General features: G+C 37.4%; 17 protein-coding genes across 30 annotated transcripts; 9 read left to right on the forward strand and 8 right to left on the reverse strand.

Annotated features, from left to right (window-relative positions):
- The first annotated feature begins 297 nt into the window (after positions 1 to 297).
- LOC131669408 (golgin subfamily A member 4) lies at positions 298 to 7,605 on the forward strand. Of its 2 annotated transcripts, XM_058944252.1 has the most exons (9): positions 298 to 672; positions 754 to 838; positions 1,069 to 1,235; positions 1,312 to 1,653; positions 1,880 to 5,507; positions 5,580 to 5,896; positions 6,186 to 6,212; positions 6,716 to 7,018; positions 7,090 to 7,605. In XM_058944252.1, the coding sequence occupies exons 1-9, from the start codon at positions 586 to 588 to the stop codon at positions 7,111 to 7,113; spliced, it is 4,980 nt and encodes a 1,659-aa protein (XP_058800235.1). In that variant the 5' UTR covers positions 298 to 585; the 3' UTR covers positions 7,114 to 7,605. The 2 variants fall into 2 exon arrangements, with proteins under 2 accessions (XP_058800235.1, XP_058800236.1); XM_058944253.1 differs by lacking the exon at positions 6,186 to 6,212.
- Positions 7,606 to 7,633: 28 nt separating this feature from the next.
- On the reverse strand, positions 7,634 to 9,533 carry LOC131669414 (transmembrane protein 177). The gene is made up of 3 exons (XM_058944266.1): positions 9,155 to 9,533; positions 8,611 to 8,795; positions 7,634 to 8,545 (listed from the first exon to the last, which is right to left on the reverse strand). Exons 2-3 carry the CDS (start codon positions 8,772 to 8,774, stop codon positions 7,750 to 7,752), a joined length of 960 nt encoding a protein of 319 aa, XP_058800249.1. The 5' UTR covers positions 8,775 to 8,795; positions 9,155 to 9,533; the 3' UTR covers positions 7,634 to 7,749.
- Positions 9,534 to 10,142: 609 nt separating this feature from the next.
- Positions 10,143 to 18,912, forward strand: LOC131669413 (ell-associated factor Eaf). Of its 6 annotated transcripts, none has more exons than XM_058944265.1 (6): positions 10,143 to 10,331; positions 16,355 to 16,658; positions 16,766 to 16,997; positions 17,113 to 17,349; positions 17,432 to 17,778; positions 17,865 to 18,912. In XM_058944265.1, exons 2-6 carry the CDS (start codon positions 16,451 to 16,453, stop codon positions 17,966 to 17,968), a joined length of 1,128 nt encoding a protein of 375 aa, XP_058800248.1. In that variant the 5' UTR covers positions 10,143 to 10,331; positions 16,355 to 16,450; the 3' UTR covers positions 17,969 to 18,912. The 6 variants fall into 6 exon arrangements, with proteins under 6 accessions (XP_058800248.1, XP_058800244.1, XP_058800247.1 ...); XM_058944261.1 differs by having other exon boundaries at positions 10,299 to 10,331; positions 16,043 to 16,658; positions 17,865 to 18,911; XM_058944264.1 differs by lacking the exon at positions 10,143 to 10,331 and adding an exon at positions 10,610 to 10,846.
- Positions 11,768 to 16,053, reverse strand: LOC131669459 (paramyosin-like). Its single transcript, XM_058944334.1, has 13 exons — positions 15,106 to 16,053; positions 14,768 to 14,883; positions 14,533 to 14,696; positions 14,247 to 14,440; positions 14,008 to 14,161; positions 13,843 to 13,936; positions 13,679 to 13,758; positions 13,539 to 13,608; positions 12,955 to 13,467; positions 12,768 to 12,881; positions 12,592 to 12,696; positions 12,439 to 12,522; positions 11,768 to 11,890 (listed from the first exon to the last, which is right to left on the reverse strand). Exons 2-13 carry the CDS (start codon positions 14,861 to 14,863, stop codon positions 11,768 to 11,770), a joined length of 1,791 nt encoding a protein of 596 aa, XP_058800317.1. The 5' UTR covers positions 14,864 to 14,883; positions 15,106 to 16,053.
- A 187-nt stretch (positions 18,913 to 19,099) lies between the features above and the next one.
- LOC131669410 (chondroitin sulfate synthase 2) lies at positions 19,100 to 22,323 on the reverse strand. Of its 2 annotated transcripts, XM_058944257.1 has the most exons (7): positions 22,130 to 22,322; positions 21,350 to 21,793; positions 20,921 to 21,228; positions 20,225 to 20,812; positions 19,860 to 20,135; positions 19,602 to 19,785; positions 19,100 to 19,511 (listed from the first exon to the last, which is right to left on the reverse strand). In XM_058944257.1, exons 1-7 carry the CDS (start codon positions 22,146 to 22,148, stop codon positions 19,213 to 19,215), a joined length of 2,118 nt encoding a protein of 705 aa, XP_058800240.1. In that variant the 5' UTR covers positions 22,149 to 22,322; the 3' UTR covers positions 19,100 to 19,212. The 2 variants fall into 2 exon arrangements, with proteins under 2 accessions (XP_058800240.1, XP_058800239.1); XM_058944256.1 differs by having other exon boundaries at positions 21,350 to 22,323.
- A 20,692-nt stretch (positions 22,324 to 43,015) lies between these two features.
- LOC131669424 (polycomb group protein Psc-like) lies at positions 43,016 to 48,309 on the forward strand. Its single transcript, XM_058944283.1, has 6 exons — positions 43,016 to 43,580; positions 43,940 to 44,061; positions 44,135 to 44,287; positions 44,364 to 44,737; positions 44,811 to 46,827; positions 47,104 to 48,309. Exons 2-6 carry the CDS (start codon positions 43,941 to 43,943, stop codon positions 48,291 to 48,293), a joined length of 3,855 nt encoding a protein of 1,284 aa, XP_058800266.1. The 5' UTR covers positions 43,016 to 43,580; position 43,940; the 3' UTR covers positions 48,294 to 48,309.
- A 2,171-nt stretch (positions 48,310 to 50,480) lies between these two features.
- Positions 50,481 to 51,675, reverse strand: LOC131669427 (COMM domain-containing protein 3-like). Its single transcript, XM_058944285.1, has 3 exons — positions 51,332 to 51,675; positions 50,733 to 51,004; positions 50,481 to 50,657 (listed from the first exon to the last, which is right to left on the reverse strand). The coding sequence occupies exons 1-3, from the start codon at positions 51,459 to 51,461 to the stop codon at positions 50,487 to 50,489; spliced, it is 573 nt and encodes a 190-aa protein (XP_058800268.1). The 5' UTR covers positions 51,462 to 51,675; the 3' UTR covers positions 50,481 to 50,486.
- Positions 51,676 to 51,780: 105 nt separating this feature from the next.
- LOC131669425 (facilitated trehalose transporter Tret1-like) lies at positions 51,781 to 54,964 on the forward strand. Its single transcript, XM_058944284.1, has 6 exons — positions 51,781 to 51,910; positions 52,360 to 52,506; positions 53,050 to 53,122; positions 53,193 to 53,319; positions 53,406 to 53,893; positions 53,967 to 54,964. The coding sequence occupies exons 2-6, from the start codon at positions 52,361 to 52,363 to the stop codon at positions 54,744 to 54,746; spliced, it is 1,614 nt and encodes a 537-aa protein (XP_058800267.1). The 5' UTR covers positions 51,781 to 51,910; position 52,360; the 3' UTR covers positions 54,747 to 54,964.
- A 740-nt stretch (positions 54,965 to 55,704) lies between these two features.
- On the forward strand, positions 55,705 to 58,666 carry LOC131669481 (polypeptide N-acetylgalactosaminyltransferase 1). Its single transcript, XM_058944372.1, has 9 exons — positions 55,705 to 56,454; positions 56,530 to 56,718; positions 56,786 to 56,952; positions 57,045 to 57,219; positions 57,290 to 57,620; positions 57,697 to 57,882; positions 57,961 to 58,209; positions 58,282 to 58,428; positions 58,511 to 58,666. The coding sequence occupies exons 1-9, from the start codon at positions 56,279 to 56,281 to the stop codon at positions 58,658 to 58,660; spliced, it is 1,770 nt and encodes a 589-aa protein (XP_058800355.1). The 5' UTR covers positions 55,705 to 56,278; the 3' UTR covers positions 58,661 to 58,666.
- Positions 58,667 to 58,790: 124 nt separating this feature from the next.
- On the reverse strand, positions 58,791 to 60,012 carry LOC131669483 (60S ribosome subunit biogenesis protein NIP7 homolog). Its single transcript, XM_058944376.1, has 4 exons — positions 59,703 to 60,012; positions 59,324 to 59,549; positions 59,117 to 59,257; positions 58,791 to 59,038 (listed from the first exon to the last, which is right to left on the reverse strand). Exons 1-4 carry the CDS (start codon positions 59,756 to 59,758, stop codon positions 58,919 to 58,921), a joined length of 543 nt encoding a protein of 180 aa, XP_058800359.1. The 5' UTR covers positions 59,759 to 60,012; the 3' UTR covers positions 58,791 to 58,918.
- Positions 60,013 to 60,394: 382 nt separating this feature from the next.
- Positions 60,395 to 63,093, forward strand: LOC131669482 (plasma membrane ascorbate-dependent reductase CYBRD1). 3 transcript variants are annotated; one of them, XM_058944374.1, is made up of 6 exons: positions 60,572 to 60,755; positions 61,332 to 61,403; positions 61,598 to 61,816; positions 61,890 to 62,098; positions 62,162 to 62,337; positions 62,410 to 63,093. In XM_058944374.1, the coding sequence occupies exons 2-6, from the start codon at positions 61,364 to 61,366 to the stop codon at positions 62,564 to 62,566; spliced, it is 801 nt and encodes a 266-aa protein (XP_058800357.1). In that variant the 5' UTR covers positions 60,572 to 60,755; positions 61,332 to 61,363; the 3' UTR covers positions 62,567 to 63,093. The 3 variants fall into 3 exon arrangements, with proteins under 3 accessions (XP_058800356.1, XP_058800357.1, XP_058800358.1); XM_058944373.1 differs by lacking the exons at positions 60,572 to 60,755; positions 61,332 to 61,403 and adding an exon at positions 60,395 to 60,494; XM_058944375.1 differs by lacking the exon at positions 61,332 to 61,403 and having other exon boundaries at positions 60,577 to 60,755.
- Positions 63,094 to 64,861: 1,768 nt separating this feature from the next.
- Positions 64,862 to 66,462, forward strand: LOC131669417 (pre-mRNA-splicing factor Syf2). The gene is made up of 4 exons (XM_058944271.1): positions 64,862 to 65,073; positions 65,712 to 65,852; positions 65,928 to 66,220; positions 66,295 to 66,462. Exons 1-4 carry the CDS (start codon positions 64,975 to 64,977, stop codon positions 66,458 to 66,460), a joined length of 699 nt encoding a protein of 232 aa, XP_058800254.1. The 5' UTR covers positions 64,862 to 64,974; the 3' UTR covers positions 66,461 to 66,462.
- A 347-nt stretch (positions 66,463 to 66,809) lies between these two features.
- On the reverse strand, positions 66,810 to 74,142 carry LOC131669416 (mitogen-activated protein kinase kinase kinase 7-interacting protein 3 homolog). Of its 3 annotated transcripts, none has more exons than XM_058944269.1 (10): positions 73,868 to 74,142; positions 71,044 to 71,191; positions 70,141 to 70,528; positions 69,684 to 70,028; positions 69,345 to 69,578; positions 68,607 to 68,746; positions 68,423 to 68,516; positions 68,105 to 68,362; positions 67,022 to 67,078; positions 66,810 to 66,942 (listed from the first exon to the last, which is right to left on the reverse strand). In XM_058944269.1, the coding sequence occupies exons 2-10, from the start codon at positions 71,152 to 71,154 to the stop codon at positions 66,917 to 66,919; spliced, it is 1,653 nt and encodes a 550-aa protein (XP_058800252.1). In that variant the 5' UTR covers positions 71,155 to 71,191; positions 73,868 to 74,142; the 3' UTR covers positions 66,810 to 66,916. The 3 variants fall into 3 exon arrangements, 2 of the variants coding, with proteins under 2 accessions (XP_058800252.1, XP_058800253.1); XR_009302371.1 differs by having other exon boundaries at positions 66,875 to 66,942; positions 68,003 to 68,362; XM_058944270.1 differs by lacking the exon at positions 71,044 to 71,191.
- Positions 74,143 to 74,908: 766 nt separating this feature from the next.
- Positions 74,909 to 93,613, reverse strand: LOC131669422 (chloride intracellular channel Clic). The gene is made up of 4 exons (XM_058944278.1): positions 93,327 to 93,613; positions 78,823 to 79,128; positions 77,957 to 78,283; positions 74,909 to 76,931 (listed from the first exon to the last, which is right to left on the reverse strand). The coding sequence occupies exons 1-4, from the start codon at positions 93,396 to 93,398 to the stop codon at positions 76,851 to 76,853; spliced, it is 786 nt and encodes a 261-aa protein (XP_058800261.1). The 5' UTR covers positions 93,399 to 93,613; the 3' UTR covers positions 74,909 to 76,850.
- LOC131669423 (tetratricopeptide repeat protein 12-like) lies at positions 91,437 to 95,395 on the forward strand. Of its 3 annotated transcripts, XM_058944279.1 has the most exons (6): positions 91,437 to 91,607; positions 92,576 to 93,255; positions 94,311 to 94,449; positions 94,544 to 94,735; positions 94,848 to 95,240; positions 95,323 to 95,395. In XM_058944279.1, the coding sequence occupies exons 3-6, from the start codon at positions 94,311 to 94,313 to the stop codon at positions 95,367 to 95,369; spliced, it is 771 nt and encodes a 256-aa protein (XP_058800262.1). In that variant the 5' UTR covers positions 91,437 to 91,607; positions 92,576 to 93,255; the 3' UTR covers positions 95,370 to 95,395. The 3 variants fall into 3 exon arrangements, with proteins under 3 accessions (XP_058800262.1, XP_058800264.1, XP_058800265.1); XM_058944281.1 differs by lacking the exon at positions 91,437 to 91,607 and having other exon boundaries at positions 92,510 to 93,255; XM_058944282.1 differs by lacking the exons at positions 91,437 to 91,607; positions 92,576 to 93,255 and having other exon boundaries at positions 93,886 to 94,449.
- Positions 95,396 to 95,397: 2 nt separating this feature from the next.
- LOC131669421 (UPF0415 protein C7orf25 homolog) lies at positions 95,398 to 97,053 on the reverse strand. Its single transcript, XM_058944277.1, is given in 5 exon segments — positions 95,398 to 95,632; positions 95,703 to 95,891; positions 95,893 to 96,230; positions 96,307 to 96,751; positions 96,826 to 97,053. Coding segments are annotated over 5 exon segments (1,149 nt in total). The 5' UTR covers positions 96,916 to 97,053; the 3' UTR covers positions 95,398 to 95,545.
- Positions 97,054 to 97,470: 417 nt separating this feature from the next.
- LOC131669451 (pescadillo homolog) lies at positions 97,471 to 100,588 on the forward strand. Its single transcript, XM_058944322.1, has 7 exons — positions 97,471 to 97,612; positions 97,786 to 98,019; positions 98,098 to 98,605; positions 98,685 to 99,075; positions 99,649 to 99,836; positions 99,946 to 100,175; positions 100,242 to 100,588. The coding sequence occupies exons 1-7, from the start codon at positions 97,589 to 97,591 to the stop codon at positions 100,506 to 100,508; spliced, it is 1,842 nt and encodes a 613-aa protein (XP_058800305.1). The 5' UTR covers positions 97,471 to 97,588; the 3' UTR covers positions 100,509 to 100,588.
- Positions 100,589 to 114,919: the final 14,331 nt, after the last annotated feature.

A 114,919-nucleotide genomic window follows, 5' to 3' on the forward strand; every position in this document is an offset into this window, starting at 1 on the left:
GGGGTCGCGATTCAATTCACGTTGGGTGTACGCGTGTTATGTGGCGAGGGCCTAATACATTGTTCAAAATAATATTTTTTATATTAAAAGTTTTCGTCAAATATTTTATTATAAGTTTTGATAAATTAATTAAAACTAATAGAAAAATCAATATATATTTAATTTGCTGCTATACCATGAAATTTATTTTCATTTTGTATTTTATTAGTTGATACAGTTTACAAGAAAAGATGCATTTTAGGATGCGCTCATGAAAACGACGACTAACTTATTTTTAGTGACGTTGATTATAACCTCCAACTATTAACGTCGTAATTCGTGGTAGTCACAGTTGACATTTCGATATAAAGTAAATTCAAAGCACTTAAAAATCAGTCGATTAAACATCCACAATGCATTTTGGAAAAGTTACAATTTTATAATATAACGTTAGCGATGATACATTAAAGAAAATCATTTAAATTTTATGAATAAAAAATGACAAGTTGTTATCAAGAAATATTTCGAAAAATTTTTTAGACAAGTTATTCTTTACATTCATACATTCAAGGTTCATTCCAATTACTTCCTGGATAATTCACAACAATGTTTAAAAAATTTAAGGATAAATTAGCAGAGGAGATGAAACAATCTCCTGCAAGGCTGCAAGCAAGTATGCAGCAATTGGCTCAGGTTCATATATATATTTTTTATGTTGTGGAACACTAATTATTTCAGTTTGTCATCAGAAAAACGTGTATTTGTTTTTTACAGGCAGTTGTTTCTCCATCACTATCAAGTACCTCAATTCAAGACTTGTCATCCAAAGATAATTTCAGTTTGACTGAGGAAACAGATGGTAAATCCCCACCCATTTTTTCTTTATTTGAATTCTTTAAGATAAGCTAGTCTTGTTCTAATAGATAAACTAAGCTTATTGGAGTTTTATGAGCAATATTATTAATTTTTCTAATTTAACTTCTTTTATTAACAATGTTTAAATTTAAGAAAAATAAAAATAATGGTAGTGTATAAAAAATACTTTTATCTTTTTTGATAATTGCATATAATGTTTGATCTTACTTTTAGAAACACCAAAAAATAGTCCAGGAAAACATGGCTTCCAAACAGTTGACTTGACTTCTCCATCGGTTAATTCAAGTAGTTCAAGAAGGTCATCTATTAGCAGTAATGTCAGTGAGGCATCCTTTTTATTTCCTATTTATGAAAGTCCTGGAAATATATATCATTTGCAGGTAATAAAAATAATATTAAAAAATACACTTAAAGTATCATTACTGACAAATAAAAATTTTATATACATAATTTCAGTCTGACATTGATCAGTCTGCCAGTGAAATAGATGATAATATAAGTCCACAATTAGATCGGGTATCAAAAGAACAATTGTATTCTGCATATCGTAAAGCAAGAGGTAAATATGATAAGTACAGAGGAAGATTCACTGACCTTGTCAGTCATTACAAAGAAATGGACCGTGCAAAAACAAAATTAGAAAGTCTCTTGGTTGAAACACAAGATAAAGCTTTAAGACGAATAAGCGACCTCAAAGAACAATGTCAACTAGAGCAACAAGCAAAAGCTCATTTGGAAGATGCCTTACGAAACGATCTTGAGGAGAAAGATCACATTATTAGTTCTTTAAAAACAAAAGTAAGTTATTTAATAATATGTTCCAAAGACTTTGGCACTTATAAAATTGTAATTATTTTGAGTTTATCTATTCCATTTTATTTCATAAAAATTATTATGCAATAATTTATTTTACAAATATTTCACAGATTACATGATAACTTCTATCATTTTGGTTTTTAATTTTTATAGTGCCTTTGTCTACTTTAAAATTTGATATTTTTTTAAGGTACTAATTTTGTGACAGATAAAGTTAATACAAGAAAAAGGTCCAAACTTGGAAATATCAGAAAATCTTGATGAATCAGAAAATCATCATGAAAATAGCAATGACAATATTTTGGTTGACTTGTCAAATAACACAGAAAAAGTTGAAGAAAGTGAAGAAGATAAACTAATACTAGAAAATAATAAGTTGAAAGAAAAAATGCAAAAAATGGAAACTTTCCTTGAAAAATATAAAGAAATGTTAAAGCGAAGTAAAGATAAAATATTGGAAGTATCAAATGAAAAAAATACTGCAGAGAGAGATTATGATTTGTTACAAAAATCAACAAAAGATAAACTATTTGAAATGGAATGCGAAATGCAGAATGCAAGAAAACAACTTGAAAACTATAAAGATGAAATAGATTTACTTAAAAAACGCGAAGAAGAATCAGTCATTTCACTTGCAGAAAATAAATTATCTATTCATAGAGAACTTGAAGTTAAAGAAGAACAAATTAAACAACTTCAATCTGATTTGAAACTGGCATTTGATCTGGAAAAGTCTCTAAAAGAAACTATCGAAATTCAAAAACAGGACATTGAAAAAATTAAAACTGTTGCTAATCAAGATGAAATGCAACGGAAATTGATGGAAATAGAAAGAAAAATGAATTCAAAATATTATGAAGAAGTAGATAAAAATAAGCAACTCCAAGCACAATTAGAAGAGTTAGAAAAACAATCCAATGAAATCAGACATGAAACGGAAATAATACAGAAATTGAATCAAGATTTGCAAGAAAAAGACAATCTTCTGATAGAAATTAATTTAAAGAGAGAAAGCTACGAAAAATGTTTAGAAGAATTAAAAACACAAAATTTACAATTAGAAAAGGAACTGCACCAGTCAAAAGAAATGTTTAAAAATTTACAAATACAAAATATAAACTTAGAAAAAGAACTATCTAACACAAATCAAGCTTTGGAAAATTTCAAATTGTCTTCAGAAAATCGTGATAGAATTTTGAATGATAATCATCAGAAAGAATTAGACGAAATTAAGCAGAAATTAATAGATAAAAATGAGACTTGTGATAAATTAAATGCAAGAATGCAAGAATATTCAGAAGCCATAGAACAAATAAAAAATGAAATACAAATACGAGATGAAGAAAATAAGATTTTAAGAAGCAAAGCTGACAATGAAGAAATAGTACTTCGATTACAAGATGAACTTGATAATAAGAATACTGAGCTCTTGGGACTTAATAGTGAACTCAAATCACGTTCAACAACAATAAACGATTTGAAAAAAGAAATAAATAATTTAATAACTATAAGGAAAAATTTACTTAAGCAATTTAGAGCATACAAAGAAACTGTAAAAAATATAAAACAAGATTATGCTCTACTGAAAGAAAATGTAAATAGTTATATTTTAGAAGGAAAAAGTGCAATAGTAGAAACTGTTAATAAGTACACTTCAGTATTTTTAAGTCTAAATCAAGAGAATGCAAATCTTAAATCACAAATTGATGATTTAAAGGAGAAAACAAAGATTACACAAGAACTTCAAAGTCATTGTAATGACAAAAATGCACAAGTAGAAGAACTTGTAAACAAAAAGTTGGCTATTGAGAAAGAACTAAATGAAAGAAACAATCAAATTGATGAATTGAGACAAACGATAAGCAATTTAGGTCAACAAGAAGTAGATAAAAATAAATTAACTTCCGAAATCGAAAATTTGTCCAAAAAATTGATGGAGCTTGAAAAGTTGTGCGATGAACGTGAACAATTGCTACATAAAGTCGAAATTGAAAAGGAAGATGTTTTGAAAACTATAACTCTTGAAAAACAGAAGTTGGAGACAAACCTGCACGCATTATCTATTCAACTTTCTGATTATAAAACTTTGAATGATCAATACAATAACTTGTCTCAAAAGTATAAAGAAGCTACAAACGTAATACATACGTTGAAATCTGAAAATCATAACTATAGTAAGCTCGTGGATGACGCTCAAATTCTCAAAACTCAAGTTACTTCTCTAAATGAAGAATTAGGAACGCGAAATAAAGAATTTGAAAGCCTGAAAGCTACATATTTTGAAGAGAAGCAGCACTTATCTGATATAACAAATGAGTGTGATAATTATAAAAAATTGATTGAAGAACACAACCAAACAATATTTCGATTGAAAGATGAATTGAATATTTCAAAAGAGGATAACAATAAATTAAATACTGAAATAGATGAATCTAAAGATTCTTTACAAAAAGCACTTGATAACAAAACTAATTTGGTTCAAAATTTGAAAGTCTTTAAAGAGAAGTTACTAAAATTGTCAGAAGAAAAAAATAATCTGTTAACAGAATTAGAACAAGAAAAAATCAATTTGAAAAATGTTGAGAATGAATTTAGCCAATCTCTTCGATTAAAAACTGAAGAAAATGAACAGTTGAAAAAGACTCATTCAAAATTGATCAATGAATTAAATGAACTAAAAGGAAATTTGGATGAATTAGAACAACTTAGAAAAGTAAAATTAGAAACAGCTTTCGAATTCAATGAACTAAAAAAAAAGTATGAGCTTTTAATTATTGACTATACTAATATAAAAGACAATCAAAATGATTTATTGAAAGTTAATGAAATGCTTAGTCAATCCCAACATGACACAAATGAAAAATTAAGCTATTTAGAAAAACAGAACGAATTAATTGAGATGCAAAATAATTCTACTCTAAATGGACTTGAGATGTATAAAAATCAATTAGAAACTAGTAATTCTGAAATTGCAGATCTCAAAACTCAATTAATAAATTTAGAAAACTTAAAAAATGCTCAGTTAAAAAATTTGCTCAATAATTCAGATGATTTTAAACAGAAAAATTCCAAATTAACCGCTGAAATTAAAGAGATTACTAGAATAAATGAATCATTAAATGTGGAGATGGAGGGTTTGAAACTGCATATTTTAGAACTACAAGAATGCAAAATAAAATATGAAAATTTAGAAAAGGATTTGCTGATTTATAAAAGTAAAGTTACAGACTTGGAAAATTCTTTGGCTTCATTTGAAGAGATGAAATTATCCTGCAGCAGATTACAGAATGCTATAGAAAATTGGAAAACTCAGTTAGATGAGAAAAACAATGAATTGCAAAAGCTAAAAGAACGAAATGCGAAGCTTATAGATGAAAATAATATATTGACTTCATTAAAGTCAAATCTAGAAGATGCAAATCAAGAAATAGCAAGACTTATGGAGACTGTAAATGAACTGAATCGACAACTGTCGACTAAAGAATCTGAGTTTAAAACTTTACATGAACATCATTCAAAGTTAGAAGAGGAACTGAAGATTATTGATCAGATGAAATGCGAAAATGAAGAATCGTCAAAAAATATTGAAAATGCATTGCAAGAAAAAAGGAAATTAGAATCACAATTGGATGAAACTCTTGTAACGTTTCAGGCCAAAGAATCACAAATGCAAGCTTTGAATGAGGAATTACACAATCAAGCGGCAAAGTTACAAGAACAACTTAAAGTTAATGAAGAAGAGCAAAATCTAAGGCTAAAGCAAATCGTCAAAGAATTTCAAGCTCAACTTCATGATAAGGAAAAAGAATTACAAGCAGCTCTTGAGAAAAGATTTGGTAAGGCATGAATATGCGTATACTTCATATTCATGCAAACATTCGTGCAATAAATTTTATATTCTTTTTCAGACTACCAACAAAATTATGAGTCAGATGCCATTCTTGAATACAAAGAACAATTGAGAGATTTCCAGGTAGAACTCACAAGGAAATCCCAAGAAATCGAAAGATTAATGCAAGATAATCAAGATATGAAAAAACAAACTCAAGAAGAAATAGAAAAACTGTTATTAAAAATAAATGAAATAAAATCTGATCATTTAGAAGAGATGCAGGAGCTAGATAACAAATGGAGAGAAATGGTGAAACAAAAGACAAGTCAATTAGAAAATCAATATGAACAGAACATTAACGATTTAAATAATGAATGGCAAAATGAACGAAAGGTACGACGATACTTATTACAACCACTGTGTCTACACTAGATGATCAATTTAGTTTACATTCATTTTTTACACTAATGATTTTTTTTAAGACATATCAAGACATCAAATAGTGGTTATATTTGTGTTTTTGCACGTTAATTTTTAGTTTATGTTTTGAAATTAACGCGTATCTCCAAGATTATCCAGTACAGACATGATACAAATTGTAAACGTTATTTTTATTTTTTTGTTTTTTTTTATGTGAAATGTCATTGTGTTAATGTATTTTTACTTTTATTTATGTTTACAGAATTATGATAGCGACGAAGTAGATGAGGTGATTATGTTTTTATTTTGTATCAAGTATGCTTCAACATTATTTGCTATCTGTTAGAGATTAAATTTTGTCAATAACAATGCTTTCCTGTCTATTGGACTTATATTAGTTTATACTTTTTTCTACACATGAAACGTTCTATGGAATAAGAGCTTCAATTTAATATTAATATATTGTAATTGAAAGAAACGTCCTCATTCCATAAAAATACCAAGCTTGTATAAAATAATAAATTGACTTCATTAAAGTCAAATCTAAAAAAATAATTGATTTTATACTTTATGTGAACTTGAATTTCATAGTAGGGTCAAAATTTTTATTTGAATTAGACCAATATATTTTATAGAAATTATACTTCACAGTAAATTAACTATTTATTATAAATACAATTAATGTAAATTATTGAATATTTACTATTTATAAGCTTTCAATTCAATCATCATACTTGTGTCAAGTGAATTTATAAATCAGTTTATAAAATTTATGTTTCTATGTTTTTACAGGAATTAGAAAGCACTGCAAAAGTCGCAATGGCAACAGTACAGTCTAATACTAGTTCTTTTCATGCTTTACAACAGACTTTATTATCGCATAAACGGGAGTTAGCCGAGTTGCGGAAATTGGTGAAGATGAGGCAGGATTCTGTAGAAGATTCAACTGAAATCGAATATCTTAGAAATATACTTTATAAGTATATGATGGGGAAGGAAACCATGGTGCTTGCCAAAGTTATTGCCGCTGTTGTCAAGTTTGACCAAGATCAGACAGCGAAAATTTTGAAAAAAGAAGAAGACAAGCTGTCACTGGTACAAAAATTTTTTTTCCATTAGAAAAGATACAACATATTGGAAATAACAAAAATCTTATTTTATTACAGCTAGGATCATTGGGTTTGTCGTAACATTGTTAATTTATTTGCATTTATATTGAAATTGTAATTAACTTATCCAAAAACGAGTGCTTCAATATTTAGCTGATGGGCCAATGCTGCAAAATGCCCTTAAATATCATGTCCCTTAAATATATTTTAGACTGTTGATTAAAAACGTTGGATTTTAAAAGTGGGAAAAAGTGAATTACTTATTTGATGATTAAAATAAATTCTATTAAAAATATAGTGTTCAAAATGTAAAGTTATCAATTAAAATATTGTGTCACATAGTATCATGTTAATATATAATTTTGAAAAAATTTATATGTTGTAAGAGTTATGTCACCATGTTACATACTATTTGTTTTAACTCAAGAGTTAGATTATTGGTGAACACAAAACTTAAAGTTGGTAAAATATTTGTAAATTTTTACAATATTATTTCAATTATATTGGAAATACATTTAAAAATTTATGAAAATCACTAATAATAATTAGTTGGAAGACTTTTTCTAATTTTTTTTGTATGAATAACATTATAGATGGAAACTGTATATATTAATGTAATTATAACTATTGTTTTATTTCGTATTAATTATAAATAAATAACATTTTACTATAAAGCCATTGTTTTTTTATTATAAAATAGTAACATGAAAAAAATCACTAAATAACCTCTTGTGTATTATCAGTGAACGTGTAATCATCAAAGAATTTTCTTCTATGTGAGACAGGGGTTCTTTTTTGACGAATGGTAATAACTTCATCGCCATCTTTTTTGTATACTTTAGCTCCATATGCTCCTAATAATGTTCTAAGGGCAATATTTCTTTTCAAAATTTTGTTGTAATATTCTCTTCCTCCGTAGATATAATCTTGACCATATTTTGCTAATTCTTTGTCTACTTGTTTTTCATAATAAGTATTAATAGCATCTCTTATTTGAAACCAGGTCATTATTCCCATAACAGCTGATACACCAAAAGTCAAAATTGTTAATGGTAAAGGCTTATTTGATAAGTTCATTTTTACTCTTAGAAACTCAGCTGACATTACTGATGCAGTGAATATTATAGGTGATTCAATTGAACGATAAATTGGTACATTGTTTTGAGCCATCAATACTTCTCTAGCTATTGCAAATTTTTTTGCTTTATCAGAAAGCACTAATGATTCAAGTAAATCTTGTGCTGCAGGATGGTAAATATTTAGTGAGTCTCTGTTCAGACCTATACGAATATCTAATGAATCAATGGATTGTACATCTTGATATGTGAAATTAATAGGTAAGCCAATAATTGCATGAAATTTTCCTGAAGGTATTCCTGCATGATATACTTCAAAACCACCAATTGTAAAGGGTTCAAATTTTTCCTTGTCTTCATTACTCAATTTTAAATCGTCTAAAACTGAATGAAATAATTCTTTCAAATTACTGTCTAGCGGAACTTCTTGTCCAACTCTGAAAATATTCATTTAATAAGTTGTATTGAAGTATAACATATTACATGAATTTTATTCTTTTACCTAAGCATTTGAAGGGCTGTTTTATACCTATCAATAAAAAAAGTATGTGGCAAATAATCAGCCAAAAATGAGCCAATGGATACTGTGATACCTAGACCTGTACATATTTTTGCTACCTTAGTGGAACTTTTTTTAAGTTGTGATGCTTTTAAAGCTGATGTCATTTTTCCTTGGCTTTCCAATACCTAAAAATTATTTAAATAATAGCTTGAACTTTCAGTGATTTTATACAAAATAATTCAGTTCATTGACTTGTTAAGATTTCATAGATAAGATTTGAGTGAATTTATATAATTATAACTGGAATATTATGCTTATTGCAGTATAATTCAAGCTCTGAAATTTTTTGTATTCTAAGAGACCAATGAATTTCCATTGAAACAATTTAAGACTACTAATATACATTATATAATATATACGTAATATTAAAAGTTAATAATAACATGAATGAAAAACGCTGATTTTAAAAATACGTAAAATTACGTTTATATATGAGCCAAATTAAAATTACATAAAATAGTAATGACAGTTTCTATTCATTTACCTGTATAGTATCGAAATCCTACTTTCTATTCTAGCATCTTAATTAACAATTCGATTATTAATACCTATTTGTAAATATATTTTTTATTATTTCTATTAATAATTTAAACGATATAACCTCGTTATTGAATTATCGTCATATATTATTATCGTGGAACCACTGTGCGCTATGGGACGTACGCAGGTCATGTGAGTGTAGAAGTTTTTCTTTCTGCAAGTTGGTACTTATACAAGGCGGAAATTCAGTATAAATGTATATAAAAAAAACATATATTTAAGTAAACTAAAATATAAATTTTTAGGCTATATTATGATAAGTAGACTAATAGTTATATTCAATTATTACAAAATTTTGACGAAAAATTTTCAAAGATTAATTTCTGGCTTAACTGTTAAGGCATCTCTACATGTTTACATATAACATTATACCAAGATGTAGAGATTATTCCTGTCTTAATTCACCTTGAGTATGTATAATAACGCAGAAAAAAGCAATCGATTCGATAATTTATATTTGAACCTTTCACAATCAAGTAATTAATATTAATTAATACCCACTTACAATTAATCGAACTAACTGGTTAGTGATGTATTAATGAACAAATTCTTAAAATTTATATAAAAATAATCGGTTTCTTGGTTTTAAACGAGCTACATTTTAGTCAATGCGTACGTACAATATAAAAATTACCAGTTTTTTTATCGAATTGCAAATGCCGATAAAATTTGAAAAGAATACGGACTCAGAGGCTAGATAGGATATTTCCGAAAGGATTTGCGCTGAATCCAAATCCGAGCTCAGCTCAGTATTGCTCAATCACCCTTAGTTTCTTAAATATCCTAACCTCAAAACGTCAAAAACACGTTTTTTTTTACTATTTTCCAACCTCTGTAACTTTGTGACAAAATTTTTTGCAAATTTGATGACGGCATCTTAAAGAGCAACGCTACCTCTTTGAAAAGTACTTCTCATTTTTTTCAAAATAATATTTTCTGGCAGAGATATGATATTTTGAAATATGATAAATTTGCATTTTTACAAAGATTAAGCAGAGGAAAGTTTTGCTGAAAGATAATAGCGATAAGTATAGCAGGGTACAGGTATAAGTGATTTAAGGGTATTGGGATGTAGTGGTCGGAGGTTATCATCCAGCAGGGTAAAGGATTCTTTATTTAAGGTATTTGGAATATTATTTTATCTTTCAGCGAATATCATCTTTCAGCAAAACTTTCCTCTGTTTAAACGACGTTTGCGAAAATATGTCAATGTATCATTCTTCAATGTATCATATATGATTGAGATATTCCGACTGAGATATATCTCAATCGGAAAAAATAATATTGAAAAAAAAAGAAAAGTACATTTTGAAGAGCAAGAGTTCTTCTTTAAAATACCGTCATCAAATTTGTAGAAAAATATTTTTTTACAAAATTATAGGTGTTAGAAAATAGCAAAAAATCGTATTTTTAACGCTCTTAGGTTAAGATATCTCGCAAAAGGATAATGAAGTAATTCTGAACTCGGATTAGGATTCAGCACACCACAAATTCCTTCGGAAATACCTGGTCAGGTCTCTGGGTCTGAGAAGTGTCAGATTATATTATCATTGTTTCCGCGTTATTATATGTATATATTTGAAACAAATTTTCTATAACTGGATGTGCTATAGATACCAGTGGAGGAACCTTAAAGGTACATTAACATCATTTTTTAATTATCGTAAAACCGTGATCAGATGAAGTATCGATGCAAAAGGATCTTTTTAACAACATTCAAAAAGTTATTAACTGTCGTTAGAAACAGATAGTTATACTTCGAGAAGGTATGTTTTATTTTTTAAATATTTTTTCCGTTTGATTCCTTGAATTTTTATCTGTAAGAATCAACATTATAATGAATACAGCCAGTACTGTAGGTATAATAATAAGCTTGAGTAAGGGATGATAGCGAACGAATGCTACGTCTGTGGCGCCGATCTAAAAACCTATGTTCTGTCGCCATTAGTCTCGTTTGATCTGCAATTACTGTTAATCCTGACAAAATTTACTACATTAATATATTATCTACAGCAAATTTAGTTAATTTTACGAAGTGTCACTCTGCAGTGACGGGGTCTGCCGAGGTAGGCGGAGCACTCGTCATCTCTCATACTGAACATAATAATACTGGCTTTATTCATTGTAATCTGCGATGACTAAAGTTCAAGGAATCCAACGGAACCTCTTCTGATTTAACCGTCTGTTTATAACAACAGTGAACTTTCAATTCATTTTTATAATAACATTAAAACTTTGATAGTTTATGGTTTTACAATTATTAAGAAAATTAATGTATGTTTAAAAATTAAAAAGTATTTATTTAAAGAACGACTAAAAGAGAAAGGTTTATTTTTAATATCAGTTGTTTGCATAGTTGATTATAGTTAACCTAAATTTACTATTAATAATAATAAATAATTAAATTACAATCTAATACTGAAATTATTATTATAAAAATATTTTCTACTTAATACTTTTTGGATTGTGCGTTTCTCTTTTTCATAAGTGTGTGTGTTGCTGGTATTTTGAATACATCCTGTAAAATAAAAAATCATAATTATGAGATATCTAAGAATTAAAGTATATTAATGTTAAATATGAAACATGCTTCATCTTTTTTTTTTGTCGACGATTCTTCAGGTTTTTGAGAAGCTATTAGCTCGTCAAATAATCTTTCGCTTTGAGACAAATTTTCACTCTGAAATCAAGGAAGTTAAAGGGATATAAGATAATATATAGTTAAGGGTTATATAATAGGGTTATATAGTTATGGATATAATTAATATAATTGAATATATAGTTAAGAGTACAAGGGTTACAGTACCTCTGTTTTACCGACTTTTTCTTTGGGGCATATTAATTTTCTCTTAAAACGGAGAACTTTCATACTTCAGCTAATAATTGGTTGTCAGATAATAAAGCGAAGTAAGATCTACTTGTTGATGAAATCGACAAAAATTATTTATTTCCAAAGCAACATTGCATAGCGACTGTTTATTTTTCTCAGATAAAATTATTGATCAATTTTCTTTTAGAAATATTATGTATTGTCAATTCTAATGAGTCGATCGTACTTCGCTTTATTATTTAGGAATAAATTACTAGACGAAGTATGAATATCTTTCGATATCTCTGAACATATAAATGTAAAAAAAACACAGAGATCTAAATGAGATCTATGTTTAGATTTAATATAATTTAACAAAATTTTTGAGATAGTTATAAATTTCTTATCAAAATACTCACTGCAGGATTCTCAGTATTTTTATCATTACCACCGCATGTGTAATCTTGTGTTTTATAGATAGGCGTCGTAGAGGATACATGCGTCTATATATAGAAAAATGTCTAGATTTTTCATTATCAAAATTAAAAGATATTTAATAATTCTTAACACACCTTTTTTGGAGTTTTATTAATTGTTTTGAATTCATCATCAGACTCATCAGAAGAATCTAGATTAAATTTAAATGATTTATTAGAATTGTCTAAATATTGTGGAGTCTGTAAAAATAAGATATAATTAAATCTTTGGATTAAATGTTTATCGAACGCGTTTTATAATAGATATTTACCTTTTTGGGGGTTTGAGAACTTACAACATTATTTTCAATCTCACTATTATTATATTGCGTTGTACGATGTACTGTATCGTACAATTTTCTCTGAGGAGTTGTTTGCTGAGATGACTAAGAAACATATATTACTTTTTTTCAACTATAAATATCATTATACATTGGATAAAGTATCTAACAATGTTACCATCGTATTTTCTGCAGCGCTATTTAAAATACTGTCACTTGAATTATTCATAGCTTTATTTGCCTGATTCTTATGTTTACTTAAACTTTCTAACTGTTTTCTGGCATTATCTCTTTTTTCACGTAATTCCTTAATTTTTGTATTTAGCTCAATCTGTTTATTTGTATTGATTGATGCAATTGAAAGCTGCTTTTCGTATTCCTCTGTCAAATTAGCTAATTTTTTATCTAATTCACAATTTTGGGACAATAATTTTTGTTGTTCTGTTTGTTTTTCTTTCATTGTCAATAAATCACTTTGACGTTTTTCCAACGTATTTTGCAAGTTCTTTTTTTCTTCAAGTTGAGTAAATAGTTTTTTCATTTCGTCTTGCATATTATTTTCCATTTCATCAAAAGCAAGTTGCTCTCTTTGCAATTCAGAATTTACTAGAGCAAATTCACTATGTAAGCTTGTAAAATTATTTTCATAAAATTCATTAGATTGATTATTAATTTCATGACTTTTTTGTATCTGTAAGGTTTATTGAGTTTATAACGTATAATCTAAACAATACGTAGACTATAATATCACTTAGAACTTACTTCACTAGAAATGTCCTTAATTTGTATTAGAATATTTTGAAGACTCTCATTTTGTAGCATCACATTTTTTCTATGAAAATAATGTTAAAGTATTATATATTTAAAAAACAATTTCTTCGTTGAATCCCGCAAATACGTACTCTGTTTCCGAAAACTGTGATTGTAAATCCATTAAATTATTTTCTAAAGTTTTCATGTCATTTATATGAGTCTCTAGATTCTAGATAAATATCATTATCAGATAATATCATAAAAATATCAATATCATCCCAGTATAATACATCCTGCTAGAAATATAATTTACCTGAATCTTATTGAATTTCTTTTGTTGCAAATCATCTATTTCCTGTTTAAATTGTTTACATAATGTATCTTCGTTCGCTTGTAATTGAATGATTCTATGTAAAAAACATTTTCATTTTGATCACATCAACATCATCCATATAAATAACCGTTCGACTTATGTTACCTCTTATTTCGCTCTTCGACAGCGTGCTTAATTCGATTGTCAATTTTCTCTCCATCAATTTGTATTTTTTGTTCTTCTACTTTCTTTGTCAAAATTGATAGAGTCTCTTCGTCATTACGAACAGTTTCCCTCTTTTGGTCGATTTGTTTTTGAACTGAAATAAATCAATATGCCATATGTTATATTATATTCATACGCAAAATTGGTGTACATTCCTTAAGAAAAAAGTTTTAATTTACTATCTTCATTTAATTGATTTTCTTTATCAAGAAGATTTTTGTTAAGTATATCGAAATAATTATCCTTGTCTAATATAAGATGAAGTATTCTTATACATTCACTGTTTCTATCCATACAATCTTGAAGTGATTTCTCCACTTTAAACATGTTAAATAATGTGATTTCATTTTGATATTTCTTCAATTCATTAAATCTTAAATTATAAACATGTAAAAATTAATCGTAAAAAGGTATACAAATCAGGCGTTCAATATTTCATGGTAAAAATATAATTTAATAATGTACTTTTCTATTATAGCTTTATTGGCATGTAAAAGTTGACTCTTTGTTTCAGATTGTGTAGCGCTATTCTTACGTGCTTCATCTAGCATTTTCTTAGAATAAATTAAATTTCTCTTAATTTCTGCATATTCTCGATCTAATTTTTTAATAGTTAGCTCATTTTCCATCTGTGTAGATTTTCATTACAATAAGTACGTTTCATTCAATGATACAATAAACATTTAAATAAATTTATTACCCTTTGAATTCCTACTTTTTTCATTTCACAACCAGTAATTTCGTCAATTTTCTCAATCAATAAATCATTTATTCTTTCGTCCTCGTCTGTATTCATTGTATTCTTTTCTATACTGACTTTACAGAAAATGATAATGTTATGAAAGTTATTTCAGCAATACATGAGGTTCTGCACAATTATATTATCTATCAACATTTCTTAGATTTGAATACCTATTTTACAAAATCAATGAATCAATCTATATTGTATGATATGCTCTAAAACTGAACTGATCAAATTATCTCCAAAATCTATCAAAGATCACTTGTAGAACTTTTTTTAATTAAAAAATTACATACCTTGTACTTTAATTCGGAGAAATCGAGTCAATCAAAAATTCATTCGAAAGTCGGTTAATCGCACGAAAGAGAGAAACAAACCATAAAGCGTTCGAAAAAATGAAACCTGCGCGCACGTAGCCAATCGAAATGAAACCGATTGCTTTGAATTGACAAGAAAGTGGTTAAACATATATTAACGTATAAAATAAGTAAGGGAGATATATGCTCGTTAAAATGAGAAAGTGAATATTACTTGATGGCCATAGCAGCCTAAAGTTCATAAAAGCTTGGATTGCGCGCCTTTCCGAAGGTCACACGCGTGGTGGCCGTGTTGTATGATTTTTTTCTCTTTAGTCGTGGCTCTTTTTTCGCTCCGTCTCTCTCTCTCCCTCCCTCCCTCTCTCTTTCTGTCTGCCTCTCTCTCTGTCTGTCTGTTTCTCTCTCTCTCACTCTCTCTCACCATACAGTCGGTCTCTTTCTAGTAGAACGAGTATATCCGAACGAATGCGAACTTTTGCAAATCCGGGTGGGGGTCCATGTCCGCCAGAGTTCGGTATTACGGCAGCAGCAGAACGAAGCAATCCTGCCTGCTACAAACTATAGCGTACGGCGGTACTGCTCGTGAAGAGAGGGAAAGACAGCAACAGTACGATTGGACGACGAAGAGGGAGAGTGGGAGTAAGAGAAAGAGACAGACGGAGACTTGGTCCAATTCGCGCACGTACTTAGAGAGGAGTGCAGTGCTGCAAGTTTCTAGACAAATCGGGTCAACGGGATATAATATCGGTTGAACCACAATCGTAGTTACTGGCAGTCAGTCCAGCCACTCGATCTCAAAAGGAAACACGTTTGAGAGATCTTTCGTACATTCGTGTGGCCCTGACCCACACAGTAAATAATACATATCCATACAACAGTTCATCTATATATCCGTCTATCTCCTTTGCTCTTGAAGACTGCACGGGTGCTGTACTTGTTTGGCTGCGTGTGTATGCGTGCGTGCGCATAGCAAGAGCCTGCAGACTGGCTGAGCTCAGCGCTCAGTAGCAGCGAAGCAACAGCGTACAGCCCGCAGCTGTCGGTGTATCCGTGTGGCTCTCTTGCTTGCCACTTTGCCAGGCTGGGTGTAATCGCGCGCGCGTGTGTGTAGGCCTAATCGTGTGTGAGTGCGTGGAGTGAGCAGGCAGTCAGCCACGAGAGAGTGTGTGATGAAACCGTCTGCTAGCTGGGAAAACTGGAACAGCTGTTACTGATAACATGTAAAAAGCCCGGCTCAGCCGTGCTTCTAGTGACGAGACCACGACCAACAGCGTACAGGGCTCATTGCCGAGCCACAATACCCCGGCTCAAGCACCATCCATTCATGAAGTCCGTGTCACGCCAGCCACAACACCACCACTACCAGCATCAGAAGCAGCAACAGCATCAGGCTCAGCAGCATCTCGAATCAACTGCCAACGGTTTAGCTCGCTCGATGGCTGAGAAGCTCGGTATTGGGTTCGGGCCGCGAGAGCTCAAGCTCGGCACCACCTTCACCGGTGACAGATCCACCGCTTTTCATACCTTAAAATGTAAGTCCACCACACCAACAGCTGTCGCGACTATGTCTTTTCACTTGCAGCTTGATTTTCTCCAAGTTCCTGTAATTTTCACCTTTCGTCTTTTTCTCAACGCGCAGATGATTTCAAGCCCGCTAGCGTGGATACTACGAAAATGGCTACGCTCGATGTCGGAGAGAGTAATACGATGACAGTAACAGTGCCACATTTGGATGGAGCTGGTACAACACACACAGTATTCAAAGGTTCGCAAAGACCCTACCATAAGGAATGTGTCCTGATTATTGATAGGGTTACAGGAGAAGTCACTTTGGAAAAACTTTCTGCTAATATACAAGTGAAAAAAACAAGGTAATCATTGCCCACTTAGCTGTTTATGTCCATGGGTCTACTTTGAGTATCAATATCAATGTACGTTCAAGTTCATTAATGACCTTTTCGACTTTTCTTTTTGTTTCTACAATAGATCCGAAACCAAACCTCCATCTACATTGGCAGTTCCCAGTTCGCTCAGACCTATCACTCCGATAGAACCAGGTAAAAGTCCATCAAATGGAAGAACAAAAAGTAGAACTAAAGTGACTAGCGGTAAGAAAAGGGAGCCAAGTCATCAATTGCGTCCTAAGATTAATCCTCAACGTGCCTCTTATCATACAAAAAGTTCACCATCAACAATTACACCACCTAATTATAATTCTATGAGGTATGCATTTTATTCTTGAAAAGTTTGAATAATTTCATTGGTTTATTCGCAGTTTCGTTGACTTATATTATAAATGTTTCAGTACTTCAGCCACACATACTTCCACGCAACCATTGTTGGCAAGCCTTCCTTTGATCACTGGACGTGATGACTACATGACTACTTCAACAGCTGCAACTTCAACGATATCTAAACCTCCACATTCATCAGCTCCTCCAAGAACTCAATCTCCCGCTTCTTTAAGAACAGTTTCTCCAGCTCCTCCAAAAACTGTTTCTCCACCTGTTAGTGAAAAACCTACTGTGAAAGTTTCCACATTAGATAATGAAGTAGGCATTTTAAGCGATTCCAGTAGTAGTTCTGATAGTTCTGATAGTTCTGATAGTGACTCAGAACCAGAAAGTAAACCACAATCAATGAGAATTAATGGTAATTTTATTTATTACGTATACTTCATTAAAATAACTAAGCGCGTTTTGTGTTCAATCATGTATTTAATTTATATTTATTTACAGGATGTGTAGCAAACGGAACCAAAACATCTCCACCATTATCGATGCCAGATAACTTACTGTGTGAAGACTTGCAGCTGTCAGAATCAGGGTCAGACAGTGATTAAAAGAATTGATACACATTCCGAAAGACTTGTAAAAAGGATACCCAATTTTAGTTCCAATTTAAAACAATTTTATTTTTTTTTCTCATTTTTTCCGTAAAATCAACGTGATTTCTTTACAAGTTTCTTTCAAAATGGAGTATCTTGTTTTTGCGCAGCATTAATGAGCAAAAGAAAAATTCGTTTCAGATGTTATTATTCTGTAGCATTCGTATAGTGATATTTCATTTTGTTCAGTCTAGATCACTCTTTATGTTTTCGAAACAAGTGATGTAAGCCATAACGCTTTTTCATATTCTCATGAAAATATTCAGTCATCTGTTTGATCTAAAAAGAAAAAATGTAAAAAGAAAGGTCAAACGAGGTCTTAATACACTGCGCGTTATGTACTTTAGTTTTTATTGTAGTAAAGAAAAAAGCGACATTTTTATTTCTTCCTTGTTACAAAAATGTCGTCATACAAAGAAAAAAAATGGCATAACCGCTTAAAAGTCTAAGATATACTAGGGCTTTTACAACAATCTAGTGTTATTTTAAACTGATATGCTATGTTTTCGTGAAGGATAAATCTTTGAACCGGTAAAAAAGAAAGGTCTTACCAACTTGTCATTTTCATAATTTGTTTGCTGGGTATTTGTTTAAAATAGTTTAACCCAAAAAAATTAAAAAAAGTATTTTTATACACTTTGTTTTCTAAAAAAAATATAAAAATAACAAGAGACTTAATAAGCATAAAAAGTGTTTCTTGAATAATTTATGTTAAGTAGGAAGCGGTTTATGAAATTCGTCATTACTTTTGTGCCTTTAAGTCATTCTTTACAGCTAATTTTAATGTAAAGTTTTGTATATAGAATAATATTTCAATTTCGCAATAAATTGTTCTATTATGAAACTATGTATATATAACTCTTTAGTAAACTATTTCTTTTACTGAAGTTGTTAATAAATTTATAAGTTAATTAATATATTTCGTATTCTTTTCCAAAACGTTTTATACGTACACGTGTGTACACGGAAATGTATGTATATTTGTATGTATACACACATGTTATATACAAATAATTATCTTTAAGAAGTTTAATTAAAATTCAAATATTTCTAACTTAACGAATATATACAATAAACTATTTTCAGTAGATATCCTGCTCATATTGTTACAAATATTTCAATAGGAAATGGGAAAATTCGTTATTTCTTTTCGCAATTTAATTTGACGTGATGAAAAATCAATTGATCAACAAATACATTTAATGGCGTTCTTTATAATCAAAGATCAATCTTGTTAGCTGACTACGAGTTCCCAGTTGGAGATTTCTTTGCTTAATACATGTATCAAGAGTGATGTTATTCCTTGTGCCAATACAATTTAAATCTCTGTATTTGAGCTTTAAAGCAGGTTCGACAGCGCGAAATGCATTAAAATTGCTGAAGGCAACAAACATTTCGAAAATTGAGCCAATGGAGACCGTTTGTGATAACTTTATAATACTTGCGATGTCTTTGTCGGTTCGTACTGACGGTACTAGATTTTCGATAGATTTTCGCACTGAAATGTACAAATTATAAATTTTTAAATATACAGATTTAATAAAAATCAGTTTTTAAGAAATGTGTGATATTTCATATGTGCTTGTACCTGTTAAATAATCTTTCGTATAAAATGAAACAAAGTCGTAGTTGTGTTCGTCGTAACGTCCATGCTGTTGAATAATATCAAATTCTACGTGTTTATTTTCATTGTATCGAATTACGTCTGGGTGATACTGTACAAATGGTATTGGACTAAAAACTTGCCACTGACTGATAGTATTCATTCTGACCTACGTAATAGAAATTGAAACGAAGTAGTATTTATAATAAAATTTCATTATTTTTGTGTATTAAGAATACCAACTCTATTGAGAAACTCGGATTTCAATTCCATTCTAGTATCAGCAAAGAGCATCAAATTGTCAGAAGAGAATTTTTTAACATACAAGTCAGCAATAGCTATCTTCAATAAAGGTTCAATTTCTATAAAACTATAAATAGTAGGCAATCTAATAGATAGCCATGTTACTTTTAGCAGATCTTTTTTATATTTTTCCGTTAAAAATAAGGCACGTTGTTTTATTTTATAAAATATATCTTCACTTCCTTTAGATAAATATCCAGGATTATACAATAATACCTTGAAAATAAAAATGAAAGATAAATTGTTAATTTTTAATTTCAATAAATTGGAATAATTTCAATACAAATAAAAATTATAGTCATCACCATAGTAAGCATAATTTTATCCTTTTTATTCATGCATGTATCTGCATAATATGCTAAAAATTTCAAGGTTTCTTCTATCTTCTGTGAATCAATTATCAAAATCATATTAATTCTTGAATTTTCTGTTACATATGGAACAGGCAATATTTCAACTTTTCCTAATGGTTTACAAATTTCTATCCGCTTTTCAACTTCTTTTCCTGATTCAGATATAAAACTAAGATCTAGTATGTAGTCTAAACCTCTAGATGCATCAAACTTCCAATATCCATTAACTAAACTTTTAAATTTCAACAATCCATTAGAATCCTTTACAATATCTTCAATTGATTTATTTAAAATTTCAACAATATCCTCTTTTTCTTCATCATCTAACTCTCTGACAGTATTAAAATCATTATCAAGAAAAGCATGAGTCATATTAAAATAAGTCCATCTCAAGACATCAAAACGATTCGTTGCTTTATATGGTGGTTGATTACCAATAGGCCAGCTAAGGTCTTCCTCACCTTTAGGAGTAAATTTAGCTGTTTTCACCATTTCTTTACGTAAAGTTTCAATTTCCTTTTCCACTTGCGCTAAATGAACCTATTTATGATATTGTTCGTTTCATTTGTTATTAAGTATTAATTTGTTATTAAATTTAATATTAAAGTTTAAGAATAATATAAACTTACAAAAAAAACTCAAACTTACTTTAGCAAAATATACATTCAATTGATAAATTGATGAATGATCATATATTGGATAAACTGTAGTTGAATTATTAAAATTTTCTTGATTGGATACTTCTTCAAAATCTTTTTCATAGCTGAAAGTAACATTCAACTTTGTTGAAGTAAATACTTGTTTTTGAGCTTGATTTGAACATGAAATTGATGAAGAATGTACAATGCAACGTCCAAAGTTCACATCATCAGATGAAGAGAAGGTAGATTTGACGCACCAGTCTAAGTTGTTCTTTAATTGTTTGATAATTGAATTACTTAACAAAATACCACCATCTGAAAAAACAGTAAAATTGATTTTATATAGTTTTTTAGTGTAATTTATAGAATATGAATTAAAAAAAAGCAACTAATGAGTTATGTAGAAGATAATTAACAGTATTTGAAATATTTTTACCTAGAGAGCAATGGGTATTATCATCACTGGTTACTCCAAGATGAACATCTTGACTTACACTAATTTTTTTAACTATACTAACTAATTTTCTAGCATTGATATAGCTAGTATCTTTAATCAAAAAGTAATAATCATAGTCTTCCAAATAATTATCAGTGATGTATTTCAAAGTATGGAATGGTTGCAAAATTGATCTAGTGTCTGTGAAACCAACAATGCCTGGTAATGATATATTTGGCTTAGTTCCTTCAGATATAGTTATGAAATAGCGAACTTTATTAACCAAATGTGCAACAGTTTTATTGATAGCAACTGCTCTATTATAAAGATATTCTGGATTGGTTAACACACCAACAAATAGTTTTTCTCTAATTCCCAGCTCTGTTGAATAGTATCGTGGACGTACAAATACTTTGGGGACCTTTTGAGGTTTTAGTGGCTTTGCTGCAATATTTATCCTTGGTTCATACTCGTCAACAAGTTCATTGTTACTTACGGGATATGGCAAAGATTCTTCTACATCAGAACAATCATTAATTTCTATTGGAGCAAATAATAAACTGATACTAAGACCAATGCACATTCCAATTATCATATAAATATTACTTCGACAATGAGAAAATAGAATGTTTATAACTGAGCCCATCTTATATATAACAATTATTGCTCCTCACATCTAACTCTAATTTTCATGAAATAAAAAGATTTTGATTTCTAACAAATATAACAAAAATTGTATAGCAAAAGCTGATAAAAATACACCATGTCACGAATTTTTACGTTTATTTTGGCAAATCATGTCGAAGTTAAAAGCTTTACGGCATAAATTAAGCCGCGCAGCAATTTAACAATCACCACATAACACTATTTCAATTAACAAAAGTGTGGGTGACATTTACGATGAGTGTACATTTGTTGGACGTACATATACATACATCTGTTTACTGCATGAACTATATTATAGCGCACATACTGTATAATACTGGTAAAAACTATATATTGCTCGACATGTGTGAATGCAGCAGTCACTTGACGGAAGTGACGTTAACTATGAAGTTTCCGATCATTTGCGGAGTCTGCGGATCTCATTCGTGTAATTTTAAAGAACTGCTTGGCATAGTCAATCAGATAAATGGCACATTCCAGACTATGACAATCAGCTTTTCAGGGGTAGGTTTCAGATTTTCTTGAAATTTGGTTTACATATTGCCTATATGGTAGTGTATTTAAGTATGGATCATTATAATAATTATATCTAAAGTTATAAACAATTAAATAAAAATTAAATAAAAATGTATATCTCCGCAACCATTGAAGTTATCGAAACGAATTTTTTTTATATTACGCATAAAAGGGTGTACTTTAACGATATTAAGCAAACAATACTTTAATATCAATCTTTCCAAAAGTTATTAACATTTTTTTTAAACAACTGACCATATCTCAAAAAGTGTTATTTTTATTTAAAAAATTCTTTTTTTATTGAATTCCTTGTCATTTTTTCTTTAAGAATCCGTTTTAAAATTCATCGAGTGATCATTAGATGCGACACCGTGAGCGAGAATAGTGCATGGACGCTGCGACAGGCCCTACGACGCCGATAAGTCGGTAAGTTTGGTAGCAGTGCCGACGCGCGGCCGACGAGCATCGTAGGGCCTGTCAGCGTCCACTATTATCGCTCACTGTGTCGCATCTAATGATCGGTCGATGAATTTTAAAACGGATTCTTAAATAAAAATAACACTTATAGCTCTTGAAAAGGCCTATTCCCTTTTACAAACGCTCTGCTTATTTTATGTTATTAATCGACTTCAATTTTCTGTAGTATGTTTACTTATAATAAAAATAAAAGACCAATTTGATTAGAAAACCGTGTAATCTAGATTACACAAGACGACACTTGCGAGCAATGGCACGCTCACTTTTGAAAATTATATTTTACGTAATCACAGCTATATGACAAAGAAATTTCAAAAAGCGGTCGATTAATTCATGGATTACTCTAGTCGTCATAATCTCCTTTTTCAACATGCCGTGTGTTTGCCGCACGCTTGTTGAATAAAATGGGCGCTCAAATTGTTCGTCGCTTCGCTCATTGAGCTTATAAATCTCGCACCAGACAAGAATCTACTTTCCAGCGCTAGTTAGCTAATGTACCATTTTAACACGCCGAAATGTACGTACGACCTTCCTGTAAATCGTTGCGTTGAAAGAAACTGTATCTTGCATTTTCGGGAAGGATTCCAAATTTCGCACGGCGTGTCGAACAGTAAGGCTTTCTACATATAAGCTGGACATTGGACGTCGCACAACGGAAATCGGACGTGTATACCGAGATTACGTGATTACGAAGGATGCGCGAATTATAAAAAATATAGATCTACTATATTAACATTATTAGTACATTTGACTATCTTTATTCATCATGATCAACGTCTAACGACCGGTGCCCGACGTCTATAATGGCTCTTTATGTAGAAAGTCTAAGAGATTCTCATCTCATTATATGGTTTTTCGCCGTCTCCTCGCTCAGGTGTAAATTATTAAAGTCTATTAAAGTAATTGATATGTATGTTTCAGACTATCAATGATTGAACTTTTTAATACATTTTTAATCGTGAATTAACGGAGAATTTTCAGCATTGTAATCGATCTTGGTAAAACTTTGCACCTTCATCGCTTACATAAAGTCCATCACCTATATCGAATTTCAAGAGAATATAATAATTCTTTCGGCAGTTATTAACAATTTTGAAAAATCGACTTTCTTGAATACATATATCTTGGTAACCGTTAAAGATATAGGCTTATATGACTTTTATAAAATACTCGTAATAACATTGTACTTTGATAATACAATTAGTGAAAATGAAAACGTTAGTTATTAATAAACGGTTGTAACTCAAAACGTACATCTTTCGTTTTAAACACTTTTATTTCTCGTGTTCCTTTACCTTTTCCGAAATGACAATGAAACAGTCGCAAACACGTTCGTAAGCCATTACAAAAATGAAAGTTGGGGATAACGCTTCGGCTACCGTCGTACTCTCGGCTGAACCACTCTAATCTGCAGGCGTCGTCAATGGTTTTCTGCCTACCTGTGCTTATTACAGGACAGACATCGCGACTTCAAAAGAGGAATCTACATAGCTTAGCGTCGTAGATTCTCGGACGGAATCATATACTTAGTCTGGCAGGCGTTTCCATTTTAAATATGAGCCCGTGAAGACAATAATTAATAGCCCTTCCAAAATGCTATACAACACAGATAGATGGTAGGTTTAGGCAGAAAATAACCAGAGTGAACCAGTGAACCCTCGCAGACAGAATTGTCTTTAACTGCTTACGGTCTATCTCCTATAATACTCAGCAGGCCTTTCATTATAGTTTCGGAAAGAGAAACGGTCAAGAAACAGGTAGAATCAAAAGTTCTTGTGACAAAAGATGCATTTTTCGACATGCCGAGCGCGAGGATTCGATTTTAAGTAGACTCGGTAAAGCAAGCGTGCTTCGTCCGAGCCAAGCGAGGCTGGAAAGACACATGAGACGAGAAGCTCTCTCGAAAACATGTTAGCTACGGTATCCATTCAAGACCAGATGTAGAAAGCACCAATTTGGGCGCAAGTTTTTCTCACAAGCGCGCGACAAAGTCGTACTTTCCTCACTGCCAGATAAAAAACGCTGCTATCCCGTTGGCATAGTTAATGTCCTCCTCTACGTTTGTGAATTCCCAATCATTTTTGTCTTTATTATCGTCTAAATTATTTTTTAACTGTAACTTTTATTTATTTTAATTTTAATAGTTATATATTTGACGAATTGCATGAAATATGATCAATTCACTACAGTTTCTTTGATCAAGCCTGATATCTATGTATGATTACGTTTGTGTGATTTTATTATAAAACATTTGAAACGTAAATGTTTGTTTTGTGATATTTTTTGCCACTATTGGTTTGAATATTTTATAAATTAAATCGTTCTTTTTCTGAAATTTTTCATCTATTACATTTTTATCGATTTTATTAGAAATTCAAAATGAATTTCAAATAAAATCAAAAGTATATGTTAAAAAAAATTTTTTTTAATGAAAATTCAATTCCTTGAATTTTCTATAACAATAATGAAAATGTAAATTTTTATGCCATAATATTTTTTTCTCGGATCTGCGTTACTAAACGTTACTTCGATAACAATGCATTATTTTAATTGTTAATTCATCATGGATTATTCTAACATATCTTCAATTTCATCTTGTGTCCCTACATCTAAAAAAGGTAATTATGTTTTACTTCTTATGATTTCTTTTTTTATAGCTCTTAGGAAATTCAGAAGAGAAAATTAAAATAAATCATAATAATATAAAAAAAATTGTTAAATGACCAAAAGCGGTACAGAGTCAAAATCAATGTTATCAAAAAGTAAATCAAACTACTGGTAATTGTTTAGTGTAAAATTGGAATATTCATTGATTAATAAATTCAGTTTGTGATTCATGTTATGCAAATGTAACCATGCAACCTCTAATATATTGTCAATATATTTAAGAGAGAAAATAGACGAATCAAATGAAAAATATTATCTTTCAATTGTATATAATGAATACTTGTATAATAATCTTGACGTTCTATAAGTTCGAAAACGAGTAGATCCATATTTAAATATGAAAACGGGCAATAGCGTAAATTTAATAAGTAATAAAATAGAATTAATATGTCGAGTCGCACTTTTCAGATTTAATTCAGAGCGGGTTTTTAAATACTGTAACCTAAAAATGAAAAAAATTCAACATATCCAAGTAGTATTTGAAAGTCAAATAAATACGTCGATACAAAGGAAAATTTTCAATATTTATGCGCAATTTTTTATCATGGTAGTCATATTGAAAATAGTCAATGTTACTAATCGATAAAGAGTGGTATAGAATAAGTAATTGATTTATTACAGAAGAAAATTACCCATAGTACTCCAAAGACTCATACTTATTAGTATGAGAAAAAAAAAGAAATTGAATGATATTTTTGATCGTATTTTTTAAAGTATATTTATACACTCGTACATAATTAGTTATAGATGCATCAAATTACAATCCCGATTCCTTTTCATCTTGTCTGAAACAGAGCCAAACTACTTTAAATAAAAACTAATATTTGAAAATGAGCAAGAGGATATTTTTTTTCTAAAAGACCATATGAAATTGTAACAGTGTTATATGACACTTTCTTTTTATGTTATAAACCATAAATGCATAATAATTACTATTTGGAACGAAATGAAGAACTTTCTATCAATCGTAAATAAAGATCAGATTTACATTTAATAAAAAGTCATTTATTTCGTTCCAAATAACATTATAATTATCTATTATCAGAAGCAACTATTATAGTTATTTAATAATTATATTTATAATATTTGAATTGATTTAATTCAAAGTCAACAGGCAATACGTATATTTGATTGGCACTGATCATAAATAAAATGTAAAGATAAAGACAAGAAATATTATTTTGCGGATCATTATACAACGAAGAGCTCTGGTTTTTTTAAAGAGGAGTGCCGTTCAACGATTTTATTCAAATTTTCTAGTTTAGGATCTATACTATATGCTCAATAGTAAAATTACATATCAGATATTAATAGATAATTTCATTATAACTGTATTTACTTATGCCTCGATATTTCATATTCATTTAATCGAATTAAACAATCCTTATACATATTCACGTTAGCCTATCTAAAAAAAATTTGTGTGATCAAAAATGCAATACCTTCGTTCAATTATTATGAAATTAATCATGTGACAGTTTATTTTAAAGATATTATTAGAAGATTTAATTGATATATTGTACGATCAAAAATTATACTTCAGTAAAAAGTTGTGATTGTTTTTTTTTTTATTAACAATTTAAAGTCACATCCACCAAATTGGTTATTAGTGACTACAGGATTAATAGCATTCTACATGAGAATAGTCGAGATGTGTAATTGTTAGCGTTTTACATGATTGTGGTATAATATTTTCATTTGCATTGGTACACATGATTGATTCAAGAGAAATAATTGAAAGAGACAATCAAATAGCAGATCATATACATATAAATTAAGGAAAGAGAAAAATAAAGGCAATCAGATTGAATGAAAAACTTAGTTCTTTTCAGAAGTTCTAGTACACTGTAGCTTGAGCGCCATTGTGCTGATTGTAGAAGATTATGCAGTTTCTTCATCGGAGGTTTGTTGACTATCGTTGTCTGTGTCTTGTTTTATCAATTTTTTCTTGAGTCGAGTAAACCTGCTTTTCATGTTTTTGTCTTGGAGAAGGGGATAGAGTTCATCTAGAAGTGTTGTAATATCATCAACATTGTCGCAGTGTTGTTTTGATATAGATAAAACGTCATTCGAACCATGTACATTTTCCAACAAACTTTTGAATTGTATGAAGTCTAGAGTTTTTCCCGGCATGCTCAATGTTTCGCGCAACGGTTCGATCATTTCATCGAGAGTTTTCTTGCTGATGTCAGCCTTTTGCTTTTTGCCATTCTTAGGCTTGACTCTATCAGTTTTCTTCTTTGTATTCACTTTGATTGACGACGAAGTTGTTTCTATTTGGAGCGGTGTGTTGGAAGAGTCTGACGATAATACAGAACTTGTTCTTTTTAAGTTGGTAGACGCAGGAGGAGCTACCAACGTTGTTGGTTCAGTTGTTTCGTCGACTTCCATAATGTTGGTGTTTACGTTTTCTAGTTTGTCGCTATTACTGTTTGCACTCTGCTCTTCTGTATCATTATTGTTTACGATCTGCTCTTCTATTCTACTATTTTTTCTCTCTTTATTCGGGGATTCGGACTTTTCTTGTTCCAAGTTTATATTGTTGTTTTGTGTCTTGTCGCCAATAACAGCTGGGCAGTTGTTAGCTATGTGACCTTCTTGTTTACATCCGAAACATTTTAGCGTATCCGTTGAAAGATATATCCAGAATTTGTCGTTTCCGTACGTGATTTGCAGAGAGGGTGGAATTTTTTCTAAGTCATCAGGATGTATGTACATCTGGCGTCGGAAGCTCAGCACGTGAGCATATTCTTCGCCAACACCGACCTTAAGGTATGAGATTGACGAGCTGCGTCTAATACCTATATTGTCGATAATGTTTTCGATAAAGGAATGTGGAATCGAAGGGCATACGTTCGAGAGAATGATACGTTTGTGACGTGTTAGAAGTAATCGAAGTTCGTGTATTTGTCCTTGAATGGTTATTTGTTTGTGGTTGGTTGCCGTTTCTTCTGCAAGTTCTTTGCCGGTGAGAAATATACATACTCGGTTGTTTGAGATTTTTGAAGCAAACTTGACGTTAATCGGTTTTACAATTGTTCCAATAGCTTGTATGTACTCTTTTAGTTGCACGCCATCCTTGGATTCAATGACGATTGCTTGTTCTCTGCTTGGAAATTGGTTTTTTTGCGTTGCTGTTGAGTAACTTGGAATTTGTTGGCCTTGGGTGAGAATGACGTTGGTTTCGGTTGGTAGATGGGCCCCGGTACCGGAAGCCATCTGAGAGGAGAGCATGATCTAATTTCGCTGCACCTGAGTGCAGGCGAAATTATTTATTCACTATGCCGCGCTAGTACGCTTTATTAGCGGAACTCACGCACATACACACAACACGAAACACAGTCGCGCGATTGACACGTAGTACTCGCGGGACGTCGATCAAAACAAAAACACGTCAGCCCTCTTCGAAGGTTCGATGAAGACTGTGTGATTGTTTATATTTACAAATTTCCAGTTACTTCTAATACTGATAAATTACTTTGATTTCAAGTCCGATAATTTGATTAACAGCTATATTTACTCAAACTAATCGTATAAGGGCTAATCATGTATATTTACAATATTTACGATATCTTGATTCCAAATAAATTGAATGTACTGTAAAACAATTCAGTTCATAGTTTATAATAAATTACACTTGTACCGAACTTCAGACTGATTTAGGTAAAATAACGTTAGTTATCGTGAGAACTAAAAAAGTCTATTTTAAGACATAAATATATTTTTCCGATGATTACACGATGTAACGACTTCAAATTTGCACGACATTTTATTAATCATATAAGACAAATGGCATGCCAACAAAATCAGTCGAAATTAAAAAAAAATATATCGAAAATTTTTGACGATATGAAATTTTATTTTTAAATCACGATTTCGCTACAATTATTGAATAAAAATACTTAGAGAAATGATTCTCATATTAAATTAAAGTAAAATAAAAATGTTATATAAAATTCGTAACACCGAAAATAATAAGGAAAACCAAATATCAAGAAATTAAAAAAAGGAAACACATTTTTTCTAATTTTGAGACTGTGTTGTTAGAATTATATAAATCTTTTTTTCCAACTTTCGTTCGGTAAAAACAAATCGAATAAATCGAATTCATTAAAATCTATCGTATATATGAGCGAGAAGGTCAAGCGTCCTTTTTTGTAAATATTCCTATTTTATTTATCTATCGTATGTATTTTTGTCTTCAAAATGTATACTATAATACTTTTTTTTGTGTTTACATGTTGTAATTAATGTATGTAATCAAGTTATTGGTCGATAAACGAGCAAAAATATTGTATTAGCACAAAAAATATAGTATCACACAAAATTCCGAAATAATTGAGAATTACCCATATATAGAACTCGAGGTATTGACAACGGCACACATATTACACATACAGATCCACAGGCACACATACATACAGACGTTACTTGAAAATGGCACATTATATTTGCTAAAATTTTTCAACACAAATCTTTTATATTTTTAGGATGTTGTGATACCAAATGTAGCAACAAAACCTGATAAGAACTTAAGTTCAGTATGGCCTCTAGATCATTTATTTTGCTTAAAAAATCTACGTTTTCCCTAAATTTTTCTTCGTGACGAAACTTCTCGAGCAATAAATCCAGTAAAGCGTCATGATTTTGATTATCCTCCGAATGTAGGCGTATAATCAACACTACGGGCCATTTTCTAGATTTCAGTAGATCTGTCATATATTTCCTGATTATTGACGATATCTTCGTTGTTGTGAACGTTTGTGGAAAGTAATCTTTTTTTATTATTTCCTTAAACCTTATTCCTTTCACAGAATACATTATATTACTGTGGATCATTGGCATGAGGCCTTTAATGGTCGAGGAAAAACAGGAGCTCTTTTTATTTACAGAAATCTAATTATTTCATCAGAAATGTTATCCTACAACTGTTGATCATTGATTATATCGAAGGTAGTCTCAATTATTTCATGAGCTTCATATCTACGAGGATTGATAATAATTGCTTCGCCTGTGACACGGACAATGTTATGTCAATCACTCTCACGAATGTAAGTGGCGTTTCGTAAAATACCAGTAAAAAATTTATATGTTATTAGCCTTGACAACAGTTGACTGATATTATCGTTATGAGCTACAAAATGATCTATTATTCATTCCATAAAGTGAATACGTATACTTAGTAGTCGAACATTTATTGACTTCCGTTCTTGAATCTCGGCGTGGAGGTACAGTAGGCGCACCACGAAGTAAAAAAACTGTACCTAACGTGTTTGGGAGAGAGATTTTCGTCTCGTATATCTTTCTGCGATACGCGACGAACATTGACTTTTCCGCACATATATTGTAATGTACTATTTTTTTCGACGTGCTGTGTGGAAAGTGCGATTTTACTGCATATTGGGAGAGAATCGTGCACTTCAATTCGCGCGTTGAACACATTGTTTTCAGAAAAGAAACTGTACTTAACATGCTCAGAAAAAGAATTTGTCGTCACGTATACCTTTCCACCCTCATTTTGCTCGTCGGGCATAAACCTCACGTGAGACAAGAATTTACTAGTTAGTTAACGTACTATGCCAATACGATATATAATTCAACTTTCACGCACACTCAGTGAAAAATGTGTGCGCAAATCTGAGCATTCAAAACGTCCTTTGATAAATACTGTAGGTGACATGATCGGGAATAGAGATTCTCGCCTCATTGACTTTTTCACCCTCGTGTCTCGAGGGTTTAAACCCTGATACGAGCCACTTTTGATTATACACCGTGTGGCGGCGGCAAAAGAAGCTAACACATGTTTGGGAATTAGTGCATTACGATACAAGTGCAGTAATAGTACATTACTTTGTAAGGAATGAACGACGATCATTTTGGCCGGCGGAGACATTGGGCTCCAAGGTGAACCCGAGATAGGTCTAATTCGCCGGGAAAGATGGTTGACGTTTATTCCTTATAAAGTATACTATTTACTTCCTATCTGACTGAAAATTCGCACCTAATATGAAATGAAAATGTTTGACATCCACGGTCCGACTGCTTCATAAGCCACAGACTTGTTGATTTACTCGGCCCTCATGGCCGCCAATAGCTGACCAGAGAAAAATTTTCATTCCACAGTAATGTTACCAACGGAACGAAGGGTTTTAGCATCCGTTTACCGCTAACACGCTAACATTTACGACTCTAGTGGAGCGAGAGTTGTTGGTAGCGGATCCAAATAAACCATGAGCCACACTGTATCTAATGTACATTTTTATAAGGTGAAATTTAGGTGGATAAAGATAATGTGTTTAAATATTTTAATTTATAAAAATTATAATAATAAAAATATTCAGCTTAACTTTTTTTACGAATTGTATTCATAAAAACAATAGGTTTTTGTTCTTCGTGTCTACTATTATCCTTTAAATATAATTTACGGTGCAGGTAGAGCGTCATTTGCGCATCTTAACTTCCGGGTATCTATAGGTGGCACGCAGAAGGGGACAAATGGTCGCGTTTCGGTTCGAGTACGATGGGACGAACGACGAATTTTCGGCCACGGTAGAAAGGAAAGTAGATTCTCGTCTCGCGTGGCGTTTACGCCCGAGCGAGGCGAGGGTGGAAAGATACACAAGATGAGAATCTCATTTTCGAACATGTATTGTACAATACTTTTCGATACCTGTCGAAAAATACTGTACAACACAAGTGCGGGAAAGAGTTCCTCGTCTCGTGTGCCTTTTCACCCTCGCTTCGCTCGGACCTAAACGCCACACGAGACGAGAATCTACTTTCCCGCACTTGTGTCGTAATGTACTAATTTGGAACGCAAGTTTTTGGCCGAGCGTGCGAGAAGTACGTGCTTTTCGCATGCAGTGTCGAAAAGAGATTCTTTTAAATAAAATTTGGCGTAAATCTTACGCGAAACGACGATCTATACTTTCATCCTTGGCGGTCGTTGTCGGATTTTGGCCTGCAGAGGACGCTCAATCTGTATTATAGCCTGTATCAGATAGGGGAGGGAATGGCTTCTGAGCTATGCGTTGAGTTCATTGCAACCTAGAATGACTCATCCGCGCTTTCCAGCCATTTTCAACCTGCTGTAGTCTAACTACGATATGAGTCACGATGAGCAAATAATAACTATAAAATTTGAGTATAGCTCAGTCATAAACGACCTCACTACTTATTGAGTGTTATTTTCACGAAAATCCGAATAAGTACGGCCTTGCCGAAAACAACAAAGTTTTTAGGCGCAATACCCGGGACAAGTGAAAATATGAGCTGTCCTTGCTGCATCGGCGTTATACTATGCTGCGTATAAACATCTCATCAGCCGTAATGGCCGTTTTCTCCCAGCAAAGGTACCTAAATAACTAGTACGACCCATGTACCACGCGAGGCTTCGACTCAGTTGTAAATTTTTTACGAACTAGAGATTTATCAATACTTTTCCGATCCCGAAATACGTAATCTACTAATTGCCGCATTAATTAGATAATGTACTATTTATGAATATGTTGTGTACATAGATAAATTAGTATCCACTAATTCTGTATTGTATTTTCGTAGTTCATGGTATATTGTAAGTATTTTTAAAAACAGTTCATCCGGGATAGATCCAATAGTATAAAATTTGTAGAGATATTCGCTTTAAAAAAAATTATTCACTTGTTCAAAGCATAACTTGTTAAGTAATTTCAAGAAAATGAAGTCGGCTTTTTCATTTCATTTTGACGCGTTTTGCATCTACCTACCTGACATCCATATTAAGTATAGCCCTAATATTAAAGGATACATTTAAAGTTCTATTGGCTACACAGTGAGTCCAAAGTTATTGAAATGAAAAAATTCTTTCTTAAAGTCATAAAAAGTATGGTACTTATTTTATAATGATGGTTTATTAACAAAATAAACTAAAATGTCAATTAAAATGATATGTAAGAAGATATATCGATTTTTTACATTTAATCACTGTTATTTCTGAGTCCTAAATGATGTATAGATTTCCATAAGGCTATATGTTAATATTCATACAAATTTGAATTATCATAACTTTGAATAAAAGCTATGAACGACATTGAAATTTAGTGTACTATTTTATTATAGCATTATTATAACTATTGTATGGACGTTTATGTATTCGACACTATTTTCAACTATAACGAGCCAATAAAACCACAGAAGATGGTTTGAAATGGATAATTAGCGCTATAAGTGGAGAGCTTATCCCTGCTGCATCCCTCACCGTACATAGTGTTCTTTTCTCGTTAAAGTAACATTAGGAAATCTCTAAAGCTATTATTCTTAGTAAATTTTTCGATCTACGCTTTTTCTATAGTTTTTTAAGCCACTTTTCTGTTTTTGCAATAAACACCGTATAAAACTCTCACTTTAGTGCTGAAAGTCACCGTGATCAAAAAAATTGAGATGCTCGTGCAGTTTTTTATAGATAATTAAATATTTGAAAAGTGTATCAGTATATAGTTGGCATGAATTTAATTGAATTGATTAATTTAATGCACTCATATTAAATCGTTGATTTTTTTAACTTCAAAATAAAAACCGATTGATACCTCGACAGACAAATTAAATAAGTTTTACGCAATGCGAAACTTTAGCTTCAATTAAATAATAAAATAGGCAATAATAAAAGAGATAAATCGATAGATTATTACAATAAAATAATGTATAGTGATTTTGGCTTTATTAAGTTACGTAAAGTATTAGAATATTTTTTAAAAAATGCACTAATTATAAATTTATAACCGTGAACGTATACCGAAATATGTTATTTACATCTTAAAGATTATAGTTATGTAAATTAATGTTTATAGAACTTCTATTATATTTTCTGTCAATTTTTAATTTATTTTCAAACTTCTGAATGATGAGTTTTCAGCACAGAATTTCGGATGATAAAAATTTAAAGCTTCATTGATAACATGAGTATCAACGTAACTATATATTTATTTACCAATAAATAACATTGTCGGCTATATTTCATACCAAATCAAGAAAATATTTAATGCATTTCGAATTTACGAATTTTGAATTTTGACAATAAAAGTTTTGATCTTTATTTGTGTATTAAAATAAATGCGAAAAAAATCTTAGAAAAAAGAATTATAAATTGATATATTAATTATTTTTTATAATTTATTATAAAATTTATTATATGAAGTAATTACGGATTATTCAGTGTAGTAAATTAGTCAGATATTTTTTAAATTAAACTTATGTCGATTGCGAAAACTACAAATTATAAAAGTTATTTAATGAAAAAATATTTCCCTCGAAACCATTAAGATAATGACAAATATATTAAAAAAAAATTAAATCGTCGATCGCAACTAACGATTCCACATATTTAAAAGAAAAAACGAAAACGACTTAGTGCACTGCCTATTATCTATAACTAAACACTTAACAAGCTACTATAGAATTAAATTTAAAATGGTTATTGAATTTGAATATCAACGTAATTGAATAATTATTTATTTATTAATATTTAAGATACAGATAGAATTTACTAATTAATAATTTGTGTCGAGCATTTCAAATCATGGAATTATTTTATGTATGTAGCATATTTGAGAATTTAAAATTTCCTTTATAACAGTTTTGGTTCGATTCCCGTAACATATTATATACATGAACAATAAATGAGCGCGCGACGGGTGTTTGACGCAAATAACATTAATTTTCATAATTTGAACTAAAAAAGCCATGAATTTACTCAATATAAGGAGAATCAAGTTTATGATCATCGTGATAATAAATAATTATTCAAATTTATAAAATATAATTTATTAAATAATTATTGAAAGAACTTTAGTTTTCGTGAAAACTAAAAACACCTATTTTTAGATATAAATATATTTTTTTCAATGATTATACGACGTAATGACTTGAAATTTGTACATTTCATTAATCATATAAGACAAAATAGTATGCTAACAAAATTAGTCGAAAATTTGAAAAAATATAATGAAAATTTTAGATGATATGAAATTTTATTTTCAAATCACGACTTTGCTACAATTATTGAATAAAAATACTTAGAGAAATAATTCTCATTTCCAATTAAAGTAAAATAAAAATACTGTATAAAATATGTAACACCGAAAATAATAAGGAAAACCAAATGCCAAAAAACTAAAAAAAGTAAACGCACTATTTCTAATTTTGAAAAACTGAAAAACTGTATTGTTAGAATTAAATAAATCTTTTTTCCATCGTTTGTTCGGTAGAAATAAATCGAATAAGTCTTTATTTGTTAAATTCTATCGCATAAGGGCAATTCTCATATAATTTCGTTATATGCGGTTGCAGGTTGTTAAGCTCAAAGTATTCGATCGACATTAATATATATTCAAAAGACCATACAATGAATTTGACATCACTTTACATTGAATGCTGCAATTAACACTTACTCCATTTCAAAGTGTGTTGAAACGGTCTTTAATAAAAGGCCTTAACGATTGATTGAATTTTTTATTTTATGTCGCTCTGTAACTATTTCAATAATTATGTAAAAAACGGGGCGAGTGAATTTTAGCTTAACAATGCCGTAAATTATGGAGCATAAATGTATTTAGTCAAAATGTTTAAAGATAGATAATGTGCTCATAAAAAATATACGTTTTTGCTATCGTGCATGTTTTTCCTTCTTAAGTATACATTCTATGTTTGCTCGCTAATTATAGAAGCACATAATTCCGCTATGTATAGATTTGTTGCTTTCGAACTTTAGAACACCATTCATGTGGTTTTATAATAATTTTGGTTACACATCAATAGCGATGCGGCATAATAGCAATAAGCATTAAAAATGCTAAAAAGTAGTCATGTCACTTTCGTGTCTTATAACGTTTTTCCCTATTAAGAGCACACATTTTTAACAAGTCATATTCGATTAAGCTTACCAAACGCTCGAAATTCATTACTTATTTAAACTTTGTCAAGAGACGCACCAAATTTTACAGAAAAAAAGTCACGATTCGTTTTCTGCAAATTTTCCTATTTTATTTACCTATCATATGTATTTTTGACTTCAAAATGTATACTATAAATTTTTTTTTTGTGTTTACATGTGTAATCAATGTATTTAATCTAGTTATTGTATGACAAACGAGAAAAAATATTGTATCAGCACAAAAAATATAGTATCACACGAAATTCCGAACTAATCGAGAATTACCCATATATATAGAACTCGAGGTATTGACAACGGCATATATACTACACACATATACAGATCCACAGACACACATACATACAGACGTTACTTGAAAATGGCACATTATATTTCCTAAAATTTTTCAACACAAATCTTTTATATTTTTAGGATGTTGTGATACCAAATGTAGCAACAAAACCTGATATGGACTTAAGTTCAGTATGGCCTCTAGATCATTTATTTTGCTTAAAAAATCTACGTTTTCCCTAAATTTTTCTTCGTGACGAAACTTCTCGAGCAATAAATCCAGTAAAGCGTCATGATGTTGATTATCCTCCGAATGTAGGCGTATAAACAACACTACGGGCCATCTTCTAGATTTCAGTAGATCTGTCACCTTTTTCCTGATTACTGACGATATCTTCGTTGTTGCGCACGTTTGTGGAAAGTAATCTTTTTTTATTATTCCCTTAAACCTTATTCCTTTCACAGAATACATTATATTGCTGTGGATCATTGGCATGAGGCCTTTAATGGTCGAGGAAAAACAGGAGCTCTTTTTATTTACAGAAATCTAATTATTTCATCAGAAATGTTATCCTACAACTGTTGATCATTGATTATATCGAAGGTAGTCTCAATTATTTCATGAGCTTCATATCTACGAGGATTGATAATAATTGCTTCGCCTGTGACACGGACAATGTTATGTCAATCACTCTCACGAATGTAAGTGGCGTTTCGTAAAATACCAGTAAAAAATTTTTATCTGTTATTAGCCTTGATAACAGTTGACTGATACTATCGTAGACGGAAGTGATCTTGCGACTAAGCTGTAAAATGATCTTTTATTCATTCCCTAAAGTGAATACGTATACTTAGTAGTTGAACATTTATTGACATCCATTCTCGAATCTCGGCATGGAGGTACGGTAGACGTACCACGAAGTAAAAACTATACCTAACGTGTTTAGGAAAGAGATTATCAAATTGTTGTAAAGTATTATTGAATTAACGTTTATTCTAAATATTATTCAATACGTCTAAATGGCATCATGACTGATGGTCTTTTTCACTTTTGAATATAATTACTATCGGAGTTAATTGAAAACAATATTCATTTCATTGTGTACGATCAATTATGATAGAATATGAATTATTTTAAATAGGAATAAATGCAACTTTTGTAGCAAGCAAATGGGTTCATAACAAGCATGCAATAAGAAAATTTATATTGTATAAACGGGCCAATTTTTCAAGCTATATAGCAGTTTGCTAGCAGTTGTGATTCTGAAAAATGCAAAAGCCAGCAAATGGCTAACTGTCAAGTTTTGAGTTCGTAATAATATGATGATGAAGAGCGTTTGTGGCGACAAGGAGTTGTAAAAAAAATTTTGTTGAATGACAACAAAATATGGATGAAGATATACTTCCAATTATCAATAAACTTGTAAACTTGGCACTAAAGAAAAGAAATTACCAGTCTAAAGAGGTCGAACGTCTCCAACTTTTTAAAGAAATATTGATAGATGATTTTCGCATTTTTATATAGGAATCAATCCGTTTTTTTCGAAACCAGCAATTATTCGAACGTTGAACAAAATACATGTTTTTATCAATTTATGTCTGACTAAATCTACATAATCAAATAACTAAATGTATGCATATATAAATATATTGCATTTTTACATATATACTATTAATTAATAAACATTTATAATACACGCATAAATATAGCCATACAATGCACAGCCTGCGTAATTCGAATTATTCACTCGGTGCTTTGCTGTTCGAATTACGGAGGTTCGACTCATTGGGTTGGGTTTATATGTGCAGACGATACTCAATCTGTAAATAGGTGGCGTACGCGCGGAATATGTTATCTCGCGCTGTGAACATCGTCTTCTTCGGGCCTACTCGCGTTCGTCTCGGCTAAGTAAGGTACACGCATACAAGTACGTTTTGATACCTCGTGCGGCCTCTACGTCCACACGATGAGCCCGCGTAAATGGGTTTGGGATTTTAATGGGTTGCGTCGGGACGGATAAACGTTTTCAGCGGCAACGTTGTCTAACGAGACTGGAATATCAAGTCGTCCGAATCCAAACGCAAGTCACTCAAGCTGTCGAACCGATTGAACGAGGGTTAGGATTTGACGGCTAATGAACGAAAGTCGGTGGAGAAATTTGTTTGGAATAGGCTAATGGTAGCATCGTAGTTGAAACATCTGCACTCACCTGCTGCATATATAGAAATACCTAAAAAGTATCACAAGTGGATGGGCACTGATAGCAAATTACTTGCATGCAAATTAAACTACGAATTCGTCAGCAGCGAGTGCATTTCAAAAAACAACACACGGCCATTTCGTACCACGTGTACTCGTCGGACTCGTCAGCATGGCTATGGCGAGCAGACACTGCCATGCACACGAACAATTGCATTCTGGCCCCGGAAGTGCAGTCGCGTCGAATTCGCGTACGCATATTCGGAAGTTTCGCTTGGATGCGCGCCCGCTCTCTCCGTACACCCCTTTCGGCCGAATTTTCCACGTTTGGGAACTAAACACGCGTAAATATTCGAGGCCGCCTTCAAAGAAAAATCACGGTGCTTGAAACTTTCAAACATTGCGTAGGTACTTCGTAGAGGTCAAAAGTTCGAACCGGCTCGGCTCAGCTGCTTTCCATGCCGTTCTGATCTTCGAACGCTATAGAAATTTAAGTCCTTTTAACCTTCTGTAAGCTCCTAACCGACTGCAGCTTTTTCAGCGGCTTGAGCTCGCAAGTTATTTCACGCGTAAGATCGATAAATTTAAGTGAAGCCTTCAAACCTACCAGAATATTCGATTTTTTGAGCTCATCAGACCGTTTTACCGACTTTCAGTGAGTTACAATTAATTAAGTTTTTAGAAAAATGAAAAGAAAAAAATACCTGATAATCTCAAGAGTGTAAAAGCTCGGGTCAGATCGGAATCCCGAGTCTCGATCAACTTGAGTTTTCGTCCATCATGAAGTCCATGGATATTTTGTTTAAAAACTTGAAAAGTTCATTAGCCAACTCAACAACTCGAAGGCTCAAGCATTTAATGCTTTTCAAAATATTAAAAATTTTAACTATTTTTATTTTGAACGTAACATGGGCCAATTAAAAGTATATCGATGAAACGTTCTGTTTGATCCTGCGAAGTCATTTAAGCCGTTGAAGCAATTTACTATTTTTTTATTTAAACGTTGGAACTGTGCGAATTCGAAGCACTCAAAGGGTTAGAATCGATTTAAGAGTACAAAAATTCGAGCTTTTGCCGGAAACTTACCAAAAATACGTATTTCACGCTTTGATTCCAGTCAATGCTGTCTAAAAAGCAATTATAACATTTTTTTTATTAACTGACGCAAGTGTTGTAACTATCAGACGTATGAATAAAGGAAATAAGAATAGATCGTGTGTTTATTCAACGTGAATGTGCAACTAGGTTAACATAAGATATTTGCAGTATGCTCACATCAATTAACTAAACAAAAACAAACGTCGTCGATGAACAAACGCACCTAGCAACGCATTTATTCTTGCTGCGTTCGATTTTGATAAACGAACTTACAGCAATGTTACTGGTAATACTGCAAATTACATCGACTGAATGCTTACTTTCCATATTTAAGATAGTGAATTAAGTAATATGCGGCCGAGCTTTTGGAAAATTGATTGCACTTTGAATCTTGTAGAAAGTGTCCGAGTTGTCCTGTATGCAGATAAGTAGTCGCAACGCTGATTTTCTCGTCAAGGCAAGAACTCGTCGAAAAAGCACCCGTGTAACTACATTGGAATGTAACAGTGCCAGTACTTACCGGGAACCACCCTTCATGCGTGATACCCAATATGGACCACTACGATTAATGCGGTCAATCAAATTGCTTTTTGAAATCGGTTGGGAAGTATAGGCCAGAAGTTTTAATACCACTGGAAAAAGTTTTCTTGTAGAAAGAGAATTCTTCTCGCTCCATGAGAATTCTCATTTTAAAGTATGACAATTGTTTAAAGAAAAATAAACGCAAAATTTAGATGCACCAAAAGCGTAAATAGTATCTTTCAATAACGAGCAAATGCTATTGTGCAGTTGAAGACAAGTTCTGCAAACATGAGAAATCGCAAACCTTTTATTGCTTACTTTTTCATTTAGAAAACAAATCTTGTTTCCGTAAGAAGGAAGTCCTCCAGAGACGATCCTTCTGTAACAAGAGGTAAATTATCTTCTGTCCTGAGATTCTTTTCCTAAGCGAATTGTGCTTACGGTGTTATTCGATGTTCCATAGCTAAAATTGGCATCACAATATCCATATTATTATTATGTTGTGTTTTAGTCGTATTTCTTTTACCGATATCTTAGCAGAATAAAAATTACTGTATGAGTAATTTTATAGTTTAGAATATTTTTCAGTTTAATAAAAGACAACCATGTAAAATTGTTTTTCCGGAGACCGCAACTTCAAAGCTACGAATTAAGAGCAATATTGTGTCATCATTGGGTAGAAATGCTACATGTAACAGACAAAAATTTATGCTTGAATTATAGAACTTTTTTGTGAAATCGTTCATTTATCGAGGGCCAATTGTTCGAACGAATATGTCGATAGCTCACACATAATCTATGCTTGCGCCATCACTCGAACGATGAAATTTAAATTGAACGAAGTTGCAGCAGTACTGAAACAAGGCAAGTAAATGTTCTGGTTGAAATGAACAAGTACTTTTCATTTTTAACGTATCAAAATGAGTCCCGTCGAATTGAAGTGACTGAAAATTCGCTTTCAAGTCGAACGATTTTCACGTTATTTTCCGCTGGGGTGCATAGACAATGCAAATTGCAAGATGTAGATAACTTACAATTGATAATCAGGTAGATTATGAATCACTTTTCGCTCGGGCGCAAACGTTTAAATGAGGTTCAAATCACTTTCTCACACACACGTATATATATATTGTATACTTTGAAACTTCAAACTATCGAAAAAAGAAGCAAGATTAATCATTCCGCTTCTTAGAACTTCCATTGAGAAGTTGATAACACTATTTTGAAGCTTCTATTAACTATCTAAAACTCTAGTTGCAAGTACTCGGATGTATTTTTTTCCTAAACAATTCCATGTGCAACTGTATACTCAATTATAAAATTTCCAATTTTCCGTCATAAAAGTATTTTAACATTTTCCGCACGTCTGCTACATTTACGTTTAATAAAGTTTAATTAAAGTTGTCCTACGAAACGATGCCAAACTTCGTTATTCGTATGTTTTCTTTGGACAAACTTGGGGAATACTTCTACCAAGCTTTCTATGACAATATACCTTTGAATAACAATTTTGGTAAAAACGCTTGGAAAAAGTTAAAAATTTGTTACGCAGGTGGCCTCATCTATAAGCGTTCAAGTATTAATTAATAACTTTTAATGAAAAGCGCGCGTTTAAAAAAGCTTTTTCGGTAAATAGCTCGTACGCGCGGAGCATAAACGTTCAAGACTGTTTCCTCATCCGACGGTTCTTGATTGATTGCGAGTACCATCGCGAAGTGTCCAAAGTTAAAATTGTTCTTTGGTGTTTTCATTTGAACATTTACATAAGTGTCAGTATTTGTGATGAGAAATCAATGCATCGATAAACGTTCATTGGAGCACCTTTCTTTAAAATTTGTATTAAAATTAATTTTTTCCTCGATTAAAGTGCATCGATTTATTGTGGACACCAAAAAGACTTGTCGTGATCGTTTGACACAAAAACGAATGAAACTGTGAAAACATGTGAAAAGCTGAGCGACGACGCATCGTATGAATCCGTGAAGGGCAATGAAGCAAAGCATTTATCAAGAATGAAGACAATTAGATAGGTAGCCAAGAGGCATATGCAGTGTGTAGAGCGGCGCATCGCGCGTATCAAATGCATAATGCACTCTATATGCAGTGCGGTTTCGCAGCGAGAGACAGACTTAGCTGCCGCTTACGCGAAAAGAGGAGCGAGATAAGATAGAAGCATGCGCAGTAATGCTTGACGCCGACTAGCCAATGGGAGAGTGTCTCGACTGCGGTAGTGCGCCGCCCCTAAAGATCGCGGCCAGTCGCGTAAGCTCGATGTTTTCGGAAAGGGATCGTCGCCGTGATGGCGTGCGGCGTTAGCCATGTATATATCTCAGTCCGTGGATCTGGTCCTTGTCGTACAGTAGCAAATCGTTGATCGTCCAGGGAACGCTTTTGCTGCGACTTTCGGCAGCTCCTGGCTACGACGCTCTTGTTTATCATCCGCCATTTTGCGCAGCGCGTACTTTTTGCTCTCCTCCTAAGAGCTATTCTCTCGTCTAGCTGTCTCTCTAGGTGTTGTATATATCTCATAACGCGCGCGCGAGCAAGAGAGGGAGAGCTGGCAGCAGTGCCGCTGGCCTATTTTACAACCATGAATTCCAGTGGCTGACTTTGGATACCCGAACGTGAGCGAACAAGCAACTCGTCCCGTTAATTAATCTTAAAGCCGTCGCCAACGTTGTCCACCGCGTGTGCGTGATCATGGCTTTGTCGGTGTTTGCTTGTTTGCTGACAAATTGTCGACAACGAGTCTAGTTTTGCGCGACGTACACACGACTACTTGCCAGGCGCCGACTCAGCTTTACTGACTTTCACACGGTTGTGGCTCGTCAGCCGCCCGCCGCATGCAGTCCACTTTTATTTAGCTCCCAGTGCTCCGACTGCACCGAGTAAGTTCTTTTTTCTATATCCTGCAGCTCCTTACACACTGCTTCGCGTCGACATCGCTGTCCATGACTTTCTTTATGTCATGGCACCGATAGTTTGAGGCTAAGTGGCTTGTACAATAATGAGTACTCTTGCATGCTTTGTGTACCAACTGTTCTTGGTATTGCGATGTGCAGTGCAACTCTGGGAACATTGCTACCATAGGAACAGCTGGTCATGTTTATTTTTTCCTAAATTTAATAACCTTGTCATAATCTCATTATTCCCTTCCCTATAACATGGTGATTAGTTAAACTTAAATAGTACATTCAAGCAGGTTATTCCTCATTACTTATAGACTCATGTTGTTTTTTTCTTACAGAATGTCGGGCCAAAGTGGAGGGCAGAGGTTGCGATTGTCAACATTCAATGATGCGTTGACATGTAAATTATGTGGTGGATATTTCGTAGATGCCACAACGATAATAGAGTGCCTACATTCATGTAAGAAATTATTTTATCCTCAGCTTTCACTTCATTCATGGATAAGATGTTAATGTTTCTATTAATGTTGCAGTTTGTAAAAGTTGTATTGTCAAATACTTGGAAAACAATAAGTATTGTCCTATTTGCAAGGTTCAAGTACATAAGAACAAACCACTATTGAATATTAGATCTGATCAAATGTTGCAAGATATTGTTTACAAATTGGTACCAGGCTGCTACCAAAGTGAGTTTTATTATTAGTTTTACATCAATTTATACTAATTTCATGAATTAAAACTCTTTCATATTGTCTTTTCCAGATGAGATGCGAAAGCGTAAAGAGTTTTATGACAAGCGACCACAAGAAAAAAGTAAGGTGACATCTTCTGAAGCCAGGGGAGAACCAGATGATAGTTATATTTACTCTCCAGATGAGTCATTAAGTTTATCATTAGAGTATTACTCTCCAGAAAATAAAGAAGATGTTGAAAATAACAAAGAAGCTGTATCAAAGCATTTACCTAAAAGGTATTTGCGGTGTCCAGCTGCTGTTACAGTTTTCCATCTTCAAAAATTGATAAGAGCTAAATATGGCTTAAGTGAAGCTCATCGAGTAGATATTATGTACAAAGAAGAACCACTTAGTGCAAATTATACATTAATGGACATTATGTATATTTACCATTGGAAAACGGTTAGTAAATAATAATCGAGTTTTTTCTGATTTAGAATAATATAATTTTTATGAAATGTTATTCCTTTCACAGAAAGTGCCACTTCATCTGAGTTATAGAATATTTGAATCAGCGTCAAAAAGATTAAAAATTTCAGATGACAATGATGAGTTTAAACAGTCTCTCTTAAATAGTAATATAGAATTTGAATCGAAGGATAGTGAGCAATCCATGAAGCGTGAATGGAAAGAGGTTCAGTTGAAAATATCTGAAACAGGCGTAATGAGTGTGACGGATATATCAAGCTTGGATGGAAAAAATAGTACAAAAAGTAATGCAGCTAATCAACAGAATAATTCAGATCAGGCAGTTACAAACACCAGTAATGTAAATAAAATCACAGTAAAAGAAGAAAAAGAAATGACGAAGTCAACAGCATTGTTGAAAAATAAAAGAGCGCATCAAGAGGTAAACAAGAAAAACGAGGAAACTTCGGACGCTAAGTCAAATACAACGTCCGTGTCTAAGGACGAAGAGATGGAAGTCCAGTCAATCGACCACCAGCGTGATTTGTCGAATGAAATATTGAAAAACGAAAGCGAAAGTAAACAGTCGAAAGTGTCAAACAATTCGTCAAACAATAAGACCCAAACGCAACAACAGTCACAAGATAAAGTAAAAACAGAACCGGTTAGTGCATTTGAAAACCCGGAGGTTAAGCAGAATTCAACTACCACCAACAATAACGTCATTAACAATGAGGCCAAATCCGAAGCAAGTGTAAAGCAAAATGCCAAATCAACGCCAAGTGCAGGCTCGAAGATCAATGCCCTTAGTGCAAAACTACAATTTCAGCCAAAGGTTGGCCAAGTCAACAACACCTATGCAAAAAAGTCACTTGTGGCTGATAAAAAGGCGGGCTCTCCTTCAAAAGTCGTTGATGTCAAAGCGCAAAAAACTTCACCAAAACCTGAAGTAAAATCCGAGGAACCAATTGACGTTAAACCAGCAGTCACCTGTGCGCCAAACTACTCGAGAAGCAGTCTTGCAGGCATCGCAACGGCGCCAACTTATGTTACAGCACCGAGCGATACGTCGATCAAAGTACCACAGCCTAACGACGTGTTGCATTCTTTAGCCGCGTCTAGTACAGAAAGTCTAGCGTCGATCGGAATGCATGTATCAACAACGATCCCGAGTCAGGTGAATTTGAACAACTGGTTAGTACAACGTAACTCTGCCGTGAAGAATGCAAAAGCTCTGAGTGCAGATCAGCAGCTACGCTCGATGCCCGGTATGCCGCATATCGGTAAGGATATCGTGTGCTCGACCACTACTGTCACTACTCCGAGTACTCTGGGCCGATTCAGTATTCAGACGCCATCGATGAGCATATACTCGATCACCACGTCTAAAAACAACTACAGTAGTCCGCCTAAGCAACCGAGTCCCAAGCAGTCCGGTCTCGACGTTACCAACATGTTTTCCGTGCCGCCTTGTCCCGACGGTATACCTATCTCGCTCATGAAGTCACTGAACGCCCGCAAGGATGTACCCAAAGGTTCGTCTCTCGATAAGAACGCCAGACAGAGCGCCGGCTCGAAGATCAATGACATTTGCGCTAAAATCGGCGAAAGTTCCAAGGAAAAGAATAAGATCGAGTCTCAGCGTGGTAAGCCAGAGGTTCCCGATCTTTTAAAAATCTCAAAGAGTCCTACAAGCGAAAGTGGTCCTGTGAAGCATATACCTAATATCCCTAACGTGCCGATTTACACGCCGAGCAGTAGTCCGGCAGTAGCACTTAGTAACGAACCGAATAAGCTCGTAACTTCGACTATGTCTCAGGCCATGATAAACTCACAGTTGCAAAAAATGCAGCCACAAAAGAAGCACTTACAGCCTGTCGGTTACAAAACGCTCAGGGATCCGCCAAAATCTTGGAATCCTACATTGTCGAAAAATAATTATGTTGCCGTCAAGAATCAGGCGAAGGAACTTCAAAATCAAACGCAAGCAGCTTACGGAGTCAGCGATGGAAGTAACGTCTCCAAACAGATACCTTCTAAGCCTGCAAAGATTTTCAAAATCAAAAATATGCCACGTTATTTGGGTAAGTGTTTTATTGCTTCTTTCACTACTTTAAAGCTAGAGTTATAAATATGAATTTTCTTCAGTATTTCCTTATAACTTTTGAAATATCATTAATCGAGTATCCTCTTATATTCAACTTTTGAATCAAGTAAACATATATTCTCCAAACGATGACATAATTTATATTAGATTGCGTAAATATAAAAAAAATTAGATAAAAAAATGTCATTGTTACCTTTGAATAATGCGTCACATAATGCACTCGTCAATGAAATATTATTTGTTGTGGTCGTAGGTAACCCGGCATCCGGTGTGAAACCAATGTACAGCGTAGTTAACGAACAGGCGAAGGAAAAAGACCAATCAAGCAGCTCAAAAAATAGCGCGACAATGATGAAGATCGATCCTCAAACATTGTCGCCAATAGTCTCGAATCCCAACTCGCCGATAGTTTCGCCACCGCCATACTCGCCGACAGCACGCAGTTATCAGAACAGCCCGTTCTCACGCGATATCCGCAATAGCAGCTCGCCGATCTCTCCGCGAAACTCGCCGGTGAATATGCTTTCGACGAACCCGTTCATCCCGTCGCACACGCCTAACACCAATCCACGCCTGATCTATTCACACTTTCCGCCGGCACACTTCTCTGACGCCACTCGCTTCGCCAATCCGCTCATCAGGTCGCCCATCGGCATGTCAACTGTAACCCCAAGTGCCTTCCACAGCAGCCTGCCGCCCGCAATCAACAAGCTCTACCAGCGCTCCGGCTACCTCGCGCCACAGACCAGTGCTGCGCCCGCGGTGCAACGGGTTCCACCCAGTAGCCCTTCGTCGAAAGCCAAGTCGCCGCCGACCTCCTCCGATGTCGACACCATTGCCATGCAGTTGGCTAAAGGTCTCGCGCACAACGCCTTTGATCTCACTAGAGCTGAACTAACTAAGTCGTCCGACAATGGCAACAAGCAGACGCAGCCGCAGCCAGCGCACAAATCCAGTGACGCCAAGCCAAAGTCAAGTCCAAATGCTAAGAAACCTAGCGGAGATCAGGTAGTTAAACAAAACGATATCTCCGAAGTTAAAACATCAGAACCCGAGTCAAAAACGACAGCAGGGCCAGCTGCTGCTATTGCCGCTCCATCGGCTACTAAGGAGGCCGATAAAACAGAGAAAAGCTCTAAAGTCAATGGAGGTATTGCTGAGACAACGGTAAACAGTGAGAAACTCAAAGACGGAGATTCGACGCAACAGAGTAAAGAGAAAAGTGTAGTGGAGAATAAAATTCCTGTAGAAACTACGGAAAACAAATCGGACGTTAGTAAAAACGCCAACGTTGCGAAGGAAGGTGATAAAGTTGATATGAAGAAAACGATCGACACTCCGGATAATAAGCAGGAAATAAAAATTGAAAATTCAGAAAAGAAAGGTGATACTCTTGCAAAACATGTCGCAGCAGAGCCACAGAAAGGCAAAATCGAATCGTAATGGACATTCAATTTTGAAAAGGGTGTTTTCTTTTTTTTGTTACTGTGCCGTGTAAATTATTGTACATATACAATCTAATGTTTTATTTCTTATGTCGAGGCAAATGGCTTTGTCTTGTGTTGAGCACAGCATTTACGCAGAATCGAGTTCATTTCTATTTTTTTTTTAAATTTCATATGTCGATTAATATAAATTTATCACTGAGGTCCATTGATTTTTAAAGAATCTTGCGAATTTTACAATCCCATTATATCATTCACAAACAAACAAATACATAACGTGCGTTAATTTTGTCATTTTTTCTTTGAAAAATTCATTTTTAATTTAGAATCATCCAAATGAATTTATATCTGCTTCCAGGAAAACCCAAAGTAGCAGTTGCGATGTAATATTCTTAACTTTAGAATATAATAGCTACTTGTATACCATGAGCGATAAATTGCCATCAATAAAAAATAATTGACGAGAAGCAACGCGAAAAATGTAATAGTCGTATATTCAAATCGATACATAAATCAACATGTTTGCTGAAAATTCATTAGCCGAGTCGAAATGTTATATGTCGCACACAAACGATGATTGCTGTATAATTGTTTTGTAGATTGTCTGTTTAGGATGACTGTTCTTAACTAGCGTTACACTGAAGCTGCTGCAATTCAGTTGACATTATTTTCGTTTAGTAGTTTTCAATAAGAAAATGAGCCAAGTGGTTTTTATAAGTGTGATTGTTTTGTTATATCACATAAAATTGTATGATATAACACTACAGTCTTATATCATATCTCTAATAATTGTGTGCAATGGTTATTGTTATTTTATATTTGTTTTCGTTTTGATTTTCCGACATTTCCAGGGCAAAATATATTTAGAATTTTATTTGAATAGCTAACTAGTTTTATTGTAAAAAGAAAAATGTCATACATTTGTTCCAATATTATTCTAATAACATCTAATGGCTATTGATGAAATATTATCTGAATTGCTTGAGCTTCGGTATATATGTGCTATTTGATAGCATTTAATTTTTCAATTAATCACACATGATTAAAATATAACTGGTTTCGTTTCTTGATCGTTATTAGCGTTTGCAAAAATCGTCAATTTCAATGGTTACAAAGAAAATATAAAAATGTTAGATGTATATCCTGAATTTACCATGTTATGGAAACAAACACATTTTTATATCATAGGTTGACAAATTCGGATAGTTTACAGCCTCGAATATTTTTTTTCAGTAATCGAATTAAAGGAAAATTGCTTGGAGGACTTTTTTTTCAAATAAGAAATTGATGAATGGTTTTATCGTGTCTAGATAAGCTTTAAAAATATCAATCGTTGTGTAAGAGATAACTTATTTTCTTATGAATAAAAAGTTTACACAAAATTATAAACAATTCAACTTGAAAATATTCGAGGACTGAGAGATGTAGTGAAACGCCCGAGGCCTTATCATATCTTATATTGAGTAAATGGACGTGGAACAATAAATTTATTCAATGATAACTCTGCAACTTGTATTGCATGACTAGTTAATAATCTAACGCTGTGATCGTTACACCGTTTTAAATGCGAACGGACCATACGATATTTTCTCCACAGAATACTGAGTACCTTCCTTTTAAATCAAGGAGAATTTATCGTTCGTGAAAAATTACAAAATTATATATTATCATACTCTTTTTAAAAAGTAACAATTTTCGAAAAGCAAATCGGGTGCGTAAATAAACATGTTTCGGTAAGGATGATTAACAAAAACAGCAGCATGTGAAAAGTGCGGAATGAAAAATTTATTTATGAAATGCGACAGATTTACACTTTCTTCTTTTTTTAGAATGGGGTGTAAACTCCAATTTATTTGTACATAGTGTATCATGTTTAAAGAATTTATATATGAAGCGATAATTAAAAATTATTATATTAATAATATAATTCTGTATTTAATACTTAAGAACTTACTGATAGTATCTTTTTTGTTGTCAGAAGATATTAATTTCTAGATGAATATATGATCGGAAAATATGTATTTTTAATCAGTTATTAAAACGGATCAGGAGATGTTTTCCTCTTCATGCAAAAATATAATAGAATGCACCATTAAGATTGTTGGTCTTTTATTTAACTTATACATATGATTCTTATAGAAAATATTTAGAAAACTTTTAGAAGTGTAAGATTTATTACTCTAAATTTTATCTAAGAACTAGTTAACTTTTCCACATGCCTTGTAGCATCTTTCAATTTATAGACTAATTCTTGTAGTTGTTGTTGTGTACAGGTAAATTTAATATGCTCTATTGTTCCATTTTTCATGGTACTTAGAGATAGATGGTAATTTATAATTCCTGCAGGGTTGTGTACATTAGACTATATAAAGTAACAAAATAATAAAAAAGATTATTTTCATATAAAAATGATGAAATTGAAAAGTTACATTTATACCTTTATGCAATAATCTAATTGCCATTCTACATCAACAATATGTGATAAACTATTTCCAACAGTCTCTAAATTTTCTTGAATTTCTTTCTGGTGGTTTTCGTAAGCATCACAAAATGAATTGATCAAAATCTTGTTTAAATCAGTATAATTCAATAAAGTTCTCAACTCTTCTACAGTTGCATTATTCCTAGCACTCTCCATGAGTAACTTTGTTATATCAGCATATGCAGTTTTGACTATGTCAGGTTTAGAGCTGTCTATTTGTGAGAGATCTAAAATAAGGAAGGTATAAAGTTATCAATAGTCTTAAAAATAACATACAATACTGTAGTATTGAAAAAAGTAGATGTACATTTAAATATTTTATAATTTTCAAAATACAATACAAAACTTTAAAAGTGTCATGCACTTATGTTTTCATTCTTAATAATAACATTAGATGAACGTTTGTCGATCAAATCTTAAAAAAATGTTTATATTTAAGACAGTCTCACAAAAAGATATAACGAATGAGATATTTAAATGTGTTTACGTGCCAAAACAACAAATGACAAACATTCAACAATGTGTGTAGTCGATAAATATAATTATATATGTACCCTGAGTATTGAAGCGGCCACACACGTGAGATAAGGCAATTTGCAATATCTTCTCAAAAGAATCTTCACTCAAATTATTAAAATTTTCCTCATTTATCAAACATTTTATCTGAGTCTCTGTAAGTTCCATAGCTGAACACGTCTATAGGTTAGTCGTTATACTGATCAAGCTGACATTTGCCGTTCACGGTTTTTTAACTATACGGTACAACTGTCACAAATCGTAGCCGTCATACACACAATTGAATCTTATGTAATATACTCTTCTGAACAAGTTCAATGATCAATCTTTTTATATTACTCATGTAGGCATACAACATATACACACAAGCGAATCATTAAAATCCAATACTGAAACAAAAATTCTAACGTATGTGATGTATGTATATATATATAAAATGTACCCGTTTTTAACTTAAATAGGATATAATAGGTATTGATTACAAAAAAACTATTTTCAAAGAAATTAGACATTGATTGAGGACAAGATAAGGAGAAATTATCTCTACTGATAAAGGATATTATAAATTAGATAGATAATTATTGGTTTCACTTCAGTATTTTCGATCACACGCGCAAGTGAGTAATTTTAATTGGAAAATCATAGTTTTTTTTGTTATGCCCGACTAAAATTATGGAAAGAGAAGTCCGAATATTTACATGCAATTAAAAAATTTGCTGTATCACTATTTCTAAAGCTAGTTAAATGCAAGACTTTAAAACAGTTCAGTAAATTAAACAAGTTCAAAGATGTTTCATTTTGTTAACTATTTGAATTGTACCAAATTTACAGAAAGCAATATTCTTAGCGCTTTTTTATGGAAAAATCAATAATGTTGATGTTTATATTAATTTATAATAGAAAAAAATTAAGTGCTTTTATTATATTATAATTAATGTTTTCAATAAAAAAAATATATTTTTTTTCAGTGAAAAAAGTAACTTGTATTATTTCACATTTCATCAATTACTAATATATTAAGAAACTAAATATTTTTTTTACATGATTTTATATTATTGTTTTTTAGAATGGAAATCAGTAAAAATCTACCCCTTGAAAAGACTGCATTAATTGTTGAATTTAACAATGAGTCTACTCCCAGTAATTCTGGTTACTTAGGTTCATCAAGCAATGAAATAAATAATCAAACTAATAACCAGGAAAATACATTAGAGTGAGTATTAAATATCTTTTTAACAATGATAAAAATATTTTTCATTACTAAAACTACATTGAATTAACACAAGTAAGCTGCACTGACACAAAATGTTACACATTTCTGTATGCCTAATATGAATAATGATAATGATAAATATTGACTATCAATAATAATAATACAACTTTGTATGAATTTATTAAAAAAGTAAAAGAGCTTTTATTCAGAAGGAGACTATATAGAATATTTTATTTGCAGTAATGTAATGATAATTGAGAGAACCATAAATATTCTGCTGTCTTTCATAACTATAAAAGACTTAACTTGCATAGCTGAAGGTTACTCATTGCATATTCTAAAAAAGTATATATAAGATTGACTTATCCTTGATACTACTTAAAGTGACTTGATCATTATTACAGCTACTTTGAAGATGGCTGACATCATAAAATGATTATTTTTTAAAATAAAGCTTATAAGTTTTAGAAAAAAAAAAAAGTGAAAAATTGTTAATTTTTAATCAGTTACAATGATGTATCATGTAAGGAAAATATTTTTCAGAGGACAGCTGATTACTCATGAATTTGAAGCATCCGTTTCACATAAACTTTCTTTGAAAGATGTAATGCCTCAGGTAAATTAAATTTTATACTAATAATATATTTCATAAATTTGTTTCTATAAATCATACTTTGTTTTTGAAGGTCATGATGAGCTGCTTAGCACATTGTATTGTTATTCAAGCTGGCATAAACATGGCTTACAGCACAATTTTAGAAGATGGATTAACAAAGGATTTTTCTGCTACAGTAGATCAATTATCTTGGACAGGTAAATATTAAAATTTTTTAATAAATCATAGTTAAATTTAAATTTATATGAATTTTTGTACTTATTATTATTATTATGATTATTAGCAAGTTTGGTAACTATTGCACTGCCACTTGGATCTTTTATTGTTGGACCTTTAATGGATTTATTTGGAAGAAAAAAAATATGTTTGGCATCATGCATACCAGGTTTAATTTCCTGGATCATATTGATATTTGCCAATTCAATGACAATGATTTATATTGCACGAATAATTGCTGGCTTATCAGGAGGATTATCAACTGTTGGAATTGTGTATATATCAGAGATTACACATCCAAACATAAGACCTATGTTACTATGTTTCAACTCAATTTTTGTTTCACTGGGTATTTTATTGACGTACTGTCTAGGTGTATGGCTTACATGGAAAAAGATGGCTATTGTATTTTTAGTTCTTCACATATTCATATTTTTTATATTATTTCTCATACCCGAAAGCCCTTACTGGATAAAGTGTTTTAGAAATAAAAACTCAGAAGAGCAAGCAAATAAATTAGAAGCAGTTCTAAAAAAATTAAATAAGTCTGAAGAAGTGAGTTTTGAATATTTTAAATGTTTTTGATTAGAAAAACATTTAGCTAACTGTTAAAAATATATTTTTATAGATTTATAATCAAGAATTGAAACGTATAAGTGAAGTTTCCCAAAATCAGAAGACAAATGATTTACCAAATGATTCGTTTGTGAAAAAGTGTTTATATTTTTATCATCAATTAGGAACTACAACTGTTTACAAACCATGCATCATTTTGTTATTTTTATTTCTGTTTCAACAACTTACTGGAACTTATGTGATTATATTTTATGCTCTATCTGTATTTGATAAACTAGGAGGGCAATTTGGAAAAGGATTAAACAAGTATGGTGCTATGGTTATCCTTGGCATAATACGCTTCCTTATAAGCATACTCACAGCATTTTTCAGTAAGAAATTTGGACGACGCATACTTTTAATAACAAGTGGACTGGGTATGGCTTTTTCCATGTTTTTTTCAGCTATGTATTTATACATAACTTCGTCACCAGATGAAAGTGGTAAACTAAAAGAAGTCATGGCAGATCAGAAATGGCTTTTACTTGTGATTGTTCTTTTATTCGTGTGCACAAGTTGTTTAGGCTTTGTAATTATTCCATGGACATTGATTGGAGAACTACTACCTATTTCAGTTAGAGGCATGATAGGAGGTTATATGGTATCTATTGCATATATAATGATGTTTGGAATGATAAAAGGATATCCATATATTATTGCAGAAATGGGTACACAAGGTGTATTTTTCTTCTTTAGTGTTACATCACTTATAAGTGTTGGTTTTGTATATGTCTTTTTACCAGAAACTTTGGGAAAATCATTTACTGAAATAGAAAGATATTTCAAAAATTGAAGTTACAATCTAACAGATAAACTAAGTTTATATTAGCATTGATTTTTTTTATCATTATAGAATTTCAAATAAGCAATAGATTTTACTGAAATTAAAAATAAGAACATTATCTTATATTATATAAGTTTTAAGGCAACTCGTTTTAATCAATGAATGTTTTCAAATTATTGTCAGGTAATATGAAAATACCTAATTGTGCAAAAATAATCACATAAGACCAAATAAATTTGATAACTATTTTGATATTTTTATGAAATATGTAAGTTTTTCCAATTTTATAAACAAAACTTTCTGCCAATGGATAAATTTTTTAACACTTTAAAAGTAACTACTACATGTAGGTAATTGTGATCTTTATATTCAATAGTATATAAATCAAATTTTGTATAATGAAAAATTAATTTTTGAATAAATTAAATTTTTATTTTTCATATTTCATTGTGTTATTATTATTCTAACGTCAAAAACTACGTTCACGTGGAACGCTGCACAGCCTTACACATTAGCCGTGATTCCAGCATAGACATACTAAGTATAGACCGTCAGTCTATTTGATATGCCGACGCTCCAGTGTAGAAAGAGAGAGAACGAGCCGAGTGTGCATATCTGTCTCTTTCTAATAGGGTCACGTGGGTTCTCCTCGCTCGAGTATATTGGCGCATCGGAGTCCTCGGGTACCCACAGCCATTAAAACGAAACGAAACGAAACGCTCGAGTATACTTTTGGCGCGTTCAGCCGTGCCGTTCAAAAGCGAACATGGATAACAAAGCATTTTTCTGATGGTACAAATTAAAATGAAACTAGTGGTATTTTTTTCTTTTAATCAATCATTTTTCGGCCAGGGTCGTTTCGATTGCGTGATTCCCTAATTCTCTATAGTCATGAGTAACGAGAGTAATGAGAGCCACCTCCCTACTATTTTTTTAAATAGTACGGGAAGAGAAAGTTTTGTACATGTATCATGACTGGACTACAGTTTACGGTGGAATCTGAATCACCGGAATCACAATACAAACATGAAAATTTCATTTTTGAAAATCCTTACATGCTTGATACGACCTTATCTTCATATAGAAGCCTACTAAGTAATGAGTTCTTACCCATTGAGCCACTGTGACTCCTTAACATAAACAATATTATAATTTTACCTTCAGTGCCGTGAATCTCATAAATACGTATAAATAATAATCGACAATATCTGAAGATTTAAAAAACTATAAATGGCTTCATATTTATTATTAAATATACAGAATAGCTTTAAAAACGTTTGTATTTTGTAATACAAACGTCAGTTACAATAGTAACATAAGTATGCAAGTTCGGATTTGCTGAATTCTATAAATTTTACTGCAACGACCTGTTTCCTATATGCGTATGCCATCGCCATGTATTGTGTGTTTATTATATATTATGTCAATGGCATATAACCTCACTTCCCAACTTTACGTTAATTGAAATGGAAAGTTAGTTATTGATCTATGTGGCATATTGTTAATACATAAACAATAGAGACCATGTAAAACACACAAACATGAAAATATTTTGCTTCAGGATTAGATACGTAATTTACTTTTTATATGCAGTTTTTACATTGATTATTATCAGACAGATTTTATATACAACTGATAACAACAATGTGCCCGAAGAAGATGTTTTTTTACAGGAGAATTTTCTGAAAAATCATACAAAGTACAAAGAAAATGAGAAGTAAGATACTACTTAATATTATAAATATTTTTTAGTTTTCAACTTCTTAAAATATGAATTTTGTGTACAATTAAGGTATGAAAAGTGGATCAGTAAATATATTCAAAGTATTTTACCAAAATTGGGTGAATATGGGAAACCTGCTTATTTGACGGGAGAAGAAAAAGTCAAAGGAAATAAAGTTTTAAAAGATAAAGCAATAAATATTATTCTTTCGAATAAAATACCTTTACAAAGGAAATTGCTAGATGTAAGAGATCCACTGTAAGTAAATTTATGTCACATGACTTAAATTTAATGAGATTGTTTGCATAATATTATTTTTTTACAGTTGTAGAAATATAACTTATGATAACTCATTACCAGGAGCAAGTATAATTATAATTTTTCATAATGAGGCCTTTAGTGTACTTTTACGCACAGTCTACAGTGTTCTCAAAGAGACACCACCAAGATTATTGAAGGAAATTATTTTAGTTGATGATAAAAGCGATGAAGGTTCATAATTAAAACACTACTTTTTGAATTTGTATAATGTTGTAATATATATTTAAAATATAAATTAATGTCTATTATTTTTCATTTTCCAGAAGAACTATTAGGACTGTTAGATTATTTCATTAAAACAAGATTACCAAAAAAAGTAAAATTACTAAGACTGGAAAAGCGTAAAGGATTAGTAGGAGCAAGGTTGAAAGGAGCTACAAATGCAACAGGAGATGTACTAATGTTTTTAGATGCTCACTGTGAAGTAACAAAACAATGGTTGTAGAAACTTTTGAATATGTATAAATTAACTAATATTTTTGTCCTTAATTAATAACTCTGATTTTAGGTTGGAACCACTTCTCCAACGAATAAAAGACAAGAGAAATGCAGTTGTTACTCCAATTATTGATAATATATCAGAAGAAACTTTTGAATATTCTCATAGTGATGACCCATCATTTTTTCAAGTTGGTGGTTTTACATGGTCTGGACATTTTACATGGATAAATGTACAAGAAAAAGACTTAAAAGCCAAAAGCTCTCCCATATCTCCAGTAAATTCACCTACAATGGCTGGAGGTCTTTTTGCTATTGATAGAAAGTATTTTTGGGAAATAGGAAGTTATGATAAAAAAATGGATGGGTGGGGAGGGGAAAATCTCGAAATATCATTTAGAGTAAGTAAAGAGAAATTTATTCTTACCACTAATTTTAATAATTTACATATTAAAATGATTGTATTGAATATTTTAGATATGGCAATGTGGAGGTGTGCTTGAAACTATTCCCTGTTCTAGAGTAGGTCATGTATTTAGAAATTTTATACCTTATACACTACCAGAACATAAAGATACTCATGGGATCAATACTGCAAGATTAGCTAATGTGTGGATGGATGATTATAAAAGACTGTATTACTTACATCGTGATGAGTATAAAGTAATTAATATTTTTAAATTAGTAAAATTATATTATATATTCATTTATTGATGTAATTATCTGCTTAACTTTTTGCAGTATGACACACAACTAATTGGTGATGTGAAAGATCGCATAAATTTACGTGACAAATTAAAGTGTAAGAGTTTTAAATGGTATTTAGACAATGTTTATCCTGAAAAATTTATACCAGATGAAAATGTGCAAGCGTTTGGTAGAGTTCGAGCGGAAAAACGAAATTTGTGTCTAGATAATTTACAACGTGATGAAGAAAAACCATATAACTTGGGATTGTATGAATGTCATTCACAACTTTTCCCTAGCCAGGTATAGTAATTATAAGACTTAGTTTCTTTCAACAACTAATAAAAATATACTAATTATTACATTTTTATTTAGTACTTTTCATTGAGTAAAAAGGGAGAACTGAGAAGAGAAGATACATGTGCCACTGTAATCGAAGATGAAAATAAAAAAGATACTTTTAAAGTTTGTATGAAAGAGTGTGAAGAAATTGAAGATGACAAAGAATGGATTTTGACAGAGGTAAGCAATACTGTAAATAAGAAATATAAATCTCTGAAAAAATATGTCTATGACTAATATGCAATTGTGACATTCGATATAGGATGGAAAAATTTTGCATTTGAGGACTGGATTGTGCCTTGATACCACAGGTATTAAGAGTAAAGATGACGTTATAGCAACTGCATGTTCTGATTCTCAAGATCAGTTTTGGCAGTTTGACTTTTATGGTGATAAAATCAACCCCAGATAAAATATAATTAACTGTTGTTTAACCGAAAAATAGTTAAGTTATTTTTTTATTGTACTTTTATAATAAATATTGCAAGCATTTGTTCATAGTATTTTATTATAAAATTGTTGAACTAAATCAAAAATATTTTTATAAAAATTCTATGTTGAATATAATTTTTTAAGTTAATATCGATGTATTTTCCAGGTTACATCAATAAAAAATTGTTATTTTTTGGTATTTTTATGTTTTTTTCCCTATGAATAATTATAAATTTACCTATAACAGAGTGTCTTCGCTGCGAATATATTCACCTACATCAGCTTCGTGAAAACAAATTATTGATAGTGGATCTGCATGTTTACAATCTGCAGTACTTTTAGCAGCAACTCCAAATCCCTTAAATAATAATTTCATCTTGAATGATGATCATCCATATTTATTAGAAAAATAGTTATAAATCAGAAAAATAGTTACCAGTGGCAAATCACTCATAGAATATACAACAACTCCTGAATACTGATTGACATTGTCAGTTATTTTTCCCAAACCAGCCTTATTTACATGGTTACCATATAAGAACTGTTGTTCAGCAGATGACTTAACCCATATTTTATTCTAATAAAAATATTTCACGATTAAAAATAATAAAGTATTAGTTGTCACAATAATTAAAAATCTCACTTTTGCATATGGTGATAAATAGTGCAATGCTGTAATATGCAGACGAAATTTGCCAGTTTTAGTGAATTTTCCTATGCATGTGCCAACACTCATCAAATTGTCAGGAGCTACTGTATTTGCTAAAGCTATAATTTTCTCTGACACATAGTAAATTCTGTCTTTCTGTTCCCTAAAACAGTATACACCATCTGGCCTTTCCAAGAGAAATTTGACATTATCACCTATACTGAAATAAAGAAAAACTTTTGAAAATAAAATCATCAATAGCTATCTTGAATAAAACACGTAAAAGTTGAGAAGTTTATTGATTAGTAAAGAAAAAATAATCGTAAATATAACCTAAACCTCATTGGTGTAAATCTAAATGTGTTTAACTCACTATTTTGCCAACTTCAGAAGCACTAACTTCGTCTTTTCTTCGCCTAGACGCCGCATTGCGTATCACGAAATGGGATTACGCAAAAGAATTATATAAATAATGAGAAAAAAAACTTTTAAAGCCTGTGTTTATTAGAATGAACACGTGAGAAAAGTCATCGCAAACACACTCTTCTCTTTCGAAGCATGAGGCCGCACCGCCGAGCTGACTACTCAGCAGCTGTTGTTCCAGCACGCCCTCTGCTTATTACTTAATTTTTATGTTAAAACTCGATAAAATTAAATATATTATTATTATCTCAAATGTGTAAAAACAGATTTTTTAAATCACTTACGAAGCAAAATAAGAAAAACTGGTTATTTAATCTGTAAATAAATATCACTTACTAAAATATACATATGATGTATACTGCAGATGTTTACAAAATAATAAAACTTATTTTTTGAAATTCTAATGTTATATATTTATTGTATGTATACTGCTAGAAAAAATGTCATTTGTTTGCACGAATAGGTGTCGAATAAAACAATCTAAAGTCTAACGAAAAATGTTAATAAAGCACGTGAGGTCGCTTTAATAACGCTTCAGCTCTACTTGAACACGCGGTGTGTAAGTATTTGCAATTATCTTAAATGCATTCTTGTTGGAATGTCGCAGCGAGAAGGAAACAGTCAAAATAGAAGTACATATATATATACAATGGAGCAATGTCATCAATAAAAACCAGTGGTTTAGGCACAAAGCCACGTCTGCGTAGACTTTTTTTTCGTTTACGTCCTCCTGCAGATATTTGTAAGGAGCTCTAGCGATTTTTTGTAATGTATAAAAATAAAATTCTTGTGTAACGATCACGTACTACCTGCCTTTCGCTGCCACCCGCGTCCTCTCCCATACTTATACCTACCACGCCTTTGGAAAATCAATCAGCGAGCGCGCGTCAGTCGCTTAGGAGCGTTCGCAGTAAAATCACCTGTTGATTTTCTTTTTCTCCATCTGTTTGTCGCTTGTTGCTTCGGGGTCAGAGTATATCTAACTCACCGCACTTGCATGCAGGTAAAATGAAGCAATCACCAACTAATCTGTGCTGTGTGCTTTCATAACTAGTTGCATATTAAACAATTAAATGTCCTACTTGAATTTTTCACTTGGTTGTCATAAATATATAAGATGACGTACCGCAATCGGTTTTAAACTCGCACTTTTTCCATAAATTCGGGTTTTATTGCATTGAACTGCAATACCAAGATTGTATATGTGTGTGTGTATATATATATATATATATATATATATATATATATATATATATATATAATTGGATGCGAGTTGCTTAATGTATTGCTGTATGGTATTGTTAGCTTTTTACTCCATGGTTGTGCTATTGTGATTTAACTTTATCTTGGTCATGATTTTTTTTCAATGTTTTCTCAAGGTTTACCCCAAACTAAAATAGTTAAGATTAAATGACTGTCTTGTACATTATGTGGGTTCAGTAAATTACATACTTATGATAGCATATATTTCTGGATTAATAACAATATGATTATACTGTGTTTCACAACAGATTATTTTTTTTAATGCAAAATGAAAATAAGCACTGCACGAGTTGTAAACAATGTTTATCTTATTCAGTTTCTTAGTCATACCAAACTACACCATTCCATATGCCTAACGATTATCCATATGAATATGAAATTTGTCAAGGTATGTTGATGTTATTAACACATAGATATCAACAAAATATTTTGTTATAAGGTTTTTAAAATTACTAATTTGTTTGCATGGAGTTTCTATACTTTGTGTAGCATGTATTTATTGACAGAATTAATATTATTAAAATAATTCCATAGTCATTCTATTGTTTTTGTACTAATAACAAAAAAAAATATTATTTACAGACATGGATCAAATTGGTGAACCAACCCAAGCTCAAAAATTAGAAGGATTTAGTTTTTTATTTTACTTGACTGAAGGTACTGGACTGTTCTTAATAATACTAGTAGGAATATGGCTTGTTCAGTATCGAAATGGCTTTGGATGGACTTCTATTCCAGAGCTTGAATTTAATTGGCATCCTCTTTTAATGACTATTGGACTTGTTTTTCTTTATGCAAATGGTAATAGGTTTGAAATTATTTTTACAAGACTTTTTAAACTTTTGGGATTTTTAAACTTTTTTTACTTTTCTAGGAATGTTGATATACAGATCACAAAGAACAATACGTAAAAGACGTCTAAAGCTGATACATGCTGGAATTATGATTTTTACATTGTTACTTACAATTATTGCTCTTGTCGCAGCTTTCGATTCGCATAATTTAAAAACTCCTCCTATTCCCAATATGTATTCGCTGCATAGTTGGGTGGGTTTAGCAAGTGTGATATTATTTTGCTGTCAGGTATGAAAAAATAATCACTCTTCTCTCTTTATTTAAAAATATTTTTTATCAATGGTATTATAGTGGGTTGCAGGATTACTTTCCTTTCTTTATCCAACAATCCAAGCACCACTGCGAGCTGCATATTTACCAATCCATGTGTATTTTGGAACAGCTGGTTTTGTTGCTACTATTGCTGCTTGTTTAATAGGATTAACAGAAAAGGCAATTTTCAGTTTGGATTTTAATAAAGTCCCACCGTAAGTGCATACAAAATATGGTTATTATTTTCCAAATAATTGATGCAATTGAGAAAATCATTTATTTTCTAGACATTATCGAGATCTTCCTGGAGAAGCAGTATTAATTAACATAATTGGTCTGATATTTGTTATTTTTGGTGCTCTAACTGTTTATTTGGTATCTCAAGAAAGGTATAAAAGGCTTCCTCAACCTGAAGATGATGTACTTTTAAATAATAGAAATTAATTTTAAAAACGCCAAGATCTCTAACAATTCCTGAAAAGTAACAATCCAAATATAATTATAAATTTTATGCAAATATTGATGGTGCTCAAAAACGTGCTTAATATTTTAAATTATTGTTAAATATCTATTTATGTACTTATAATTGCATTTATTTTTATCAAATTTCATTATTTTTGCAGTTATAGAGTTTTCTATTGTTGCAATTTATTAATTAGTTTATTACTTATCTGAAATTCGTAATAATATTCAATTTTACATACAATAATTGTTAGTAATTAATTAATTATTATAATTATAAAAAATGTCACTACAGTGGTGCTAAAAGTGGTGTCATTTAAAATTTTGTGATTGTTTGTGATTTGTTGAGACTATATAGTATTGCTTTTGTACGAATTTCTATTCTACAGAAATTTTTAAGTTACGTAAAAGCTTACCAAATGGGTATTTGTGTACCTTATATATTTTGATATTGTAACTCGTGCATCTTATACTTATAATAAATAAAAATAATTCTAAATAAAACACTGTTGTAACCATACTAATTCTTATTAGTGTTTTTTTCCCTTTTTGTGTGATGTTTACCTTTCAATTAAGATGTTACAATATACATCATGCATACATACATACATACACACACACACACACACATATATATATATATATATATGTTATTATACATACCTTAAATATCCTCGATATCTTCAATAAACATGAAAAGAAAGAACAAGAAACGCTTAAAAATTTTCGATAAGCCCGCGCTAAACATGCAATGACGGCCGTTAAATTAGCTGTTTAGTTTAATGACATATCCTTGTCTGTCAAAACTTAATCGTAATATTTTTTGTTTTCTTTTCAGTGTTCATCCATGTGTAATATCCAATAATCAAAAGTTATTTTCCAATAAAAATAAAAATGTCGTGGACTTGCTTAGTGCAAACATGTGATTCAAATAAGAGTAAAAAAATCAATAACAATTTATCAACTTTTAAAGTGCTTGATGAAAAGACAGAAAAACATAATATGAGAAGTGGTTAGCTGCCATTCCTGGTGTAGTATTTTGAAAAAAAACCATCGGATTTGCGAAAAACATTTTCGTAAAGGACAAATTATAAAAGAATATGTGTGTAGAGATCACATTGGAAAATTAATATCAATCGTAAGAAAAAATAATAGTCTTGTAGAGTATCTTTGAAAAATAAGGAAAATATGTAAAACATTGTTTTTTCAGACTCCTTATAAACATCCTCGTCTAGTAAAAGGAGCTGTACCTTGCATATTTTCTATACCGCATAAACTTGACAGTCATGTTTACAATGAACATGCATATGTAACAAAATCCTGTGTGTGTTGAATAATATTTATTGCTGAAGAGGTCTGAATGTGAAAATAATTATTATCTATTTTTATAGCAAATATTCCTGACCTAAAAAAAAAAACCTTCCTACCTCACTCAATCTTTTGATAAATTTTGAACTATTTTGATGATTTGGGACTGTTCACTGTAAATGATATTTTAATAGCAATAATGATTCATCTTGTTCAACTATTTTATATTACTATTTTTTACTGTAATAGATAAACATTATGAAAGCCATATAGTTTTCTGATTAATAATCAGTTTTTCTAAAGCTAGATAAAACTTGATAGAATGTTCTGACTATGAGATTGGTGAGCCATAAATATGCTTAATTTAAAAGTCTCAAATTTACAGCCAACTATTTAATCAATTTAATTGTAACTTCTATAATTTATTGATGTGACTACGCATAGTTTATTTATATTAGAAACTATTTCATTTAACAAATAATATTTTACTCGCTTCGCTCGGGCGTAAACGCCACATGAGACAAGAATCTACTTTCCGTAATTATATCGTAATGTTCTAATTTGACAATTTTTCATCATGTTACTATTAAATGGTGTCATTATAGAATACATTTTCAAAATTAAACGGTATTTAAAATTTGTTGGACAAATAGGCATTCACGTGTAATGTATATTATATATAACGAATCGAAGTCCAAAATTCAAATTATTTTTAACGATTAAGCATCGATGACATCAAATGGGTTTGTTTTGTCAAGTTGTAGGGGCATAGCCAAAATAAGTTCTTGATCGGCTTGATCTAACGTACCTCTTTAGTGTTATTAATAATGCTCAATCGAAAATAATTTATATTTTGAACTTCGCGGGTGACAAATTAAGCCAGTGTCAGCGCTGTTAAGCTCTCGGCGCTTAGCGTCAACGATCATCGCACTCACCGCATACTGTTTCTATATACGTATATACTATGCTACATAGTATTACCATTTGGACTCTGGCGTTTGTGTTGAATTGCAGATTTATAGTGATTTGTTATCATTTGTTATTGTCAAGGAACAAACATTTCTAGTTTAAAAATATTGACAATGAGTGAAGCAGCATCATCAAATGCTTCAGTTGGCCAAACTTTCGCTGAAAAACATGCAGAAAGATTGAACCGCTTAAAAAATCTTCACGTAAAAAGGGTACAGTTATTCCTAACCTTATATTTTTGTTACGATATGATTATTTGCAACAAAATTCACGTAATTACGTGATTACTCACTTAAGTATGTGATTCTAAAACTAATTTCTTTTAAGCTTTTTACAGTCTCGAATTTTTGAAGTGATATTAACATGGCTCGTTTAACTATATTAACTATTTTATATACTTACAAAGAAAGTTACATTCCCGTATTTTTTTATTATAGTGACGTATTTACGTGAATACTAATACGTACTTCAAGAATGTAATTAGTGAAAATCAATTTATCTGTTGATAACAATTTTATCAACTTTTTTAATAAACATTAGAAAGATTCAAAATTTCATCAAAAGAGTTCTTGTTTCAACGCGTTCCTTAGTATAATTTGTATTAGAAAAAGTAATAAAAAATGTGTAATCTACTGATGAAAACGCTTACTAAACAATAAATGAATAAAAATTTACGTGGCTCCAAAAATTAGGCTTAGTCACGTAATCGCCCAAGGCTACTCATGTAATTACGTAAATATTGATGCGAATAATCGTATTGGTTATTGTAAAATCATTAAAATCTGAAGGCACGTCAACGATATAGTTCAATTTTAATCGTTATGTGAAATAATTATTCATTAATTTTAAGAACGAAGCACGTCAACAAAACCACAAGGAAGTTGTTGAAGAGGATAAACGGAACAAGTTGCCTTCTAATTGGGAAGCTCGTAAGCGTCAAGCAGATTGGTTACTGAATGATGAAAAAGCAAGAAAAGATGCTGAAGCAAAAGTGAATGTCCTTTTTTTCAAATAAATTGTGCATTAATATCATTTACTAATTTATTTGTGTGTGAAATATTTCTAGGGTCTTGATTACGATAGAGTAAAAATGTTACATGTCAATGCAATAGAAGCTGAACGATTGTCAAGAAAGAAAAAGAAAATTTCACCAAATGACGGGTTTGGTGATTATGAACAAGCAACAGTACGTCATTATAATCAACTTGTAAAAAATATAAAACCAAATATGGAAGCCTATGAAGAAGCAAGGGAAAAACTTGGACCAGCTTTCTACGGGGACAGGAACACAATTTTACATGGTTTACACAAAGATAAAAAAGAAGCTATAGATAAAATGGTTGCTGACTTGGATAAACAGTGAGTATTATATGAATTCTACTGTCATTGAAGCTTTACTAAATTATTATTTAACAGTAAATTAATTTTTACAGGGCTGCTAAGCGTGAAAAATATAGCAGAAGACGAATGCATAACGATGATGCTGATATTGATTATATCAATGAAAGGAATGCTAAGTTTAACCAGAAGCTCGAACGGTTTTATGGAGAACATACAAGAGAAACCAAACTCAATCTTGAACGCGGCACAGCCATTTAAAATGTTGTATATTTTTACGTTCCGATACATGTTTAAATTTTATCAAACATCTTATTAAAAAGCTGAGTAACCACTATTGTATATATAAGTTAAAAATTAAGACGTTCAGACTTGTATAGTAAAATCAATATTATAATTATTTAAAATTAGGTTTGAAATAAAGCTAGACCTAAAGTTGTATCTAGTAATGAATAAAAAATTTAGTGTAGTTTATTTTGGTGATACACAAATAATCCATAGCGTTTATTATATTCAGTGCATTTTGAATAATTAAAATATATGGGTAATATTGTAACACGATAAAATGACTTGTATATTTTAATAAGAAATAAAAAATGATATAAGTATGATATGTATACATGGTTAAGTCAGTCATTCAAAACAATAAGAATTGCTTAAAAATACAATAAACTCATTTTTTATATACAAATTGAAATTCTTGTTGATTGATAGACATCATATTACCCAATTATTGAGTGTTCCTGAAAAAAAGTAAGTTTAATGTCTGTGTGTATAGAATTATGACACGTTAACAGAAATTAATTAACTTTGATAACTTACGTCGCGGTGGAAGTTCGTGATGATGAGTAACTCTTATGCGAATATCTTGAGTGTTACCTATACATGAATCGTACAAAATAATATTCAATATTTCGTATGTTTTACTTTGCCGTTTTATTACAAGAAATAAAATTTATTATTGTGTTAGTTAAAATACTAAAGTGAAATTTAGTTTATTGAATCTTTTCTGTAAATGCAAATAAATTCATAGAAAACCTTTATTAAAATGTAAAGTACCTCAATGTGTAATTCTTAAAATCCTTTTATAAAAGAATCGCATCATTATAATTCTAGAGACTTCATTTAATTGACAGAATAAAAATATTAAAATAGTACGGAACATTATTTTATAGTCATTGAATTATAAATTTTAATTTAATAATTTGATGCATGTTAACTTTTAGTATAGTTAACAAACTCCAGAATATAGAAATTAAATACACATTTGTTTGTTACAATAATTTTCAAATAATTTAAACAAATTTTAAAACGCTCTAATCTCATAAAATCATCTCGCTGAAAGTTTAATATTACTTATTTATAAATATGCACTATTTATTTTAAAAAATTATGTAAAGATTTATTAAAAAATGTATTAATTCATTCATTATTAAGTGAAACTCGGTTGTTTAATTAATAAAAAATAAATTAATGATTTTAAACTGTTTTTACATAAAAGCCTACTAGTCGACTAAAAATGGCAGAAATGCATCTAGAAAACATTTAATACTACTTCAATCCTATTTAAAGGTATGATTAAACATCAATTATATTAAAAAGCTATCTAACTGAAGTAGTGAAAATTTTTTTAACTTATTTCTTCGTAGTAAATACCAATTAGTATTGGTATAGTCTTAAGAGAAAAAATTACGAACTAGCAATAGAAACATCTTCACGCATTAGGCTTCATCTGGTTAGATTTTATCACAGAACGTCAAAAAGGTACTTATTTTACTCGATAAAATATTATTGTTCACATACTTGACACATGCAGTTATTGAGAAAAATCGTTAAACTCGATATGCATTAATCATCTTGATGTAGAAGGAAAGTTGTAAAAGCCTGTCGTATGATTAGCAGTACCTTCACGACGCTCGACGAACCTTGGCGATTCGCATAACTCGCATTTTTGTATTTGTGGGTGATTTGCAAAAGTGCATTGAGAGCAGAACCAAGGTGGTCCTTCTGGCTCGTCCTGATTTGCAGTTCTAGTCGATTGCGGCTCCCATGCGGGCGGTTGACTAGGTAAAGGCGGTGGTTCTCTGTTAGTTGTTGTCGGAACGAATTGCTGACCTGTGTATATATTTTGATAGAATTCTTCACTCGTCTCTCCGAGGGGAACTGTAAGCATAAGCTCACGTGAATAAACGCTTCAAACAAGAATCATCAGTTTTGAAATACCTCGAGAACCGGAAGCGCGGTCAACCTCGTCGGCTAACTTATCGCATTCTAGCTGCAAGTGATATATCTCACTGTGTAATTGTCGTTCATATTCCTGTAAGTGCAATATTGCAATTAGAATATGGAAATGCAACGAAAGCTTATTGACCAAACAGAATACTTTACTTTACTTTATTGCTTTTACCTCTGGTGATATTTCTTTATTCAGCATTTCAACTTCCTGCTCCAAGGCGGCTAATTTTTGTTTCTCGGCTGCTACTACTGCTGCAAGTCGATCCCTGCTGATCAATTGATTTGTCACCAGAGATTTCAGCTCGTACGGAACTAAAAATAGGAAACGTTAATAAATTTAATTTATAACAGACTGATGAACTGATAATTCAATTGTAAAATGAATTCGTTGTCGAGTAATCGACCAGGTATATTATATCGTTTATCATGTATAATTATCTTTTCCAAATAACATTAACTTTGAAAGTATGAATTTGCTACGACATTTGCATTGTTTGATAATCATTGACATAGCCAACGCGGAATAGATAATTTTAGAACGGATTCCAAGACGGCCGTGAGTCTATCTAAAGATAATCCAGAATAAAGCGGTCCAGGTGAGCATCAGAAAGAGTAGTGGCGTGTACGCCTGAAGCTTGCGCACACGCATTCTCTCTATGTATAGCCAGCACGAGTGGTGGGCTGCAGGAATGCGTAAATATCTTCTGGAGCTCGTGGGGTATCTATGCTCTCTCTCTCTCTCTTTTTCTCTTATGAATATACGTGCAAGATGTTATTCGTACACGTAAAAGAGAGCGATTGTGTTCGACTACTCGATGGTATATTTGTCACGAGATGCTTGATTTATATTTTATTTCTCGACATGTAAATGTTTCTTTTCAACTGTTTTAAATTGAGAAAAATGTTTTACCATCGGCCAAAATTCCTTGGTATTGCGACGGATACCCAGACGAATTTTCACGACTAGCCGTATGATGAGGTATACAAGAGATCGCGGCAAGACCCGTAGAGGGTCCAGCCAGTGGTGTCGTCGGCAAACTGCTTGACGGTAAAGCAATGTTTTGCGCTGGACTTGATGGTGTAGTTGGTGCGCTCATCGCTGCTGTTAGGGGAGGTAACAGATTGGCTGGTCCTGATGGCAACCCTTGACAAAAAAGATGTCATACAATGAAGGGTAAACGAACGAGTCTTTGTATTCTGAAATACAACGATACCCGCGTGACGTAATAGGATATATCGAGAGAATTACCGGGCGGTCGGCTGGATTGAGCTCTCAAGTCGTAAATCGATGTATCCAATGTATTAGGCCTCTGCGGCTGTCGCAGTTTCGGTCGTTTGTTTCGAGCGATGCTGATTTGCAGGTGACTTTGATAACCACCAGCGCGAGGATCCGAACTGGAGTAGGTAAGACTGCTCAGTCCTTGCGAACTGATGTCGATGCTGCTCGAAGTGGTGGGTTGTTGTAGCGGGGCTTCGCTCGACGGTGGTCGCAGGGTTAAACTGACCGAAGTGACACTTCGCGGGGTAGGATCCGCGGGGATCAAGATCGGCTGGTAGCCTGACAATTCATCCGGTACGCATGTCGTCAGCAGGTCTACAATAAGTGTATTGTCATTCGGGAACGGTCGCGTGCCGACTTTGTTGATCGCGCCAGCTGAATGCAAACCAAAGCGGCCTTTAGATTTCCTTACGCTTGACGAACTCACCGTGCGCCTCAACGACCGGACTGCAATTGACATTGACGCTGAGCGCGAACGATGATGCAGGCTTCGATTGCGCGGCCAGGAAAGGATCGCTGAGCATGGGAGCCGATGAAGCCGAGGATTCTTGACTCGAGGTCTGTATGGCCGCTGACCGCGTATCCACGTCCAGCGTCAGTGGCCGCAGTTTGGATGGGTCCACGGCAGCCAATTGTTGTTGCGGATTTTGACGTTGCTCGCTCATTGCAAGCCTCAGCGGCGGATACTCCGACAAGTAAATCTCAGCTATAGGATCTTCGGGTTGTGGCGCTGGTGGTGGAAAGGCACCCGGGGGTGGTCGCGAGTCCTGTCTTGCTCGCAACCGTCTTGTGCACGTCTCCCGATCGCGATTGCTCTATAACCAAAACAAAACACCGTTTATTGTTTGTTTTTTCTTTTTATTTGATTTTAAGTTCGATTAATCTCGCTTTAGTTGTCAATATTTTGCCATTAAGTCATCGAGTTAATACGTAAATCGCAATTTGCATTCTTTCATTTGGCAGTTGAATTTCGCTTTTTACTAGTTATAAATTCACACTTATCACAATCAAATCGGCTCGGCTTGAGAATAATGATAATGTTGCACCTTTAAGGATCTTCAACTATGCGGTATTAATTTGAACGCATCAGCATAATAGTCGAGTGCGGCCAAGTTCTTTTTTTTTGCAGTCAAAATTATTGCAGCACACGTTAATAAGACACGCGTGCATGCTGTAAGCGCAAAGCCAAAACTAAAGGCAGAAAAAGAAGTGGGGCAGGGGGGCGGGGGGAGCGAGGTCAACCGAAAGAACAACACACTCATAAGAGAAGGAAAAGGAAAGAACGAATCGCACACAAAGGGAAGACGTTTACGTGATCGCTGATAAGTACCTGGACGATGCATTGGGAGACAACGTGGTCGGGGAGCGTGGGGAACTGTTGCTTCAACTCGTGAAACAGCTGCATGGTGACGAATTTAGAGCAGTGGCCGCAATCCCCCATCGTCAGTCCCCATCCTTCCAATCCACTCACAAACTACCTGCGTCAAAGGCCCATTCGCAATCGCTTGCTCATTAAAGTCCATGCGGGGCGCGTTGGGATGAGCCGCGAGATGCTGTCGCGCGCGGCAAAAGTTTCGGACAAAAATCACGCCGGCGATGCCGAGGAGCGCAATAACGGGGAGTCATTTCCAAGAGGCGGCTGATCAACGTTGTCGAGGCAGTGCGGGCAGATGGCTCGTGCGCGTTCGTCATTGCCGCGATTGCGCGTCTCGCTTCCGACAGAGAGGCTCGCCTCGGAAGCGCACGGATCGCCGATCGCTGAGAACGATCCTCCGGTCAAAGCGTCGATCGGACGGCGCAGAGTGGATTTCGGTCTGTGCTCTTTCACGGGCCACGGTTGAGATCACAAATTTAGTCTCCGTCGTAAATAAAGCGTGGCGCAAGTGGCAAAACCGCCTAGATGCGCTGCACCGCGACCTCTTTAACGTAACGGCCAAGACGCGCGCGCTCCGAGCCGCTCGTACGAGTGCTGCCGGGGCTCGAGTTACCGAGCTGACCAGCTGACGCCGTCGTCGATAGCACAGCGAGGCGAGGCGAAAGTTCAGAGCTAGCTGGCTGACACTCTCTCTCTCTCTCTCTCTCTCGGCTTGCATTCTCGCGGCCGATAAAAGCAGCGACACGGAAGTCGCGAGGGACCGAGCGACGTGTCAGCAGGCCGCCGAGGAATCTGGCGCCGCGCCAGAAGCCGCGACGCTCGCGCGCGCGTGGCTCCAATGGAATCTCGCAGTCCTGCATTTTGTTACGAGGAGGCCAGTCCGAGGCAGTGTTTGTTCACCTTTGACCACCTGACGGACGGCGGCGTTCTCGCTCGAGGAAGCCGGGCAGCACGCTAACGAGCGAACAGCTTAAAGGCCCGCGCGCGATGTCTACAAAGAGCCTTTGATCGTTAAGTAATTTGGGAGGTCTTGATGGACGGTCGAGTAAAAAATATTTGGACGAGTCTCGGTGAAGCCACGGTCGCTCGAGCGGCAGTGGAAAAAAGACGACGACGACGACGACGAGAGGTCGGAATTCCCGGACAGTCGGCAAGATATTTGTATCGTGAAATACGGCACGAGCGTGGAGAAAGCACGAGGATGCATATGTAACTATCTCTAGGCGGAGTAGCGAAATACCTACGCAGATAGTTACGGCTTTGGAGTCATTAGATGCGGTGGATGTCGCTTATCCCGAGTTTCGACTGACGCCGATCGATGCGACCATTTATTATTTATTTACCTGCTGTTTTTCTTTCTGCGGGCGAGAATTATGATCATCGAATCTGTCAATAAACATTACGAAAATACGACGAATTCATTTGATTGCTATTTTGAAGATCTAGTTCATTTTTAACTCTGCAGAATAGATTGAAAGATTCGAGTCACTTCTCAAGGAAAACGAATTTCGCTAGAGATGAAATCGCTTTGATCAAAACGCGACGCGTTTTCAAAAGAAAAATCTCGACTTTTTTCTTTCACTTGCAAATAATTTTACGAAAATAACGTTACTATTTCCACGCACTCGGGCCATTCAGACTCATTTTCATTTCCTCAATTGAAACATCTTTCAGTTGGTTTGGTTTTTTCCCAAAATTTTTATAAATTTAAGAAGGCGGAATCCAATTTCACAGATAAGCTAATATTTGTGAATCTACCAAAAATATCACCTCTGTGAAAATGACTGCGACAAACATCGTTAATGCAAAGAAAGCTCTCTATTGGACTTAAGCGCGCGCGTGAACTTACATAATATTCATTGACCGCTGCAAATAAAGAACTTGAAGTAGATTATACTTATAGGCTTATAATATGCTCTAATTGTGCGCGCGTAGACAGATACACATACACACACAAGGATAATCAATTCTTGGAAAATTTAGAAAACACTTTACATCGTGAGCTAACAGTGACAGGTGTGAAAACAAAATAATTTTTTTCTTGATGTAGTAGTACTAATTGCAATATTTTTGTGTGTTTCTTACGAAATCAAATGATAATGCTTGCAAAAGTATCGCTTGTAATAATGAAATAAAATCTTTCCGTCGAGTGGGAACAGTAGTAGCGTGAAAAAGCCTTTGACAGTGCACATATGTATAAGAAAAAATTGTGTAATTGTACGTTGTCAAACATAACCTACTTTTTATGAACAGTATTATAAATTATATAAAAAGTTCGATTAGATCGTCGCTCTTGCATGCGAGAAACGCAATCGTAAACAATAATCGCGTCAAGAAACGGAGCATATAATATTTCAACAACTGAAAATTGCGCGCGAGTCTGTCTCTATTGTAACAAGTGTTTTTGAACACAAACGCAGATATTTACGCGAGTAAGTACGGTTGAAAAGGCGAGCGACAGAAAAATTGTCCACGCAAGCAATAATCAAACAAACAAAACTTCGAATACTGCCATGAGTATCCTAACCTGACTTCTCAAAACGCTCGTCTTTTTTTCATTCGTGATAGCCGTAACCAAAACATAAACATATTATCTCCAAACGCGAATCGGCTTTGATACTTACACCTTTAGCACGATCACGATAATTTTGGCTATGTATCATTTGGAATATCAGTGCGCCATTGTAATTCCAAAAAATACTTGACTTACGAGCCGTTAAAAATAGAGTTCTAGCAGTAGGGGATCTGTTGGCAAAGAGAAAAAACAATTCATACTCACTGAACGGCACCCATTTAAATGTTTCTGCCTGTAGTTATTTAATTTTCGTGCACATTACTTAACGAAATTTTCGAGAGCTTGAAATCAAGCAACACAGGATTATAACACTGAAATATTCTTAATAGTGTAACCGTGTTGATGATCACAAAACTTGGAGTAAATACGAAAATAATCAAAGTCCTACGATTGATAAATGATATTGATAACTCGCGGCACAATACAAAAACAGGCGGAACTAAACTACGAGAGACTAGCGGTCACGACCGTCTATCACGTTCGCCGATCAGCTGTGTACTGCGACAGTTGTGTCGGAGATATAAAGAATAACTGCCATAGTCTAATTTTATGCATTAATAGAATTATTTGTTGTGAAACAGTCTTTATTCTCACTTGTTATTTTGTTAGATTGTAAGAGATATTGCAGAATGATAAACCACCTTGTAAATAATCGAAAAATGATAGCAGAATTCAAAATAAAAAAAATGAAAACGAGCACGCGGCTGATTCACGTAGTTAAAATGGCGCCGAAGCGAGTTTTGCCTCCCATTTATGAATGAGAGCCGCGATAGGTGTGGTAAATGCAGAGCAACTTTGTTATAGCACGAAGAATGAGCTGGTTTATACTATTTTAAAACATCTCTGCTAAGTAAGATACGCACAAGTAGATAATTGGACGGAAGGCAGATTCTTCAGCGTCTTATTTTCGTTCTCCTCACTTCATTCGTTTTTCTCAATCGCAACTTCGATATTCTAAATTTATTCGTAAACAGCGATTAGTGAGGGATCTTTGAGTTTCATGAGCGTAATACAACCGAAATTTTGAAGGTTGTTAAAAACGTCCTTTTATACTAAATATTTTTATTTTCCCATTTGGCGAAAATCGTTTTGATTTAATATCACTATATCGTTTTGATCTTCGAAAGAAACTTTCATTTTGTTTTGACTTGTAATTTAATTGTATGTTGCCAAATACTAACTTAGTTATACAAGAAGATGTATTCAATTTTTTCTTTAAAAAGGAGACTGATTTAAAATCTGCTGTACTATATTTTTCTTTATTGTTACACCAATTTTAACAATTTAGCTACAATAAAATTTTGTGTTTTTGGAAGTATGTCGAGGAAGTACGAAAAACACCACACATATTGTAAACACTGGTATATTGATTTCTACAAGTATAAATCAAATATTCAATAATACAATAATCATAATATTAATATAATTAATAATACGAGAAAAAGCGATCCGCTTCTCATTTGACAAATGAGTTCTTTCTTTTTAAATGCCGAAAAAAATATATTTGAAAAACAGAAACATGAAAAAAACACCATATATCAAAATATTGATTTTTTTAAATACGATTTCTTTTATTTCAATCGCCACGGCTTTTGTTGTCGACGCGTTCGTAAATATACGACAAAACGTGAAAAGTGGTCACTTACGTAATATAGTTCGAGTCGGAAATCTTGTGATAACGATATATGTTCTTTTTTCAAGTTCACCGTCTTTGCCTAGACATTAGGTTAATCGCCTGTAGACGAATCGATAAGAAATCATAACTCAAAAAAGAATGTACAATGCATTGGCGTTTTTATATATTGATGTATGTACGCAAACAAAAAACGATGTAAATTATTGGACAAGGAGTTTTTTTCTCTCAATAGAAAATCAAAATACCTTGAAAAACGCATTGTAGAATTCCTAGCTTAAATAATTTGTCTGAAAATGCATAATGTTGCTTTTTTTTGTTGGCATTGTCTTCTAAGTCGTACAAAATTCCGCGCAACAAATGTTACTGTAGAAAATACAAGCTCACGTCTGCATGTAAAAATGCATAATTATTTACAAATAAATTTTGATAAAAAAAGAAGCTATACTTCCATTGCAATTTTGTTTTCTTGAAAACTTTATTCATACAAAGGATATTTGCATATAAGTACATAAGATCTACTTAATTGTTTCATAAGTATATATAATATTTATATATGTATAGATAGCACACTTGGATATACAACTTTATAAGTCTTTCGCATTCACGAACAGCAGGAAAAATCGAATTGCCCAATGATTTACGCCGTCCGCAAGAATTTTGCTTTATTTGATTTTCGCTAGAGGTATATGCATCGCAAATAATTTGTACGTCTCGGCGGAAGACTAGCGATTGCGCAAGCTCACGTGCGTGCGCGCGCTTGGTAGAAATTTGGCGCTCGATTGTCACGAAAATATACCAAGTGAAAAAGCACACGACGACGACGACTCATCGGCAATCGGCACAAATGCATCACTGTGTCCTCCGATGCGTACAGCTTAAATGCATTTTATTTTCTTGTTTTATTTTTATTTCTACACACAAAAGCGGTCGTTGCTTCAAAAAGGACGGACGCGTTTTGCACTGAATATGTAGAAAAATACAATTTATCGCGTTTCACATTCTAAGAACACGCATGTGCTTCAATGTACGTAGCGTACAAAGAAAATAAAAAATGATCAACACGATCATTTGGCGTTTCGATTTCTTAATTGTTAACCTTCCATTACAGTGCAAATATGCCTCGCAAAGATAAAAAAAAGAAAGAGAAAACAAAGGAAAAAGATAAAAAGAAAAAAATCTACGCAACCGGCTCGTGTGATAAAGCTCGATACTGTCGTGAATTTTTTTAAACAAAGCCTTGTAGTCGAAGAAGCAGCTGTTTTTGCGATTATCAAAAAGGTGAAAAAATAGTTCATTGTGCTCAAAACGTCAACCATCTCCGACTTTTCATTGTATATATATAGCGCCGATAATTACAAAATGTAGATTGAAAAAAGAGCAAAGCGGTCTCTGTCTCGGCTCACTCGTGAAGATCGTCTTGGCGCATTGTTGCGTGGTCGGCGAGAGATGTTTATAAGGGGATATGATTATGGTACAAACACGCGTAAGCCAACAACAACAGAGTAACGTGGTACACGAAAGGCCCAGCCCCGATGATGTGTCCAAAGGTTTTTAGTCGTCGTTGACCTCGATGGGGATGCTCGTAGTGAAAGTCGGTGTTTCTAATTCCTCGTGCTTCTTCATCTTCATGCTCTGTAACATTAAAAAACGAACCAAATCTTAGGTAAATTCGCGCGCGCACGCGTGTGTGTGTGTGTGTGTGCGCGCGCGCGTGTGTGTGTGTGTGAATCGTGATTGTCGACTGTAATTGGGCAACGCAACGTTAATTCTGGGCATCCTATTAATTAGACAACAAGTACTTGCTAAGTGAGTTAGCGGCAAAAGGAGTAATGTAGGTCACGTTTTTGTCGTATCGTCAGATTAGATTACGAGGGTACCGACAAATTACGTACACGAAGTCATACACTCGCGAGGACGATGAGTGATGTTCGTTATATTGAGAATCGTGGTTTGTTTAATTGCTGTGAGATGTTCAATTCGTACGAAGCGGCTAAAAGATGAAAGCGACATTTCATCTTTAAACTGAATTGCTATTTGAAAAGAATGCGCAAATTGCGATTTCACCTGTAAACTCGAAAGTTATACTCTCGGAAGGTGAATAAATACATTCATGAATGTTTAATGACATTCAAATTCCTGCGGGCACATACATAAAACTACTATACGACTGATGAGAAAAGGATACGCTAAAGTGACGTAACCGACAACAACGTTCCATTCATCATAGAAATTGTAGTATCTTGTGAAGTTGTTTGAAATCTGCTCAAGATAGGGATTTCCTTTCAATAAAACTTATACGATTATCGTTAACATATCTTACGAGTAATGTAGTTTTATATAAAATATTCCACCAATTATATTTGGAGCAATTTGATAATTTGTTACGAATCACTGCTCTATCCACGGAACATTTGTATAAAACTATCGAAGATTAACATATTGTTTTCAGAAGTTCAAGTTTAGGTGAGATTACAGAATGAACGAAACAACTTAATTGACGTTTGGATTTAACGTGATTGATATCGTGCTGAACGACATATTACTAAGTTGAATGTACGTTAACTGGCCTGTCATTAACTAACAACACACAAAGCTAACGAAGATCTTGGACAAGCCCACGAGTGTGCGGTTCAATCTGAAAATTTGACGATACGTACCTGCTGGAGCTTATAGTGATTGATGATGTCCTGATCGGCTGGACAGCTCTGCAGGAAAGCGTCGAGCCTGTACATGTGATGCATGTACCGCCACAGATGAACCATACTCTCGGGTATCTCGAAGTCGGCGAAATACTTGCCGGCCACGCGAATGTGCTGCAGCCGTGGCATGAGCTCACAATCGAAGCAGCACATCGTGTCGCCGGTGAGGAAGCGCGTGCCCTTGCGGCCTAGGTGCTCGTCGATTTTGCGCAGATGCGCCATCAGCGATGACGACTTGGGATCCTTGTCCTTGTCCTTTGCATTCAGCAGCAGCAGCTTTAGTTTCTGCAACGACGTCGCAATTATCAGTCATTAGTTATTAGTTTTAACTTTCAATTTGGAAACATGTATTGTCAATTTTCGCATGAGAACGTTGTATTAGCTTTCGGAAAGACGTCATAATTCATGACGCAACACTTTTAACAATTACTCTACACGACTTAGGCTTTGCATTATTGGTGTTTTCTTCAACACGCCTATAATTATATAAATTAAGGATATTCATTCAATTTGTCAGTTTAAAGTACATAGTAATTACATAGACAGCCGAAGAGATTGCTTTTCTCAAAACTGTTAAATTACGTCATAGAGAAGTAGTTGAGCATATATGCTTTAATACTTTAGCTTTTATACTCCTATTTTAGCGATATCTCTTGAGATAGAAACACGTTTAACACAGAGACAGTAGAATTTGAATTTGAAGTTGAATGTAAAGTAAACGCCATTATGAAACTACCAAGGAGTAGAGGAGAAAAAGTAGGATGGGTCGTAGCGCCAACAATTCCAATGATAAAATAAGGCGAGACGTAAAGAAGAATGCTCACACTGAAAAGGTTCTCAACGAGAGTGTCGACGTCCTTGTCCTGCACGAAGAGGTTGTGCCCGCCCGGAATGTTTTTCATGATGTGTCTCTCGATCTTCTCGTTCTCCAAGATAGCGTCGCCGTTATCGATGAGAATCGGCGGCGGAGTCGCTTGGAAATTGGTGCGGAAGTCCGGCGGTGGCTTCTGCATATCCACCGTCGTCACCTTCAGCGAGATCGTCTTCAGTTCGGCCAACAGGTACAAGTCCATGAAGTATTCCTGGCAGAAGAGGCAGGCACCTTTTCTGCGCCCGTCGATCGTCGAAGCCTGCAATGACCGATTCGCAAATGCGTTAATTTTATATCGCTTCAAGGTTGTTTCGGCGCTACTCAACGGAGCAGACAGGTGAAAAAATGGCGAACAAATTGCATCGTAAAAGAGTCAACTATCGTTCACCTGCGTTAGCTAGTTTTACGTGCCAGTTATTACGACACTTCTTTAGTGGCCGTTTTATGGATCACGACAACGGCGCCTGCACATGGGCATGAAACTGCAGTAATCTCCGACTAATCGGCCCGACAATGTGAACGTTCTCGTGCGCTAAACCACTCGACGATACGACTATTGGTCGACTCGAGTATTCGTTAATTCCGAATGACGTTTGTCAATGAAGCTCGAGTTTCGCTGGTCGCAAGGAGCTTTCGCTCGCCGAAACGGGAAATTGTTCACGCGAGATCTACAGACATGCGCGACGGCGGCGGTAAGCAAGCACTTCGCGCGAACGGGCGCGCGGAGCGTGGCCACCGTCAGCTTTCTACCGTGCAGAATTGACCACGCTCCTCCAAGTCAATCTTCCGCTCGACCGTCTGCTTAACAAGCCGCCAATCGTAACACGGTCGAGCCAAGCTTGCGACAAGCCAGTAGAGAGCCGAACTGCAGCTGAAAAGAAAAATCTCGTTTCCCGATTGACGCCTCGATGCCCCGGCCGGTTTTCCATTTCTATTTCTCGGCGACAATAACGGCGACACGGTCAATAATCCGAATCGAGAGCGTCGCGCGATTTCTTGCTCCCGTTTGTTCGCAACGACGACGACGATGACGACGACAACGACGACGACGATGACGACGATGACGACGACGACAACGACGACGACGACGACGACGACGCTGTAGCCGCAGTTCGCGCGCACACGCGTTTCTCCAGTCGCGTCCGCGCGCAATCGGTATCGATTTCTCCTCTCGCCGAGAGGATATCGTAATGCCACACGACGTGCCTTGCAAATTGCATACACCGCGAATTATGCGCGTGACGCGACTTACATTGGGAAGCAACGATAGGATGGGATTTGAAGGCAAGTCCGAGTTGTTTTTTTCGCGCGCAGAGAATTATCGGGTCATTGTTGTGTGTGCTGCGTGCCGTCGCGGACCGTTTTTCGTTCTTCTCTCTTGTACTCGGGCTACGTACGAGCAAAGAATTCAGCTTGGCGCGCGCGGCGTGGGACACGGCGGCCGCATCGAACAATGGCGGAGGGTTGATAATCACGGTGAGGAGAAGAAGGAAGAGAGAGCATTAAGAATACCGGCATTATCATATTTTCATGCATACAATTGCAGCACTGGACTCGGATCTCGTCGCTGAGGGAACGCCAATTCAGACTCTACAGGACGGAAACGACACGAGAAAGCTAGTTTAATGCAACGCAGAAAGACGACACGTCGGTGGGCTCGCACTCGCGAAAGCTAATCCAACTGACACTTTGAGATCGAGACGCTGCCGGCACGCGGCATTCTCGACGTTCCCTTTACCTGACGCTCGCGCGAGCTCGTCAATTGCGCGTCGTCGTCGTCCTTTTCGAATTCGCGGCTGCAACTATGGAGTTGCACCGCGCGACAAAAGTTCAGGGCTTGTTCTTCGCCTCGTAGATGTGGCCTTCGTTGTTTGGACTCTCGGATAGCGAAAACTCAACGCGATTTCGCAATACGACGCGGCACGTACGATCGATTTTCGCCTCGGCCTCTTTCCAGAAAAACAAGAAAAACAAGAAAAAGCGAGCGCACCCAACAAAGCGCACAGCGAGGCTCGCGATAATCGACAATAATCCGGATGCCCTTGCGCAACGACGTTTTCGGCGAAAATGTGATTAGTGGCTCGTCGGGCACCGCGCGTGCCTGCGAGGCAATCAAGATGAGAGAGAGAGAGCCCAGGCCGGCGCCGGCGGAGCGAGAGCGAGTCCTTAGAAAAACCGTTTGACGGATGACGCAAGGCCGCGCGCGGGGCTTCGTGGGAAGGAGTAAACTGAGAAAAAAAAGGCAAGCAAATTGACGTCTGCCTACCCCGTGTCGTTGTTTCGATAATCGGCCCGGGACCGGCAAACGCAGCCGACCCGCGCGCGCGACCGAGGCAATCGATCGACCTGGATTCGCGGCGCGAGAGCGCGTTGCCCAATCGCCGCCCGTAAATCGATCAATTAAATGCCCGTTATCGCGAGTGTTCGCCACCTCTCTCGCTCTGACTCGCGCGCACAATGCCGTTTCGCCACTGCGCTTTCGCTCGCGAGTCGCTTTGTCGAAAGCCCTTTGGCGACTCGTCGCGCGCGCTCGGACACTGGATTTCGAGCGTCGAACGCTGCGCGGGCTCGTACGAACGCCAGCTTTGTATGCGCGACAACGGACTGGCAGCTCGCGCGAGAATGGAAAATAACGTGGTTTTCGCGTCTTAACGGGGAGAGCGGAGTACACACCATGACTAAATAAATCAACAACGGCTTGTCGTGCGCGGACATCGTTCGTGAAAAGTACAAAGACTTTTCTCGGCTTTTCGCGTCAGGGCTTACGGCACCGCGGCAGCGATGTACGCCGAATAATTTACGGGCTGCACGCGCGCGCGCGAGAGAGATCGTTCGTTCGCGACTGTACCAGAAGGCAGACTACGCTGCGTCGCGTCTGTGCTCTCCTCGACGGGTTTCGTCGACTCTCTTTCCAGCCGCGGATATCCGACTGCTCGAGGAAACTGTCGTGGGCGCTAATCGCTCGACCCCTGCCCGCGAATACGCCATCGGGAATAATTTTCACGCCGCGACCGTTGCTGCGCCGACTTCGAGCGCCATCTTCGCGGGCGCGAAATTGCCGTGAAACGTTGCCGCGATTACCGTCGTCACTCCTTTTGGAATGCGCCTCTCGCTGGCTGCTGGGTCGCGCGAACGACGAGACAATTAAGAACGTCGCGCGCGGTGAACGTGGCTAGTTGAATGAAATTAAACGCAGTCGTTACCCGCGCGCGCGCGCCGACAATTTACACGCTTGACGCGCCAACTTGTGCGCCCGTTATCCGCCGTAACTCGTAATTTTTAATCGTCAGTGCGCGCGCGCACATACACACGACAATACGAGCCGTCCGTTCGCCGGCAGCGTTTTGTACATTTAGCCGACTTTCGATCGCAGCGCGTTAAAATTGTCAAGAAGCGTGCGAGCTGCGGCGGCGACGAACTCGGATCCCTTCCACCTTGACTAATTTCTCGGCGGTATTGCTCGCGCCGCGACGAGCTCTCCTTCGTACGCGCGCGCGCGCGCGCAGCATCTCGCTCGAGTTAGCTGGGGGGGGGGGGGGGGGGGGGGGGGGGACAATGCGCGCGCGCGTTCGCCACGCGGTCCTTTCGGCGCGCCGCATCTCCTTTCCCCGTTGCGAAACGCACGTCACAGCCAACATTTCCAACACCCAGTGCGCCTCCTCTTCTCTTTCGTCGTCGCCGGCGCCGCGTTGCGCATCTCCTCGGTAGATAAAAGTGCAGGAGTGCGCTGACTGACAGCGTTCGTTCGCTTGTATTTCGGCCGGAAAACATCGCCCATTCGGAATTTCCAGAGCGGAGACGCCACGCCCGCGCGCTCCGAGCGAACAAACTCGGCGAGAGCGAGGCCTTTGAATTGGCACGACCGGTAACCGATGGAGCGTGCCAGCAGCCTACAACGAGACGCCGACGCAAAAGACACCACGGAGGCAGAGCTAGAAAGTGTCCCTAACGATAAAGAGTCGCGCGGCGAATCGCGCGCTTTCTCTGAAGGAGCCGGAATCAGTCGATATTCGTTATTGCCGAGCGCCGACGCACTCGGTGCGGCCTGTGCGACGCGACACCTGGCTTCGCGTATCTACACAGCGATGACGTTCGAGAATCGAGCGGCGCAAGCGATGTTTTGCAAACTGGGCTTCCATTGATTGGCAGCTTCGTTAAATTGTATGCGCGCTAGTCGTCGACAAAGCGATTAAAGAATAAGCCTCGGCCTGCAAGTCAGATCAAATGGAAAGTTCGCGTTCGCGAATATAATTTCAATGCCTGCGCGCGCGAAAGTTCCGTCGCTCGCCGTTCTCGGCGCACACGCAGAACGCGTATCTCGCTACTCTGAGAGGAGGCGCGCGGCGGCGTGTAATAGCCAAACGAGGCAAGCGAGAAAAGAGCGCGCGTACGACGTGGATCGACCGACCGCTCGGTGAAATTGCAAAGGCCCATGGGCGCAGCACGGAGAGAGAAAAAAGGGGCTCGGCAGGAATTAGCATCCAAGCGAATTGCTCGCTTGCCCAACCCATTTGCCTCGCGACGGCGCACGCGGGGACGCGATAACGGGGCCGCTGCTCGAGCGCCGCGGCGCGCGCTGATAAGGCCGACGATGCGCAGCACGCCAGACCGTCGAGGGCTAAGAGTCTGACGCCAAGCAACGCAGGACCGAGATTTTGTCGTTCGTTCGCTTTGCGCTGCTGCACCTGCACTTTCCACGACGACGATCGATCGAGACGCGTTGCGAATTCGTTCGGCGAGCACGGCCACCGGGATCCCGTTGAATGCGAAGAAAACTCGCGGCGTCCTCGGCAGCGCGCGTCATTCCAATTTAATTTTCACGCGCAGTGACGGCCCATTCGAGCAGACGCGTTACATGCGCACGAGGCGGCGCTGCACTGCGATTGGGCCTCACTCGGTGCTGTCGTAGAGGCCTTTGGCCTGCGGCCTGTGGCGACGGCGTCTCCGCGGCGAAGCGCGAGATTCCTTTGATTACGAGCCGGCCGCGACGTCGCCCGGGCAATCAGCGATTGTTTATCTCGTCGTCGCCTGCCTCGGTCTAAATATAGTCGCTCGAGGCTGCGCCCGGCGTGCATCACTTGCGCGCAACGAGCAGGCGAAGGCCGTATACCTTACGCCTGGCGTGCTCTCTCAGGTCGGCCCCTGCCACGTCGTGCTCGTAAACTAATATTCCGGTCGCGCGACGAGCTTTCAAAGACTGCCGCGCGCGCGCTCTCCGAAAATTGCAAGCTGTAATTGTCGTTGCGCAAGCGTGCCGCCGAGAGAGTGGATTGCCGACGCCGTCGGTAATGGATTTCTGAAAATAGCCAAAGACGCTTCCGACCGGTCGTTCGCGAGCGGTCAATCGCGAGGCACGGTCGCCACGACGGCAACTTGCTTTCCCAACCAGAACACGCGTCTTCATTATTTTTAGAAAATCGGTCATTACGAGCCAGTGCGGCAGCTTGGCTTCTTTTTTTTTTTTCCTTTGCTTCTGCATGCATTGACATTGAGCACTGCGACGGCAATGAGTCTTGCTGCGCGACTTCGATGCTTTTTCACCTACATACGCGCGTACGCTCGGACGAGCTCTGAATATCAAGTCGACTGTTCAATCGAACGTCGGCATTACTGCTTCAACCGCGAATCGTCGCATGAGACTCGCATTTTTAAACTTTTGCAGCCTTCGACGAAAGCATCGTTCTGGCGCGAGAGAGATTAAAAGGCGATTTGACGGCAGGATCGCGATAGCCAGCAGGTGGCAAGTATACTGCAACGCGCATCCTGCTCCCACCACGACTCTCTCGGCGAGCAAGTAAGCGAATACGACGCGTCGCCTTGGCTAGTTTCCAGAGCAAATGCGATGGTTTTAGCAGGCGCGCTACTGCTGGCCAGACGACTCGACTTTTGTCCATGAGAGACGAGAAACGATCGACTAATCGAGGCGCGACAGCGGCAAATTTTCCACGACGACAACGACAGTTTTCCAAGTCAAAAGCGCTATGTCGGCGCATCTGCATCATCAGACCCAAGATAATTCATATTCGAAAGTGATAAACTTTGCTACCGTCCAGTTTTTTGTTTTTTTTTTCTCCATGACTGATTACATTCGCTTGGTGAGTCAGCTCTCGCACGAACAAAATGAAGAAAGAAGCCAGTAGACCTACTTGGCCAATATTCCGCGCCGTCCTCTCGCTTTATTCTCATTCGCATGATAATGAAGCGAGCCAACCTTGTTAGTCCAATGCGACGAGCTCACACGCATAATCGCTTCAAAGATGGCGTACAACGTTAAATGAAGTAAAAAATTCAATGAAAAGTCGACATCAGGTGAAAAAGAAAAGATAAGCTAGCGATATTTTATACAAATGAAACGTCGAAACTGCAAAATCCACCGCGTCCTTGTCTTTTTTCTCTCTACATCCGTTCTTGAACGCAGCCGTAAAAAGGCTAAGTCAATCGGCAAGTGTCTCATATACTTCGCGTCTGCAGCGGCACGAGCTCGGTTAATAATTTTTTCAGGCGCGAGACGCGGCGCGTCGACCGTCCCCGAAATGTGTGTCAGCCGGCAGCGGCCGATGAGAGAAGGATAGAACGAGGAGGAGGTCCAAGCTGGCGCGCGACGGCATGTGTGCGCGAGAGCTGCAGCCAGCTGCGCGCGTGCGCGCGACCGAACGCACTCGAGAGATAGACAGACGAGAGGCGCACTCGGTGCCGGCTTGGCGGCATACGCGCAGGCAGTTTGCATCAATTTTCGACGATTGATATCCGAGGGCTCGTTACCCGCGATGACTTTTAGACGCGCCTGTCGCGTCGTCGATAGCTTCTACATAGGAAACGTCGCGTTGCACGTACGCGACGGACGAGCACTCCGTTATACCCCGTTAATCGACACCGTCTCTCTAATCTCAAACGCGCGCGCAGTCGCGTCCTTTCGCTTCGTTTCGCTTGCATTTGTGCCGCGCCGAGACTTCATCTTTTTCCCGCTCGCCGTAGACGTCGATGTAAATACCATATACATTTCGTTCCGTTTGGCACCTTGCCAGATGATCGTTTCGCTGAAAGTTTATTTTGATTTTCATGAGAATTTTATGTTTGCCTGTCATCATCGATATTTTCGTACAAATAATAAACTCAAGATAAATATATATAAAATATTACATACAAATTTAACGATAGTATGGCATTTAAGAATGTTTCTCACTAATGGCAACGTGAACGAATTGAATCAGTATTCGAAAAAGATTTCCATTTTTTTTCATCGGTGACAATCGTGCTGCAGGAAGGAATGAAAAGTCATCGAAGGTTATTCGGTGACTTCGGCTTTACATTGGTTTTTCGACCCAGATGGTAATTACATTATGAACCTTCAACGCCTAATGAGTTTTACCGTCTACTTCACTAAACTGTCCGACTTAGAATTTTCCAATATCCCGTCTATAGTCTCGTTACAACTTCGCTTTTTCCAATTCACCTCCGCGAACCAACGCGTAATTATAGCTTTTTAGCGTGCACGCACGCTTTTATTTTTAGCCATCGCACCGCTCGTGAGGTAAGCCTTTTATATACATCGATAGATACATCGATGACGAGGTGCAGCGCGGAAAACTGCCGTAAGCCGCGCGATCGAAAGAGCTGTGCAATCAGGACTGTATTCCGCGCGAAGATAAGCGAGAAGAAGAAAAAACCGACACAGGCGGTAGCAAGAGCACTAAAATCGAACGATAACAGTCTCCGCTTGACGAAACCAGCCAGATTCGTTGCACTGGCCCCCTGTGATAAGGCGATAACGAAACAGTTCTTTCAAACGTTCGTCATTTGTCGCTGCTGCGGTCGCCAATGATTTTTTTTCTCTCAGCTGATGCGCGCGGACAGAACGAAACGTGGGAATTTTTCGAATGATTCACAGCCAGGAATGCAGTGCCTTCGGTGTGTAATAAGCGTTACACGTCGTACACAATTCTCTGTTCCCTCGGTGCTTTGCGGCCTTGTTGGTCACCGCGGCAGCTTCTTCGCGCGCACTTTGTTTATATTTTTTTGTTTTTTTCGCCTATCTCAAATACGCGCGATGGATGAATTTGTCGCGTTTGCACGGGTGGCCTGTACATGGCAACATTGCGCGTGAATCGAACGACAGTGTCGGCCGTATTGCATCTTTCGACGGGTTTGAACGTTGATCGAACTCTCAACGAACGTACAGCGGTGCGTTCACTTTGAACTGGACGGGTGAAAAGAAGAGAGTAAGCAGAACTTATCTCGCTCGTGTGGAGATCTGGATGACGATAGACGAAGACGACGATGATAAAGAAAAGAGGATCGCCGGGAATGCAAGCCTCCCTATCCAGCCCGATCGACTTTGCGCAACGACGATTTCCACAGACGGGCCATGTGTGCTCGACGGAGAGCCAGTCGGCGAACGTTCAGCTAATTTGCGACGGAGAGAGCGGGGCTGGAGAACGGTAGCGCGAAGCGAAAGTCCCGGTCTCACGTGTGTGTCTGTGTGTTTGCGTATCGCTGGCGAGGAAAAAGCCGGAAAAAAGAGAAAGAAAGGGAGGAGGGGGAGGGGGGCGGGGGAGGAGAGACGCCCGAAGACAAAGGAGATCGAGAATGCCGATTCCCCGCCGGCTGGATGTAGGCCAGAGGCGCGATCGTGTACCATCGCGGTGGCGGCGTGCCGCGAGCGCTCGTCAAAGACCGATCGCGGCTGCTCCGCGTCCTGTGACTGGATCGGACGACGGACGGTCCCAGTTCGTCGCGCTCGGGCAACGAAGGCCTCTCGATGTGGCACGATTATTCGTCGATCGCGGCGCGTTCGCGCACTCAAGTGCGAACGAGGCTCTGTCGAATAAAAAGACGCGCGACAGCAGTGCGTCTCTCCCCTTGCCAATAAGCGAATACGAATGTCAGCCTCTTGAACTAACGAGGAAACACATACACACGTACATTAACTCCGTCAAGTTTGCAATCGACTCATTAGCACGCGAACAAATGACTTTTCTGCGCGACGGACGAAGTACCGTTAATTGTGAGTGACCCGGTGTGCGCGTGTACGTGTGTGTGTGTGTGTGTGTGTGTGTGTGTGTGTGTGTGTGTGTGTGTGTGTGTGTGTGTGTGTGTGTGTGTGTGTGTTGTGTGTATGCTCGTGGGCGGAGTGTCGAGGAGAAAACCGGTTGAATTGGATACTTTTCTTTTCGAGAGGGGTCGCCGGGTGATTTAGGTCAGTTTTGACACGGACGATCTTTCCGAAGACAACGATGAAAACATCAAACGTAAATTGTATTTACAAGACGCTTCGTTCGTCCACGTAACACGTAACGGTACGGCCGACATACAGTTTCCGTGCCAATTAAAAACCGCGAGAGCCTTTTGGGGAATCGCATTGTCATTACCGTTCGCGGTGCGCGATCGTCGGGGCAGCGCACACTCGACGCCGTAGTTTCCGCAGGTGCGCTAACGACGAACACGTTGAGCCGCTCGTATTAAGCGAGATGCCCGCGGCCCGGGGGATCGCGCAGCACATCGAGCCGAACCTCGGGCGCGCGTGTCTGAATCGCGATACGCATCGCAAGCAAAGCACCCGCGAGCGAAAGTGAAAGCCCTCCCGCGACTCGATGGCTTTTTTCACCCGAATCCAGTTCTCATCTGTCCGTAATCGACCTCGCCTCCGCGCGCGCGCGCGCGCCACACGCGTAAACTCCGGATACTATCGCCGTTTGTTATTGGCGCACGGCGCGGCGAAACCCACGCGCGTGAAAGCCCGCGATTGCGACACACGCGCGGTTCGCCGTCGCGCATACCTGCGGAACGAAAACGTCCGTACACGTCCTGAACAACTGACCCGAGCGCGACAACGGCCCACTCGGGAGACAGTTTTTCGCATCGCATCGCGTCTCTCGGCGCCGCTTCGGCGAAGCGATTCGAGCTGCAACGAAACCTGCAGCGGAAAATGGGAGAGAGGAAGTGTCGAAATTTGCTCGCTCGGCCGAGCGCACCTACATGCATTGCGCGCTGCTCGCCTATAATCGTGGAGGAAGGGACGACGTCCGTCTCACCGACGTGTTTTTCCGACGTTTTCTCTTTTTACGAGAGGCTGTTCTCCCGGTTGTGCTCGGACAAAACGAACGCATCTCACAGACGAGCCGTGCACACTATACGTAATAGCGACAGCCGCCCCGGGGGGATTTCGCGACCAACGGGGGGTAACCAGTTCCACCCCGATGCAATTTGTATTTCGAGGCGCTCACTCCGCGCGATATGGTGGCTTGCTCAAAAATTAACTTCCAGCTCCGACAAATGTTGAATAGAACTTGAGATGTTGCCGTTTCTCTGCCTTGCTCCTTCGCGCTCGCCGTGTATTGCGTAGACCGTGTTATTGTTTGAATATCTATCCAATGTTTTTCAATTCTGAAATAACAAGCGCGGTAGTTATGAAACAGCCATTTTTTTCTCATATTTCGCCGAGACGATTGTGGTCGTTTAAACATCTTAATCGTTTATAACTAATAAACCGTGCATTTCTTGTGAATTTTTTAATTATGTAAAAATGTTCATAGAAAAATTATAATATCTCTAAAATCTACTCGAGGTTTTACGAATTTTTGAGAATCTATATTTTTCTCTTTTTAGTTACTATTTTCAGAATGTCACTGTTTTATAAAATCAATGGCTTAAAACTAACTATTTCATGATGAGCTACTACAAATATGATTTTGATGTATTTTGACGTGCTGAACACGCATTTGGATGGTACCTTATCCAAAAGTGCACCGATAATTAGCTATGAACAAACTTAATGTTCAAAAGACCATAAAAAATGTATTAATCACCTCAGAGAATTTCGAAAATATGCTATGCTTTCGATATCCAATAACGAATGTACTAATTCTTTCAGAATTAAAAAATGTTGAAAAGATTCGAACAATAACACGGCATAGACAGCACGAACGCGAATGAGCAAAGCCGGCGGTCAAACGGCGGCCAGCGTTTAACTTAAATTGCAATCTCATGTTCTATTCAGCATTTTTTGAATCTGAGAAAGTCTATGAATTCGTTATTACACAAGTAACGCATGGTCGTTTGGTTGATCATTATAGTCATTCGAACAATCAAATTGTTCGTAATTAATTATCTGTTGGTTGTTGAGCATACCGCCATTGAAATTCTTGTTGAGTAGCTGAAAATACATAAAATGCACTTGAATAGAGCCCGTTACCCACATCGCCCCCCCCCCTCCCCTCCTAGACTATAAATGTTGTCGAAGCAATTGCGATAATTCTCTTTTCCTGGCAGGAAAGCACTTTTCTTCCATTAGCCGCCCTCAACGACAATTGACTTTTAATCGTCAATGAGCAGAGCTATTTTTTTTTATTCCCACGTGTATACAGAGCTAATGGGATTTTTCATGGAAACTACTGGCTTTCTAAGCTCGGGCGACAATCACTTTTACGGAGAGTAATCGAGAAGAAAAACGCTGCCGAGAATTTACTTCATTACGCGAGACTATCGTTCGGAAAACTATCGCGAGCGAAAGAAATAAAAGCGCGCTTACGCGACTACTGATTATAGATTAAGAGCCTTGTTTTTCTTTCTTGCGCGCGCTCTACTTCAAATCGCTTTTCGGTTTTTCGGGGTAGGAGGCAAACAAGTCACTTGAAAATAGAAAGTCCTTGCTGCGAAAGGCGAGCGAGATCGAAAGAAAAAAGAAAACGCTTCCCCTTTTCCGCTGCGCATCTCCATCGATTGAAAACACCAATGACGCACGTCCTTGCGCCTCGTTGCTTCGGTTTTTTCTCTCGCTCGCGCGTCTTTTCCAACGAAAGTCGCGCGAACGCGAGCGTCGGCACAACTTTCGATTCGCGGATTGTCGGCTCGGCGCGGCGAAAGCATTTGAAAAACCGGTATACGACCCGTTAAAGGCGGAAAAGTGCGGCAGAGAGAATAATTAGTGTCGCGAGAGAGCTTTGTCGTTTTACGAGCGCTTCTGTTCAGCCGTTCGCGCGCGTTCATTGATAATACATCGGGCCATTTTCCAGGTGGTGAAATTTACGCCCGAAAAACTGTCGTGTAATTTTTTTTCGCCGAGTAAGAAAACAAAAATCTCTCGTCGGTCATACTCGAACGACGCTCGCGTACGTTGGCGATCTATTTTATTCTCTCGCGCCAGTTCATTCCATCTTGAGCGACTCTCGTTGCGTTTGCATTGCTGATATAAAAAGACAAAGTCATAGGGGGGGGGGGGAGAGAGGAGAGAGAGAGAGAGAGAGAGAGGAGAGAGAGAGAGAGGAGAGAGAGAGAGAGAGAGAGAGGAGAGAGAGAGAGAGAGAGAGAGAGAGAGAGAGAGAGAGAGAGAGAGAGAGAGAGAGAGAGAGAGAGAGAGAGGAGAGAGGAGAGAGAGAGAGAGGAGAGAGAGAGAGAGAGAGGAGAGAGAGAGAGAGAGAGAGAGAGAGAGAGAGAGAGAGAGAGAGAGAGAGAGAGAGAGAGAGAGAGAGAGAGAGAGAGAGAGAGAGAAGCGGCGCGATAAATGGACGCGCGTTCGTTTTCTTTCACTGCGCGCGTGGCAAGGAATGCGAAGGTTAAGATCGAGCGGTATCGATTGTAAACTTTACAACTGGCGGCCACGTAAGACTCGACAATCGGCTTTTCGCGTATTACGTCGACAGCAGTGTATTTTATCGCGCGCGGGGGAACTCACTGCAAGTACGAGCGAAGCCGAGGCGGTATTAGCGGCGATTATCTGCTCCAGATAGGCCTCCAGCACTCGTACGTATATTGCGAGGCTTGCATGTATCACGCAAAGATTGAAATTTAAACGAGGGGATTATTACCACTGAGGTTTTCCATATTTTTCACGATTCACCGCACACTTACGTTGAAACTTTACGATGTAGATGTAAAACTTCAACGGAAGCCCCGAATCGACTCTGCTGTATGAGACCTCTAGTTTCATCGTTGTCGTTTTAACGAGATGTCGACTACTTCCTCGAGTATTATCAATGCCGTCAATTTTGACTGATGCGCTTTGAAGAAAATACTCTGGTAACCCAAATTCGCGTAAAAGACCGTGTTGCGGCGCGAAACAAAAACGAGATTTTCACCCCGCAAAACAATTTCGAGGAAGTCCATAAACCACATTTACGCCTTCTAAAAAGCCATTTCCCTCGACGTTCTCTCGCTCGCGATAGTAAAACCTCCACGAGTTTTGAAGTTGCAGGCTGCAAAGGAAAAATAACACGCGATTTTCACCGCCCCGGATAAAGAAAAAATGCTGAGCGAGTTGCCGGCAGCGGCTTTCTATTATCGCGACGCCGTACAGTTTGACATTTTATTCGCGAAGCAGTAGCGCGTGCATCGTCGTTGTAAGAAAAGAAAAAAAGAAAAAAAGCAGGAGCGCGTCGGCGAAACAGAGAAATAAGCGAAAATCCGGCACGGATCCCCGCAGCATTTCGGCAACATCGCTCTCTTTGCCGAGTGCGTATGTGCTCATCCTTCCTGTCGAATGGCTTTGCCTCCTCGTTTTATTTGGAGAACGTGGTTTTGCGGAAAAAAGTGACGGGGTAATTGATAATCCGAGTATACGGTGCGCGAAAGATCCTCTTTTTTTTAAAACTGGCTAGTCCACAACATTTGTTGTTGTATAACACTTGGAATCTCTCTTTGGAGTATGCGGAAATATACTTGAAAAATTGTTCGATTCTTGTAGCTAAAATGCACGTTTGTCTTTCGAGTAGTTTGCAGAAATACATATTTGCGTCGAAAATGCGGAAATACCCGGAGCAGTGCTAAACGTAAATACGCCCAGATCTAGAGCGAACCTGTTGATCAGTACAGAGCGAGAAAAAGAAACAAAAGGTGGGTATTCATTCAAACACGAGAAAAGTCGGTTAAAGCTACTGCAGTATTTTACTAAAAGTCATCGGGAAAGTAGGATCAAAATGACGATGTTAACAGATCTAATAGCAAAAATTGTTTTTTCACTCGCATTTACGCGCGATGACTCAGGTCTGACGAGATATTAAAACAGTGCTGCATTAATTCACGATTACGATGCGTTTCTCCGTGTGTTGTGGGAATGCCAAATAAACGTGGCTCTCTCTCTCTCTTTCTCGCAGAGGTTCGGCATCAGCATTAATAACTCCTTGACAATTCGCAGAGTGCAAGTTGATCACAAAATAGCAAAAACCTCGGCCTTCTATTACACAATTAGACATTTTTAGTTGCATGCAACCCATTCAGCGGAAGTAACAATAACCTCTCTCGCTCATTCCACCGCGAGAACGAAGAAGGACAACGGCGTGTTGGCAGCGAAAGAGAGCGAGCTCCAGGTGGTGCGTGTGTGAGGAACCTCCACGCCCATTGCCGCGTCGCTGGCTGCTCTCGCGGTGACAACAGTTGGCGGAAGTGCCAACACGTATGTATTTCTACGTGTATGAATCTAGCTAGTCTCTGAACAGCGCGTATGCGTGTACGCTGTTTGCTTACCTTGATGATGAGCTCGATCTCCGGCACATCACCACCGTTGCTTGTCCCGTTCTCGTGGCCGTCGTCCGCCATTGCGCACGCTCTTTCTTCTTCTTCCTCTTTTAAAGGCACTGTTTTTTATTTATATAACGCTAATAGCGCACGCGAGTTTCCTTTGTGATACAATCGAGAAACTGATGCGGTTATCTGAGAGTCGTTTTTCTCTCGCGGATAGAAAAGGTGGATCACGAGACGGTTATTACAAAGAAGCACAATAACACACCGTGGAAGTTCACGAGATACTGACGCAGCAGCGACGACGAACGCGCGCCTTCGCGGCCTTTCCCTCTCTCCCCGCAGCAATCGTATCGTTGAACGTTCCCTTTAGCAAGCGCGTCTTTTTTCTTTTGTTTACTGTTTGTTGACCTATTTGAATGCTCTATGCCTAAATTTTTCAACTTTCCAACAATGGTGATTTAAAACACTTCTGCTACGCAGCCTTCATAATAATTCAAGTTCTGCAAGTTGTACAAGTAACTTTTATACGATTTCATTTGGCAGGGAACAAACTTATCAACTGTTGATCAATTTTTAAATTCAAATATTTTACTGTTACATTAAATTTTTGATCCAGAAGTACGGTGATTGTTCTTCTTTCATTAGATGGTTGCTTCATTATTTTTATTCATTTACTAAAATACGATGGTTTCATTAAATCTTAATTCTTCAAACAGCACATCACTTATACCTAAAGAGTCATTTGGCATCATTATACTTGTCACAGGAGCGAATTAATATACATAACATGTATTGATGAATACAGAGTTGCAACCATCTGTGTCAAATACGTTTTAGTAAAAATCATGTCAAATAAAAAATTATAGTGATTCATTATGTAAATATCGATTCACATAACATGTGCGTATCCATGGCAATACGAATAACAAGTAAATTGAGCTAAAAAATTACAAGCAGTCAGAACTTCGAAATATTTTTATTTCTAAGATGGAAAATGATATAAAATTGGACAATCTTAACTCGTGCATGAATGAAGAGGTCTCTAAAGTTTTTTCCAATATGGATGAAAAACGGAAAGGTACAGAAGAGGAATTTCAGAACTTCATGCATCGCGTCACCGAAGTTGGTATGCATTTATAAAAAATAAATGACAGTTGTTATCTATTACAATAATTAATTGTTGCACTAGTTCAAAGATTGATATCTTACTCGTTTTCAAGAAAAAATAATTAAACAGCTCTCATCTGAAAATGAAACCGAACAACGGCAAGGAATACATTTGGCTGATGAAATTTTAGGGAAGAGTCGCAATTGTGATATATCAGAAGACGAAGAGCTGAAGATAAAATCAAATCGCACATTAATTAATACGTATTCTGCTGAAGATGCAGATCCAAACCAAATGTCGCAAGGTAAGATCATTAAATTTGCATTTTGACTCATCTAATTTTTAAGCATTTGATTTGGTTTGAATTAAATTATGAATCTATATCAAAACAATTTGAACTTATTGTTAAACAACAGAAGCTTTCAAACGAAGCGTTGAAAAGGATGCACAAGCCAGGTCAGAAGATCGCAAAACTCGCAACGAGCGTGCAGAAACTTACAAAAGAATTGGAAATGGCGCCTTCAAAGAAAGCAACTACGAGAAAGCTGTTACATACTTTACAAAGGCTTTAGACCAAAGACGCGATTCTACAGTATTGTGGAATAATCGCGCTCTTGCTTACATGAAACTAAGCCTTTTCGAGAAGGCACTACTTGATTGCGAATGGGCGTTAAAGGTCAACGAGGCCAACATCAAGGCTTTACTTAATAGCGCCAAGTGCCATCGGTCACTCGGCAACCACGTTAAATGCAAAGAGTTCATTGCACTTGCCAAAGACAAGAATCCATATTTTCTCAATTACATTGCTGGTTGGTATCATCACTTAATTTCTCTCTCGTCACTTGACATTTTAACGAAAGTATTGAGATAAAGTGGCTTTCATTATTTCAGAATTTGAAAAAAACTTGGAGAGTAAAGCAGCTAATAACTCTGATTAAACTGACTATAATTTTGTACGAAAACAATTATTCAACATTTAATAAATAATTTTCAAATAATATATAATCAATAATATTACGTAATGATTGCATTCTATTAAATATTTGTATAAAAAACATAAATATTAATATCATTATGTCCAAAAAAGCGCTAGACTATTGTGAGATAAGTCATGTCAAGAAGACTCGATTTTTGCGGCATTTCGTTCTTTCATTTCAGATAAAGATCGTGGTTCGTGAATAAATACCATACACTCCACTCCCTGTAATAAGTTTTTAATTAGTTGACATTTTTTAGTACAATGTTCTAGAGAATAAATTTGAATATTGTACCTGCATCCTTGCAGCACGAACAAATCCTTCATTGGCAGATACAGTAATACTTTTTAAATTTTCTCCACTGGCAAAAACAAGTCTTGATCGTTCTTTAACTTTACCACCTAGATTCAAATCCATTATTCTTCCATGTGGAATGTCTTCAACAATTTTCACTCTATTTAATAAATCTTCAGTTCTTTTTTTTTTCAATAGGTCCACCAATTAGATTGATGATATTTGTGAAATTGTCATATGCAGTTTGACATACTACCAGCTCTTTATTTTGAAACAAATTATCCAATACTGGTTTTATAGGCCGAGTCCTTTCCCACTCAGCCTGTGTAGTGAGCAGGGGTTCGATGTAAATGAAATTAGCATAACCATTGGTCATATTTGTCACATAAGCAAGTAAAGTTGAAACATCTAAATTGAGTATTGTAATATCAGTAGTTTCAACATTGGTATTCAAGTCTAATAAATCATAGACATTATTACTTGTAGATTCTTCAGATTCTGTCTCTGACTCTGAACGTAATAAGTCATCTGTAAAATATAAAAATTATAAGTTGAGGTTATAACCATGGTACAAATCATAATTTTACTTTTATTTTAATTTTACCATTTATTATATCATTATCATCATAATCAGAATTTATAATATCTCCTTCAATAATGATACCTAAAGAATTTTCCAACTTCTCTGCTAATGGTTTTTCTATACCACAGGCAAAATAAAATACAATATCTGGTGGTCTATACATGTGTGGATGATTTTTAGCACATTTTAAATAAGATTCTGCTTGATCAAAAACTGACTTTTGACCATATTCAGCATTGCCTCTGGAGATGAGTGTAAGTGCTTTTGCATTGCGAGCAATAACTTTGACCCAACTTAAACCTCCATCACAAACAATATCTATTTCTAATCTTGAGTTTTGATACTTGAATGGTTTTAAAACGTTGACAGGATCATTAGCAGATAAGAGTCTATTTACTATAGCATTCAAATGAATTAAATTCGTGCTTTGTAAATGCTCTTTTTTGACTTTACCTGTAGCTCGTACCTTAATAACAATTGAATATGAGATATTAATACATGCACATATTTACAGATATACTCAATAATGAATAATAATACTTTGTTAAGAAATTTTACTTCTTGTTGAATTTTTCTTATTAGTTTGTCAACACCTTCAACTTTTTCTACAAGTTTCAATTGTTCGACCATGTCCCCAGCCCCATTGAATTTTTTCGTCAAAGCATTTTATTAAATTCTCCGGTGTTTCCATAACACACGACTATCAATTCTACTTATTGTATTATGTATGGCGAAAAAATCAACTTCTTATATAGATAAAAATATAAAATTACAAGTGACCTAGTGACAGATTCGATCTATATATTAATCTAAAATATTTTTACCAGCTTTTGGTAAACAACGAAATCAGTGATTATATTGATGAGATTCAAACTAGCGTAGATAGATGGAGTATTAAAATGGTACTGCCAATTACTTTTTACACAACATAAAAACAATACTAGCCAAAAATACATAAACTATTTGTTGCACAACTTAATAACATCTGACTCATTGGTAATTAATTCTGTAGTTCTTGTATTAGTGATTGAATAACTTTACATTAAATAGCAAGAATTTCGTGCACAGAATAGAAAAATATGCATAGATTCAAAGTTTTTGCCAATGCAGTTATACCAACTGAAATTTCCAATTTCAACAAAAAATACTCGGTCGATAATGCCTTAAAAAGATAATAGGCACGTGTACGAACGCATGTCAACGTGTATATTCAAAAATTGTATAATTATGTGGATAACGAAATGAGTTATTAGACAAAAATAGTGTTTTATTTGCTGAATTTTTATTTTTAGAACCATATAAAATGGTGGTCATCGGTAAGAAAAAGGTAATTTCTCGTTAAATTCGTAAAAATGTATCTGATGAGGTTAAGTGTACATTAATTTCAAGTTATGATTTAACAGTGAAGTAAATTATATATAATTATAAGTGAAGTAAATTATATATAATTATATATAAGAAAAATTTATTAAATTTTATATTTTGTGATGATCTTTTTAGTACGAGGCCGGAGAGGCAACGCAGTTTCTCACAAGAAAACAAGCATTGAAAAAACTGCAATTGTCTTTGAACGAATTTCGCAGATTATGTATCATAAAAGGAATTTATCCGAGAGAACCTCGGAATCGCAAAAGGGCACAGAAGGGGGATACTCGTATAAAAATCCTTTATCACAAAAAGGACATTCAGTTTTTGATGCATGAACCTATAATATGGAAGCTCAGGGATTACAAGGTATGGTTAACTAACTTTATACCATGTTTAATTTAGTAATTAAATGTACTATTATTATTTTCTTTATTATTATTGTAGATATTTGCAAGAAAAGTAGGTAGAGCAAAGGCCTTAAGAGATTTCAAAGAAATGAAGAGATACCTAAAAAATCACCCAACAATAAAACTAGATCACATTGTCAAAGAAAGATATCCAACTTTTATAGATGCACTTAAAGACTTGGATGATTGTCTAACTTTATGTTTCTTGTTTAGTACTTTCCCTTCAATGCCACACATACCAAGAGATCAAAGTATACTTTGTCGAAGACTCACAGTAGAGTTTATGCATGCTGTCATTTATGCTAAAGCTCTTAGGAAAGTTTTCATATCGATAAAAGGATATTATTATCAAGCTGAAATAAAAGGGCAGACTATTACTTGGATTGTGCCTCATCAATTTGGTTTTGAACCACAGAAAAAGTCAGAAGTAGATTTTAAAATGATGTCCACTTTCGTTGAATTTTACATTATCATGCTTGGATTTGTAAACTATAGACTCTATCACACATTAAATTTGTATTATCCACCCAAATTCAGCAGTGTTGGTAAGTACTTTGTCAAAAGCTTAATGATATTTGAAGAAATAGAACTTTATCTCACTCATCGATTATTCAATGATTGTAGGTACATCTGAACAAGCACTTGTTGATGCTGGAGCTTTTGCCTCTGAAAGGATAAGTGCTCTTAATGTTCCACTGGTTACTCTAACTCCTGGAGTACAAGCTGAAGAAGAAGTAGAAATTGATACGTTCACAGAAAATGATGCAGCCAAAATTGATGAGATCAAAGCTGAATACGAAAAAATTAAAAAATTAAAAACTTTATTTAAAGGGTTGAAGTTTTATATAAATAGAGAAGTACCTAGGGAATCACTTGTTTTCGTAATTCGTTGTTTTGGAGGCGAAGTTTCATGGGACAAATTGTTATTTGTTGGCTCAACATTTGACGTAAATGATGAAACTATAACACATCATATTGTAGACAGATCTAGTATGGATAATCAGTACCTTTCCAGGTAAAGACTATTCTCTTTTTAATTTTTAATGCCATGTTCTTGATTTTTTAAATTAATTCGTTCTCAGATTTTTGTTTAAATTTTATTTTCGATATTTTCACGCTTTAACCTTTAGAGGGCCAGAAAATACCTAGAGACGTAAAAAAATCAAATTATTTATTTATATTTTACAAATAGTAACTAATCAATTACTTATGGTAAATCTTTTTTAGTATAATAAGTATAATATAAAACTTAAATTAAGCTAAAAATGAAAAAAAAAAGAATAATGCAATTGAATATTATTTTTAAATTTCGAAAATGTTGATATTTGGCTTTATTGTATCGGACCGGGATGCGCCTCTAGACGTAAGGGGTCTGATCTGATAACATCCCAACTTAGTTTGGCCCTAACTTATGGACCCTAGATCACATTTCTTTAGAAAAATGCGATTAACAAATTTTTCAAAACCCCGGCCCTCTAAAATTTAAACTTTATGTATAGACAAGACTCTTGTGTTATTAAATTACTTGAATAATAAGAACAAAACATTTAACTGCCGCTGTGTATTCACAAAATGTTTACGATTCCAGGTATTATATTCAGCCTCAATGGATTTTCGACTGTATTAATGCTCGAGAGCTGTTACCTGTTGAAAAATATTTGATGGGTTGTAAGCTGCCCCCGCATCTTTCACCATTTTCGGATCCGCGCCGCAATCAAGAATACATTCCGCCTGAGGAAAGAGCATTAATGGATCCGGAATATAGGTTGAATTACGGTACGTGCTCTCGGATGGTTCATTAAGAACTATTTTATGACCAGAGATGAAAAAGTAATGCCTTGTTTAAATTTTATTACATTAATTGTTATTATCGTTTGATTTACAGCTCAAGAAGACGATGAAATGGATGATGATTCGGAGGTAGAGAAAGGCACTGAAGAAGATGAAACAAAAGATGAAGATAATGAGGACAACAATCATATGAGCGACGAGGCGGAGGAAAAAGGAGAAGAAGATGAAGACGAGGAAGAGCCGGAAGTCGTTGTAGAAAAGAGTAAAAAAAAAGCTGAAAAGTCTGTCATTGAAGATTCTAAAGAAACGGAAAGATTACAAAAGGTATTTTGTTTTAAGTAAATATATCGAACGCATATCCTAAATATATCTGTAAATTTATTCCCACAGAAAAAGAAAATGAAAGTAAAAAGCGGCAAGATAGTAAAGGAGGATCCGTATGAAAAGAGTCGTCAAGAAAGTCAAGAGTTCCGTTTGCGTGAGAAGTTAGTTCCCAACAAATACCGAAAGCTTTACAAAAGCATGAAGGAGGGTAAAAAGGATAGGATGAAAGAGATTTGGTTGAAACGGAAAAAGAGACGTCTGCACGAAGAGTCTGAGGTAGCGAAGAGGAAGCAACTGCGCAAAGCTCAGAAGAAAGCTGCAGCCAACGCTTAAAACGAATTACTAATTTTATTTTATAATTTGAACATCGGTATGAAACTTTATTAATATGAGAAATACAGCCGTGAGCGATCATTGAAAATTGTGTTTTATAATTATCGCGAATCATAGTGGAAAATTCCCAATGTCACGCAAAGTGGACAAATTAACAGTAGTCTCCAAGAGTAAATATTATTCAGAAAAAAAGGAACTCGATGCTATTCTTACTTATAGAACAATGAGTCACTGTACTGCGTTAATATTCATTGGATAGCCTTTCACGCCATAAAGAATCGAAAAAGTATATCTCTCCCACATCCGACAGCATCCAAAAATAAAGTAGAAACAAGCGTCATTGTCGCTGTACCATTGCATCAACGCGGCAGGCTTTTCATCATTGAAAAAATTGGTGGTCGCGTGGTGTCGTCTTTCTGTATTTTTACTGTTACGGCACGCTCGCAATATTGCTTGTTGTTGTGACAAGTCTTGCGCGCGCGCGCGCCTCACCCACGCAAAAGTTTCTCCCGAAGGACTTCGAAGGCCAAGAGAGCCCACGCCTCAAGCGCCCACGCAATTACCCACATAACGTTTAGTAGTGAACGAGCTCCGTCGAGAGAGAGTTGAAACGTAGGCTAGAGAAAAGAGTTGGCAAACTACCAGGCGTGAAGAACTCGCGGATGCTGCTTATGCGTGTACGACTCGTTGTCTTTTGAATTCGTGATGTTTTAAAGAATGCGAGCGAGGGAGATCAATTAATCACGACTTACTTGGGTGAATGCTTCCGAATGGTTATGTCTTCGATCGGCTCTCTTCTTTTTAGTTTCCATTGCTCTCGAGTTCTATTCATGATAGGATTCCGAACTTTCTGGCACGCGTAATAATTTTAAGAACTCAGTCGCAAACTATAGACGCGTCTGAGTGACATACACGATTAATAAATTGAGCAGCACGCGATCGCGAGAATCAAGTGTCTCGAAACGTATGGTAATATGCCTAATGCGGCTCTTGCTCTACGTAATTTTGAAAATTTCATTGTTACGATCGGTCCATTGTGCGACAGCGTTCTATACGCCTCAGCTATCCATCATATTTCATATGCGTAGATAGTAATCGGCACGGTGTGTACGTTCTCAAGCAAAAGGCCTTACAATTAAGTGGGCATTCTGCGCACATTGGTGCATGCGTAAGTATACACAGAGTCGTCGTGCAATAAACAAACGAAAAAAAAAGGTAGGGAAAAACCAGTCTAGCCGCAGCGAGCTATTTAAAGATCCCGCTCAATGAAACAACGCGGGAGGAGCGAATTAAAGTATATATTCTCGGCGGCTGCAACGACGCGCTCGTGACGCACTTATTGCATTTATCAACTGTGCAGCTTATCAATCACACTCGACGCCGAAGCATTTATTTGGCTGTAGGTGCGCGCGCGCGAAGCTGTATTACAGCGAGCCTCAAAGCAATAAACATAACGCAGCAACGCGAGGAAAAGGACCGCGGGACGTGTGTACATATGACTCGCGCGCGCGTGTATAACAAGGAGGAAACAATCAGGCGCTAAAAGCAAAGACGATAAAAGGAAGGCAAGGCTCGAAGAGGGATTTCGTTGGAGCGCGCGCGCACCTTAGAAACAAACAACCGGCGCGGCGCAAGAGGGATGCTGGCAGGCAAGAGGCGGCGACGGAGAGAAAAAACTGAGTTTTATCTTGACAAACTGGCGCGCGGGGGCCGGCTGCTATATGCGAGAGAGGAGAGACAGAGAGAGAGAGAGAGAGAGAGAGAGAGAGAGAGAGAGAGAGACAGAGAGAGAGAGAGAGAGAGAGAGAGAGAGGCGACAAATGCCCGCGTCCCGTTCGTGCTATTCCGCGCGCGCACACAGTGCACGTACAGCCGAAGCCGCCGCGGACTGCCTGGCGCAGCGCGCAGATACTCGCAGAGGTCAGAGACACGACGGCCTGCTCGCCGCTGCCATCATCCCCGCGTGCGCGCTCTGCGCCTCTCTTCGCGCTCGCTATCTCTTTGTGCTCGACGCCGTTCTAACTGCGCCGCGCATTTTCGGCCGGCTGCAGTCGCGAGCTACGGTGATCGACCACCACGCGACTTGCTTCCTTCGGGGGAAGGGAGCCAGGTTAGCAGATCCTTAGGGGCATTCGTCCTGTTCGCTCTGGATTATACGCAGCCGACTGCCCAACTGCCCATCGTTTTCCGCGCGACGTTAACGACACTGGACGTTGGTTTTGCGCGTGGTAGGCAAGCAATTTCGTTGGGTAACAATTGTCGCGACTTCGCCCGACCACGTGAGCTGCAGTCGATCGTTCGCAACAAATAAATGAGTTCACAACGACGAGTAAACGTTCTACGGTACGATTGAAAAGTATCAACCGCAAAACTACAAGGAAAAGTCGAGCTCCGATCTTACGGTCAATTGACGATGATAAATCTGGAGAAGAGGCGTGAGACGGGCTTTCGTGAAAACGCGAGAGAGCAGGGTGATGCGTGCGCGTAGCGGGCCGAAAATGAGCGGTAAAGAGGATTTACAGGCCTCAGCGTGCGAAAGCTATATAAGTGCATGGTGGCAGTGCGCTAAGCTCGTCCCTCTAGCGTCTTACGCCACTGCGGCCAGGCGTACAGTCGACGGCCGCGAGTGGCCAGGATGTGCTTACGTCATCCTCGCGGCTATTCCTGTCCCTACTCTCTCTTTCTCTCTCTCTCTCTCTCTCTCTCTCTCGTTCTCTCTTCTATCCCGTCTTGGCTTCTCCTCTCGTGCAACGCGAGATTCTGCGCGCATCTCTCTCTCCTCCTCCTCCAAGACTATAGCTATCCTACGACAGCACAAAGGACCAAAGATTGCTCTCGCGAACGGATTTCGATCGCTGGATTCGTAGACCCTTTTTCGTGCGTGCGCCTGCTCCCCAGATGAGAGAGAAAGAGACATAGAAATGATATACGAGCCAGTTCACAGGCCGCGAGAGGCCTGCAGGTTATAATTAAAGGATTATTTCGAGAGAGCATCCCGATCCCTTTTCTCGGCACGAGTCGCGCTCATGAGGTGGTTTTTCATCCAAGCGTCTATTTGCTCTCAGTGCTTCTAATTTGATTGGTACTCTCGGGCTCGAAAGCTCCGGGGCACAAATATACCAGTTCTGCCTTCTCGTGCAGCTGGGCGTGGATTCCGGGCCTGCCTCGCGAGCGCTAAATGTTAATACCCAGAGAGCGCAATTAGCTGTATGCGGACTCGCGCGTGTCAATCATCCCGTAAAACGTCAAATTATTGATTTTAAGCGGTGCAAACTTGCGCGCTTCTTTTTTTCGAGGAAGGAGCTTGCTATAAGACATCTCGAATAACTTGGGAACGGCGCTTTTACGTAATTTTCAGAAAAGGAGGATCGAGCATGCAAATCGGGACAGGTCGGTTTCGAAGGGTCATCATTGCCCGGCGCCTTTCCAAGGTAGCTGAATCCAACGTCCGGCACGCCGCGCAGCTCGTTATCAGCGCCACCTCGACCTGCGATTGCCCCATCGCTGGCAGGCAGTCTTTGATCGCACGCGAGTAGGCGGCCAATTTTTTTACCAATCAGTTTCAGCTTGCACACAAGCAGAAAGGAGTGCGTGGCTGCCCGTGCGCGGTGGCGTTGCGCTGGCCACGGCCAAGTGGTATATGCATAAAACATCGGAAAGGCATGCTAGCGCGCGCACGAGACCGCAGCAGCAGCACACCGCGAAATCGTTCATTATCCCTCAGCGCTTGCTCATCGATCTCTCTCGCTCTCGGTCTTTCGGAAAAACGAAGAGAAAAAAAGAAAAAGAAAAAAGGAAAATAAAATGCAAAAGAGAGAGAGAGAGAGAGAGAGAGAGAGAGAGAAAGGAGAGAAAAAAGAAAAAACAAATGCGGTTATACGGCTTAAAGTAAGGTGGCTCCGGCCGAGCGAGCGACCTTGCCGTCTATAAAGCTTTGGCGCGCGCGCGCGCGCGCATGTGTGTGTGGAAGAATGCGCGCCGCCAGGGCTTTAACACATGCACACTCGGAGGCGGCCTTGAGGCAATAGCTTCGGCGAGAGCCCATATCCCTCGCCGATATCTCGCGGGTACCTTCGCACTCGCGCGCGTGCGCCCGGCCGAGCCCGGCGTAGAACCCTTCGTCATCTATGCCCGCGCGCGATGATCGATCGGCTTCGCGTCCTCTCTCTCTCCTCTTTGTCCAGGGCCTCCTCGCTTTCGCTCGCATTCCACGCGCTCGTAGACGCGCCGTCGCCGCTCGCGCTGCGCGTGGACGGGCGCGCGTAGAATTCGAGGGCTCTCGACGTCGGCGGACCCGGGCGCGAGGAGAGAGGCAGCCGACGCAAATTAACTATATAGCGCAGTGGGATCTCTCGCCGCTACCCAACCCGAGGGCACGTAAACATCGAAATTGCCGATTCATGGAAAAGCCCTGACACGGCGTCTGCGTCGGAGATGTATCGTTGGTGTCTGGTCGCGTCGGTGTCGCGCGAAACATATCTCGACCTTACTCGAAGCTTCGATTTTCTTTGGGAGATTGTAAATCGACGAAACAAAATTAGCACCTCTCTTGCGACAGCTTTCCCATAAAGACACGAGAGTGCACGCAATAAAGCGGTGGAACATTTTCATTTGTTCTTTTATGCGATCCATTATAAAACGTTTAAAACAAGCGTGACAACGTATAATTTTACAGCCTCAGGCTGCACTAGCTATAACTAAACTGTATAGGTATATACACGACAAATCACATCAAGCCTGTTGATGATTCACCGCGCGATCACACATCGGCTTTTTCAAAAATGGCAATCATCGTTAAATTGAACGACGAACAAACGAGACGCTTTTGTGCAACTGTACGTAAGGCGCGTGTCGATTCGTAGATGTCAAAAAACATGCAAATCACACGAATGAGATGACATGAAATCTGCCATCAATGAAGCGCTCGTTTTTGTCCGTCCGGTCGCGGCAGCGACATAACCGAAGCTCGCGAGCGCGCGCGCGCGCGCAAAATCAACCGATATCCTTTCTCCTGCCCTACTCTTCGGGCGAAGGCGCATTGCGAACAGTAGCAGTGCCAACTGAACGGCGCGCGTCGATGATTTATTAAGAGGAGCGCGAGCGACGGCCCCGCATATATCGGCGCTCGCGAGCATTATTACAAGGCGGCGCTAATAAAAACGAGGCGGCGATAATTGACACGTTAATTGCGGCGGGCGGGAGGGGACGAGTCGGGCGTAGGGTCGCCGCGATTTTTTCAAGAGCGCGCCGGTACGGGAGCGAGAGTGAAATACGTGCCGCGAAAATTTACGCAGGCGGAGACGGCGGCGCATAAAGTACGCCGGCGAAGCTGTCTTACGGACGCGCGCGGGTTATTAATAATTTATAACTTGTCGCGCGTCGTGATTTGAAAGCCTACGAGGTGTCTCCATTATTGTGAGATCGTTGCACTGCCCTTTTTAGACCTTCGTCTGGCCGGAGAGAAGAGCACGGATCTTGGTAAATACCAGGTGGGACGGGCGAGAGCCGCGAGGCTTTTAGCCCCGGTCGAGCTCCCGTGGATTTAGGATCGTTTGTCTTCGAGCGCGTATTGGCGAGAGACGAGCAGCAGCAGCGGCGGCGGCGGCGGCGGCGGGCCACATTGACTGTACGTCGGCCGAGCTAATGTTTATAAGTTTTTTCGCCTGCTGACCACCACCCCTCTTCCCGCCCCCATCCGCCGCGAAAGGTGTAAGTTATTATCGCGATGCCTTCTTCGAAAGCAGCACGGCTACGTCGTGTTCATTAACGGCGATCCTCTGGTTATGAAAAATGGCGATGTCGTTTTTCTTTGCTCCGTGGTATAACGATAATAAATCGAAAGCCGACAGGCGGCAAAGCAGCGGCGCGTACACGTGCAACGAAACGCTGGCAAAGCTTAATTAGGCCGTGCCAATATCGCGTCGAATAATCGATGCAACGCGTTGTTACGCAAGCGCGAAACAACGAGCGCGCCGGTAATGAGTCGTTGAAAGCGATCGAGCGGGCGACGCGCGCCGCTCGCGTCCGCGGCTTTCTCGTCGAGGGAGTTTTCGACGGAGGCCCGCCCGCCGTGGCCGTAACTCAACGGGTAAGGAGCAGTCTGCGCGCGCACAATGCCCGCGCGGCAGGCGCATCGACATACGAGTACGCGCGCCGATGGAGATAAGGGAGGAGCAGCCGCTCCTCGGCGCGTCGGTCAAATTGCTCAATAATCCCTTGACTACAGGCCGGCAGCGGCGGCGGTGGCCGCCGCGGCCGCGGGAGCAGGGTTATTGTCCTGCGCTGAACCGTTCAAATTCGTGATAGCTGTACAGCCCTAATGGAAGAAGAAGAAGAAGAAGACGGAGGAGAAGAAAAAGCTACACGGCGAGCATCGTGCGCGAAGACCAACGGACCATTGTCATGCTATTGCGAGAGCCGAAGATGTCTTGCGCGCCGAGGCAGGCACAGGATAAGGTGCCGAGGAGAGGTGCGTTTCTTTGGCCGGAAATCCGTTATTGGACGAGCTCGAGCCACTTGCTGCCGCCGCGATGTGCTTGCAAAAAAAAAGTCTTGCGGTGCGATTGGGAATCCTTCATTCAGCTGCGATCCCCAACACTACGCTTGCGTTTTTATATCTTCCCCTCTCCTTGCTTTTTAAATCGTCTCCGTTAACTGGACTTGTGCACTCGTGATTGGCATTGAACATCGCGCGGATTCTTCTTCTGTTACGTGATGACTGACGTGCGTCCATCTATTGGACCCACTTTTGTGGCGTTTTAACAGCGCAAAGGTTGCTATTGGAGCGTAAAAATCATAGCTAGAGGGCTGGCACATTGAGTTTTTTATTACCAAATTCGGTGTCGGCAGAGGTAAATTTAACGTAAGGTTCTCGATATAGCTTGATCGTTAGTTCAGGCAGCAAACCATGCGTTTTTGGTATCTTCTTTTTTTTCCGTTGTTTAATTTGTATCGAGCGTGAGGCTCGGTGGAAGTGTTTTGGTCTCCAACTTGAAATTACAATGCTTACAAAATAGATGGCGTACATAAGCGAAGTCGATAGTAAAATAGCGATAGATTCCTATAAAATCATTCGCAAATACTTCCACGTACAGGAAAAGTATAGTTTCAGTTGCGCACATCTCCACAATAAAACCATTAAACTTGAATTTCTAAGTACTATACTGCACAGCTCTCAGCGGTGCAGTGCTACATTTCTTTGAGGGAATTGCGCGCGAAAGGTATAATCACACGCAAAATCGCAAGAAAATCCAGTTTCAAATGAAGGTCTCTCTCTCTCTCTCTCTCTCTCTCTCTCTCTTTCTCTCGGATAGTTGCAGCCGAAGCGCCATTAAGGTATAAACCTTGTATTTAACAGCGCCATTATTTGCCAGCTTTTTCCGCGCATTTGACTCCCAATTACACATGTAAGCCGCTCGGCATTCTTATACCCGCGAACGCGCGCACCCGGGTAAATTTATCACTCGGCAGAATTGCCGAGGTGAGAAACACTCGAACGACGAGATTCGGCACGGACGCCCGGCTCCCTTCGTCCCCGATAAAGCCACACTGGCGCGGCGCCTTCTGCCTTGTTAATGGTGCGAATAAAGACGTCTCGCTCGTCCTCCTTCGATGCGCACGACGCGCCACCGCTCTCCAATCGGTCACTTTTTGCAAAATACTCGCGGGCCTCCGTGCCGATTCGCCGATTCGATCTCCTCGTCGAGTCGTCGACTTTTCTTTGGCCCGGACGCGTCGATAACTGGCACTCGGCCGTCGTTACGAATTATCGACTCGCGAAGCCAACGGAATCCAAGGATTATCGCGGACTTGCTCGCGGCCAATCGACGATGCGCGTCAATTACAAGCGGGGGAGACCCTTCGGAAAAGCGCTCCGTCCGCCAAGCCGAGCCACGTGGATTTCCTGGGCGATTGTTTCATCGTGACGAGGGTGGCGAGCCTCGCGGCCAGCTTCGCAACTGCGCCGTCGAGAGAGCGGCGCGGAGTCCGCCCGCCCTCGGCCTCGCTGGCTCTTTTCATTATTAAATGAGCTCTCGCGCATTGTATTTTGCCACGGGTGCAGCATCCACTCAGCGAGCAATGTTAATTTCGCATTGCCAGGCTCGGCTCGGCATTTTGCCGCACTCGCTCCGCTGGAGATACCACGGTGAGCCGCAAAACATCATGCACGTAAGATCGAGTATCAAATTGAACGTCGAAGCTGGAAGCCCACGGCATGACTAGAAAAGGTGTAACGAACTGCATCTCCACGGAGCGATGTGCGCCGGGAACTGTTATTTGCACGCGACATGACAGCTTCCAGTGCACTTGATTCGCTTCGTGGGTGGCCTGTTATATCAATTTATATTGTTCTCGTCTCGGAATCAAAGATTAATGTCAGATAATTTTACTTGCATAATTTTTCTCAGCAAATTAGCATCAATCTTTGAAACTTTGCGACGCTAATCTCTTAGAGTTATAAAATTCGCGCCACAAATTTAACTCTTTTGCTGTCTTATTTTTTATGCAAACGCTCGAATGATGTCCTGAGCAATATAATTAACGCAGTATGCAATGACACTTAAACACGTTCAAATCATACGATTCACGTGATGCCTTACTCGTACGGTACAGAACAGTTAATATCGGACGAGAAAAAAATCATTGGAAACTCGAACGAATGTGAATCATATTAAAACAATAGAATGTATAACAGGATACACAGCGAGAATGAACGCCAAGCCCAAACGAAACCGTGTAACGAACGAAATTGAATGAAACAACGCACTTTCGACGAGTCGAACATTTATGGAAAAGCGTTACGAGCAGTCATTGTATTAATTTGTCGGCAGCATTGGTCGTCGGCGACACCTCAAAAAATACAGTCGCTCCATAAAAAAAAGAAGCTTGGTGGGTTCGGAGAAAACAGCGGCTGCTAATGAGATACCAGTCGGTTATTTTGGCTCGTGTGTGCGTGCGCGCGCGAATGCACGTGGACGTAATCGCGAGAGACTGACTTGCGCGCGCGCGCGCGCGCATCGTAGTAGGAAGTATGGGACAGCCAGAGGCGCAGCATGACTACATAACGGCTCTTGGTCGTCGTCGTTCATTTGATATTCCTTTCCTAAGATGCGTCATCCTCTCCATCCGACGGCTCTTCGCCGCATACAACATTGGCGACCGGTCACGACTCTCCGGTTAAATTAAAAACCCATTACTCGACGCCTCTCTCGCTTTATTCCTAGATGCGCGCGCATTTTTATTCCTTTTTTCCTCCACTCTCCTTCCCCGTCGGAAAAGCTGCTGCGTTTTTTTTTTCTCCTCGTCAAAAGCTGAATGCAACGCCAAGGAGGATGACCTTTTTTCCCGGTACTTTTATTATTCCCCTTTGTCGCGCGGCTGCTCTTTTCTTTCCCGACAGCTCGTGCACAAGGTGCATCGGGTCTCCTCCGTTCGAGATAACAGACTCCGCTGCGTCTTTGTTTCTCCGTCCGATGCATCTAGATTTCTTCTTCTTCTTCTTCTTCTTCTTCTTTGACGTGAGAAAGCACGCATACGCGTAGATTTCAGGAGTGAGCTGTACACGCCACCGAGAAATTGAATCCTCCGGGGGATTAGGAGGCCTCGCGCGGGCTATGAAGCTTTGATAGGAAGATGAATGGCGCGGAAAAATCTCTCAACGCGCGTGCGCGCGCCCGCCGGCCCACTATTTCGTTGCTGTCGCGCGCCGGAAAAGCAAGAACAAACTCGCGCTTTCGTCTTGATCGAAATTGTTACGTGCTTCTCGGCGGGCTCTCGAGCGAAATACGCGAAGCGACGCTCGCAGTTCGGGCGCCAACTCGGCATCCGGCAAAAAGCTCATCGCGCAGCCTCGAAACAGAAGAAGCGCGATAATCGCCACGGCTGGCCAATATTTTACCGGTGGCGGGTGCAGCGCGAAAGGGCGGTCGAGCGGCCGTATAGGAGCGACTAGCCCGCCCCCTCGGCGGCAAAACTGGCCCGTATATACGGCGCGCTGCTTACTTTTTGCGCGCATCTTCCCGTGGGCATCGCTTTTCGCGATTGTCCAAAATAATTGGCTCTCGCTCGGCTCGACTCGGTGCATAATACAATTAACATTCCCTCCCTTCGCTGGGCAAAACGAAGAGGAGGCACGGAGCATCCATGCACGCACGGAATCGCAGAGAGAGAGAGAGAGAGAGAGAGAAGCACGCGATGCTTCGGGAAAAGTAGACTAGTTCTCGGAGAAAAGCATTGACACCGTCATTACGACTCGTTAGACAAACTCCCTCCTCGTCGTTTCAGCGCGGACGCGTCCAAGCGCAATTTCAACCGCCGCCAGCTGCGCACGGCGACACAGGAATGCTATGCGCTCCGAGCTCCATTACGGCGCAGCGAGGGCATGCTGTGCGCGCGATCGACCTTGCTCAAGGATGGGAGCAGAGCCGTGATGATTGATTGGAGTCGCGCGCGGTGTCCCTCGAGGCGCGCGCGCGCTAATCCTCCCTCGCGACGGCCACGGAGTTCAGCGACTTTTGCCCGTTGTTTGCCTAGGCGGCCAGCCGAGAAGCATAACTGTGCGCGCGCGTGCGGAGCGCTGGCTTTTCCGCAACGACGTTTAAAAAGCACGCGGCTGCCGCCTGCCTACGGCGTAACGCATTGCGAGCTCGAGTTATTGACCCTCCCCCCTTCCCCACCCTGTCACCGCCTCTTCTCGTTGTATTGCTTTTTCTTGTTTTATGGTGGCTAAGCTGCTGCTGCGAGGGAAGAACTTTGTTCGCGAGCTTCAGCAAACACTGCAGCGAATTATGCGCGCGAGTCTATTACAGCTTTTTGCCAAGGATAGAACCCGTTTGTAAATTGACGCAGTATTGCTGCAGTTTTCTTTTCGAGAGTCGGGATGACTGGTATAATGAAAATAAAAGCATTGTTGGTTGATGGATTTTGGTCGATAAAACTAGAATTTGTGATCGTCGGAAATCTATTGGCCGAATGCAATTGATAATAATTAGATAGCATTAACTTGTTGAATCGCTTAAGATACGTCAATTAAGAGCCATAAAAATGTATCTTTCGTGTATCTTCATGAAAAGTAATTGTGTATTTGGCAGTAAGATCATTCAACTGTTTAGCATCCTAAAATGTTAGGTGGTAATATTCGACGTGTCGAATAATAGTGTGACTAATTTCAGTAGGGGCACTGTAGAGGGAGTTACAGTGGTACATGTTGAATTTCGCCGACTAACGCTGTTGTGTTTTGCCTTGAAACGATAAAAAGCGGATTCTCGCTCAAGAGAAAAAGCTGAATTATTCAAAACGATATTAGCCGTCGAAGCGATCGAGGTTTTGCGACCTCTTAGAAAAATGAAAGTACAGATATTATAGAATGAGAAAGAGCGGGCAACGTCGTATTTTCGCTCGTACTGCCCACATCGTCGTGTAATGGCGAAAACTGGTTGCAAGGGCAAACGGCGTAGTAGTAATAAAATCTAGAACAAAGGCAATTGCGACGTGAATGAACCAATACTTAATTTGGTCGTACTAACGTGCGTCAGTTCCTTGATGAATAATTATTACTTTTCCGAGTCGCAGGATGAAAGCTCAGGCTGTAATAAAGCCCGCGAGGGTATTAATAGCGTTAACTGCGAAAGCTCGTAAAGGCCTCGCTCGCGAGAGTAATTAACAAAAACAAGAATGTTGCATTTTCGCTGCCGCGGATCTAAAGTGTCGATCTTATGTGTCGATAAAAGCTTAAACAGCTGCACCAGCAGTACACGTAATAAGTATATACACGAAGAAGAAGAGGATACACTCGCAAAGTATTTTGCAAGCGTGAACCTGACGCCGTGGGATCATCGGCAGGTATCAGGGGTCATCGTCGTCATCGCAAGAGAGGACAGCTGGAGGCTGGCATTATACGGCCTCTTTTGACGCGGAAGAGAGCAACGGACAATCGGCAGGGCCTATCGCGCGCGCGCGCGCACGGGAATTTATTGCGCACGGCAAAACCGGCAAAGTCGCGTCGTCTTCGTCGTAGTGTATAAGCGATATGCGCGCGGAGAGGGGCACACACACACACACACATACACAAGTATATAAGGGAAGAGAGAAAAAGAGAGAGAGAGAGAGAGAGAGAGCAACGATCCCCACGAGCAGATAAAATCAAGCAATCGCGTGCTGTAAGCTCGCGCGCACCACGGCCAGAAGGCGGAAAATCCGCAGAAAATATCAGCTCGCTGAGGAGACGCCAGTCGCAACTGGAATGGCACTACAGATTAATTGCCGGACGACGATGTGCCGGGGCGTGCGGGACGTAACGTCGATGCATCATATGCCCCGCTTCGCCGAGTTATTTATGAGAATTGCCACTGCTAGAGCCGACAAAATCAACAAATGCAACTGCTACGCGGCTGCTCTCTCTCTCTCTCTCTCTCTCTCTCTCTCTCTCTCTCTCTCTCTTTCTCTCTCGCCCAGTCAGACGTACGTTTTGTCCGGTTCGTTTGATCGGACCGATGGCGCATTGTTTCTATATTTGTTGGGCGGCGCCCTGCGTCAACCGAATGAAAGGAACGCACTTGAACAAACACATTTCACGACGTTTTAAGAATGCGTCAAGTACGCGGCATTACAAAGCAGCGACGAGTACGAAGATGTGCACCAGAAGGTTACTACATATTCGGATATTTTGGAATCGATAATCGTAGAAATATCCGATTCTTACATAAATTTAACTACTTTCGTATTTGTTTACAAATATCGCCGAATGACATCGTGATCATTTCCGAAATGGGATTATTTTTATTTTTAGTGTGTCATAAGGCGATGGCGATTTATGAATGGTCAGAAATTAAGATGTAGCGATTAAGCACGAACGAGGTTGAATTTCAGAGTGATTAGTCAGTCTGAAAGCTGCTCTTCTGCAGTTGAATTTCCATCAAAAATATTAAACTAAGCACGAATCTCTTTGACACTCGGATGTTGTGTATTCGAAACAATTTAACCGTACATGAGAAAAATTGTACGTCTGCAAAACGAAGGAAACGAAAACTAGAACCAAGTATTATAACGAGTAGCAGCGTAACTATAGAGAGAGAGAGAGAGAGAGCGTCTTCCTTATCGCGCGCACAAGCTAGGAAAAGCGGAGAGTATATAAAATGATCGTACGCACGTGCGTTACTGGCGCGCGTAATAGCGTGCATAAACGGCAGAAGGGAAAAAGTTAAAGAGATAGGCAAAGGATAACGCGGAGCAAATGGGAGGGGGGGGGGGGGCACATTGCTTACGCACGCGCGTGTAACGTAGGAAAATCGAAGGCGACAGAGAGGAAAAAATGGCGCGCATACGAGGCTCCAAAAAAGACGAAGAGGCCGAAGAAAGCACGCAGAACCAGCGGCAAAAGAGAGCAGAGAAGGGAAATGAGAGAAGGAAATAATGAGTGAAAAGTAAAGAGAGAGAGAGAGAGAGAGAGAGAGAGAGAGAGATAAAAGGGCAGAAGAGCGGCGAGCGAGCGCAAAACCCGTCCGGAAGGCTAGTAGCTACACAGCAAGAGGAGAGCAAGTCGAGCTGCTCGCGGAAGCGCCTCCGGCCTTCTCTATAGCAACTATCTACGACATAGCAGTGCACAAGGCAGCGGAGCACGGCACAGCGCACGATAGGCCGTCCACCTCTAACTAGCTTCACTCGCGGCCTTGAGGTTCGTCGGCCTCTGCTCGCTCTCTCTCTCTCTCTCTCTCTCTCTCTCTCTCTCTACCTACCTAAGCCTATCTTTTTTACAATTTATAAGCTCCAGCGAAGCCCCATTATATTGAAATTTATCCGACGCACTTCTCCCTCTGGCTCGGCTTTTCTGCAATTATGTTGTAGACCCCCTCTCCCCTGCGATCCCTTGAAACTTTTCTTCTCCCCCCCCCCCTGAAAAGCGACGCATTGCTTGCATAACTTGCATAAATCTTTACTTTACGGCCAAACTTGGCGTAGCTGTGATTTGCCGTTTGGTCAACGGAGCTGGGCCTCGCTGCGCAACTTACGCTTATGCATTCGAACGTGGATGATATCATAAATTTAGCGCGCGATCTCATCTTTTTCCTTTTAACTCCCGCCCTCACACTCGACCAAATCGCAGCAACGTATGTGTCGCGCTCGTTACGCGCGTAGCCTTCGAGCGTCAGCGGACCAGTTATTCGCGCGCGCGCCCCGCCCGAATAACGAAGTTGCGTTCAAGGGCGAATTTTCGCGCTTACGCGCGGACTCGGCGACGACACGGCTGTCGCGTGCTAATTGGCGATCTCTACGGAATCAATTTGAAAATTATGTTTTTTAGTTTGTCAAGACGCGCGGACTGAGGACGATTGAAGCCAGTTAGACTGGTTTTCGAGAGAGAAATTTTTTAACTTTCCTTTTTTTCTCTTTCTCTCTCTCTCTCTCTCTCTCTC

The sequence above is a fragment of the Phymastichus coffea genome, unplaced genomic scaffold (assembly GCF_024137745.1).
Source record: "Phymastichus coffea isolate CEN01 unplaced genomic scaffold, Cenicafe_Pcof_1.1 PCOF00093, whole genome shotgun sequence".
NCBI lineage: Eukaryota > Metazoa > Arthropoda > Insecta > Hymenoptera > Eulophidae > Phymastichus > Phymastichus coffea.

What these genes read in the sequence shown, in the direction of transcription:
- LOC131669416 (XM_058944269.1), bottom strand. Translation starts at nt 71,154, where the DNA reads ATGGGGGATTGCGGCCACTGCTCTAAATTCGTCACCATGCAGCTGTTT. An exon ending in CCGCGCTTCCGGTTCTCGAG is followed by an intron (nt 68,363 to 68,422) that starts GTATTTCAAAAC and finishes TTATGCTTACAG; the next exon opens with TTCCCCTCGGAGAGACGAGT. An exon ending in TCACGAACTTCCACCGCGAC is followed by an intron (nt 66,943 to 67,021) that starts GTAAGTTATCAA and finishes ACTTTTTTTCAG; the next exon opens with GAACACTCAATAATTGGGTA.
- LOC131669483 (XM_058944376.1), bottom strand. Translation starts at nt 59,758, where the DNA reads ATGCGGCGTCTAGGCGAAGAAAAGACGAAGTTAGTGCTTCTGAAGTTG. An exon ending in ATTTATCACCATATGCAAAA is followed by an intron (nt 59,258 to 59,323) that starts GTGAGATTTTTA and finishes TATTTTTATTAG; the next exon opens with AATAAAATATGGGTTAAGTC. An exon ending in CTATGAGTGATTTGCCACTG is followed by an intron (nt 59,039 to 59,116) that starts GTAACTATTTTT and finishes TTATTATTTAAG; the next exon opens with GGATTTGGAGTTGCTGCTAA.
- LOC131669451 (XM_058944322.1), top strand. Translation starts at nt 97,589, where the DNA reads ATGGTGGTCATCGGTAAGAAAAAG. An exon ending in GATAATCAGTACCTTTCCAG is followed by an intron (nt 99,076 to 99,648) that starts GTAAAGACTATT and finishes TTACGATTCCAG; the next exon opens with GTATTATATTCAGCCTCAAT. An exon ending in AAACGGAAAGATTACAAAAG is followed by an intron (nt 100,176 to 100,241) that starts GTATTTTGTTTT and finishes TTATTCCCACAG; the next exon opens with AAAAAGAAAATGAAAGTAAA.
- LOC131669408 (XM_058944252.1), top strand. Translation starts at nt 586, where the DNA reads ATGTTTAAAAAATTTAAGGATAAATTAGCAGAGGAGATGAAACAATCT. An exon ending in GTATGCAGCAATTGGCTCAG is followed by an intron (nt 673 to 753) that starts GTTCATATATAT and finishes TGTTTTTTACAG; the next exon opens with GCAGTTGTTTCTCCATCACT. An exon ending in ATAGCGACGAAGTAGATGAG is followed by an intron (nt 6,213 to 6,715) that starts GTGATTATGTTT and finishes ATGTTTTTACAG; the next exon opens with GAATTAGAAAGCACTGCAAA.
- LOC131669482 (XM_058944373.1), top strand. Translation starts at nt 60,410, where the DNA reads ATGTCATCAATAAAAACCAGTGGTTTAGGCACAAAGCCACGTCTGCGT. An exon ending in TGTTTTTCTTTATGCAAATG is followed by an intron (nt 61,817 to 61,889) that starts GTAATAGGTTTG and finishes TTACTTTTCTAG; the next exon opens with GAATGTTGATATACAGATCA. An exon ending in GATTTTAATAAAGTCCCACC is followed by an intron (nt 62,338 to 62,409) that starts GTAAGTGCATAC and finishes TTTATTTTCTAG; the next exon opens with ACATTATCGAGATCTTCCTG.
- LOC131669413 (XM_058944265.1), top strand. Translation starts at nt 16,451, where the DNA reads ATGAAGTCCGTGTCACGCCAGCCACAACACCACCACTACCAGCATCAG. An exon ending in ATACAAGTGAAAAAAACAAG is followed by an intron (nt 16,998 to 17,112) that starts GTAATCATTGCC and finishes TTTCTACAATAG; the next exon opens with ATCCGAAACCAAACCTCCAT. An exon ending in ACAATCAATGAGAATTAATG is followed by an intron (nt 17,779 to 17,864) that starts GTAATTTTATTT and finishes ATTTATTTACAG; the next exon opens with GATGTGTAGCAAACGGAACC.
- LOC131669417 (XM_058944271.1), top strand. Translation starts at nt 64,975, where the DNA reads ATGAGTGAAGCAGCATCATCAAATGCTTCAGTTGGCCAAACTTTCGCT. An exon ending in AAAATCTTCACGTAAAAAGG is followed by an intron (nt 65,074 to 65,711) that starts GTACAGTTATTC and finishes ATTAATTTTAAG; the next exon opens with AACGAAGCACGTCAACAAAA. An exon ending in GTTGCTGACTTGGATAAACA is followed by an intron (nt 66,221 to 66,294) that starts GTGAGTATTATA and finishes TAATTTTTACAG; the next exon opens with GGCTGCTAAGCGTGAAAAAT.
- LOC131669410 (XM_058944256.1), bottom strand. Translation starts at nt 21,995, where the DNA reads ATGGGCTCAGTTATAAACATTCTATTTTCTCATTGTCGAAGTAATATT. An exon ending in TAATACCCATTGCTCTCTAG is followed by an intron (nt 21,229 to 21,349) that starts GTAAAAATATTT and finishes CTGTTTTTTCAG; the next exon opens with ATGGTGGTATTTTGTTAAGT. An exon ending in TACGAAAGATTATTTAACAG is followed by an intron (nt 19,512 to 19,601) that starts GTACAAGCACAT and finishes TGTACATTTCAG; the next exon opens with TGCGAAAATCTATCGAAAAT.
- LOC131669414 (XM_058944266.1), bottom strand. Translation starts at nt 8,774, where the DNA reads ATGACATCAGCTTTAAAAGCATCACAACTTAAAAAAAGTTCCACTAAG. An exon ending in ACAGCCCTTCAAATGCTTAG is followed by an intron (nt 8,546 to 8,610) that starts GTAAAAGAATAA and finishes GAATATTTTCAG; the next exon opens with AGTTGGACAAGAAGTTCCGC.
- LOC131669459 (XM_058944334.1), bottom strand. Translation starts at nt 14,863, where the DNA reads ATGAATACAGACGAGGACGAAAGAATAAATGATTTATTGATTGAGAAA. An exon ending in GTCGAAGAGCGAAATAAGAG is followed by an intron (nt 13,937 to 14,007) that starts GTAACATAAGTC and finishes TTTTTTACATAG; the next exon opens with AATCATTCAATTACAAGCGA. An exon ending in GTTCTCAAACCCCCAAAAAG is followed by an intron (nt 12,697 to 12,767) that starts GTAAATATCTAT and finishes TTATTTTTACAG; the next exon opens with ACTCCACAATATTTAGACAA.
- LOC131669424 (XM_058944283.1), top strand. Translation starts at nt 43,941, where the DNA reads ATGTCGGGCCAAAGTGGAGGGCAGAGGTTGCGATTGTCAACATTCAAT. An exon ending in AATAGAGTGCCTACATTCAT is followed by an intron (nt 44,062 to 44,134) that starts GTAAGAAATTAT and finishes TTAATGTTGCAG; the next exon opens with TTTGTAAAAGTTGTATTGTC. An exon ending in ATATTTACCATTGGAAAACG is followed by an intron (nt 44,738 to 44,810) that starts GTTAGTAAATAA and finishes TTCCTTTCACAG; the next exon opens with AAAGTGCCACTTCATCTGAG.
- LOC131669423 (XM_058944279.1), top strand. Translation starts at nt 94,311, where the DNA reads ATGGAAAATGATATAAAATTGGACAATCTTAACTCGTGCATGAATGAA. An exon ending in TCCAAACCAAATGTCGCAAG is followed by an intron (nt 94,736 to 94,847) that starts GTAAGATCATTA and finishes GTTAAACAACAG; the next exon opens with AAGCTTTCAAACGAAGCGTT. An exon ending in TTTTCTCAATTACATTGCTG is followed by an intron (nt 95,241 to 95,322) that starts GTTGGTATCATC and finishes TCATTATTTCAG; the next exon opens with AATTTGAAAAAAACTTGGAG.
- LOC131669481 (XM_058944372.1), top strand. Translation starts at nt 56,279, where the DNA reads ATGAAAATATTTTGCTTCAGGATTAGATACGTAATTTACTTTTTATAT. An exon ending in CTAGATGTAAGAGATCCACT is followed by an intron (nt 56,719 to 56,785) that starts GTAAGTAAATTT and finishes ATTTTTTTACAG; the next exon opens with TTGTAGAAATATAACTTATG. An exon ending in TACATCGTGATGAGTATAAA is followed by an intron (nt 57,883 to 57,960) that starts GTAATTAATATT and finishes AACTTTTTGCAG; the next exon opens with TATGACACACAACTAATTGG.
- LOC131669422 (XM_058944278.1), bottom strand. Translation starts at nt 93,398, where the DNA reads ATGGCGGACGACGGCCACGAGAACGGGACAAGCAACGGTGGTGATGTG. An exon ending in AGATCGAGCTCATCATCAAG is followed by an intron (nt 79,129 to 93,326) that starts GTAAGCAAACAG and finishes CGGTCATTGCAG; the next exon opens with GCTTCGACGATCGACGGGCG. An exon ending in ATCACTATAAGCTCCAGCAG is followed by an intron (nt 76,932 to 77,956) that starts GTACGTATCGTC and finishes TTAATGTTACAG; the next exon opens with AGCATGAAGATGAAGAAGCA.
- LOC131669427 (XM_058944285.1), bottom strand. Translation starts at nt 51,461, where the DNA reads ATGGAACTTACAGAGACTCAGATAAAATGTTTGATAAATGAGGAAAAT. An exon ending in TGGCCGCTTCAATACTCAGG is followed by an intron (nt 51,005 to 51,331) that starts GTACATATATAA and finishes TCCTTATTTTAG; the next exon opens with ATCTCTCACAAATAGACAGC. An exon ending in AATTAGATTATTGCATAAAG is followed by an intron (nt 50,658 to 50,732) that starts GTATAAATGTAA and finishes TACTTTATATAG; the next exon opens with TCTAATGTACACAACCCTGC.
- LOC131669425 (XM_058944284.1), top strand. Translation starts at nt 52,361, where the DNA reads ATGGAAATCAGTAAAAATCTACCCCTTGAAAAGACTGCATTAATTGTT. An exon ending in AACCAGGAAAATACATTAGA is followed by an intron (nt 52,507 to 53,049) that starts GTGAGTATTAAA and finishes AATATTTTTCAG; the next exon opens with AGGACAGCTGATTACTCATG. An exon ending in AATTAAATAAGTCTGAAGAA is followed by an intron (nt 53,894 to 53,966) that starts GTGAGTTTTGAA and finishes ATATTTTTATAG; the next exon opens with ATTTATAATCAAGAATTGAA.